The sequence below is a fragment of the Musa acuminata genome, chromosome BXJ3-8 (genome assembly GCF_036884655.1).
Source record: "Musa acuminata AAA Group cultivar baxijiao chromosome BXJ3-8, Cavendish_Baxijiao_AAA, whole genome shotgun sequence".
In the NCBI taxonomy this organism is placed as follows: Eukaryota; Viridiplantae; Streptophyta; class Magnoliopsida; order Zingiberales; family Musaceae; genus Musa; species Musa acuminata.
In genome coordinates, this window is record NC_088356.1 from 7,958,042 (window position 1) to 8,067,008 (window position 108,967).

General features: G+C 37.1%; 8 protein-coding genes across 18 annotated transcripts; 7 read left to right on the forward strand and 1 right to left on the reverse strand.

The window, feature by feature from the left end:
• Positions 1-5,208: 5,208 nt before the first annotated feature.
• Positions 5,209-9,301, forward strand: LOC135644134 (putative glucuronosyltransferase PGSIP8). The gene is made up of 5 exons (XM_065161591.1): positions 5,209-5,605; positions 6,516-6,774; positions 7,734-7,935; positions 8,150-8,297; positions 8,510-9,301. Exons 1-5 carry the CDS (start codon positions 5,355-5,357, stop codon positions 9,051-9,053), a joined length of 1,404 nt encoding a protein of 467 aa, XP_065017663.1. The 5' UTR covers positions 5,209-5,354; the 3' UTR covers positions 9,054-9,301.
• Positions 9,302-10,787: 1,486 nt separating this feature from the next.
• On the forward strand, positions 10,788-15,125 carry LOC135645734 (uncharacterized). The gene is made up of 5 exons (XM_065164387.1): positions 10,788-10,791; positions 10,886-11,547; positions 12,016-12,132; positions 12,541-12,614; positions 13,725-15,125. The coding sequence occupies exons 1-4, from the start codon at positions 10,788-10,790 to the stop codon at positions 12,565-12,567; spliced, it is 810 nt and encodes a 269-aa protein (XP_065020459.1). The 3' UTR covers positions 12,568-12,614; positions 13,725-15,125.
• Positions 15,126-16,775: 1,650 nt separating this feature from the next.
• LOC135645932 (chaperone protein dnaJ 13-like) lies at positions 16,776-37,279 on the forward strand. Its single transcript, XM_065164847.1, has 13 exons — positions 16,776-17,009; positions 19,421-19,707; positions 21,389-21,586; positions 21,732-21,846; positions 24,435-24,521; positions 25,788-25,876; positions 27,331-27,412; positions 30,593-30,646; positions 31,020-31,100; positions 31,349-31,426; positions 35,551-35,787; positions 36,702-36,809; positions 36,887-37,279. Exons 1-13 carry the CDS (start codon positions 16,845-16,847, stop codon positions 36,941-36,943), a joined length of 1,638 nt encoding a protein of 545 aa, XP_065020919.1. The 5' UTR covers positions 16,776-16,844; the 3' UTR covers positions 36,944-37,279.
• A 581-nt stretch (positions 37,280-37,860) lies between these two features.
• LOC135645820 (uncharacterized) lies at positions 37,861-56,482 on the forward strand. 5 transcript variants are annotated; one of them, XM_065164601.1, is made up of 19 exons: positions 37,861-38,010; positions 38,784-38,913; positions 39,005-39,151; positions 39,260-39,350; positions 39,458-39,576; positions 40,740-40,930; positions 41,566-41,776; positions 44,601-44,838; positions 47,285-47,712; positions 49,776-49,893; positions 51,280-51,479; positions 51,609-51,951; positions 52,182-52,270; positions 52,344-52,562; positions 53,311-53,550; positions 53,873-54,082; positions 55,446-55,715; positions 55,809-56,012; positions 56,229-56,482. In XM_065164601.1, exons 2-19 carry the CDS (start codon positions 38,791-38,793, stop codon positions 56,388-56,390), a joined length of 3,603 nt encoding a protein of 1,200 aa, XP_065020673.1. In that variant the 5' UTR covers positions 37,861-38,010; positions 38,784-38,790; the 3' UTR covers positions 56,391-56,482. The 5 variants fall into 5 exon arrangements, with proteins under 5 accessions (XP_065020673.1, XP_065020670.1, XP_065020671.1 ...); XM_065164598.1 differs by having other exon boundaries at positions 37,874-38,010; positions 51,609-51,955; positions 52,180-52,270; XM_065164599.1 differs by having other exon boundaries at positions 37,881-38,010; positions 38,693-38,913; positions 51,609-51,955; positions 52,180-52,270.
• Positions 56,483-58,655: 2,173 nt separating this feature from the next.
• On the forward strand, positions 58,656-66,246 carry LOC135644365 (vesicle-associated protein 1-2-like). Of its 2 annotated transcripts, XM_065161873.1 has the most exons (9): positions 58,656-58,899; positions 59,026-59,096; positions 59,250-59,331; positions 59,420-59,535; positions 59,651-59,815; positions 59,891-59,938; positions 63,938-64,015; positions 64,320-64,386; positions 65,883-66,246. In XM_065161873.1, exons 1-9 carry the CDS (start codon positions 58,848-58,850, stop codon positions 66,044-66,046), a joined length of 843 nt encoding a protein of 280 aa, XP_065017945.1. In that variant the 5' UTR covers positions 58,656-58,847; the 3' UTR covers positions 66,047-66,246. The 2 variants fall into 2 exon arrangements, with proteins under 2 accessions (XP_065017945.1, XP_065017944.1); XM_065161872.1 differs by lacking the exon at positions 64,320-64,386 and having other exon boundaries at positions 58,663-58,899.
• Positions 66,247-76,537: 10,291 nt separating this feature from the next.
• LOC135646206 (putative glycerol-3-phosphate transporter 1) lies at positions 76,538-82,405 on the forward strand. The gene is made up of 3 exons (XM_065165492.1): positions 76,538-76,723; positions 79,690-80,785; positions 81,383-82,405. The coding sequence occupies exons 2-3, from the start codon at positions 79,789-79,791 to the stop codon at positions 81,946-81,948; spliced, it is 1,563 nt and encodes a 520-aa protein (XP_065021564.1). The 5' UTR covers positions 76,538-76,723; positions 79,690-79,788; the 3' UTR covers positions 81,949-82,405.
• Positions 82,406-85,636: 3,231 nt separating this feature from the next.
• LOC135645528 (scarecrow-like protein 27) lies at positions 85,637-93,448 on the reverse strand. 6 transcript variants are annotated; one of them, XM_065163995.1, is made up of 4 exons: positions 90,431-93,448; positions 86,566-86,835; positions 86,156-86,233; positions 85,637-86,072 (listed from the first exon to the last, which is right to left on the reverse strand). In XM_065163995.1, exon 1 carries the CDS (start codon positions 92,863-92,865, stop codon positions 90,505-90,507), a length of 2,361 nt encoding a protein of 786 aa, XP_065020067.1. In that variant the 5' UTR covers positions 92,866-93,448; the 3' UTR covers positions 85,637-86,072; positions 86,156-86,233; positions 86,566-86,835; positions 90,431-90,504. The 6 variants fall into 6 exon arrangements, with proteins under 6 accessions (XP_065020067.1, XP_065020066.1, XP_065020070.1 ...); XM_065163994.1 differs by having other exon boundaries at positions 86,144-86,233; XM_065163998.1 differs by having other exon boundaries at positions 85,637-86,233; positions 86,566-86,830; positions 90,487-93,448.
• Positions 93,449-99,303: 5,855 nt separating this feature from the next.
• Positions 99,304-102,819, forward strand: LOC135644479 (autophagy-related protein 8g-like). Its single transcript, XM_065162068.1, has 6 exons — positions 99,304-99,381; positions 99,454-99,496; positions 99,585-99,640; positions 102,114-102,166; positions 102,324-102,442; positions 102,533-102,819. Exons 2-6 carry the CDS (start codon positions 99,454-99,456, stop codon positions 102,634-102,636), a joined length of 375 nt encoding a protein of 124 aa, XP_065018140.1. The 5' UTR covers positions 99,304-99,381; the 3' UTR covers positions 102,637-102,819.
• Positions 102,820-108,967: the final 6,148 nt, after the last annotated feature.

Genomic DNA, 108,967 nt, shown 5'->3' on the forward strand with positions numbered 1-108,967 from the left:
TAGTTTTCTTTAACGTTTGCCATTTTGCTTTCGAAAGTATGTCAACGTTGACTATTTTAAGCTTTTTTTTTTTTTTGTTATTGAGTTTGACATACTACTACTTTTTTTAAGTCTTCACGACAATTCTAAATAGTCGGACCGGACCAAAGTAAGTAAATATAATTTATCCTTTTTGACCAATGAGAGCTTCTCAATTGAAGTTGACTAGTTGGGATGATATTTTAAATCGTAGGACCAAACTAAGCTTCGAATAATAATAATAATAATATATTTTGTTTGTATTATCTTTGACCATGCGATATTTTCAATGCAAATTTACAAGTTGAAACCCGACACTCGTTGATAGCCACCAACATAGTTTAATCGTATCAGCATAATCTAGTGGATAAGGCTTAGGTAGAAGAAGAAAAGCCAAGAAAAAGAAGATTTGCTTCGGGCACTACGAAAGGTGGTGGTGGAGAGAATCTTATCCTCGGTCGGTGCGTCTCTCGTGCATCCATAGAGACTGAACCGACTGATCATAAATGATATTGAAATCGATGATTTTTAATTTTATTTTTTTAAAGTTAGAAATTTAACATTAAATTGATAAATTTTAATTTTTAGTTTTTTAAAATATAAAAAATAGAATAATAAAAAATATTTTTAAATTATGAAATCGACGGTTTGATTTGATTTGATTCGATTTAGGAATAATTCGATTTGATTCGAAATCAATGAATCTCGATTTTTGATTTCATCATGGTTTAATTTCGATCGAGTCAAATTGTGATCATACTTATATTAAATGATAAAAAATAAAATTATGAAATCGTCGATGCTTCTAGTTTTTTAAATCTATGAATCAGAATTGAATCATCTATGATCATCTAGGAGAGATATCGAAGATATCGAGACGAGATGTACATCTACGAGCATGTTCACTGTTATAAATAAACCAAAAAAATAAAAAAAAATTATAAGATGATTTAAATAACAAATTCGAACTAAAACAAGAAACATCGACCCTTCTAGTTTTTAAATCTATGAATCGGAAATGAATAATCTATGATCGATTCTGGTTTAATTTCAGTTTTATTTTAGTTGAATTGTAGTTCGAATCGAAGAGATCGAGACTAGAGCAGGTTCACTATTATAAATAAATCAAGAAAATAAAAATAAAAAAAAATTATAGGATGAGGTCTCTTTTTTTTGGGTCTAAACATTCATTAGTTGAGATTAGATAGATAGATATTAAGAGAACAAAAATTATATTCTTTTTTAAGTTTGAATTAAAAAAAACAAAAAAAAACTCATAATTATTTTACTCGTTAAATAACAACAATAACAGATTGAACTTTTCTAGCATTTGTGTCGATCTGAGATGCTTGAATTGGAATCAAGAATTTTTTTTTTTTTATCGGATTTGAGATAGAAAATGCATCTGAAGAGAATCCAAAAAGCAGTCGGTTGGTTCGAAACTGAGAGCTGATACACAACATTCTTTAGACATGAATGAGATAATAGAGATGGAGATGCTTATTTTATCCTTGAATAAATGGTGGTTTCGAAGCATCTTCATGCCCACCATTCTTTTTCCACGCCCAAAAGAACATCTCTTTTCTTTTCCTTTCTTTCTTCTTTCTTCCTTTCGGTGTGATTCTTGTGACTCTCTTTCTTCTTCCTAAAAAGAAACTATATCATGAATTGTCATCCCTTTATCTCTCTGTCAACTTTCTAATTCTTTCATTATCATGTGATTTTTTTTTCTTTCTTTCTTTATATAAAACGACTGACATGAAAATTATGTATATCCTTTGTTGTTGGATGATTACATTTAGTGTAAGCTCCACTATAGCACTCTCCACTGAGTGAATCAGAGTAGATCCCATGTCACATCAAAACCTGTCCTGTTCATGTTCAAACTTATCATGCCTTTTTGTGATATGGCAAACAGACCTTCACATCATCCAGTCTTATTTTCTTCTTCTTCTTCTTCTTCTTTTTTGAGATTATGATGCAGTAAAGTCGTACAAGTTTAGGATTCATCAGAAATTTGCCTGCATATTTCTTTTATCTGACTAATTACAAGATTGGAGGAGGAGGAGGAGGAGGCTGAGAGACATGGACAGTCCAAAATGATATCTGACTTCATACTTGGCTTTCAATCTCATGTTGGCCACTCCAAAAAGAGATCAGAGCCTGTGTTTCTTGGGAGACAATGATGTGTCTCTTAACTCTAATCTATATTCGTTGCATCCGAAAAGATCTCGATATATATATATATATATATATAAATAAAAATTAATAATAAAATAGTCGATATAAGTTTTATGTGATTCGACTTATCTTGCGTATGTTTACGAGGAAAAAAAATAAAATTTTCATAATACAAAATCAAACTAGAGTTAAAGTCTAATTCAAGCACAACTACATAAATTTTCTATATCTACTAGAGAGAAATCAACAAGTACTGATGATGTTTTCTTCTATTTTCCCCCATTAAGACTTGCATATATGTGATGTATTTATGCATTAGGTAAATCATAATTTTTAGGATTTTCTTGTTGGACATAAAAGTCTCTCTATACTTAGAATACTTGTCCTCAAAGAATAGTGACTTTACATTGATTCTCAACCCTAACATAAAAATAACTTTTGGCATTGTAAGAAATGTCCTATTCTTGAAGGACTAAACAGAATCATAGCCATAGAAAGCCAACACCAATCTTCTTCTTCTCTCTCTCTCTCTCTCTCTCTCTCTCTCTCTCTCTCTTCCTCATTTGCATGTCTGAAAAAAAAGAAAGAAAAAAACAGCTATTCTGATACCATCAGATTAAAAATTACATTTTGACAGTCATGTATTGGGCATAGAAAACACTGCAAACTGCTCTCTTCTCCAGGCTTTCTACAATCTAAACCTTCCTATAGTGAGCATTTAATCTGATGTCTGAGTCGTTTATGACACATCCCTCTGATCATTGTTGGAGAAGCTGCACTCACAGACTTACAAATGAACAATGTCTTCTTGCATATGAGACAGCAACAATGAGATTTTGTTTTGCACCATGTCATCATCCAAACAAGCGTTAAGAGCAATGCCACAACAAGATGGAATGAACATGGCACAAAAAGGTGGAGTCTTTGTCTAAGCATCATACTATGGAATCTGGACTTTCTTCTTCCTAACATACTTTGTCCAAACTTAACTACTTCATCACATTAAGGAACACACAAACAATACAAATTATGAGGTGCAAAGCATCAAAGTTTTGGCCTTGCAAATGCTTAGGTCTGCAGAAGGACTTTGGAGAGATGAAAACAAAGGTATAGGAAGAAGAGTGAGAAAGCGACTCATGTTGTCATCCTCCGAGCTATCAACCTGCAAACAAAAATGCTTTTGACATCTCTCTCTCTCTCTCTCTCTAGATATATATATATATATATATATATACTGAACAAGGTGCCTTGTTGATCTTGTTCTTATCCTTGCAGAATTTAGCCATATTGTATAAGAAGGAAAGGTGGGAGAGAGATGGGATGATCAAAAGTGCAAATCCCACTCATTAAAGAAATATTCAACACAACAAATTAGTGCATGACATACATATATATATATATATATATATATATATATATATATATATATATATATATATATATATATATATATATATATATATATATATATATATATTGACATTAACATTTGGAGTGAGGATAAGAACATTAAAGAAGAAAGGCTCAACACAGCTGTGTGTTTAGGATTATTGTGGTAGTTGACACCCATTGATTTAGCTGCCAACTCATCTACAGTTGATTGGTGGATCTATTTTTTGACATTGGCATATGCCTTGCTCACATGCGACTAATTAATCACTTGAAATCAGTTTGAGGTCTAATCTTTACTTTCATGTCATCGTGATCAAAAGAAGATCAATCATGCTTTATAATTCGAGTGTTTGACGATTAAAAAATAATAGAATTACTATCAAAGATAAAAATAGTATAAGAATAATCATGTAAAATAGTATGGACATATTTTAAGGAAGAATAATGGTTTTAAAATAGTAAAAACTTATTTTATGAAAAATATTATGATTAAATAATATTGAGACTACAAAACAGAAAATCCCTGAATTATTGAGACTTTACATAAAAAATATATTTCTACGAGTATTTTTCATGTGATACATCATATTAATAATAAAAAATGACACCCTAAAAGACATAATTAAATATTTTATCAAATTTTAGCCATTTAGTAAACACATCATATTCTTCGTATGAAAGATCGATACAATCCAATCGTCCATTTAATCGTAACTTTTCATCTTGACCGTCCAATTATTTTTGAGCAAATAAAATTTTATTTTCAATCCTATGAAATCAAGTTTAAGATAAGATAACGTTACAATTAAAAGAATTCGATTGAGACAGGGATCAACTATTCAGGGTGACATAAACACAGTTATGCATCGATTTGTATGGATCAAAATGATATAATACCTATTAAAATTGGATTGCAGGCAAAGAGGAATTGCAACCTCCAAAAAATGAAGACAGCTTCACAAGATTACGTTTCTGATGAGATCAACAAACTTTTGAGCACGTTAGCGGAGTAGTCGGATCCCATCCAAATGTAATTTTAAATATAATCATGGAGTTCTCGTAAGGGTCGTCCTGTGGAACATTAATCGGTCCATTGTTCGTACAACGGCTGTAGGGGATCCTATTTTGTTGTTTTCCGCGTTCACTTTAACGGTTCCCTGTAATTAAACCCAACCACTAATGGTGTCTGATACACGGATGAGACCTTTTTCTGTACCCAAGTCGTTACCGGTTGCCTCTCTGCCGGCCCGATCGCGTCTGTCCATTCGTCAGGCGGGTACGTTTGAGAACGCGTGCAAAAAGTGTTTTTGTTGATGTATTTATGTGTCTTAATTGGAAACGCTTTAGTTACGAGTTCAGGTAAGACGAGATGTTGGCGCACCGTCCCGACCCAGTTGATGCGCGCCACGTCATTTTGTCGATTTCTAAGTCGTTGCTTAAATCGATTTGTCAACCGGCGCTAATTTTAATTCGGGCCTCTCTTTGAGCGCCTCCTCACTGCCTCTTTCCCCGTCTCAATAGAAAACCCTCAAACCCTCTCTCTCTCCCTTCCTCTCACGGCAGTAACCGGCGAGCCCTCGACCGTGTTCCAGGAAGTGTTCGTCGGGTCGGGACGGGCCGGAGCGGCGGGGGAGCTGTGCCGGTGAGGGGTAGCTGAGATCTGGAGAATGGGACACGGTGAGGGGCGCCGGAGGTGATGATCCGATATCTGGTAGCATAAAGATTTGATATTGGGTCGTTTTAGCTTAGTGTTCGTGAGCGGCATGGATGGCGGGGGGCGACTGTGGATCCTGGTGACGCTGCTGTTGACGCTGGCGGCCGCTGCAGCGGCGGCGGCGTCAACGACGAGACGGAGGCACGCGTACGCGGCGATGATGTACATGGGGACGCCCAGGGACTACGAGTTCTACGTGGCGATGAGGGTGATGATGAGGTCCCTTGCGAAGCTCAACGTCGACGCCGATCTCGTTGTCATCGCCTCTGTAGATGTCCCCGTACGATGGGTCCAGACCTTGTGAGATCTCCCTCCTCATCCTACAATTCTTCTCTTTTTTGACATTACTTCCTTCGATCTATTTGATGGCATCGGTTTTCTTAAGGAGTAGATTTACTAGTTTGTCTTTTTCTTTTCCCCAGACTTTCATATGGTAAAATTTAACCCAGAAAAAAGAACCCCTTTTTTCCCCATTATTAGCGTCAAACAATTGATGGTTGGATGGCCTTTCAATATTAGAGATCAATTTGTCCTTTCTCTCGTTTATTAAATACTAAATAATAAAAGCAAAATCACTTAAGATATCAATTTTTAGTTTGGAAAGTGTAAAATAGACATTTAATGGAAAGAAGAAGAATGCTTGCCGACGAGGGCCATCGTTAGTCTTTATGGGAATCGAGGAGCCTCGGCTGGTTTGTGGTCTTGGTTTTGTTGCCGTGTCATTGGTACTATCGGTGTCCTTTTAGTGCTTTGAAAGCAAAAGGACGCGTGAAGGAAACAAGTTGTTCCATATTACTACCCCTACTGTTCTGAATATTAGCAGAATTAACCGATCTGCAATCAGAAATATCATATATTGAAATTTTTTGCTCAATTTAAGAAAATGATTGGAATTTTTGATACATTCAAGAAAAGACCAACAGTGTATAGATTTGTAATTTCATCTGATTACCCGTTATCTAGTTTTTGAATTGATCAATGACCACTAAGACACTCTTGATTTTGTTTTTTGTTTTAATCATCCGCAAGATTAATTGCTTCTGTCATTAACCCTGTTATCATGCTTTTTAATTAATTAGGAAAGTAGATGATGACAAGGTAAGCCTAAACTTTTAAACTTTTAGGATTGGGGAGACAAATGGATACTGACTCAGTTTGGCCAAGTAGTCTCTGACCACTCACAACTATTGTTTGATGGTTGATGTGACAGGCAAGAGGAGGATGGTGTGAGGGTTGTCACTGTTGAGAATTTGAAGAACCCCTATGAAAATCAAGACAACTTCAACACCAGATTCAAGTTGACATTGAATAAGCTTTATGCATGGAGTTTAGTTTCATATGATCGAGTTGTTATGCTTGATTCTGATAACATTTTCCTCCAGCGTACTGATGAGCTTTTCCAGTGTGGTCAATTCTGTGCTGTCTTCATCAACCCCTGCATCTTTCATACTGGACTTTTTGTCCTTCAGGTACACCCTCTAGACACTAAATTTAATTTTTATGCCCATTGTTTTTCTTTCATTAAAAACCATCTTTTATGTGCTATCGGACATTGAAATAACAATAAGATTAATATTGGGATTCATGAGTCAGTTTCAAACTAGGTTCAAACTAAAATCCTTGTGTGTTAGCAATTTACATGGAAGGAAGATTTATCCCATTGTGTAGTGCTAGTTGCTTAAGCTATGACCAACAATCCCGAAATTACAAGTTTTTTCCCTGCTAAAAAAGAGTTAGCATCTCTTCGCCCTCATTTTTGTCAAACACTTTACCTATTATGAGATGGAGGTGATGGAAGAGATGGAAAAAGGCAGAAATTACTACTCCTTGTTGTTAAGAATAATCCATGATTCAAACTGATTTGCTTGAGGTGATCCACAGACCACCACAATCCTATCCTTTCAACCATTCACACTGTTCCTATAGTCTGATTGACTTATTGTGTGACTTTCCATAAAACTTTTTGCTGCCTGAGGATCATCAGGATCCAGGCAGTATCGAGGCACAAAAAGGAGTAGTTCTATAGCATTTTCAGTTGCATGACTGGTAGAGATATAAGATGCATATATCCAATTCCATATAAAAGAGAAGATCAATGAGTAATGATATCATATTGGCAACAACTAAATGCTACTGAGGTTACATCTTGTAATTTATGACGATACTATGTGATCATCATCTATATATATTGTTGTTTTAAAAAATTGCATTAAAACTGGGAAGTCTCTCTTGAGGTAGTCACTCCTTTCTCTAGAGGTGGAGGATCTAAAACCATTGATTTCCTAGCTTCATCCCTAACTAAACCTTGTCCAAATTTATTGATAATCTGAAGTTTGAGTAATACTTGGATGGACCTGCCACATCTTGAAAGGGGAATACCAAGGTCTTCTTTGAAATCTAATTCCATTCTTTTCTGTTTGTCTGGCAGCCTTCAATGGATGTTTTCAAGAACATGCTTCATGAACTAGAAATTGGACGTGAGAACCCAGATGGAGCTGATCAGGGCTTCCTTGCAAGCTACTTTCCTGACTTGCTTGATCAGCCGATGTTCCATCCACCTATCAATGGTACCAAACTTGATGGTACCTATCGGCTTCCTTTGGGATACCAGATGGATGCTTCATATTATTGTGAGTGCAAGAATGATCCCTTCTCTGATTATTTTGTTTCCCCTACTCTACAACATGCCAGTTTATATGATAACTCAGTGTTTTCAGGTTTATGATTCATTTGAGTGTTTTTTTCATACAATGTAGGGGGTCTTTATAATTTTGTGCCTCGACTAAATAGTAAGTACCTGGGATCATCATTTTGAGCAATTGGCTTGGTTTGTTTTTGTTGCAGATCTGAAGCTCCGGTGGAGCATACCATGTGGACCAAATAGTGTAATCACATTCCCTAGTGCCCCATGGTTAAAGCCCTGGTATTGGTGGTCTTGGCCTGTCTTACCATTGGGTCTTTCATGGCATGAGCAACGTCGAAAGAATCTTGGGTAAGTAAACAAGCACTTGCACACCTGTGAACTGTGACGATACTCTAGGAGTACCATGTTTGATTTTTCATTTCTATTTACCATGTGGGAAGGCTGCATTAATGAAATTTGCCTTGTGCTTGACCTAAAAGTAGGTGTATTCTTCTGGTTCTTGTATCAGACATCTTGTATTGGTTCCTGAACTTTTGACAGGGAGATGATATCATGTGCAGGTATGGTTCAGAGGTTCCGGTGTTGCTGATCCAAGCTATAATGTATGCTGGAATCATAGCCGTCACCAGGTTGGCACGACCAAGCTTGTCGAAGCTGTGCTACAACCGACGTCCAGAGAAGAGCATCATGATCTTACATGCAATGCTTAAGGTGGCAGCAATGTGGTCTATACTTGCAGCATACACCGTGCCATTCTTCCTCATCCCGCGTACAGTGCATCCTCTTCTGGGCTGGTCCCTTTATGTGCTTGGAGTTGCTTCTCTTTCTTCAATTGTGATCAATGTCTTTCTGCTCCCACCTTTGCCGGTCCTCACAGTGTTGCTAGGAATATTGGGTTCGCTAGTTGTGATGGCATTCCCTTGGTATTCAGACGGTGTTGTTAGAGCTCTGGTAGTGTTTGCTTATGCCTTTTGCTGTGCTCCAATGGCATGGGCATCCTTGATTAAAGTGTCAAGTTCCTTGCAGAACCTACTTGAAAGGGAGGCCTTCTTTCCCAGACTTGGGGAGTCCACACAAGTGCCTGAGTTCAACAAACTTTATTAATCTGCACAAATGACCAGCTTTAATGGAGATGATTAGATTGGCTAATCTATTCATTTTGACAATTTTGTTATTCACTTATATCTACTTTGTGTAACATTATGACAGTTTAATACCATATAGAAGAGGCAAATGACTAATTGGCAAAGATGGGGGTTGTCACTCTGGTGTTCAGGGGATATGAAGAATCATGATGCTAGTAAGAGTATTTCCTGTTGAAAATAATAATTCTGTTGTATTTCCTGTGACAATATCGTGTGTTTTACAAAGGAGATTTTGCATTGCATGGTGCTAGTAAGAGTATAATGAGATGATCCCAAATGGTTAAAACATTAAGTTTCATTAACGTTTTGATTTTATTATTGTTGTTGTTCTATGGTGTGCTGATAAGAGAAGAAAGCCTACAATCATAATATGTTGGATATTTTTTTGGTTAAATTTTGTTATTGAGAATCATTTTTTGCTATTGATAATCATCTGAAAGAAATAAAAGAGGAAGACATCACTCACTACTGGACCCTACATTTCAAAAAAGGATATTTATGTTCATTTATAAAGTGTATCTTTGAAATATTAATTTTTTAAATAAAAAAGTGGATTGTTAATAGAAATCTTTTTTGATTTTGTTTCTAGTTGAAAATAAAATCATATCTCATGATGATTTTAGATGTTTGTTTGTTTTATCCACTTGTTATAGTTTAGTAGTTCATCAACGACTCTTATAATATTCAACATAACAAATTTTGACCATAAAATTGCAATAGGTAAAAAGATTGGAGATTAGCAATAAAATATTTTCTATTCTTTTCAAAAAATATTTCCTATTACCCTTTCATAAATAAAAATAAGAATCGCAGTTTGAGTTCCATTATTTTCTTTTTGAATTTTAAATTTCCATAACAACTAGTTTTAAGATGATACTTGTTTTTTTGATATTATAATAGTTAACTTGTTGCTATATTTTTGGATTATTTGTCATCATAATCGGGTTAATTACATATCACTCTTTATAGTTAGACCTCCTTAGATCGTTAGACTTAAAAAAAAATTATATTAGAATCCTTATAATTATAAAAACAAAACATTTAAATCTATTTACCTTAACATATCGATTTTATCGATGAAAATATGAAACCAATATAAAAATAATAATTTTAATATTTCAGTTAATGGTGACGGACGACATCAGTGGTGACAGATGACGGTATCGTTGGGTGGCCACGGATGACTGCTGTAGATGATGAGAGCAACGACGAGAGATGGAGGTCACTCTGCAACTGCATCAATACTGATATAGATGCAAAATAATAAAAAGACTACTCATTACGTTGGCATAAATGCAGTTGCCAAGTGATGCTACTCACTGAATTGACATCGATGTAAATGCTAAGCAACCCCTTTGTTGTTTTGGATTTATGTTGACACCGATCCATATATCAAACGATCCTTTTATCACTCAATAATTACGACAATGTCGATGCAGACGTAGAGTGACACTTATCTCTTGTCGTTGCTCTTCTCATCTATAATAGTCAATCATCGCTTCCAATGACATCGTCATCCACCACCACTGATGTCGTCCATCATTACTAACTAGAACATTAAAATTAAAATTAAAATTAAAATTATTAAAATTATTATTTTTATCGATAAAATCGATGATATTAAGATAAATGAATATATATATATATACTATTTTTATAATTTAAATATAAAATTTTTTAAGTCTAAAATTATATGGGTAATATGTAATTACCTATTGTAATCCCCCAAAACACAAAAATGTGTTCTAAACAGAAAATAATTACTTGGTTGTCGATATATTATAAATCCAGCGCGTGATCTAAAAATTTGCTATAATCACAAAGCGTCGACGTTGCCGCGCACGGCGAACTTGGCGAACGGAACGACTCCGGCCTTCTCTTGGCTCCCCTGCCGCATCCCTCGCTCTAAGTCCACCACCAACGTCGCACCCGCGTCCGATGCCGCGTTCAGCTACCCCTCCAAGGATAATCGCGAGTTTGGGGGGCTCATCTTCGCTCCTCCGCCGCCGTCATCATCAGCCCATACGACGAGAACCGCGGGTGTGGAAACCGTCCTCTCCGCTGGGCGGCCGCTACCGCTGTTTCCGGTCCACCTCCAAGATCCGTCCCGCCAACGCGCCTTCAAGGAGAACCGCGAGGACCACCCCACCCCTTTGAGGAATCCGGAAATCCCCTCGCAAACGCCTCCGCGGTCATCCACCGCCCCACCGGCCACGGGGAGACGATCGAAAGATGGCGGGACATCGGCGTGGGCGCGATCCCCAGGCCGATCGCCTCCGCCCTCCGCATCCTCCTCCGGCGCAAGAAAGGCCAGCTACGGATTCTTGGAGGGATCGCTTCGGTGCAGGACGGAGCCCTCTTCGGGGGAAGAAGAGAAGCACCAGCTAAGGATGCTGAATTCGTGGTTGCTACTGTGGCGGTTCACCAACGTCCGGGGCGTGGCGGACGCACAGGTGACCCTGAAACTGTGGGATACATCGATTGTTGGACTGAATCATCATCACATTTGAAGAAACCAAAATTCAATTTGCTTCCTGCTGATATAAATTGAATTCAAAGATGACATACACAAACAAAATATGTAGACAATCATGCTAGAATTAATCAATAAACTTAGGTCATTTGGTTTAGACCTATTTCTCTTAACAATTAGGGCATATAGTACATGGAATTGTAATTTGATCTATGATGGCAGATGCATCATCCTGATTGTTTTAGGAACTTTCTAAATGATTATAAGGATTAGCTACTTTATCCGGAGATAAATGAAACCAATAACTAGTTGTAACAATTTGCTCTCTTCATTTGTAAGGAAGAAGAAAAAAGAGCAATCTGTTATTCTATTTTCAGAAAAAACTATGAACTAAGGAATCTGGTTGCAATGAAGCGGATCCTGATTCGTTTGGATGCTTGGCTCCCAGGTTCAACTGCTATGTCAATGGGAACCACATGCCAAGAGACACTTTGAAGCCGTGGCCACATTAGGGAGGTTTCTGGGAGCTGTCTATCTCTTGCTTCCCTTGGTTGAAGGTGCCAAGGTTCACATCCACTTTAATCTAACTGACAGCACATTTTTTCCCATGAAATCTCACTTAAAAACAATTACCTGGTTGAATTGAGAGGACCAGAACTGTCAGGATTTATTTCTAAAAGCTAATCTCTTACCTCTGTGTATCGCATTTTTGCTCAACTTTCAGATGCTTGTAAGTTTTAGGTGGATAGATAGAAATGCTCATGGATTGTTACCACAACGTTCTTAGTTTTCAGAGAAACTGAGTTTCCATTATATTCCTTCTGTAGTGGTTCCACTAATTGTTCTTGATTAACATTCCACCGTGAACAATCTATGCCATAGATGTATTGAAAGCGTTCCATGGTCAAACTTACTCTGTTCTATTCTTTCTGCTGTTTAACTAAATTCTGCTTGTGTACCTAACTTGCTACAGTTCATCGATATATTGGAGCTGCATTGAACATCATGAAAGGCATTGCGGATATAGATGGGAAGCTCTACTCCATGGTAAGATTTTTTCATTTAGATTTACTGTCGATGTGGGAAATAGTCATTTGATTAAATGTCAGCTTGTGCTGTAAATTATCAAGTCTTGCAACCCTTCATTGCAACCTAGTAAATTATGCTGGCTATGGCTACCCTCAAGTAAGCATGCAAGTACTTGACATTATACACCTCGAAAGATCAGCTATTGGTACCAATTGCACTAAGGGCCTATCGATATTGTCTTGTATTTTTCATGACAGTAAGTGACAAAAAAACTCTTTTTTTTTTGGCATTTTGAAAATAGTAACAAGTTTGGCATGGGAAACTTGCAAGTAAATGATTCTGTAACCAGTCCTACTATCGTTGTTGTTTCTTAAGATGCTAACTGGGGCCTGATCAATGTTTCTCTTGCACCATGTTAAATACATAGCTGGCTCATGACCTGCATGCCTTTCCTCAAATACTTGTCATCCATTAGATTTCATGTTTTGCTTTGTCATCAAGGTTTTTTTAATATTCAGAATTGATGTTATTATTGGCTTTTATTTTCTCTATTTTTGTTACTTCATTAAACAGCAGAGAACATACTCAATGAGTTGTTGAAGACAACACTACTGGAAATAGAAGGGATTAAGTAATTGATGCAAATATTTGAAAGAATCCCAATATAACAGGCTAGTTGGCATATATATAATGGTTGTAAGTAGTGTTGTATTAATGTTGTCATCTTGATTGCTTAGGTATTGTTGTTACCCTTTGTGAGGTTATTGTTGCTTGTGGTGCTAATTTGTTATCATGTTCAAGATAAAAGCAAATAATGAGAGAGAGCTCATTCCATAAGCATGAAATCTGATCTCCAAAGCCATGGCATTAACAAAACGAAGCAGCCTGTGTATGAATTGGTATGCACTCCCTGCGTCTCCATGATTTCCTGGAATTTTAGTGCTCCTCTCTGCTTCATTTATAATCTTGAGAATGTTCTGTGATTGCCCCTTTTATCCAAATGGTATAAAAATAAAAACTTAGTAACTTGTGTGATACACGTAGCTGCTTGATCTCCAATATAGTATGTTCTTACTGGAAAGAAAAATTATCTTCATATAACTCGTTGGCTCTCTTTTGCTTTCGTAGTGAGCCCCAGCGACAGTGTTCTGTGTCCAGACAACCGAGCTGCACGGCTGCACTTGTCACGGTTCTGGGAGCAAATATGTCACCCTAATTACTGGGAAGAAACAAGCAAAATGTCTACTTTTCTACTAGTATTTGAAGAACTCCTTTTGTAGATGAGCTACTAACAGATCTATTTTTGGCAGATGAACGAAGCAAGCGTTAAGAGGACGACTGATTCAAACTATGACAGAGGATTGCCGTGAGTCTTCCGCCATGAGTTGGCATAAAAACGAATGCACTCAGACCATTACAAGTAGTTGCACATTTGCTCTCATGAAATCACATATTAGACCAGGTGGTGGGATTATAGTGCGAGCATCGAGATCATATTAAAGGTCTCCTCGCTGGTCCGCGTCGCCCCGAGGCGTGCGGCATCGCCGCCGGCGACGGCTCTCTCGTGGAGCAACCGGAGGGCCCGCTCCCACCTCCCGCGTCCCCCATGCGACGCGGCGGCCTCGTTGCGGCAGATGCGGGCGAGGCGGAAGACGAAGAGGCGGAGGGCGAGGAGGAGGTCGGCGGCGCCGGAGGAAGGGAGGCAGGTGGCGGCGAAGGGGAGCTTGAGGGCGAAGGGGCAGAGGAGGGAGAGGAGGAGCTTCCAGTGGCCGTGGCCGCCCCCTGCGAGTAACTGCAGCTTGCCTAGTACTACCATGTGGAAAACCATCGCTGCACTCTGCAGCAGCAGTGCCCGTCGCACTCTCTGCGTGCTGCCTTGGTTGGCCACACTACTGAAGGACGCAGCGGATGCTTGCGTCTCGATGTGGGACTACCATGATGCCGCCTGCTACTACTAGTGGCGAACGCATAAGATGCCCTTTTTCCAACATTGCCGCACCATCACCCGGTTCAACATCCCGGTCCATGCGGGATACTTTAATCATTCTACGCAAGCATGGGTCCGGTTCAAACTCTCTACTGTCCCTTGAGGTGGACGAGTTCTTCCGGCCACGTCATCTTTTCCACCATTCGCCGTTCAACACGTCATTGACCGAGGCGGGCCCAGCCGTTTGGCTTTCTGCAAGCTGACATCTGGTCCGCGACATTGTCCGACGCGCGGAAACGCTCATATACGTCCAAAACAAGATATGAAGGTGACGCGGTCATCTCTGCTTAGGATGTCCAATGATCGTGTCGAACAACTCCTCGTCCAGAATGTGACTTGCTCGCCCTATTCCAACAACTCCTCGTCCCATCCATAATGTGACATCTCTCCTTGACTCGGAAGTGAGTTGTACTCCCTCGTTGATCTATGGTCTTAGGCATGACGCTTGTGGAATCCTTGGTACATCTGTCTCGTTCCTTTCTTGGTTTTGATGTGGAGAGATCTACTAGCAATCAATGCAAGATCAACACCATTAAATGAGATGGAGGATGTCTAACTCAATAGAATCTGCTCTACTTGCCATGCCACTACCAAATCAAAATAGAGAATATTTTGTTTGAAAAAATATTCCCTTATGATCGATCTTAGATAAAATAATTAATTATGTTAATTCAGTCATAGTAATCAGAATCACATCAAACATTGACTAGGTCAAATCTTAAGTCATTGATTGAAAAATAAAAAAAATAAAAAATAAAGATATATGAATAACATCATAAAAGTCTAATCGAATGACCTCCATTTAGCTTTATTAGTTCAAGAAAATGTTAATAATGCTCATACTCGGTTCATGCCTATGAAGCTTGCCTGATGTTGTCGATGAGATGACTCCTACGGTTACTTGGAGGCTTACATGCACTTAGGTGTATATTTCGTAATTGATCTATACGAAGATTAAGGTTAGATGGATTTTTCGATCTAATCTCTTTGCTGCTCAAGTCAGTTATCAACAAGAGTAGAGTAATTTTAATAAATAATCATTAAACTTGATTTTTATGATTTAATAATTTTTTTTATAATGAGTTGAATCTTGATTAGGCTATCATCTTTATTGGAGCAAATATTTCTCCAATCAAGTTTACATTTATAAATTTACATTATCTTCATCTTTTTTAATATAGTTTTTAGTATTTATTCTTTTTAATATTTATTTATTTTATTATTGTACTAATTTTAGACATTGAATGTAATAAAACTATCTGAGATACGATACATGTTAAGCTGGCAGTTAAATGGATCCGCATTATGCCTTTGTCAAGTTTGTAGTCCATTAGGAAGTTATATCACTCAAACAAGAAATAACCGTTTCTAATTATGTTTTGCATATACCACCGTAGAAAAGAGTGAGAAAAAGCATCTGTTCCTAATTATGTTACTGCCATTTATAAAAATATAAATGTTATAAATTCTCACTCTATATGTTGATATAAAATTATATTTATGCATTCTTCTCGTATTACATCGATGGAAATTTGATCATTTTTTCTTACAATTGAATGTTAGAAATATAAATCTTATTATCGATCCAACTGTGATATGTGAACGGAAAAAAAATATAGATCAAAGCATTAGGTTTAAGTTCAAATCAACTGTGTTTCAACCCTGTCCGATTGAACTTATCTTAACGTCTCTCATAAGAAATCTCACGGCCGTTGACTCCATCATCGGATAAATTGGTTGCGTGCAGCGAACAGATTTGTTGTTATCCAATCACAACAAACGTTCCCGTTGACTTTGGGTGTTTAAAGTGTCCTCTCTAGCGGCTGTGGTCAACACGTTCGAATCGAGCCCACGGGGGCCCAAATAATGGTCGATCCGACCCGGAATCCTCTCGGATTCGGGTTGGCACTGGCGCTGAGTCGTTCCCTGGTTCGTACGGTAGCTCGTTACACGTGTGGCCCATAGCTTCTGTTTCCCATCGGGGTCGTTTTTGTAGTCTACTCGCTGATCGACTTACCCACTCGCTAGCCTCTCAAGTGCGGCGAACAACAACGGGTCCCTTGCGGGTCCACGCATCGTCTTGAATGATAGGGAAGGTGATAGTGATGGGTAGGGCAGGTGTTAGTCGACGGAGGTTCCCTCCCAATGCCGAACCCCGGCCGCCCCTCTCGTAAACCCTCGTTGTCCAAAAGTAGCCTCCATGTATTAAACCGCCTCATTGTCTTCCAAATTGGTGAGCAAACCCTCGCCATCGCCCGGAAATGGGATCGAGATCGAGCGAGGGGAATTCTCAGGAGGAAGCAGGGCCGCATACGGAGCTCTACGCCCGCCTCAACGTCTCGCCGTCGGCGTCCGCCGAGGAGATCCGCAAGGCCTTCCTTAATTTGTCGGGAGTAGCTCACCCCGATAAGCACCTCGACCCCGAGGTCTCAATCTCATCACGAAAACGATTATATTTATTTTCGTGGTTGTTTTAATGTTTAATTTCTCGGCAAGATGGTGATTCTCTCCTCTCACGTTCAATTCGCGAAGATGCATGAGCATAAAGATATCTTGATTGGATTTCTTGTTCATTTTGATGATATTGGACAGTTAAGAAGAAAATTAGAGAGGGTTTGATTTCAAAATGATGATAGTTTGGCCGAATGGCTACTTGAGTAGGCCAAGTATTTGCCAGCGAATGACATGGGAGGTGTTGAGGTTCTTGATTACAGAAGAATAATTGTTGTTAATACTTGGTTTCTATTATTAAAATAAACACACATGTTGTGAAGGAAGAAAGTCAAAGATAATTAGTGTAAAATGAAGCTTAAAAAGGAATAGGATCTCTTCTATTCTTTCTTGGTCCACAAGATTTATACTTGATATCTTTATTTAGCATGTTTTTCGAGGACATCAATCGATGTAATTATGGCTTTGAATTGCTCTGAGCTTGTAAGTCCGGTTTTATGCTTCGATAATGCATTTATTAAGTTTCTGGTTCTAATAATTGGATGTGAAAGAGTTTCTGGTTGTATTCTTCACTTAAAATTGTGGTGACAAGGTGCATCACATCTTCTGTATCTCTTTTATGGATCATGATTAATGTCATGCTTATCTTAGGCTGTAAGGAGAATGGATTTTCCCAATTAACAAAGTATATCATGCCTGAATATACCAGAGTTCACTGCTTTAGAGGAATTGGATCTGAGCAAAAACAAGGAATTTTATATGTAGGCTGTGTAACGAAACTGTAGTTGGCATTTGAGATCTTATTCAATGAGAGAGAAATAAGAGTCTTTTGAGCTAAGCCAGTTGCAGAATTCTGTAGGGTTCTTCAGAGTTCAAAATCATGTTGGTACTTGCTCTAGCTGAAGCTCATCAAATTAGCAGGTTAACAAATTTTAGATCTAAGTAAAATCGTGTATGTAGCTTTGACTAATCTTTTTCATGCCAATCCCAAGTTTATATAAAGGAGGGTGTCATGCTAGGCACCAGAAAGCCAGCAGAATTCTTAATTCTTGACTATTTTCACAATGCGTAACTCTTAGAACAAACTAGATGATCCTTATCATGTGATTGTTCAAAGAGATGGACAGAATTGGTGATCTAAGAATCACGGACGCAGACACGACATGACATGGACACGGCAACACGTCTATAATATTCGATTAACATGAGTTTTATAGTATTTATGCTTAAATTTTATAAACTCAATAATGTGAACAAATGAATAAAAAAATCATCATACAAGTTGAAAAAATTAAAATCATCAAATAATATTTAACAATATGCAAATATAAGTAATATATGTTTCGTTGCAACGATCTCCAAATTTCTTTTCTTGTGAAACATATGGCTTTCACATGAGGGCCACACAAGCACAGCACCGCATGGGAGTGTCCGATAGGTGTGCCCATCATGTCCACCAAAATTACGTGTTCATGCTTCTCAGTTGGTGATCACTCAGAAGCATCCTCACCACTCTGGTGTCTAAATATGGCACAGAACAAACAAGGATTATGGAATTATTCAAATGAAGTAAAAAAAATTAGTTTGACATGATTGAATTAGACTAGCATTCTTCAATTTAGGAATATTTGTAGGAAAGGGTTTGGAATTATTTGATTTGATAATCAGGAGGTGAATTAACAGTCAGTGAAGACAAAACTGAGTGAATGAAAAATCTAAGGAAATTGATAATACTAGAAATAAAATCTGTTACACAGGCAAAACAAACATCTGATTAAACATTATACGTGAAGGCTCTAAAGAAAACATGGTCAAAAGAGTTGGTGATTGTAAGTCTATAGTAGAATATATATTAAATATTTTAAGTGCTTGTCAAATAGTTGGAACTTTATGATTTTATTGTTGTTGTATGCTCCCAAGTTGGCCTCGATTGGTTCACACAAAAAAATTGCTTTGTACTAGGCATCAAATTGATTGTGACGCATATGCTGCAACCTGCGTGAGTATACATGCGTTTTTTTGGTGCCATGGATCTGAATGCTTGATTTTGTTAGTATGATGTGATACTATATTTGAGATGCACTGATTCAATTTAACTTCCTATTTTTTTAACAATATTATTATTGTTGGAGGATCTGATTTTGGTGTCTTACTGTGGTCTAAAACTCTTAAGGTTAGGAGGAAAACTTGTTAAACACTTAATATGTAAATGCATTTCGACATAGTGCCTTTCCTTTTCTCCTCCCCTTTATACTGACCTCATTCCTGTTTCATCTTTTCAATGAGATCTGTAAAAGCCATTTCAATTTTCATATTATGTTATGATTCCTAGCATACGTGAGGAGTTTTCGTTTTTCGTTAATTGAATTTAAGTTCCCTTTTTCAGTTGAAGGATGCTGCGACGGAAAATTTTCGCCAAATTGTTGAAGCATATGACGTCTTGAATAATGAAGAGAAAAGACAAATCTATGACATATATGGTATGGAAGGTCTGAAATCAGGCTTGGAACTTGGCCCACATCTTAATAAAGTAGAGGAATTGAAGGAACAATTGGAAAAATTAAAGCGTCATAAGGAGCAGGAAAAGGTCCTCGCCCATGGCCCAGCTTCTATGACACTTGTTGCAAAATTATCTTTACCTTCATATCTAGATGGCCATGGCATCATCAGACGGTACAACTTTCTCCTATTCTAATTATTGTGATCTTATTTTGTCTTTCTGTTCATTACAAGGAGCTTTCTGTTTTATAGTTGCAATTATTTTATCTATAATAGATTCTGTAATTGACAAAATAAAACAACTAGAGTGAATTATGATGATGTCTTTCTTTCATGTGTTGAGAAATCTGTTGATATTTCAGTTTGTACTTAAATTGTTGCCGATTTTAGTTCCATGCAGAAAGTTGCATGTTGAAGTTTATGTGCAGTTATGGACATATATGATACTCGTTAATAACATCAAATGCTAATAGTTATATAAAACTATTTATATTGACTGATTATCATATGTATTATAGCTTATGATATAAACCATTTATGCTTGAAAATCATCTCGTCCCTAGTAAATTTGTTAACAGTCTTGAAAGATATATGTAAATTAATATACCTTTCTGTATATTGTTAATCATTTAATACTGTTTTTGATTTTTTTTTGCCATGAAGAAGGATGATTTTGTTTTGTATTTTGATGTTGGTTTTTATTTAGAAAGCCATTGTATGTGCTTTACAGTTAAATCAATAATTTGGCAAAATTAGATACTTCTTGTAATCATAGAGTGTTGTGATGTTTGCATTACTTTGCAAGTACAATAAAATAGCAGACTGTGTATTTCTTTTTTTATCCCCATTACATGCATGTTTATGAAGCTCTTGTGAAAATTTAACAAACTATGTCATAACTTATAATATCATGTACCCAGTTGAAAAAGAGAGATACGGTAAGTTCCACCATTTGAATACATCTTTGTGTTGTTCTAACTTTTGGGTAATGTTGACAACATCCATGGTTTGTTGTATCGCCTGGACTGGTACATACGAGGCAGTCCACGTGCGGTGAGCTTACCTGCAAGTCTTTGGACCTCAACGAGATCCATTGGGGTGTCCTTGGAGGTGTAAAAAATAGCTTGTCACTGTTAACTCCTCTTTTCACTCTAGAGACCAATCATCATCAACCTTCTCTCCGTTCACCTACCTTTCGCTTGCTTCCCTTATCTCAACCTTCTCCCTCTCACTCAAACCTCTTCCATGTTCACGTGTTTGTTGAAGAAGTCCAATTTATCATGGAGAACATTCAAATCAAAGATTGGAAGGCTAACATCTTCAAACTTAGGTGCTATTTCTTAGCTTAATGTCTTAATTTAGGGGCTTGATTTAAGATTCATGTTTGATTTATACCTAATATAGGGCTTGATCTGTAAACTATAAACTTGAACCACTTAATTATGCGAATATTGATAATATTAGGTGAGAAAAACCAATCTAATAGTGTTTTTTAAGGGTTTCAGACGGTTGAAATCCTTATAAAAGGGTACTGGACCAATGCCAATCTACCGCATGTTGGTACACACAGCATGTGCCGGAACAATACTAGTCTGGTCGGGGATCAGCACGGATCCGGTTCCAAAACATCAAGTCATGACAACATCTGCTGGGATATAAAATCATGCGTTTGTATATTCTTTACTGTGTCTCATGACCTCTTCAATCTTTCCTGCTACTTTAGAATTGTATTGTTCTCTCAGTCCAAGTACACTGCATTTGCAATAAGCCTCTCCTCTATTGCTAATTTTTTTCTGTAGCTATACGGTATTCTTACTGCTAGCTTTCCTTTGATCATTCTTTTGCAAATTTACAGAATGCAAATGTATAGTGAGGTTCAATCGCACATGTCCAAGCGCAACATGATTTCTGTTAGTGGAAATTTTCTTGTTTCTGGTAACAGAGGAGATGGATATGCAAATGTTTTGTTGAGACACCAAGTATCCCCATTCGCTCACGTGGATTTCATGGCAACAGCCGGTCTCCGATCTCTCATTGGATTGCAGGCATCTTGGTAGTCCCTCACACTCTTCTCTGTATTTATGTTATGTCATCATGATTCCAGTTCGATATTACTTAGATTGTCTGCTTTTTTCACACTGTATTGGCACATAGAAGTTATGTTACAACATACTGGTTTGTTTGTTTTTCTTTTTCAGTCAACTTTCAAATCATTCAAAAGCAACTTCTGGATTGACAGTTTCTCTGGGAGATGGTTCAGTCAATCTTTCAAATACATGGACTCGCCAACTGTCAGAAACGAGTTTCGGAGATGTATGTCTGCAACAACATTATTCATTTGATTGTCTAACATCCATTTAATGGTGTCTTTATTATTTGGAGTTTTAGTTCAAGAATAGGCAATATAATTTCTGTGAAGTAAACTCATCTATGTCAATCATGGAAGATTGGCTTTTGCTTTTGTGACCTACAGATTTAACATGTTGATACTTCTGCTAATATGAACCATATTCCTACAAGTTCCATAGAACCTTTGTCAATTGCATATATGGCTTACATACCATGTAAGGCCATATTCTTTTAGTTCTTATAAGATTGCTACCTTCATCTTGGTTATATTTTGTGTTGTCTTACATGCCTGCAAAGTGCAAACTATGATCGCATATAGTGTTTGGATTCATCTCTTCGACTGAACTAGTTAAGTTTTTAGTAGCAATTCTATAAGAACAACTCGTATCCTTTTCTGATGCTATGCTTGTAACTCATCTCTCTTCCACAGGGAACTAATATGTCTAGGTTATGTCTAACAGTTTTCTTACTAAATGATGGGAAAGTGATTAAAGGTCACCATCGTATTGCTACAGAATCCAAAACTCTACTAAGTTTACATCACTCAACCAGGACTTATCTATCAGACTATATTGGTACAATTGAATTTCCCTGTTTAGAATTTCTCCATTGGAGTACTATAAAGTATAAACAATGGTGAATCAAAATAAATAGCTATCAGCTAACGGTTCACTTAGGCAAGGGAATTTATATCATTTCTGTACCTTTAACCAACTGACGACGCACTTCTTGTTAACGATAAACCGTCTCAGTTATAAGCTTGCATATACAACATGGTCACAAACTCAATAATCTTTAAAAGGATATTCTTGACATTTGGCTTCCCATATGACCAAGATAGAAATAATACTCTGATTCATATTCCTACCCCATTCTTCATGTGTTTGACACATTTAATAAAGACATGGTGTGTCAGCGGATTTGTGCTTACCAACTCAAAACTATGGAGAAAAGAGGGTTGGTGGTACACACTTGAGACAACATGGGCCTCCATGCCAATATGTGTTGTTTGGCATGGTTTAGCATGATTGGCATGTGCAATATTTAAAATGTAGCTCTCTATGACGGCATTGTTTCTTTCATTCATCTGTTTAGTCTATAAGTGGAAACTTATTAAGAATAGTACCGAATATCTAATGATGTTGAACAATCTTGCATATAAATTTGAGTAAAATAATATAGTAATTTTTTAAAGAATACTTCATACATTCTTGATAACCAAGTGTGCAACTTTAGTAGAGTTAGGTAGAACGCATGAACCCAAGGATTATCATGTTGAGCGATGAGTCGAATGCAGTGCACCAGAAGGCTAATCAAATGTGATATGCCAAACTGTGCAAGAGCACGTGATATATGCTTAGGCCAGTTTATTGCCTATGCAGCTCAGCTTACATTGGTAATCACACGTGCTATGCTGACTTGTGCTAGAGACCCTAACATATAGTTAGGCCAACTATGGCTTGTGACAGGTGTAACACCTTGATTAGTTCCATATCGGAAGTGGATAAGATTAAGATTAACTTATAAGGGTCTGATGTGTACATTACTGTCAACTTAACCTAAGTATTTTGACCAGTGGCTTAGGTAAAACGAAGTTGATGAGTCAATTAGCCTATCAGACCCATGTCAGCTTAAAGGTGTGTTGATCATGGAATTATGCCTTGCCAGGAAGGTTTTGGTGTTATTTCATGCTGCAAAAGAGAAATCCTTGCCTAAACCTATTTACTACAACAAAGAAAGGCCTTAGCTCACCTTTTGTAGAGTTAAAATGAAGTTGTGCTATTACTGCTTCTAAAATTATGTTTGCCGCTCCATATTCTGTTTCCATCATTATGGAGGTTCTAGTGCCCACACAAGAAATCATTATGGAAGTTACCTCCATGTTCATAAGTTTTGGCCATTGTGAATGTAGAATCAAAATTATTTTACAATTTTCTCACTTAGAATATTAAGATATAGTGTATGAACTTTAAACACCAGGCCTTATTTTTTGACATAAATATTCATCATAAATTAGTTTCATTTTTTGAGGGGTTTTCTATTCGATCCTTCTCATCCAAAAATCAAATGCTTTTTTGTGCTTTATGTTGCAATAGTTAGTCATCTAGATGTCATACTGACTTGCTCCAAAAGATAGATAGGGGCAACTTGGGAGGTCAGCAAGTATCAGTCGACCATCTCTTTGTGAGGCAAATCATTCAGTTCTCTTACATGATTCCTGGTGGCATAAAGCCACATTACCGAACACATTGCTTTTGAATATTGCCTCTCTAGATGAAGAGGCTTTCAGCATTTGTTGTGTACTTTTTTGCTAATACTTTGGGTTCTTCAATCAATTTAGAGGACTAGTTAGTAACTGCTTGTCAATAGCATCAGGTTGCTCCAAGTTGACAAGATAATGTAAGATTCTTGTGTTGCCCTTATCAGTTGTGCATATTTCATCATTGGTAGACTAAGATGCCTAAGGTTTTCTGCAAACAGTTCTATAAATGAATTGATTGTTTTCATTTTTGTATGTGGATTTTGGATTGTGCAATCTATTTGTTTTTCAGATACAACTTGTTTTGGGAACAGAATCAGCCATTACTGCTGGATGGAAAAAGAAAGAGGAAAAAACTTCTGCGGCAGGAGAAGTAAAGGTGCATTATCCTTATTCAGATATCCTTGTATCTGTTCTCATGGTTCTGTTAGGATGTAGTGCCTTAACTTTTTAAAACTTAAATTATTATAATTTTTTTTAGCTCAGTGCTTTCTTCATTTAGGCCTTCATTCTTACTTTTGATGATAAACTAGTTTTGAAAAACTGTGGTATGTCTATAAATTTTAATGGAGTGACTCTTTAACCTAAACTTTCAAACCTTCAAAACCATGTAGGATATGATTATCTAGAAATTCAGTGCAGAAGTATTTAGAGTGAGGATGAATCAAAGGGAATATCTTATTAAAAATTAGTAATGAAGCATCCATGACCTGCAAGAAAAGCCCTTGTTTTTTTGACTCTGGACCTTGTCAAGATGACAAATTGATCTGTTAATATGGTCAAAGATAAGCATGATAGCCTAAGGATAAGAATTCTTCAGATAACTATAGTTTGTAATGTTGTTGGAGCTGGTTGGTCTGAATTGCTCATATACAATCATATTTGAGGCTCACCATTGGATAAGAATTTCATGAAGGTGCTGGAAATTGATCCTGTCTAATGTAGCCCATTTTTTTGATTAATGTAAAACAAATACAAAGAGCTCCTGAGACATTGGTACTCAAAATGTGTTACAAAACAGATGGGAAAGTTGAGGTCGAAAGAAAAGCAATGCCCTGGGTCTTCACATGATTAGTTAGCCAAATAGCTGCACTGCTGGCTTCTCTCAAGAAAGTCTCACCTTTCAAGTGAAGCTTAGAAATAAAGTATAAATAATCAGCAATACTCAGACAAATCCTCCAAGTGGTTACTACTTGGATTTTGAGAATGTGAATCGGCAACTGGGAGTAACTTTCCAGTTAGAGATTTGCTATATGTTGATGGGAATCACTCCAATCTATCACGAAGTGCCATAGACTCAGAAATCAGAATATCATAATCATGACATATTTTAGGTGTACTCGAGTTCAATCCAACCTCTTACAAAGCATCGTAGCCTCAGCAATCAGATTGTCATCAAAATTTTCAGGCATACTGCCTGCAACCAAGGGACAGTTGTTAGCATCTATTATAGTGAAACCTGTCCCAGCAAGCCTTTTTCGTCCAATAGAACTTCCATTTGCACCATCTGAGGGGAGGGAACTTTGAGGATGTCATATCATTGAGTTATTATTCTTTCATTCTTTGTTCTTTTTGGAGCTATAATTACTTAAGTTTTTGAAGGGACTCTCTTTGGCTTAATTTGAGCAGTTTAAATTTTCTGCAGTTTGGTACAGGTTATTTTGGGGCATCAGCCCATTATACTCATCGTTTTTCTGAAAATTCTCATTGCCGAATTGCCGGTAACATTGGAAGGTATATTTTGACACAGTATGTTAAATACGTAACTATTTCTTGTTCCCTTTTTATTAGAAATTAAATAGATTCATAATATTTGAAATAGCACTGGGTAAATAAACATTTTATCGATGCAGTTCCATATATATTTTAATAATTCAATAATTGGGTAATCTTTCATAAGGTTGATTCAGCCTAACTATGTGGGATGGACACATACGGTACATCATACATGTGGTGCATATCAGTTCTAGTTTGCAATACTGCCTGGTATGGTTAGCTACTGGCAGCATTCATCCTAACTATCAGATGATCAAATAATTTTGAAAACTCTGGTATGTGTATAAATTTTAATAGAGTTGCTGTTTAACCTTAATTTTGAAACCTTAAAAAGGATGTAGGTTACGATTGTCTAACTGTCCAGTATAGAAGTATAAGGATTAATCAAAATGGAAGAAGCATCCAAGACTTGCAAGAAAAACCCTTGTTTCTTGGACTATGGATGTTGTCAAGGACTCAAGATGATATAAATTGATCTGTTAACATGGCCAAAGATAAGCTTGATAACTGAAGGATAATAATTCATCAACTGTACCATGTGGTAATACTGGAGTTGGTTGGTTTGAATTGCTCATATACAATCATATTTGGGGGTCACTATTGGATAACAATTTCGTGAAGGTGTTGGAAATTGATCATGTCTAATGTGGTCCACTTTTCAAAATTAATATAAAACAAGTGCGAGCAGCATTTACCAGTCTGAAGTAAGATAAGTAAATTGATTTGTGAAAGCATCATTCAGAATTTGTGGCCTCCTTTTCCCTTCTGAGACTTTCATGGAGTTATTTATGTAGCACCTCGTCATAATAGATCTTGCTCATATTCTGAATAGATATGATCATGAACAACTATATGCTCCTAATGAGAAAGATCTCATCAAAGTTGATATGATCATGAACAACTATATGCTCCTAATGAGCAAGCTCTCATCAAAGTCCGTTTCCATATCTTAATATTGGTGACCACTAGTGATGCCATTTAGTTTTGGTCTCTGTAGCTGTAGAGCTACCACCACATTGGAGAACTTTGATAATCCTCTTGAATGTTGGTTTGCTAAGTAGGATATTATTACCACTACCAAACACACAAAAAATTAAGTATTGCATTGAGTGGATCCATAAAATGAATCCCATGTACTAACAGATTCGAAAAATGTTATTACCATGATCATAGAGATAGAAAAATTTAAACTTATGTCATAATTTATTTGATTGTATGTTCATCATGTTCTATGTCATATCACTTCTTCATATAAAAAACTGTGGGTCTACTTATATTTTATATATTACTCTTTTGTGACTCTATAAGACTATAACCATCATAAAAGCAATGGAATATTTTTGTTGGTTGTGAATATTACTCTCAGGTCACATTTTTAGTTCTACAGTTAACTGAGTTTGACTTTGCAACAGTGCTCTTTATTTAGAAATTGGTGGTGGAAGAAGAATATCTGATTCCAGTTTTGTGCGATTAGTCTATAACATAGGAATTGAGGTGATCGTCCTTTATGCACCAACTTGCTTCTATTCTAATTTTTTTCTGGATTTTGTTGTTTCTTTTGCTACATACAAGTAGTCATTAGCATGACATGCAAAGATGGCTTTATCATGCCTTGCAAACATATGTTTCATTCTTCATGGGTTGTGTGTCAAAACATAGAACCTACTGTATTCCCTATTTTTCTTGCTGAAATCATTTGCATTCCAATATATTCAACTATGTAGTGCAGCCATGTGGTGTAGAGGCTACTTGATTATTTTGTCAAACTGAGAACACAGTTCATGATTTATTATGCATATTGGATTTTCATCTCTTTTTATACTAATTGTCCCACAACTTTTTGGTCATTTACCTTGTAACAACAAACTTTGCTTGAAAAAGTTACCTGTGGTTGGGTTCTTGTTCTACCATTTCATTGTTCAATTTTATTTGCAAAACTGGTTGTGCTTCAGATGATGAGATATGACTATTAATGGGCATAAACTGAATAGGAAACAAATAATAGAAAGTAGAAGGAAAAACAATGACAAGAGTAGAGATGGTACTTGAGCCCCAAAACATGAACACAAACTGGATCCTACTTGGACTTGGCTTGGGGCTGACGTTTCATGGTTGTGTATGGGTCTGACATTAAACCTTTTTGTAATTCTAGGTCTAGGTTTGGGTCCAAGAAGGAGAACTGCACTTGAACCCTCCTTGAACACAGCTGTTGTACTAATTTTTTATGTAAATATGCTGCACTGTAATTTGCAATCATTTCTGCAGTAGAAAGAGAATTCGACGAAGGGGTCGATGAGCAAGGTTCGCAATACCGTACCATACCGGTATTTCAACCTGGGCTCGGTACCAGTACGGTACGGTATACCGAGCGGTACACCCAGGTGTACCGAGTACTGTATCACTGCTACAGTGCCTCGGACCGGTAACAGTCGGTCCACGTACCGAAAACCTGTCGGACCGGTACATACCGCCCGTACCGGGCGGTACGGCTGACCCTGCCGATGAGGCACTTGTCTTGCAAGAATAGGGTTTTCAGGTTTGGGCAATTGAGAGAGGACTGGATGGGTCTGATATTGAGTTCTGGCCTCACAAGTTTTGAGCTGACCCACGTTTCTGCCGGTGAAAGCCTGTTGAGGTTGATGGCTTATAGAACAAGATGTATTTCTCTATCCATAGTGGAGCATTGGTTGTTGAACCAATCTTGTAGTCAGTAGGAAGGAGATCATAACATAAATCACCCTAGGCTATGAAGGTGGTTGTCTTGCTTCTGCAACATATGATTTTGATTTTTTATCATGTTACTATGTTAGGTGATATGGTGGATGTTATGGAGGGTGGAGAATGAGTGCAGAGCTTAGGTGAGAGAGAAGGCATAGAATAGAATGAAGGTAGCTGTCAGCAAGAGTGACAGCTTAGATGGCATAATGTTATTATGTGTACTAATTATACCAATCAATGTTTCTCAGTAGTAAACAGAGACAATGATGCAGGTGCAAAATTTTCTATGTAACTTTATCTGATGTGGTGCTGTCACGTGGTTCCACACCTGTTTTATATCTGACACAGACAATGCCTGAACTGACATGACAATCATAGTATCCAGGTGTAATTTGCTACACTTGACCAGTTGACCCCCAACTGTGCACAAATCCAGGTTAAGTGGTTTTCAGAACCAACGTGATATCATCCAACCTAATACTATCTCTAGACAAAAGGCAAATGAGAATGTCCATTCAAAAGATCAAAAAATTGTTTTACTTCCTCTCATGATGAGCGCAAGATTATTTGGTCCTTGCCATAGGTACCTTGTCCTTGTTGTAGTCCATCTCCTATTGGCTTTAGGATCTTACTGGTTTTCAATTGAGACTGTGTCCTCCAACATTTGTTCTGCTGCAGTCAATCAAAGTAGGAGCCGATTGCTGAAGTGTTGATCTTTGATGAGCCCACACAGGGACTTGGCAGCTGGCATACCCTTCTAGTCTCCATCGATAGCTGCTGTTTAGGTCCAAACCAAGGTTTGCAATACCATCTGATGTCCGATATGGTTCGATGTAGGTGGTATTTATGGTCCGACAACCTGGCGGTATTTGGAGTAGGTAAACCTAGTGATGTGCTTGGCACATGGTGGTACACAGTCCCTATACCTTATAGTTTCTTTTTTTTTTTGGTTTTTCCAGGAATTTTCTTTTTAACCTGTTATATATAGTCTGAGCCCTGATTGATACACTACTAGTCCACCGAATAACAAACCTTTGTCCAAACAACCTCTAATGGTTGTTGATGATGTCTTGGCTAGGGTTGGTACACTCAGGTCCAAATCTTTGCCATCCCCTCCCAGCCAATATTGTGAAATAAAAAGTAATATGTTAAAGAGAAAAACAAGGCAAAGTAGAAGGCATGGAAGGAAAATAAGGAAGTAGAAGGAAAGAGAAATTAAGAGAAGAGGAAGAACATTTAGAAGAAACTAGGGAACAATCATAGATTTTGACAACAAAGATAATAGTGTACTTAGCTGCCAGAGGTAGCTGCAAGTTGCCCCCATAAATCTTATGATTATGTAAAGATCTTCAACTGGTTGTAAAAGTTCATAATGTAGTTTTAATCCAAAGTCCTACTTGCATTTAGATTGTTTGGGTTTTCCATTCCATCCAACAATCTTTATTCTATCTGAAGTCTCACCACAATAATTGTCCAGTTCTGGTAATCCAAGGACTGAGTATGGCACACTGCATCAAAGAAGTATGTCACTGATGACAACAATATCGTACTATTGTTTTTATTCAGAATTATGATTGGAAAAAAAAAAGGATGCAAAGATAAGTTAACGCTATATTTTAGTTTGTTGCTTATGTCATAGAGAACTTGCATTTCTGCAATTCTAGTTTTTTTTCTGCCTGGTTCCTTCTGAAAATTGGTTTACACTCAAGAACAATATAATTTTTAACTCTTAAGAACAAGGTAAGGTGTAGGTTCCAATATTCAACAGAAATATGCTAATATGATTGTACATTTGTACCAATCATGTGTTTAGATGAATGCATTAACGTTGGGTTTTTAGGTCATTCAGCATCATGTACCTGGTTAAATTTGTTTGTCATGCTATGAATTTTATGCATATCATTTGCAAATTGAATTTCTTTATTAATTTTTCTTAAAATAATGATTGGACTACAGGGAATTCTGTGGAGATTTGAGTTACACAGAGGGAGCCAGAAGCTGTTGATTCCAGTAAGTCTGGCCTTAACTGTGATACATACATCTAAGTTTGAAATGTGGTTTATGTTAAATATGCTTGTAAATCAAAGAAACTGACAATATTATGTCCTTGAGAAAAAGCTAGTGATATGTTGTCTGTTAGAGTGACATGTTATCTGTGCAAATTATTGGATTTACATGTCAACTTGATTTTTCTCAAGGTTATCTGTTCATTTTGTGTTCTTCTTTTTAACTCTGCAAAATGAATCTTTGTCGAGCTTTGGTAAATACAGAATTAAGTTGTTTCTATATGATATAAGGGCCTAGATACTAATGATTATCTTTTAGTTTTCTATTGCTCTTGTCTAATCAATATATAAACATTCTCTCTTGTTGGTACATGCAGGTTTTGCTTTCCCGTGATCTAGATCCAATAGTTGCAACTGGGGCATTTATGGTTCCTTCGTCACTTTATTTTCTTCTTAAGGTGGGAGTTGTTGGTTGCAATATATTAACTTTTCTCTTGTTAATATTGCTATTTTATCACTCAGATTTTTTTTTTCCATCAATAAAGTGCTCTCAAATTCATTTTCCAAAGATTTTTTAGCTCTCTATTATTTTTTGTGTCTAGGGTTGAATAAAATGAGTATTTGCTAATGGTTTTATGCTAAAACTTTGAGTTTAGAATCTGCAATTTATGCAATGATTGTAATTCTTTTCCTGAATATTGTGCAGAAATTTGTTTTGAAACCTTACTACCTTAGACGGCAGAAGCAAAAGGCACTTGAGAAAAAGGAGGTGTCACTAAATCAGGTTAGGATATCTAACAGTTTACGAACTGATCTTTGGTTCCATTCTTGGTTTTTGCTTAAAATTCCAACGAGTCTTCTTGTGATATGCACACTAGAGAACGATATGTTAGTGAAGTAAATTTCTGTAAGTCCTATATTTGCCGGCTTTCATGCATGTAGTGTATAAAACCTGTGCATCCCCCTTGCAAGTGCAATTGAATATCACAATATTGAGTGGCAGTGTGGCACTATTAGTTGTTAATGTGGTTAATGCATTCATGCATTGGAGATGGATTAGCATCTCCTTGGCTCCTATCTGGAAAGAGACTAAACTGATATGGCAAGGGTGACAATGACTTCTAGTACACTACATAGAGTAGTTTGTTATGGTATAATTGTGATAATGTAAAATATTAGAAGATCAGTACATAAAAAGCTTGAAAAAAAGGTTTTAATATCGGAGAATGTTGTGGTTGATCAGTGTAGCTTCTGCAAATCTGAAGTTATGGTGGGGATTATCCTATCAGCGTTTTGGGACTGGTTAAACTGATGAAACAGTAAGCTACCATCAAATGTGTTCAAATAAGACTAACAAGCCAGGGATTCATCGAATGTTACTTACAGTTGCTAGATGACCTTAATACTTCTCCAATAAGATTAAGGTTTAATAATAACCAATGTATTAAAAAGTAGCATACCAGTCGGTACAAGCTGGTATCTACCTGTCCGACCACGAATATGTTCATTGACTAACTTGTACTGTTTATGACTGCCTCTTTTGCCTCTTCTTTCTCCTCCCCATCGTGTCTTCATTGTTGCCACCTCCTCCAGCTTCTTCTTCTTTTCCTCCTCTCTGCCTCCTCCTCCTCCACCTCCCCTTCCTCTACTCCACCTCCTCTCCTCCTTTACCTCCTCTTCTTCTATCCTCCTCTCATGTTCGGGCAGGTTCGACCCTTGCCGGGTGCTAGTATATTGGTTTGTAATAAAACCATACTGATCTAACCTTGATCCAACAATGCAATACCCCTTTTTGGGACTTAAGAATGTAATAGCACTCCGATTAATAATACATCCTTAAATATATTTAACAAAAGGCACAGTGCAGAAGGCTCCAGTTAAGAGCATTTTAATTCATAAAATGTTTTGAAATATCCTCCATGGCATCTTATCTTGCCTGAAATTACATGGCAAAAAGCTTCCTGCTTTTAGCCAAGATGCTCCATCATCAGACAAATTCTAAAGCCTATCACATCGATGATTATTTGTTGACAAGTATTTCCTTGGTGACTATCATTATCTGCAATGATTGTCAATTGGTTTTTTTTTTTTTGGAAATGCATTTTTCTGCATGTAGTATCCCCAGCTCAGTTAGAATTTCAACTATGGGAGGTGTTTAAACTTACTGAATAATTATTTCAGAGATTGAGGCAGCCAATCACGGTGTTAAATGAACTTGCCAATGTGAATACTAGGTTAAAAATAACAATGTTTGTCACATTCATTAAAAAAGGGTGGCCCAACTCTTGCCAATGTGAGATCTTCGTAGGTTCAATGTAGGTGACTTTGCCCTTACAAGCAAAGGTTGTTTCCATCGATAATATAAAGTATCCAATTTTTTACATGTATAATATAACCAAATATTTCAAATTGTCACTAGTCAAAGCTATGCACAAACAAGACCAAAGCTTAGTGAGGTGATGAAAATAGGTGCTACAGCTTTTAAAAAGGTGTACAAGCCATATATCCAGGTAGAAGACAGCAAGATTGTTAAAAGGTTTAAATTTAAAGATGGGACTTTAGTTCAACTTCATATCTTAAAAAGACTTTGTAAAGACTTAGAACTAATCATATACACAAGACACAATTGAACTGGAGTAGTTGAATTGGAGGAGCAATTTAGTTACGAGATATATATTGCAAGGCAAGAGATCTAGTTGAGAGGCTGAACATCCACGAAATTCTGATGAACTACATTTGATGTCCAAGATTGATAAATCTGATGAACTCCCTGCACTTCTTGGATTAAAATTAAAATTAAAATTAAATTCATGATTGATAAAATATAATTTCTAATCCAAACAAGATATCATATTTTCTCTCCGAGGAAAAACAAGAAATGTAATTTTATTTAACAAATCAAACAAATAAGCTTATTGAAATAAAATAAATAGGGAAGAAACCTACTTGATTCCTGAAGATGATACCACTTCCACTCTTTACCTTCCTTGCAATCCCGATCGATGTGAAAAAGAAGAGGGGTTTGTTGGCTTATGAAGAGATGGATAGCTATTCTAAAACTATTTCTCAGAGACCTTTGGAATATATGATGTAATATAGGGTTACAAACTTACAATGTTTATACTTATTAATATTAGTTTGCGAATGTCAAGTACATTTTCATTGGTTGATGAGGGGTTACCCCCCAACTCAAATTATTCAAATGATTCTGCTAAAAATTTTCCAACTCAATAATATCAACGAGATTATAGCTTGTTCCAACACCATGGGTTTTTGTTGTGTAGGTTCTGTATTACATGGGATTCCTGTATGGCAACCTTTTTTTTTTGTATACAACATGCTAAGGTTGTCCAATAATAACAAAAGAATGCTAACCTAGTGCGTATATGGTTTGTTTAGTTGATGATGCTGTGCAAGAATGGAGTCAAATCTCAATGAAGGATCTTGTAGACAAGGATTATCATCTATACAGAAAATACAGTAGTGAAGCTTCTTTATAAGTGAAGATAGGATATTTGATTAGCCTTGACTCGAAGGGTTATGTATAGTAACTTCTTTATTATGTTATGCTTATTCGTTTATTTATCCTTTCTCTTCATGCACTTTGGATAGTGAAAGGTTTGAAGCATGGATAGTTAAATTTTTGAATATTGGAATAATTAACAGTGAAAATTTTCTCTTTTCCCATGTATGTGAGATTGTGAGTCATGTCTGTCCATTAATTCCTCATGTTGGCTCATCAATGTGACATTAGTTCGCAGCCAGGTCCACCAACTTACTCTTCTCTTCTCTTATTTGCTCTCTGTCTTGTGCTCAAAATTTAGAACAACTCTTATTTGTTCTCTAAAATATTAGTTGTTTATGCACTTGTTGGTCTCTTCATGTGGCTTCATTCCCTGTCAAGAGTATCTTAACTCAGAGAAGTCCTGGTATTGAGTCTCTGACCTGTTCCTCCTTCCAATAGAAGTCATGCTTTGTCTTTGAATTGACTACTTCCACCAAGTTACAATCAGCTTCCTTTTGGTCGGGGTGCTAGATTTCTAGGTGACATCTTTCTAGTTCAGACTTCAATTTACCTTTTATGATGGGAGTTAAGATTTTGAACTTTGTAATTTTATCTTTATCAAACCCCTTATTGGTGACAAGTGTTCTTTCGCTTTTCCACTTCTTTGGCTTGTCAAGTAAGTTTGTGTCTTGCTTTTTGACTCAGAAACATGCTAATCTTGGGCTAGTTTTCACCATGAGCTACAAAAACTCTTCTATAGGCTTCTCTGATAACATATCTTTCTAATTCTGTAGTAAAATAAAGGATTTCTAGGATTCAATTACGATAAATTCTGAGTTCCTTCTAGAATTTCTCTCTCAAAAACTTTCAGCATTTTTTACTTGCCTTTAAGAATTATATTCGTATGCAACAATCTACATCTTGAGCTGTGATCTGGCCAGTACAAAAGTAGAGATATACTGGATCCGCTGGTTCTTTAGAGGGGATGACATTACCGTTATATTTAAGCCAAAAGTAATATGTAAAAGTACCTTATCTTTGCATATACTGCTTCTCTAAGGTATTAAATGAACAGTACTGTATTTAAGCCAAAACTACTATTCCCCTTGTCATTATTGAAAGTGGTATCCCATGTAATGTGACAGTAGCTAGACCCAGTTTGTTATGTTCATGAGGCCATTTATCATTTATTAATTATAATATGACATTATAATTCTTTCAACTATTAGTCACTGCTGAATCAATGTGTTAAGAATAATTTGCTTAGTAAAATATTTTATATTAAGATGTCTTCTTTGCAGAAGGATCGATTAGTTGGTTATAACATAGTTTCTATAAAACATGCACTTCCATATCACACTTTGACTGATGAAATACCAATAATGAATTTTGCTAACATGAAGATTCGAAAAGCAAGGGATGCGGCTAAGAAAGCGCAGAAGTTGCTACAAAATGTTTCCAACAGGAAGAAAAATAAAGAAGTGGAAAAAGATGGGCTGGTTATTACAAAAGCGATATATGGAAATCTTAGAACAGCCAGAGGAACAGAAGAACATCTTGAGGTGGATGATGATGTAGCTTCACTGATTTTAGATGTTACATTACCACTAAACTTCTTGGTGACCAACTCTCGGCTTGAGGTATGTTATGAATATCTCTTGTAATTTGTTATTGTAGGTTGAGCTCATTTAACATGTTTTACCCTTGTTATAAACCAACAGGTCCAAATTTAGCACAAAACATGAATGAATACTTGATGTGCAGCTAAGCAATATTTATTGCATGACATTGGCATTCAGACTTAGGTTGTTACAGGAGAGTTTATGTCGGCAGAGGATTAGGAAATAAATAGTCCAGTTCCTTTTAGAAGATATTTTTTACTCTTTGGTTTTTGATGAAATGACAAGGTACACTAGCTTGAGTCAGTGAAGTAATTGTTTGAAAATATACTTGGAGGAAACAGTGTGATATTGCTTGGCATAGAGTATGGAATGGATTGGTAAATGTAGACTAAACCTTACAGCCACCTGCTAAGAAGGTTAAGATTACACTGATGGTACCATCAAGCGTGTATATCAGAAGTTTAACCAAGATGTGTGGTTTTTTTTGCCTTGACAGCAAATTGTTGAGTTATCTCATAATATGATTGGCATGCTGTTCTTCTGTGACTAGTTTTTATATAAGACAGCTAATCCAGCTGCATTGGAATGCAGAACACCTCCATCAATTATTAGCTTTTAGGCAGCATCAGATTTTTTTTTTACTTCATAGGTTGTTACCAAGGTATCCATGTTCATCATAGCCTAAACAGATGATGGTGGGGGTTTCCTGATAATTTAGGTGAGTATTGTGGGATTAAATGTCATTTAAAGTTATATTGATGTTGACTTAAATGCCATTTATCTATTCCTGCTTTATTTTTTCAATAATTTCAACTGGTTCAGACTTCAAGTTATGGAATTGGACAATGATTTTTTTTTCCTTTTATCCGGATGCATCTTCATTTTTACCTTTAATAAAGACCACAAATTTTTTTTTTCCAATCTTGATGCAGCTTCATAAAGGAATAAAGAAGTCTGGCATAATGGGGTTTTGTGATCCCTGTCCTGGAGAGCAGTCACAATTACTAGTGGAATACACATTCAAGGGCAAGAACTACAAGGTTTTGGTTTTGTTGTATTTGGTTATTCATATTGGGATTATACTTTTATATTAATCTTGTTGTTTTCCATTGGGTAGGTAGTGGTTGATGACTATGACTTATTGCGAATCCCAAATGAGACACACAGAATCTGAGGCCTCATTGTTGTTGGTGTTTGAGACATCAAACAATTTTGCATGAATTGAAAGTGGGTGAAATAAAAGCCGCCCTCGTGCCGTTTTCCCATACTTTTCAGTGTCTCATGGCCTCTATTTAGCTTAGATTGTAGGATAACTGAAAAGCATGTTGAATTGTATCGTCCATGTGAATATTGACTGTTGTTGGTCTTGAAGATTTCATGTCAGTGCAGGCAGAGTTCAAGTTCATATAGGCCAAAGGCATAATAACTACTGTGATTTCTAAACTATTCATTCCTTCCTGTATCATCACATATGATGTATGAGTTGTTCCTGTATTTTTCTGGGATTTCATTTTTAGAGGTATGCAACAAAAAAAAAAGATCCGTGAATGTGTGTGTGTGTGTTTGATGGCAGTTGATGAACTCTGCAACATGTTTTCACATTATCAGAAGGAATTAGATTCCGTGAATGCTCATATTCATTAGTGTCATTTTACTGCAAAGAATGATTTCGAGTTATAAATAATAGTTTAATTAGTGAAAAATGAAACAAACAGCCGGACCAGAAATTATTATTATTTCTTTGGTATGATTAAGAGGCTAAATAACACTTACACAAATGTACATTAAAATCCTTTAAATTAATTATTCATGTAGTTAATACACTCAAAGCTCGACCCTCCGTAATTGTTGATCACCATAGTGACATTAAAACTTCAATCGACATTAATTTCTCTTCGATTTGAAATATAAATTTTAAAAATTCTAAATAATATACTCTTAACTTAGTATTCTATATTCAAGTGTAATAAGTGAAGTGGGAAAGGGCATTTTAGGTATTTAAATCTTAATATTTTTAAATCTATTAATAATCACTCCCCTCTAAAAACCCACGGCCACCTCAAATTAAACCCTAATCGGATTCTCCTCGACCCGAGGAGGGGCCAATAAAACCTCAATCGGATTCTTCTTACCTCTCCTCAACACAACGAGGGGGACAAGAAATTATTCGTGACACATCTTCTCCTCTCCATAGGCGAACGGCCGCGGCGGCAGCGTCTTCCTCCAGCGTGCTCGTCGTCGGTATCTCTCACCTCCTCCTCCTTCGCCGTCGTCCAACTCTGCCGTAGCCGCCAGCGTCTTCCCCTCCCTCTTCTTCCACTTCTCCGCAGCGCTTTTCCCCTCCCTCTCTTGCCCCCACCTTCGCCGTAGCCACACGACTTCCCTTGTCTCTTCCTTCCACCCGCCGCCAGCGTCCCCTCTTCTTCGCGTTGTCGCAGCTGTCTTTCCCCCTTCCTCCCTGCGCCGACAGCCTCCTTCTCCTCCCTACGTCGGCGTCTTCCCTTCTCCTCCCTACGCCGGCGGTTTTCTCTGTAGCATCGTTTCACCCCCGCGGCTAGCGTCTTCTCCCCCTTCGCTACGCTGCGGCCGCCCGCCGGCTTCCCGACAGCCTCCTCCTCCCTCTTCCCCTCCCAACCGACGACAACCCACAGCGACCCAACTGACAACAATCAGACAGCCACCCCGATCGGTAGCAACTCTCTTCCATATTCGGACCCTTCATCCTTGCTCTCCTCCCCATAACCAACAAACCCCTTTCCGTCCTCCTCCTCCTTCTACGTTACTTATTTTATTAATATCAATGAACAATGTAATTTGGTCTTTCTGTGTTTTTTTGTTTTTTTTTTGTTTTAGTGATTATATCCATTAGTCATGATATATATTTTTAAAATTTTAATAATCGGGCTCGCCTTGCTTTGCACAGGCGAGTGCATAGCACCTTGGGCGTTTTGGCCCCTTGGCGCCTTTTAGCGCCTCTCGCCTTTGATTACATTGGCCTTGAATCGTTGTCTCAGGTCGGCAATGACAACGGATCAAGAACAAGCGCACAAGTCCCACCGATCCCACAAATCGGGGGCTTCCTCTAAGAAAAAGAAGAAGAACCACGGCAGTTCGGAGCTGGATGCAAAGGAGCGGAATCCCAAGGTTTTGGAATCTGGGCGCCACTTTCTTTCTGTTTTATTTTTGGATTGTTTCAAGGGTTCTGGTCTCAAATTACAGCTATGTTTTCTGGTAGGCATTTGCTTTTAATTCATCGGTGAAGGCCAAGCGTCTACAGTCCCGTGCTGCGGAGAAAGAACAGCGCAGGCTACATGTCCCAACCATCGATCGTTCTACTGGAGAGCTGCCTCCTTTCATTGTTGTTGTACAGGGGCCTCCCAAGGTAACATTTTGACCCGGGAATGTTGAGCACAATGTCATTTTTTTAACTAACTCTTGTAGAGGGAATTTTAGAAGGTTGAAATATGTAGGGTGATAATGTAATTTGCAGGTTGGGAAATCCCTTCTGATAAAGTGCCTGGTAAAGCACTACACAAAGCATAATTTATCTGAAGTCCGTGGTCCAATCACTGTTGTCTCAGGTTTATATACTTTTGTGTTTATCTTTGGGCTTCCATTTCATTTTATCTGATTCTTATATGAATTTTATGTGGAAGTAATAGAAGCTTGGTTCATTCAATTACTCCAGGAAAGCAAAGGAGGGTGCAGTTTCTGGAGTGCCCGAATGATATTAATGGCATGATAGATGCTGCGAAGATTGCTGATCTTGCATTGCTTCTAGTTGATGGAAGTTATGGTTTTGAGATGGTAAGCAGGATTATAATATTTTTCTTTTGTTGACGAAAAATACTTGATGGACTATAGTATCATGCTTTGCTAAACAAAGGTGTTTCTACCGAGGTTGAGTCCATAGATGTACTTTATCTAACAGAGGGATTAGCCTTCGGCAGTCTTCTTCTGTACACCCAGAAAACCCATGTGATGAATGCTGCAGATGAAGCATTTCTTAGTGTGATGGGCATGTTATGCTAGGTGTCAGGGATTTAATTGACCTATGCTGGGAATCTGAAAAGCCAAGAATTCTGTAAAGTTAGAGAACTTTGTATTGATATTGATAACAGTTTATCATGTGATTTTTTGGAAAAGAAAATACCCACCAAGACACCATCTGTTTCTTTCCCTTTTTGCTCCTATATTAATTGGTACTCCAATTAAAACAGGCAGCTCTTTGTCATCATTATTGTGTTGTATGATGTGTATTCAATTTTCTTTTATTCGTAACAATGTTCAAAGAGGTTTCTTCAAACATGTGGGCAACTGATATCCATTTAGTAAGGATTAACCACTAGATGGGGGCTCCTAGTCATTTTTAGTGAAAAGCAGTATTTTGAAGTTGCTGTTAATTTAGAAGTATTGGTGTGAGGTGCAAATTATAATACTATAGAGCTTTGAAAGATCTGCAAATAGTTAAGATGATTATTTTTTTTATCATGAATTGCTACTAAGTACGATCTTTAAAAAACATCTATGTTAACAGAATAAAGTTCTGAGGTGCTGAAGATTTTATATTATAAAACATTCAGAAATTTTACATTTTATTTGAATGTTGTATATTCTAAATCTCATTTAGATCGGATGGAATCATATGCAAGTCACAGCTCTACAATATGGTTCTGAATATTTCAGTTTTCACAGTGAAATAGAATTTAGTATGTCGAGACAATTAATTTTACAAATGTATATGAAACATATGAAGATATTTCCTTATTCAGTTTTGTCATTATTATGGTTTCTATTTACTCCTAAGAAAAAATCTCACCTGTTAAGAAAGGTGTACGACTGCAAAACAAAGAGTATAATACTGTTTTCTTATATATTCTGGATATGTCATGCTTATATGCTCAAGTTCACTTGCCTCTTACTGTCTCATTGGTGGTTATGATTATAAATTTGAAAATCTTTCTTTTCAGGAAACTTTTGAGTTCCTTAATATCTTGCAAATTCATGGTTTCCCAAAAGTTATGGGAGTTCTTACACATATTGACAAATTCAAGGATGTTAAGAAACTGAGAAAAACTAAACAGCGGTTAAAGCATCGATTTTGGTCTGAGATTAAAGATGGTGCAAAATTGTTCTATCTATCAGGTCTTGTTCATGGGAAGTAAGTAACACTCAAATTAGCATATTACTTTTGATATCCTGTTTCCCTTATAATTATGGTATTTTGAGAATCTTACTTTTTGATGATTCTGATGGTGCCCTAGGCGCACCAAGGAGTTGTTTATTGTTGGTCTCATCGGTTGAACATCACATGCGCAAACCCTACAACCATGCACATGTTGGATTGTTCAAAATAAGCATGTTACATAGGAGTTGTTTATGTATACCCATGCACATATGAAACCTTTCATACTTGTGAAACTAGTCTTGGATTAGATGGTTCTATCACCCACTGTTTTTGTAGATGTTTCAAAATGATGTGCATTGTTTAAGATGATTTACATGCTCTATATCACATATGAAATTCTTCTTTTGAAGGCATTGCCTATTCTTTGTTTTGGAAGATTCAGTCTATTTTTTCAGATGATCTGATGGATGTGCAAGATCCCTTTCAATCTTCTTTCTTGTATGTGTATCAGTTTAAATTTGTAAATTTTCTTGAAAGGGCAGGATTTTTTCTTTGAAATCACTTACGTCTATCTGTTTGATCTGATCGGCTATCTTTTATGGTAGTCTTTATGTACAATCCTATTCACTGAATGTATGCTTATTCTTTATTCTTTTACATGACAACAGGTATCCTAAACGTGAAACTCACAATCTTGCAAGATTCATCTCAGTCATGAAAACCCAACCATTATCATGGAGGTCTTCTCATCCTTATATATTGGTTGACCGTTTTGAAGATGTCACTCCCCCTGGAAGAGTGCATACAAATAATAAATGTGATAGGAACATCACATTGTATGGTTATCTTCGAGGTAGCAATATGAAGAAAGGCACGAAGGTATTCTTTCCAGCCTCTTGTTACCTGGTTCTCCTGAATGATTCTGCTGTGTAGTTTTTCGTGTTAAAATGATTTTCTTACATCTTAACAAATTATCATGTGGAATTTTATTTTTTAATTTATTTGTAAAAATAATTTTATGCTTGAGTTCTGTTATTGTCTTTTGCTACTCTTGTTCTCAATTTTTCAGTTCTTTGATGGATAGTAAACACGTCTGTGATGTCTACCTGAGTTAGATATTGGTAGAAGATATATTATGACATGTTTTTTAATAAGAAAGTATGGAATCTTTTATCATCTCAAAGAATAACCACAATCCACAGTCTTAAAACCAGATGCACAATTAAAAAGAAAAGGTACAACTAACATTAGCACATTTGTCACATATCTATGGCGATAATTTTTTGTGAGCAGCCATAAATTTTGGGAGGAGAGGGGTGGCAAGAAGGGAAGAAAATAAATGGGTGGCAGAATTGGGTGTCCAAGGGCGAGCGAGTGATTGTGCAGTGGATTAAGTTCAGCAGAATTGGGTATAATTATAATAGAGTCAGTACCTCACATTCGTTGGGATCAATGTTAGCTATCTGTAACTGAGTTATTGTGAATTTCAAAGATATAGAGCTTGTCCATAACAAAGATTTAACATACAATTTTTCTCAGTGTGGGAAACATGTTGGCTAATCATAATAGATTGAGCAAAGTGGAAAACAAAAAAAAAATGTTATTTGTCTGTCTATGGTTAACATGATGCTTAGCCCATTTTCATGTGGGACGAACTACCACCTAACATATTTTTGATCCCTTGTTGGGTGTGATTGCTGAAGGTGGAGGGTGAGGCTTGAGTAGTAAATTGTTCAACTTAGGTTTAAGATTCACTGGTATTCACTGTTTGTCGGTCTGGGTAAACAATGAGGACCGATATTAGGATTTTTTCTGTCTTAGAAACATTTTGGATCAAACCTGAAAAATTAGATATGGTATAAGTCAGCCATCGAGGTTATAGTCCCTCTACCCACTCAGAACCTCATGCAAGTTGAATAAAAGTGAAATTCTAAATTTGTTGGTATTTTATCTTGGTAACAATGACTAAGAGTCTTATTTTAGGAAATTTGTCTGTCTGTCTGTCTCAACTCAACATATCGGATTAAACATAAAAAATCATGGTAGATGTGAACCATTAATTGGGATTTTATTCCCTCTTGCCTCTTATAACTTTGTGCTAGTCAGAATCTATTGCTTGCTATGAAGAATTTATATTTTACATATGATCTACAAGAGTATGAAGATATCCATATGTGGATCTACGATCTATGATCTATTTTGCCTTGAATTGTGTTAAACAATTTTGTTTGTGTAGGCTCTATTGTGTAACTTCTGATTCAATATTATTAAATTCCACTATTCTACAAGGTTGCCGTAGAAATAAGTTATCTGTTCATTTTATTGTCATTCAAACTAGAAAGAGAAAGAGCCTTTTGTCCTAGAAGAAAATAGAAGGGAAGTAAAGATTTTAATATTTTATCACTATAATTATAAGAGAAAGTAGCTAAGTGCTCCCACGGCAGTGACAAGGTCTTGTTTGGAGAGATAAAACTCTGCTAATCTAAGCAACTTGTATTTTCATCAATTCCTTAATAACTTTTGCCTGTATTTCTCTACAATTATTTGTTAATTTTTTGTTACTGCTAAGGTCTGTGGTTGTTTCCGGGCTTGTCATGGTACAAAAGCATGATGGATTGCTGCTCTTATCAGTGATTTTGTTGCATGAGCTGCCAAGATTATGCGAAATCCTGTTAAGCAGTGTTAGGCACCATAGTCAATTGTCCTCGGCTCATGTAGAGATGATATCTTGATCATTCTCATTATTTCAGTGGATCTGTTATCATCGGTAGCGTTAGGGTAGCTTAGTCATCCATTAGGATTGGTGTAATAGCTTGGAATTTCGTGTAGGTGTCTTATAGTGGGTCGGCCAACCCTTGGTAGTGCTTTTGCAAGGACACGATGATGATAATCCAATGATTAGATTTGTGGTTGTTGCACTAGATTTTTGTGGTTGCCACATTGTTGTAGTTTCAATTTTATTGCATGGGGAATTATTTTGATGTTAACTTTTTGCATGGTGTTGTTACTGGATAGACTACTGTTCACTGTACTCCTAATAGGAAATGGAAGAAGAGTATTCCTTTCTGCTTGGCATCAGTTTGGACCATTGCCTATTCTTTCTGGTGGTTGGACGTCTCAATTTTGGATCTCAATTTCATCCAATTTCAGCTCTTAGTTCTACCTGATTGTAATAGGACTTGACAATCATATTTTTTGGTTAGATGAGGACTGCCTATAGACCAGGTTGTGGCTGTCTTACGTCTGCTTGGACCCAATGCTAATTTGAGCAAGTCAATTGATCTGAATCACTAATTCTCTGGTCTTGGATGGGCTGGGCTGGACTGAACTTGCACTGCTAAGTATATTTTATATTTTTGGTTTTTCACCTGTCAAATATTTATTGTACAACATAGTGAGGATCTGATACAGGATTAAGACATTGATATTTGACCTATTCTGAATATATTCAAGATGTTTGACCAATGTGCTGTATATTATGCATCTTCAATTAAGTTAAGAACAAAAACTGAATAAATAAGATTGGTTTCTTTTGGGTTTTGATAGTTCTTACTCTTTATGTTGTCTTATTACAAGAATAGTTAGACATATGTCCCATTAAGATGATATTTGTACTATTTTTAAATTGTTGTGTTTTGGATTGTTAATCACTGGTCCACATTTGTCTGCTGATGAGTTAATCTTATATGTTCAATTATGGCAGGTGCATATTGCTGGTGTTGGTGACTTTGCATCAACTGGAATAACTAGTCTGGCTGATCCCTGCCCTTTGCCTTCAGCTGCCAAGAAGAAGGGACTGCGGGACAAGGAGAAACTATTCTATGCACCCATGTCTGGTCTTGGGGATCTTCTTTATGATAAGGATGCTGTTTATATAAACATTAATGATCATCTTGTTCAATTTTCTAAAGTTGACGAAGATACTAGTGCTTCTGGGAAAGGTAGGTATGCTATATATGTTGAATTATATAAAATTTCTACTTTTATGGCAGTGTTGGATTATTTTGATTGCTACATCTTTCATATGGGTATGTATTTTTGACATTTTCCTAAATTTTTATCTAAATTTTGGAGTGGCATTCCTAGTAAAATTATATGACCAGGACATATAATTGATGTTCTGTAGTCAAGAACTGTTCAGCATACCTAAATTTCTTCATATATGTTTTTTGATCTGAACTTCAACAAACAAATTTTCTAGTATTTGATGTTCAGTGCTCTTTTACCTTATCATCAATAAATTAATCCAGAAATAGGTGAACTTTTCTCCACTAATCAATGAGAAAGTTATAGACTAAAAAAGCTTCATTTTTGTATTTAGATAATTTAGAATCTAAGAGTCACAAAAATCATGGTACAACTGGATAATGTAGTTTTAAGCAAGGATTGAATTTTGGGTCTGTGCTAGTGTACTGACACATGGTATCCTAGCACATATCACGTACCTAAAAAGGTCTATCGAAAACCTTTCAGAACCATCTTTCTCAACTTTTCTTGACAAAAACAATTAATATTCATAGCATTGAAGTGGTTTCAATATAAAAAATTAAAAAATACTAAGTTAAAACATATATTGAATAAAAATCAATGGTAGTGTCTAAAGATTAGATTTTACGGAAAGAATAAATTTAATGTAGAATAAAACATATACATGCTCCTACCACGGAAATAATGAGGGTCTGTACACAAACTGTAAATCGATATGGTATCTGCAAGATTCATGCATGGAACTGCTGCCATGACGTCTGACATTGATAATAGTGTGGTAGCACCCATGTAGTTGGGAGGTGTATCTGACAAGTAGGACTAATCTATAGGATGAAGTGCACTAAAGTTGCTGCTCTTGTTACTATACTGCTGTTGCATACTGGAGGATATATCCAACTCTGAAAAAAAATGATCAACTTTCACCATGCATCTCCTGGCCAGGATAGTAGGAATGATATGAATATGATGAATTCATCTTTTCATGATCATTAGTTGTCTTCATCTTACTTTTATCTTGGCGGGGATAAATTAGGTGTGTACCTCCTTATGCTCTGTGATTCATATCATGTATGACATTGAAATACTGCTTCTTGGTCCGTGCCTCACCCGTCATATATGAAAAAAGTTTGAAGTCATAGAATCTGTCTGGATCTTTTAGGTGGAGTTTTAAACAGGAGTTAGAAGAGTAGATGATGTAAAATTAAAGTAGTGAAGTTTTACTGGTATTCAACACTATATTGGTCTTTCTTCTTTTTCTAGGTGAGCCAGTTTTTATGTATTTATTTGTGAGTCATTATGAGTTTATGAATGAAAAATGCTGACTATTGTACAAAGAATCAATGCCTTAGTTATTATTCCTATGTATCTAATGTGTTACAGCAGCTAGTATATTTTTCCTTTTCTGTGGCAGTGTGACTTCTACCCTTCACTTTCACTATGGTCTTATGAATCTGTTTATCTTTGATTACTTGTTGGGTTGATTTTGCTGGACCTGTACTAAACAATAATTGAGATTACCATGTTCCTTGTGTAAAAAAGGTTCCAAAGTCAATGCCACTTTGAGGCCATTAGTCATACTAAGTCAAGGTTCGGTGTTGAAGCATTTTTTTCCCCCCTTTTTTGCTCCTACCTTTTACATAAACTAGTCCGTATATGATCCATGTATTGTCAACCTTTCCAAAAATGGGACCGAGAGCTTATGGTCACTGCTTTCATCTATTGTGAAATCAATTTTTTTTTCGGTTGCAACCCTTTTTTTAAGCTCCCTTTATGCATGTTTTGATAATTTAGGAGCTGGGCATATTGATATTACTGTAGTCATTATCGAGAGCAGCAGATGCTCAAATTTTGTGCCATCCACCTTTATATATCATTGAAGTCTTATTTGTTTGATTTCTTGTTTAGTCCAGCCGAAATCAATTTTGCAAATATTTTCATGCATGCTAAGTGCAGAAAATACTAGGTCTGGTTTGTAGGAACCCTGGCTATAATTCCCATTAACAACTTGATAAGCATACTTTAAGGGTTAAACATGATTAGTGTTGAAAACCAAAGTTTATAATGTGCCAGTCTACATCACATAGAGGAGGTAAACAAGTGTTCCAGTTTGTGCAACTGCATTCTACCCCTACCAGTAAACTGGAATACTTATAGGTTACAGATTCATTGTAGGCTGATTAGTGTATAAGATTCAGCTTCCAAGTTGGCCATTTCTAGATAATGCCAGTCACAAAAGCTGATGATATGTGTTTTAGTTTTTTGTCAGCTAAATAAACTTTTACCTAATTCTTTTGAAAACTTCATTAGTTGGACAGATCTTCCATCTTCTCCTGTTGATTTCTTATCTCACAATTTTTTTTCTTTGTGATTTTTGCTCAATTTTATAATAAATGCCTTCAGGAAACGATCGTGATGTTGGTGTGGCCTTGGTGAAAACACTTCAGAACACTAGATACTCCATTGATGAGAAGTTGGAACAGAGTTTCATAAATCTTTTTGGTAGGAAACCCCCTTCTGCATCTGATGATAATGTTGATGCAAATGAAAGTAGGTATAGTCAAAGACATGTTAGCATCCTGGATCGAGAGGATGATGATCGTTTGGATGACAAAGAAGTATCAGATGATGATGGGAAAAAGGAGCTCATTGCAGAAAGTGAATCTGATGATTCTGATGGGGACAACAATTGTACCATGGATGATGATCATGAAGGTGATCAACAGATAACAGCATTTAGCCACGATCTGAAGGAAGAAATTGAGTTCCATAATGGAAGGTTCAGGAGAAGAGTTATTTCATCTGACTATAAATATAATGGTGATCTGCAGGTAAACTACCTATGCTGTTGGTTTTTCTTCTGTCAATTGGTTCATAGATTCAGGGAAAAATGTGATAGCAATTTAACAGAGACTAGAGATTGGACCTTGGGTACAACATGACAGTTATTCTGCATCAAACATTTTTTCTTGAAGTTGCTAGAGAAGAGAGATACATGAAACATGGTGAATCATTTGTAGTTTTCTAATTGATACTGCTGCATGTTTTTTGTGACAATCTTAATTTTTTCTCGTCGATTCTTGATCCTTTTCGTTCACTTTAATTTATTTGCTTGTCGATTTTTAACTTCTCTTCATTCTTTCTTATGAATAACTGCAGTAACTACTATATAAGTACTAATTGTTGTTTGGCGTTTTTCTGTTAGTTGCACTGTACAGTGAAAATTATCTGTGTAAAAGCTACAAATCATTTGCTCTGTGTCAAGATGAGGTTTCTTTTCAGATCTTTACATATTTATTGTCAACTATACTATCACCACTTGAACATGAAAATCGCCGAGGAATATTAATTGATGGTGATACTGCTTGTTTACTGTTTTGATTATAGTAAAAGGTTGAACTGTAATCAACTGTTATGTTTTGTAGACAACGTTCAAGTAAATCTTGAAAATTTTTATAGAGGCATCAGCTGATACAGCCTTTTCATGCAAAATAATGGAAATAAAGTTGAATAGCCATTCATAATCCTGTAACAATGGTTTTTGTTTTTGTGTGGGTCTTGAATATATTTCTGCTTGTTGGGACATTATGGCTTCTTGTCCTTGTTTTTGTGTGAACAAAATTGCTTCTTCACTACATCTGGTTTCTTCATAACATGAACTCATTGTACTCTACAGGAGGCTAACACAATTCTCTCTGTAAGATGGATAGTTTTTGTTTTTCTGTAGTGCCAGTTGATCAGCTCTGGAACGTTATATGGGTTCAGTTATATAATTTTGGTTTGCTGGTGATTTCTTTTTGGATTAAGACACTCTTTTTGTTTCCATTGAGCTTGGCCTTTTTCACAACTTCAGAAAGATCTCGAGCTGTGCTTGTATTGTTTTGATTGAAGGTGAATCTGGCTGGTTTATGCCAAATATTATAAAAATCTTATTGATAGGTTAGGCATATGCTAGTTTCATCATATGCCCGTGCATGTAACTATGTGAAGTACATTCAATAGCAAGGTTGGTACTTTTGAGTAATTAATTATTGATAGGTTGGGTAACCAAGAAACACCCTCAAGAATTAGCTGAAGGCTGAGAAATGCTTCTGACGACCACTTTATTAAACCATTTTTTATTTAACGAGGTTAGTTCTCTTTGAAAAACCATCCAATATTTTGGTTGGTCAAAAATTCCAATACTATTTTACCAAATACGAGAAAGAATTGCATATAATGATACCAAATACTATTTCACCAAATACAGATTGGTACACTACCTGGTATACTGGGACTGAGCTGGTCTGATAGATTACTAAAATTGATATTGGACTGACATTTAAATCCTTGACTTCAGTCTTCGAAAATCATTCTCATATTAATGGCACTCAAAGTTTAATGAAATACTTTGTTTTCTTACCTTGTTTGTGATGAGAGACAAGCTTGAAAGACAATATTGGAGGTTCACTTGTGGAAAAGCAATATTTTATTGATTAAATTTGAGTAACAACATTATTGACTTTTAGTTTCTACAATCCTTGATCTGTTAGACTAAATTTTCATTCATGAGTTTTCATATAAAAATGTTAAATGCAGAAAATTAACCATTATGTTCAGCTTTATCATGGAGCTAATGAGCCATCACGTACAAGCAGATGTAATAACTCCATGTAAAATTATATATATGGACAAAGGAGCATTTGCACTTTTATACAAATCACTTTAAGCACTTAGGTTAGAAGTAACTTTCTCTGTTCTCGTTCCTCAATAATTTCCTTTGTTTCTTGCATAAGTACACAAACATTGGGTGGATAATAAATTTGGTTAATCAATTCTGTTTTATGATTTGAGTGATTTAGCAATTAGCTGCTTTGTTTCTGCAGGTCTGACATTTAACCTTTTTTTGCTTCAGGACTCTGAAGGAGATGACATGCAAGAATTGGATGATGACGATGACGATGATGATGATCTGGGTGATCATATGGATGTTGGTTCTGAATCTTCTGAAGGTGATGAGGATTTGAATTCAGGTACGTATGAAGCATATAGCTTTTTTTTTTCTTTTTTGATGCAAAAGCAGTGGAGCTGTCCTTAGCATAAATCATATATTATAAGCACAGTAAGGAAAGAAGATAAGATGAGGGAGAAGAGTCAACGAAGGAAAATAAAAATAGGCACCTGCAAATAGGTTTGCTCCCTGAAAAACTATTAAAAATGTGCCCTGATGCTTTGGTAGAAGTGTGCAGGAAGTCTCTGAACCAAGCAAGGCTACACTTAAGTATGTCGGAGGGCTCGCAAAAAACACCACTGTGAATATGTTATTTATTTATTTTTTCATGTTGTCCAACAGAGATGGATGATGAGACCAATTTTAGAATTCCATATGGGAAAGAAGTGAATTTTTCTGATGGAGAGAAAGAATCGGAAGATTAGTAGGGAACAATGGTATTAGTTGAACAGAGGGCATTCTGAATCTTGTGAGCTACAGGAGAACACAGAAGGATGTGATCAATCATTGCAAATTGGGCTGAGCAAAGTGAGCATGTCATCCAGCATCCTGAGGAATACTTGCCTTGAGTGAGTTTTATTTTTGATATTGAGCCACATGAATCATTGACCTCTAGGAATGCTGAGGCTTTTCCAAATATGGTAAATGCACAAAAACAGCCTTTGAATTTTAGGAGTTTACTGAAGGATGCCATTGATAAGTGGGCATTGGGGTTCTATTCCGAAGATGGTTTCCAGATTAATTATGAGGAAGAGAAGGGAAATGACTTGGATTTAGATAAGGGGTTCCATTCCATAGATAATGCACAATATCTGTATAATGTCTGATGCACAATATCTGTGTAATGTCTGGAACTATCATGCTTCTGAGTGAGGAAGCCACATTAACAGTGGGATAATGGATGCAATTAATTAATGCAGTGAAGAGATAGTCAAGGTGAAAGACTTGGGCCATGCATCTTTTCAGGAATAAGTGAGAGGAGACTATGAAAGTTGTTTGACGTTTAGGATTCCTTGCCATATTGGAGATAGCTGGCCTATGACCTTGGAGTTATCCAGAAGAGCCTGCTTTGTTAATACTCTCAGAAAAAGAGACTAACGCCTTCCATGTAAATGTGCCTTTGGAAAGGGCTATCTCTTACCATTTGGCCAGTAAAGCTGTTTGGTTATTTCTAATTATTGTTAGTTTGTTATCAGGGTCGAGATTGAGCATATAGTTCTTTTTGTTTAACCATTAAGTGTAGTTCACTTATTGTTCTTTCATGAACTTATCTGGATTTGGTTGCCACAAGTTCCATGACTAAAATGTTGGTTGAGAAAGCTTTCATTTCTACTAAATGTTTATGCAAACTATGATGAGGAATATAAAATCTCACAATCATTCTACTTTTCTCAATTTTGCATTGTAGAGGATGAAGGAGAAAATGTGTCCAAGTGGAAAGAATCATTGCTTGCTAAGACTGTGTCAAGACAAAATGGTAACTTAATGCAACTTGTATATGGCCGAAATGTAACGGCATCAACAACCACTTCACAGGAAGCACATGACAGCAGTGAGAGTGATGACAGCGATGAGGATTTTTTTATGCCAAAGGGAGAGAGGACAAAGGTATCTTGATGATGCTTTATACAGATTTGTTTGCATTGTTTGTTTTCTAGAAATTTGCTGTCGTTTCTGTGAATACAGTTAATTTGGCTAGGTTGTTTAAAATGATTCCTTTAAAATCATTGTCTGCAGAAATTAAGTGATAATTTAGATGTTGATATTGTCGATACGGAAGATAGCTCAAAGTTCAACAACATTCAACTCAAAGACTGGTCTGATGAAGACCTTGTTAAAAGTATTCGCGACCGTTTCGTAACAGGAGATTGGTCCAAGGCTGCTCAAAGGGGTCTCGGAACAGAAGATGTGGGAGATAATGAAACTGTTTTTGGTGACTTTGAAGATTTAGAAACTGGAGAGGTGTTCAAGGGAACTCCAGAAGATAATGATAAAAGTAGTGGAAGCTTTCGCATGGGAGATGACCAAGAAATGGAGGAGCGAAGACTTAAAAAGCTTGCTCTACGTGCAAAATTTGATGGTCAATATCCTTTTTTTCCTTAGCTGTTGCTTCTATTATTTATTATTATTTTTTATAATACTTGGACAATTAGATGAATAACAGCTGATAGTTAGTCACTGCCAGAGGCCCATCTCTCTTAGTTCTTATTGACATTTCTTTCAATGTCTAAAAAGGATCCTCTTTGTCTTTTGCTTCTCGTGCTGAAAAAAGGTGCACATTGTTATGTCTGCCTTAACTTTGACCTACAGATGATGGATCTGACCTATCAGACGAGGAAGAACATAACAAAAGGAAAATCAACCAAAACCAAACTGATGCTGGGGGTTATTTTGATAAAGTATGCTTATTTGGTATATACAATCCTGGCTTTCATTAATGATAGGACTTTGAAGATGTATTTTTTTTTGCAGTTAAAGGAAGAGATTGAGCTCCGTAAGCAGATGAACATAGCTGAACTCAATGATCTGGATGAGGCAACTCGTGTAGAAGTGGAGGGCTTCAGAATTGGCACTTATCTGAGATTAGAAATCCATGGCATTCCTTTTGAGATGTTTGAGTATTTTGATCCTCGTCATCCTATTCTAGTTGGAGGCGTTGCACTTGGAGAGGAAAATGTTGGATATATGCAGGTTCTTGCATGCCTTCAATGTCTATATGATTCAATGTGGTTATTTTATCTTTGGGCTTCAGAGTTGGTAATCAGTGCTGAATTGCTATGCTCATCTGAGAAGCTGATTACTCTTTGAATTGAGATATTTAGCTGTACTTTTAAGCAAAGGATTGTCATGTTAGATATTGGACCCGTTTCGATGTTCTGGTCGAATTGGTAGGTATTGGTCAGTACCAGTTTATCATGTGTTGGTACATTGGTACATATTGATGTTTGAGAGAGGAAGATAAAGGAGAAGGGGTACACCGTTATATATATATATATATACACACACACACACACACACACACACACACACACATATATATATATATATATATATGTAGCCAACCCTGAACAGCTTTGTTGTTGTTGTATGTGTATATATGTAGTTCATGGTCAATTGTAGTGGCATTTATGTGAACATGTGGCCTACAATGTCTTTAACACTAACTTTAATTGTCCGTTTTTCCTTATTTCTCGATGCTTGCCTTTGTTCATTCCATTACCATTAACAAATGGTTAAGTTATTATCGTGAATAACAAATTTAATGTTGATTTATCGCTGTGAAATCATTATTGATTCTATTATCTAATATATGTAGTTCTCCTTTTTGGGCATTTAGGACAGGATGCTTGGATTCTTTAGTATTAGATGCTGCAATATGCATTCTACATAATTTGCTGTGTTTGGTTTGTTTTTATTGATATCTTCTGTTATATTACAGGCTCGATTAAAGCGGCACAGATGGCACAAAAAGGTCCTGAAGACAAGAGACCCAATTATCATTTCAGTTGGTTGGAGGCGGTACCAAACAATTCCTATATATGCTATTGAGGATCGAAATGGGCGGTATCGCATGCTGAAATACACGCCGGAGCATATGCATTGCTTGGCGATGTTTTGGGGACCTCTTGCACCTCCTAAGACTGGAATACTTGCTCTACAGACCTTGTCAAACAATCAGGTACTTGTTTTTACTTTTTACTATATGGAATCTACTGTAATATATTGCATTAGGTAGTCAATAATTTCTTATCAATTGATATTAAAATTAGGGCACTAGGTGTGGAATATGTCAGCAAGATACCTTTTGATTATAATGCTATAAATAGGGTTGATCTTGGTATTGCACAGACATGGACTTATGATTTGTATAGGACATTCTAATACCCTCACGTGGTTACACACCTGAACATGCATGTGTCTATCACATGAGGGAAAAAAAGAACTCACTGTTCCGTTCTTGTTTTGAAGTTTTTTTTTGCTGAAAGCTGCATTTTCAACAGACTGGATTCCGCATCACCGCTACAGGTGCAGTGCAAGAGTTCAACCATGCTGCTCAGATAATGAAGAAGGTCAAGCTTGTTGGTTGTCCATTGAAAATCTTCAAAAAAACAGCACTAATTAAAGACATGTTTACTTCTGACTTGGAAATTGCTAAATTCGAAGGTGCAGCAATTCGGACTGTAAGTGGTATCCGAGGGCAGGTTAAAAAGGTAAATTATTTTGCATTTGCAATTTCTTTTATTTGGGTGTGTTATTTCTGCTTTGTTGGTTATCTTTCTGCTCATCAATTAGTCGATGACATTGCATTCTCTCTTTCATGTGGAGGTTCCTATTTCAGTCTTCCGTTCAGATTATCCTGGACTTTAAAATGCTAAGAAAAAAATTCTGGCTTAAGTTGTCATAGTGATTTCAATAGGCGCTCGGGCACTCGCCTAGGCGCTCAGGCGAGGCGTGGCGAGGCCCGAGCTCCTCGTTTCATTTCCAGGCGGCGCGCTTCAAAGAGGCACCGCTTGGGCGCTCGCCCGAGCCCAGGCCCCGGGCACTTCGGGCGAGCGCTTGGGTTAAACCAGACGAGCGAACTAGCGTTTGAGGTATGGTTCAGTCTCCGGTGCTTTAGTTGGTTCAATCGAACCAACTAAAGCATCGATATCAGCGTGACTTCCCCAACCCTAACCCTGCTCGCCGTTCACGCTACTGCTGCTCGTTGCCGCTGCTGTTGTTGCCGCTCGCTGCTACCGCTGCCGGTCCCACTATCGCCGCTCGTCGTTGCCGCTGTCGTTGCTACTATTGCCATTGTCTCCGCTCATGGCTTTCGCTCCCGCTGCTCGCTGCTACCGTTGCCACTGTCTCTACTCCCGCTCCCGTTGTTGTCGGTGCCATTGTCGTCGCTTGCCGCTCCCGCTGTCGCTACTGCTACTCGCTGCTGCCGTTGCCACTGTCGTCACTCGTAGCTCCCGCTCCCGCTTTTCTCAATCAACACTCTCGGTCTTTCGACTCTTCCCTTACACTCTTCTCCTCTTTCGATAGTATACTATTAACAGTATACTGTATACTATTAACTGTACACTCTTCTTCTCTTTCGATAGTATACTATTAACAGTATACTGTATACTATTAACTGTATACTAGTAATAGTATTTGTATTTATTAGATTAATTTAATAGCATGTTTTTATTTAAAAATATAAATAATTATATTTATTAATTATATTTTATATTTTTATATTTTAGCGCCTAGCGCCTCGGGCATTTTTGGACTTTGGCGCCTAGAGCTTTTTAAATCACTGAGTTGTCATGAGTAATTCTTTTTACATGATATCTTCTGCATTCCTCTTCCTCCCCCCCCCCTCCCCCCCGACAGTTGCCTTTTGTTTTTATATAATTTGATTTTAAAATTTTATTAAAACTTGCATTGAATTACTTTGTTACTATAGGTAATCTGGTTGTTTCCTTCAATTTATCACCGGGATCTTGACATGGAAATTGCTTTCCTACAGTGCATGTGTGTCACTTTACTTTACATTCTTATTTTAATTGTTTGTTGGTTATCTACAATTCTAAATTTTGATGGCAGGCTGCCAAGGTAGAATTAGGCAACCAACCAAAGAAAAAGGGTGAAAGTGTAAAAGAAGGGATCGCAAGGTGTACATTTGAAGACAGAATTCTGATGAGCGATATCGTTTTCCTGCGTGCGTGGACTCGTGTAGAGATTCCACGCTTCTATAACCCTGTGACAACATCCCTGCAGCCTCGAGACCAGACATGGAAAGGCATGAAAACAGTAGCTGAGCTCAGACGGGACAACAATCTTCCAGTACCATTCAACAAGGATTCAGTTTACAAGGTGCCTAGTTTGTTTTCTCAATGTAGTTATCAAAATCAATGGTTTCTTCTCTTCTTTGACACTATTAATTTCTTTGTTTTCTTTTTTGGGCAGCCAATTGAACGGAAGCCAAGAAAATTCAATTCGCTGGTGATCCCACGGAAATTGCAAGCAGCGCTGCCATTTGCTTCCAAACCAAAGGACAAGCCAGCTCGCAAACGACCATCACTCGAGAGCCGGCGTGCTGTGGTAATGGAACCTCATGAGCGGAAGGTTCATGCCCTCGTCCAACACCTTCAGCAAATTAAGAACGAGAAGGTAAGAAATTTTTCTTCTTGTAAGAAGCAACTCAAATGTGTGCACTGCGGTGGTTGCATTGATTAGCTATATCAAGGCAGACTGGTTTACATTGTGGGATAATGAGAATATTAAGTTGTGGAGCTGTTTCATGGCTTCCTTATAGTAGCTAATGCCTGCAGTCACAGGGGTCTCCATTTTATGCCCATGTTTGCTAATGTTAGTTGGCTCTGGCAGATGAGGAAGCGGAAGACCAAGGAGCAAGAGAAAAAGAAAGCATATGAAGCAGAAAAGATGAAGCAGGAGCAGTTATCCAAGAAGAGGCAAAGAGAAGAACGAAAAGAGCGCTATCGCCGGGAAGATAAACACAAAAGAACTCGTAGGAAAGTTGAGGATTAATAGCACCTTCAGCTATCGACCAGTCACATCTTAGAAGTTTGGACTTCATAGAACAGTGATGTATGCTGGTCTTCAGGGTTCTCATCCGCAAATATGATGGTGAATTTTAGAGAAATGTCAAGTATTTGATTATTTCTTTTTTAACCAAGTATAATTTCATGAAAAAAGATGGGAACAGATTTCCAATGGAAAACAAATTGTAGGTTATTCCAATTGCGGATGGAACACTAAAGACCTTCTATCTGAAGCAGCTACTGTATCTTAATTGTAACTTATCTTTTACTGGAAGAAACTGAGCTACATTTGGACGGTTTGATACAAACATTTTTAAGAGTGATTAAATGTTATATATCACGGCAAAACAAGAGAGAGAGAGAGAGAGAGAGTACTTGAGTGTATCAGAATCTATTCGACCAGTGTACTCATCTTCCCTTGATTATTTCAAGCAGTCTCATCACTGTTTGTCAAGTTGTATCTTCCTTCAATTAACATTTTGAACAAAATGCTAGTAGTCTCATCACTGTGACCATGTTGAACATGTTGCAAGCAGTATCATCACTATGAACTCATGCACGCTTTGGATTTAAATCATATGTTACTTTGATCTTTCACAAATCAAGCTTTAAGCTATTTTAGTGCAAGCACAAATAATGGAGACAACCATTTGCCACCTGTGTCGTCCAAGAATTATAAGCATGAGTGTTCTAAAAGTGTCCACAAGCCTAAATCATGGCTGGGAAAATGCAACTCATTGGATTGTCAGGTAAAGGGGTATTGCATTATACTGATAACTTGCAGGAAGAACATGATTGCATTTTTAAGCTCTAATTGCTGTTTAGAGAGACTTCATTTCTTCTTCATTCACATGTCCAGCTTCTGTTTGACTATTCATCTTTGCTTCACACTTCCACCAGAGATATTAGACGCCCTGTAAGCTCACTCCAGGATCATATTAATTGTCTTCGGGTAAGCAGCTTCAAACTATAGCGTAAGACTTAATTGCCAGAGAAAGATTGTTCTTTTACGACCTCGGTGATTGGATGGAGAGCGAGTCATGAAAATAATTTCTTTATTTGCATAGGTAAAAATGGGTTGTCTTTTCTGCAAGAACTTTGCTTATGCAAGAGAACACTTCAGAGTTCTTGGAGTAGAAGAAATCTGGTAGGTGGCAATGGCACCACCAAACACTGAAAGGCTCATAGAAATTTATTGGTTTGCAGATTCTGCATCGCTTTCTTTGCTGCTGCTAGCTGTTCTACCATTAAGAATTTTCATGACAACCGCATGTGTCATCTCATTCAGTATCACACACAAGTCACTGCCTCCCCAGTCTTTGCTGAGTTTTATCTTGGTCATTTTACAATAAAAAAAAAATCTTGTTGGACTTATACCCCATGATACTTTCCTAATTGATTTTTATTTAAAATATCATTTTTATCACTTTAATAAAAATATCTATATATCATCCTTCCTACTTTCCATCACTTCTATCGGCGTCACTTTCGCCACCTTGTTCACCTCTGACTCTCTCACAACTTCCGACATCATAATTATCATCCCGTCTTTCATTCGTCACCTTCATCTTTTCACATCATTCGTTATCTTTCTTCGTTGGACCGGATGATAAAATATTTTTTTTGATAAAAACCTAATAATAAGATTGTTTGATAATTTTTTTTTTATTTTTTATTTAAAAATACTATTTTCAACCATAGTCTTTTAAGTTTTCAACATAGAAGAATAATCCTATCATTATCAAAACCTACCCTCAATTTTTTTCTATTTAAGCTCGATTAATAAAACCCATTTCTGAGTGGTCCAATTAACTAATAAAACATGACACACTACCATGCATATATATATATATATATATATATATATATATATTGATGAACATTGATTACATTAATTATGAGGATAACTGACCCATACATTTGAAATGTTTACCGAAGATCATGCATCTCACCGAAGACACCAATCCAACCATTTCATAAAAATAGGCATAATCTAGAAAAAATATTGTATCAATCTTGCAGGATGTACTTTTACACAACAGATATACACAGTGTCTTAATTATTATTTTTATTTGTGCATTTTGTTTTCTAATTGACACTATTGTGAACATGGTGGATAACCGCACATAAATTTTGGACATGTCTTCAACAAGAAAGAATAATTTTGGTTGCGATTAGTTCCCAACATTGCTATAGAAGAACAATAAATGCAATTAGATTCGGTAGAAGTCTATTTAAGGGAGGCTAATTAATGCTGAAGAGGTCACGAACGCAACCCACCCACCCACCTGCCTCCATTTCCTCGTCCTCCCCAGCCGTCCTCGTCATCGACTCGACGCCCCAAGGATTTCGACTCCGTCCTCCTTCCGATTCTTCTCTCTCCTTTTTCTCTTCCCTCGTCTCGCTTTGGCCGGTGGGTGGGGATTTAGAGACGGATCCGAGATGAGTTCCGGAGAGCTGCTGGAAATTGATCCCCTCGAGCTCCAATTCCCTTGTGAGTCCCATTTCTAAATCCTTCTCTTGGTGGTTTTGCCGGAGTTGTTCGGAAGATCGTCGCTTGTTGTAGTGTTGTTCTTTCTTTTCTAATCGTTGAGTTCTTTTTGTGATTTGTTCTGACAAGTCGAACTCAAGAAGCAGATCTCGTGCTCGCTGCAGCTGGCCAACAAATCGGATGATTACGTGGCGTTTAAGGTTGTCGATTTCGGCTTTTGTTCCCCTTGTTCTCTTATTTCGTGTGTTACATTTTGTGGAAACCCTAGAAAGTTGCAATCTTTTTTATCGTTTCTTGAATTTTCTTTTGTAACGTTGGAATCTTTGGTTGTATGATTCGGCTATTATAAATAGGTGAAGACGACAAGCCCGAAGAAATACTGCGTCAGGCCAAATGCTGGGGTCGTCCTGCCGCGGTCGACATGTGTTGTTATCGGTATGCTGATCTTTTCTCTGCCCTAAATTTTCCGTACTTGGAAGGAAGGTATTATATTTTCTTCTAAGAAGGTTACAATTTGATTCAGTTACAATGCAAGCACAGCGTGAAGCTCCACCCGACATGCAATGCAAGGACAAGTTTCTTGTCCAGAGTGTCATTGTTGACCAAGGCGCCACTACGAAAGACATCACCACGGAAATGGTATATCTAGTCTCCAGCAGTCTGATTTTAAACACTTGCTGTCGCAAATTGTAATTAGGCATGCCAGTGGGTATATGTTATCAAGGATTGACAAATGTATTTGATCTTGTTTTAGTTCTCAAAGGAGTCAGGGAATGTGGTGGATGAGGTAAAGTTGCGAGTTGCCTATGTCTCACCTCCTCAGCCACCTTCGCCTGTGCCTGAGGGATCTGAGGAGGGTTCATCACCTAGACCTTCTGTGTCAGACAATGGAAATGCGAATGCATCAGAGCTACTTGCTGTGAGTATTTTAACTTATTGCTTTATGCGCGTTATTCTTTTGAGATAGAGGATTTTAACTGTAATGCAATAATAGGCAACGAGAGCATATGCTGAAGATATTCAGCAAGAGAAAACTTCTGAGGTGAGTCTCTTATTCTTTTTGTGTAGTTCTGATTAACTTACAATTGAATCAGTGAATGTCGTGCTGTTGGATTTTTCATCTCTTATTCTTTTTTTTCTGCTCGCAATGTTATCTATGCTTTTCAGTTATTTCCTACAGATCTGGTTAGGTGCATGTTTGCTTATAAGATATGACTTTGTATGTCTGATAGTTACTTTTCGATGTAGATTTTTATAACATAAGTAGACCTTTTCTAGTTTCTATTGCATCGATTTTCTGGATATAGTAGAGAGAGAGATCCTCATCTAAAGAACTACCCAGTCAAATACTTGGACCAGGTAGTTTCTTTGGCCCAGGTAGGTCCTCGTCTAAAGAATTAAGGTTAAATACTTGGACCTTAATCCACAATGGGGATCAACCACCAACTCAACTTCTCATCGGTAGTTTCTTTGGCTTGTTAAACTTACGTTTTAAAATCTAGCATTAAAACATAGGTATATTAAAATTACTTGTAAAATGAGTTATATTTCTATTCTATGTGATCTTGTAGCATCTCTTCATTACCTTGCTAAATCAGACTCTTGAATATAAGTGTGAATCTGATGCCTGCATCTATGTTGATGCGACAATGTTTGGTGAGATATCATCTGCTAGGATACAGAGGTGCTATTGCTCTTGGAACATGTAATTCCATCACAGTATTTTAAAACAAAAAACTTTTGACCAAAATCACTGATTCCTTAAAGCTGTGTTAGACTAACTTGCAGGAGTTATAAAGGGCATATATCAAACTGAATAAATGTAACAAATCAGGTTTTGTTTACATTCGATATAGATCCCACATTCAACCCCTCATCCCACTAGTTCACTCAAGAAGCCCCTGCCTTTCATGTCACCCATTGCTTGCTATCACAATGCCCTATCAATGGGTAGCAGCGTTGGGTTTAAAGGGGCATGTGTTCCATATTATAATGTTGGCATTTGCATAGGCATGCATTATCTATGATTTGAATCTTCTGAGACGATGAACTTGTTCTGGTGATAATGAAAAACTGTGTACACTCAACAGTTCATGTTAATAGTTCACTGGCCATTGACATGATCAGTGTATAGAGCTTGTGGGACATGACCACTTATATATAAATTATGTGACAAATTTATGTCATACTTTCATGTATGATATTATAATATATCTTATTAGACATTTGTATCTTGGTTTTGGTTCTTTCCATTAATGGCTCTCCAATGTAATGTCAAAATATTTTTCATGAATATAGTTTGAATGCTGCTTTTAGGTGGACCAAATTAGCCCTGTAGGTGATATCACCTCTCACAGAACTGACAAGCACCTGAAACATTTGGGATTAATTCAGTCCACCTAATAGCTTTTCCATATAGTTTCCTTTGGCAGGAAAGATGAATGTTTTTTCCTGTGTAATTGATGGAGCATCATTGAACAAGTATTTTTGTTTATGCCACAAGACTCTGCTGAAAGGTATACAACCTTCAGCATTGAGGTTAACAATAATAAAACATTTGTCCCGTAGATACTCAATCAGCTGCTAAATTCGTGATTTTTATTTAAGATGTTAAGAGTTGAAGTGAATACTCAATGACAAGTCTTTGAGTAAACTGTAAAGTACAATGGAATTATTCTGTGCAATAATAAGTCCTTGGAGTTTCTAATATGCCAAAACAGCTTCTGGTATGGATGTAAAAATATTGATTGTTTTCATCTTTCTAGTGTGAAGTAAAAAAGAACTATTCTTTCCAATAAGCCCTTCTGATGTACCAAAACAACTTTTGGTATTGATGTGAAAACAAGATTTCTGATGTTCCTGGTTGTTTAATTGAGCTTCAACAAGATACATTTCAGTTGTAGAATGATTCCTTTGGCTTTTCATTTAGAAGCAGGAGATTGTGCTTGGTTTAGGCATAATAAATTACTAAATGATGTGGATACCCTAACTTTGCATGGATCTACAATCAAATCATTTTGTTGTACTTCAACAATATGAAATGTAATGTTTATTAGCATTCATTTATTTTTGGACTAGCTGAGCGAGACACATGATGTCATGTTAAAGGTTGAAGACAGGGAACACGGAATTACAATATTTGCTTAGTTTAGTCTATGTAGTGATGTTTTTAAGATTGATATCAATAAATTATGAGCACTATCTATCTCTTCACTAGCCTGATGACATGTATTTAGTGATTAAAGGTTTTCCTCATGAACATTAGAATTTGTTAGATGCTTAGCTTTAGTCAAGATCATGATTATTCTTGCTACACCATGGGCATATGCTGGTCTCCCACTAACATCATATGTGTTGCAATGCATCCCATGCTGATTGTCATTCACCAGTCATATTACCAGCTTAGACATGTGGGTATGCGCTACCATGGATATGTACCCAAAGATGATGGTGTCCCATCTACATGGTACATGTCAGTCTGCCTAAACAGGCAGGATGTCCATGGTTAGATGATGATATATTGTAACAATAATCCTAAATATGGAAGCATAATGTATAATTCTTAAGAATAAGATAGATTTTTGTAGCAATAAAATCAGCAAGAAGAGATACTCATTTGCATTGCAACAGTGTAAATCTTTACAAGGAGACTTCCTACTCCAATATCTGTCTCCAATTTGTGAGATAGCTGTGTAGAATAAAGTGAGAAACATTCTAAGATGTTTAGTTAGTGGAGCTAGTGTTGTTCCGAAAGCAACAAGAGTAAACATTTACAGAACACGAAGGATCATGTGTTTCTGAAATGTGCTGTTGTGACATCTTTTTGACAATGAGTATGCATTTATTAGCTTATTTAACTGATCTAAAACCACCCTAGACTAGTATAATTTGGACTAGATTAGGTTCAATTTAGGTTAAACTGACTTGAATAAGTCAAATCAATTCGGAATGAATTGATCTAAGACTAATCAAGTCTGGTTTAGTTCAATCAATGTTTGGACTCAAATCCAACAATTACATAATATTGGACTAGGGTAGGCCGACTCATATACTGATCATGTGCACTGTACATAACTGTGCATGCACCATAGCAGGTTGGGCCAACCTTGGCCCATGGACTGGTCATATGCGTCGCACATGACTGTGTATCTTAATAATCTAGAATCTTTGGGTTACTTAACAAACAAGTCATGATTGAGATGATTTACTCATAATACTTGATTGCAGTTCAGTGGCTGCTGATAATGCAGCTTAAAAGATCAACAGTATTATAAAGGAAAAATTGAAGTACTGATTGTAAAAGTAGACATGTGGTCAATAACAACAATATATGTGTGCATGTGCAAGGATACTTCTTATTTATATGTTATTAATTGGTTATTCCCTCTTAAAACCGCATACCAGTAATGTGATTTTTTCTAGTCTCTCCACTTTAATTAATGTTTCAAAGAGGCATATTTAGATACATTTGCTCCACTTTGGCTTGTAATTCTAGGGTTCTCAAAGTTATGTGCCAACATCCTGATTCTGTGAAACTTGGGTTTCCAAGAGATTTCAGCATGTAAAATATAAGAAAAATAGAACATTGATTATCTACAATGCTGATGTATTAAGGAAGCTAGAAAGCTGGTAAACATTTCTTTTGCACCCTCGACTCCTGCAGTTGATCCTTAAGTTGCAATTGGTCATCCTACCACATGAACAAGTAATCTGACTCCAAACAAGTTTATTGATCTTTTGTATTCTTGACAATATATAATCCGCTAATCAGGAATGTATTTTCAAATTACGCATTCCATCTGAACGTACAATGGTTGGTCATCAACCTTCCAGTCTCTCTGCATTTATTTTAAAGTTATTACACGGAATTGTTGCTTCTTCTTTTTTCTTTTCATAATTAGTTATTCTCATCTGATGCATGTCTGTTGTGATGTGCTCAAACACACCTCAGGTATATTTTTATTAGGAATTTTGAACTCTCTTGCCTTTATGATGATTAATGTTATACTGGCAATCTTTAATTGACCTTTTCTCCATCCAGAATTTGGCTCTAATTTCAAGGTTGACTGAGGAGAAGAATGTTGCTCTTCAACAGAACAGTAAACTGCGACAAGAACTGGTAAGCACCAACATGGTTTATCAATGGACTTTTTCTCATGCTAGTGGATCGAATAATATAGCATATTATTACAAAGTATGTCATAAATAATTAAAAATAAATTATTTTGAAAATTTTGGACAGAATTCTGGTAGAAGTTTCTGAACTTCTCAATGTACCTAATTTTTTTCCTGTTTATAGCATGTGCTCTTTTGCTCTATGCTGCAAGTTCACGAATTCAACATCTTTTCAGGCAGCTTTACTGGGGTTATATGCCACACATAACCTATTGATAGAATACATAATTCATTGTCTTTTTGTACAGCTAAAATTTGTCCACTGCCTAATTCCAGTTGTAAAGGACAATAACTATTGCAAACAAGCCTGTTCTGGTAGGTTCTTGATGCCCTCCATTTGTTTGTATATATTGATCAGCAATGATAAGCTATTGCAAACAATCATGGATATTGTGTTTATTTGGTTCAAAACTAAGTCCATACTAGGTTTCACTGCCACTACCTATGTTGGATATTAATTTGCTGTGGTCAACCTTATTACATGATTTGGAACACTTTCAGATGTGTCAGCATAATCTAGTTATTTCAGGTTTTCCATCACAGAGTAAACATTTGTTTTCGTTTGAGTTTGTTGCTGGCTTGGTGTCTCGTCTGAGCCTATCACAAGGTCTCAAGACTGGATTCCGCAGGGTTCTGCAAAATTGCATCGAAGTGTGGTCGACAAAAAGCCTTCTGATGCTTAAGTTAGTGTCGGAAAAGATTTAGAGTAATCGGGGTTACGACAGTTCTGAGAATTTATGTTTTCTTTTCTTTTGTACAGTAGCATACCTGAGATCTTCTTTAGGAGGCTTTGACAACCATCATGGTTAAGTGGGGAATCAATTCATAAGAGCAGTTATGCTAGATTATTAGGCTTTACTCTATCGTGAAGGGTCGCAGTTTCATCCAAACCTACAGCCAGGCATTGCAGTTAACATCGTCACATATTGGGTTGACTACATGAGGCATTTTAGCTGATGTGTCGGGTTGGCAAGATGACCAAATAGGTGTGATTGATGGTGATGTAGTGTCCGGATGTCCACATGAGATCTCTTATTAAGATATATTAGCATTTTAAGTATACATGTATGCATGCTTTTTCGCAAATCAAGATCTCTTTAAAATGGCTTAAATAAGTCCTAGAAAAATTTGTTCCCATTAGTCCTAAGAGTGTTAACCTAGAGATCATATAGGTAGCACACTTCTATTATCTCAGTCCATGAGATTAAACAACTATGCTTGGCATGATTCAAGGCAGTCATCCTGTGAGACTGTCAGTTTAGTTAAGTAAATAGGTCGTTAGTGATGTATATTTTGGACTCACCATACTTCTTGATTTTAGTTCTGATAGTTCAAGGAATCATCAAGACTTTCTTTCTTCTTTTTATGCCCTTTAATCGTAATCATATAACTCCATAAATACGCTGTCCATGCTGCTTGACAAATTACATTTGCGAGAATGACTGATTATTACTTGTTTTTCAGTTATAGCTATGAGAAAACTGTGCAACGTGTTACTGTTTGTTCTGCGTGAGTACAAGAAGCTTACTTATTCGACAAAGCATTCAACTAACTATATCAGATTCGTAAAATGGACTCATTCAATCAAGATTTATGATTCAACTTATTATCATTTATCCGTTCTTTCTGCAATAGCGATGTGGTTCTTATTTGGTGGAAAGAACTTTGGCATTAGTAGATACATACCTGAACACGCTGTAAATTCTACCGATTGCTAATTAGTCGTCAGTCTTAGACAGTAAGCACAAATGGGGTCTTAAATCTGAGTTCATATATATTCTTTAACAATATTTTGTCGTTGTTGCATGCAGGAACTTGTGAGGCGAGAAGTCAGCAAACAACAAGGTGGTTTCTCATTCATGTTTGTGGTGATCATTGCCTTGCTTGGAATTTTTCTAGGCTACTTGTTGAAGAAGTAACAATGGCTTGTAGCCTTTTATGGACACTCATAGATCTGACTGCCACATTCTATTAGGTCCTTATAGGAGTCAAAACTAGCTCACCTAAGGTCTGGTAGCTTCTTTTGACTGTTTAGCAGCGGCTTCAGTTGGTGTAACATCTGATGTTATGGGTGTGCAATTTCGGTACCATGCGTCCTTCATATTTATTAATACAAATGTAGCAAACCTTGGTCCTCTTGAATTATTATCATTTATAATAACTTGTTTGTGAGCAGGTGCTATCAGTAATCTCAAATATTGATTCGTGTTTATTGAACTCAAGATTTTCTTGTGTTTTTTATGTTTCTAACTTCGTATCTGCGGTTAATACTCTGTCGTATCTGCTTAGACTAGGAAAACTGACAGTAGTAGGAAGATTGCTTTAATGTTTCAATGGCATTATTATTCAGAAGATGATGAGAATTTGAGTCATTCCTTGAAGAGCTTTAGTTCCAAGACATGTAGCAGCCCATGGATGACATTATCATTATTCATTTTATGGCACGATTGCTGGATCTAAAACTGTTTGCCCATGTAATGTATTTGTTCTTTGGAGCAGCCCATGGAATGGTTGTTGCCATGCTGTATTCCATGAGCACCTGCACACAGGTTAATTATAAATTGCCTTTTAGTTGGACTCCTTTAAATCTTTAGATTTAAAAAATATATATTAAAATCTTTATAGTTATGAATGATAAATTACCTTTTAGTTGGATTCCTTTAACATCTTTATCTTTAGATTTAAAAAATTTATATTGAAATTTTTATAGTTATGAATGTGAAATATTTAACTTTATTTGTCATAACATCGTATATTTTACCAATGAAACATGATGACATATGTAAGAATAATATTAAAATGATGAAAAAATAAATTTAATATTTTAATTATATTTTTTTGTTATGTTTTAATTAAAAAAAAATTAATTGATTATTACGATACTAGCAAATAGTGATGCCATCGGGGGTTGTGGGCGACTATTGTGATGGTGGTCGGCCTTGTCGATATTGATCTGAACATTGAAGACCAAGGCGATGGTGATGGCTATAGTAGCAATGACGGTTTGATTGATGATGGTGATAGTGGATCTTGGGGATATGAGAAGGAAGAGGAAGAGAGTTACGATAGTTTGTGAGATAAGTGGGAGAGGAGGAAGAGATAGTGTTTCAGGAGATAGCATTGGTGTGGTCATCATCCTCATGACACGAGAGAGGAGGAAGAGAAGGGTGAACGACGATGACGTTATTTTCGGCTTCTATGGCTTCTTACGGATCGATGAGAAAGAGGAGGGAGAGCGACAATGGGAGGTGAGGCAAACGGAGAGGAGATAGCCACTCTCCCTCCTTTTCCTCCTCCCGGTACGATAGTGTCACGATAATGATGGTTGCACCAACGCTATCTCCCATGACACTATGATCCTTGTCCTCTTCCTCCTCATCATAGAGGGTGCTAGTCCATTGCATTCGGGGCACATGTATGCTTCGCTTCCCTAGGAGCTTTGGTAAAAACCTCGATCGCATCAAGTTATACAAGGAATCGAAGGGTTTGGTGCCATAGTGCTTACTATAGTGGTGGTGGTGGTGTGGATGTTGGAAGAGCTAGTGGTGTTGGTAATGGTTCTTGATTAAGCAAGGATGATGGCATCATGTCCAAATTGGAAGAGAAGCTCGAGGAAGAGAACGATGGCGAAGACAAGGAAGATAGCATGTATAGGTAGGAGGACCATCGAGGACAATAGAATGAGACCTGGTTGGGTATACTTAGGATCTAAAGGGAGGAAAGGGAAGGCCATGTTGTTGTAGACAAGGATGCCTTTGATTGGCCTCGACCCCTCCATCAAGCCATCGAGGGTGGAGTGATTGCTGCAACAATGGTCGAATAGCAATGACTGTTGCTCTCCCTCCTCCCCTCGCAAGAAGTCACAGAAGCTGGAGAGAGTGTCGTCGCTGCTCTCCCTCTCCCTCCTCTTACAGAGGGAGGAGGAAGTGGAAAGAGAGAGGCTGTCTTCTCTCCCTTTGCTTCACCTCCCATCATCGCTCTCCCTCCTCTTCCTCCTCCTCCCCCTGTAAAAAATTATAGAAGTCAGAGATAGCATCGTCATTGCTCACCCTCCTCATGATACTATCATTCACATCCTCTTCTTTCTCTCCCTTTGCCTCACCTCCCACCACCACTCTTCTTCCTCTTCCTTCTCACATCCCCAAGATCTACCACTATCATCATCAAATCTCTATCATTACCATAGATATTGCCCCCGCCTTGATCGTTGATGTTTCAATCGACCTTGACAAAGTTGACCGCCACCACAATAGCCACCCACGATCTCCAGTAGCATCACTGTCCGTCATCATCATAACAATCGACTAAGTAGTTTTAATTAGGACATAATAAAAGAAAATATAGTTTGGACATTAAAATTATTATTTTTCCATCATTTTCACATCATTCCTACATGTGCTGTATTTTTCATCAGTAAAGTCGATGGCCACAGGGTAAATGAGATTAATTATTTTATTTTTATAACTATAAGGATTTTAATATAAATATTTTAAATCTAGGGATCGGGAGAGATGTTAAGGGGGTGTAACTATATGGGATAATCTATAATCAGCCCTCTGTGCACAAAAACTATATAATATATTACTCTTGTGGGATCTCAATATTTGCTTGCATACATTTTGATGAAGCGAAGATGGTAGTTTAATTGTGCATTCATATGTTAATTAACTTGTTTCTTTTCTTTAAAAAGATCCTACGAGGACTCTATGGGGTTATAAGAAGGTTAATCTTTTGTTGATAGATTTAGTATGAGCGTCATGTGACTTAGGTCAAACCAATAAAATTTATGATATGATAACAAAATGGCAAACAAATACTTTGACATACAATGTTGGGATCTAATAAGGTTGCATGGAAAATAGTCTAAACACTTGATAATTTGGAGGAAATCAGTATAGAAATATGGAGAATGGAGTCAAGGAGCAGACATCCAAGATTAACATTAAAAAAACAACAAACCAGAGATACTATAAGAACAAGTGAGATAAGAACATATGTGAGCATAAAGATTGAGATAATTAAGTTTGAGCTATAATTTCAAGTCATCAACCTAATTTGATAGTATTTACTATAAGCATGTTTGGTTGTAGATGTGATTGCATAGGTATCCTGTTGATTGTCAATTGAAAGAGTTTGTGTAAAGACTTATAAAAGTGAGAGAAATTGTTAGCTCGAAGAATTCGATAATCATACAATAACTTATATACAAACTTTAGATGTTCGTAGCTATTCCAAGATGATCGAAATTCAATACCAGAAAGTAAAAAAACTCTCTTCCGCAAGATAGAAAGAGGTAACATATACTAGAGTCTAAATTGTATAGTGGGTTTAGCATGTTACTAGGTCTTATGAGCATAGTGAGGGTTGTATCGACAAAGTGTCATGATCTAACAAGTGCATTGAAAATAAAAAAGTATACGATTCATGTATAACAAATCACACATTTCAAGGATATACCTTGGTAATGAAAAATTTTCAATAAAAATATACGAAGAGGATATGCTCCAATGGGATAAATCCTCAGTGAATCAATTTCGAATTTTCTATCAATGATTCATGTATAACAAATCACACATTTCAAGAATATACCTCAAGGTGAATAATCTATAAAACTCCAAGGAGATTGGAATCGAATAAGTGACAAAGAATCTAAGATGATGCATCAATTAATCCGTTACAAGTTTAAGTGGAGTGATCGAAAGCACCCCTAGAGACAAAGACACACATAGATTGACGAGGAGAACATCAAACTCATTGGAGAGCACTCATGTAACAGTAGTGGCAAGGACCATAACAATCTCAATGCAAATAAAAATGCATAATAACAATCCGCACGAAGAGAAACTACTTGGAAGATAAAATATGGAGAGAAGGTATACGAACACTTACCTTGAATGGAGACGAAGGATATGAACACTTGTCAAGCCAAAAATGGGACCATTGCATTCCTTAATTTTCTCATTCTAATAGGCAGCTCCAACGCACGTGTACTTGATCCAAATTTTTTATGAGTATGCTAATATCAATTTATTTTCATTTGTCCCTTTGTAAATTTAAATTTGCGTTCAAAATACTCTTTCATTCCTCTGCCTCATTTCCGTTCATACATATGAAATACATATATATGAAGTTAGCTAAAATTTTATGTGATTCAGTAAACATAAATGGTGTGATAAAATACCACATGAGTGAATACATAGGAATTCAAATCTGCCACTCATACATAGGAATTCCAATCCGCTAAATCACTCATGTTATGATCTTCTACTTCCTAAGTCTTTCCGTTCCTCTTCATCTCTTTTTTTTTTTTGTTTATTATATTCTATACATAGTTAAAATTCATTGTCTTACTCTATAAACCTTTCAATTTATGTATGAAAATCTATGTATAGATTTTTATACATGAATCTATACCAGCTATTTCAAAGGTTTCAACTGCATTTCAGGTATGGTTTTGGTTTTTCCCAATTAGGAAATTGTATACAATTAACAAACTCAAGACATTCTTTATCTTAATGAAGTATATGAGACATACATCAGAAGATATTCCTCTTCTTTGAAACCTCAAATGGCTAAATTGGCATCTGATGAACTTAACTTGTTCCAGTATAAAGCAGTTGTCGTGCTGTGCAATGTAATGAAGAGATTAGGAGTGAAGAAGGAAGATGCTAAACAGGAAAGAAAGAGGGGAGAACAGTATCTCGTTCTCAAAGAATCAATTTATCCTCATGCTTGGGGGTATTTTAATTGATGGAGGTATATTAGTGAAAGCTAGAAATGTCACATCCTAGATTTTTTTTTTTCATATATTTTCACACAGGCCAAATAAATAAATATTACTTTATTCATCATCTATAACCATTTATTATAATTCATTTATTCATCAAATTACAAATAGAAAAGTTAACTTCAAGAGTCATCCAAGTGGCTCTACCTAGCGGTAGAGGAAAGTTCGCTCTCCATTGGAATCTGATTTAGTACTAGAGGGAGGTTGCTCTGAAAATCAAAAACAAAGAAAATTCAGCAACGCTGAGTAGGAACCCCAAAAGTCAAATCAAGATGAATACAAGATCAAAATTCAATCAATCATCCCATTGGCGTATATCAAGTACCCGAAGGAGCACTCCCCCAACAGCGGATGGAGAGGCTTTATCCTACGGGATGAGTTTGTGTTCTCCCAACAGCGGATGGAGGCAAACTCATATCACACTCCCAACAACGGATGGAGTGGTGTCCCACACCCGCCAAAGTGGGGACACGTTCCTCCCAACAGCGGATGGAGGAACCGTTCAGCCGCCACGTCTGACGGCCCGCTAATCCCCGAAGGGAATCGCCCTACCTGCTCTCGGCAGGAATATAATCTCACACTGGTCATATCCATTTCGGGATGAAATAACATATTTAAAACATCTCTTTCAAAAATCATCAATATCAAATAATATAAATTAACCTTCAATTGACTTGAACTCTAGTTTAATCGATTCAATTGAACTCGATTTACTAGAGCCTAACTGAACTGATCTCTAATCCTTATTTAACTGGTCTGGAACCACCCTAGACTAGTATAATTTAGACTAGATTAAGTTCAATTTAGGTTAAACTAACTTGAATAAGTCAATCAATTCGGAATCACCCTGAATTGATCTAGACTAATCAAGTCTAGTTTAATTCAATCAATATTTGGGCTCAAGTTCAACAATAATATTGGGTTAGATTGAACCAGTCCATCTACTTATGTGCATTATACATGATTGAACATGCATTATATAAAACTGGCACAGTCCTGGCCCATGGACTAGTCATAGCATATACCAATTAACAACATATATAAAAACATAATAATGCATTAAAAGATAGATGAGGAGAAAAACTTTAATACAAAGAAATAACATTCTGATTAGAAATCATAAGACATTAAAAGAGGGACTAGGAGATAAGTTTTAACACAAGGAAATAGCTTTCTAAATTCAAATAAAAATCATGTTTTCAACACATAAAATTTCAACATATTCTAGTCATATTTTAAATCATTCAGAATAATATATTTTAAATTTCAGATCAAAGAGTATAAAAAAAAAAAGGGATTTTAGATAACATATTCTAGTCTAACAAGATTTTAATCCAGATAAGATTAAAGATAAACTGTAATACAGAAAATATATCATATAAAACATATACATTTTTAACATATTTAATTCTACAATAAAAACCTTAATCATGGGTCAAAGAATATTATGAAAACTTTAACTGATTATTTTAATATAAAAATTTTGACATTTAAAGAATTGATACATATTTTTCAAACTATAAAACTTTCAACATTTAAAGAATCAAAATAAAAGCTAAAACTTTTAAGAAAGGTAGGGAAACCTACATCTTGTCAATAGGATGTAACTCCTCGTTCTCTTGTCAACAGGGTGTAACTCCTCGTTCCTCCCGCTGCTAGGCTCGGTGAGGAACGAAGGAGAGAGATCCCTCCCCTTTAAATAGGAGGAGACGAGCCTCTATTAAGGGAAATAAATTTTAATTTTCATATTTATAAATTATTTTCATTTAATATACTACCAAATATGATATCATCATATTTGGAATACTTACTAGTTATTTCCTTAATTCATATCAACAAACAAGAAAGTAGATTAGGATTTCTTTAAATTATAATAACAAGTAAGGAAAGAAAATCAATTCCTAACTTAATTATTTGATGTGATTACAAGAAAGGCCTACAATATATTACAATTTATCCTCGTACTTGCAAGAAAAATTTTCAGAGAAACAAGCATAATAAAAAAATGCGAAGGCCTACAATATATTAGTGAAAGCTAGAAAGGAAAGATTATAATCGAAATTCTTATCATCCAACTTGCAACAGTAAAATTAGAGTCAAAACAAAAGAGGATTTTAGAGAAGTAATCGTAAAAAAAAAAATACCAAGGCCCTATAATGTGCTAATAAAAGCTACCAAGGAAAGATAATAGTCCGAATTTCCATGGATGATGGGACTTCAATAGTATCTCAGGTTGGACAATCGGATTATCATGTTGACTTTTGAAATCTTACAAAATCCATTTTTAAATTTTACAGATTATAAAGTACTTGAATGTTTACTTATATGATTCGATTGTAAGTTTCAATAAAATGACAATCAAGAGATATATCAGGCTTATGATATCTCTGGTACGGTAGCAGAACCATAAAATCATAGAAGTCACTAACATTGACAGCCTTCGTACTTAGAACTCTTCCTGCAAATTGCAATAAAAAGAAAAAACAAAGTGTTTAAGGAATATTGATTGCCATATAGAACATATGAATATATATATATATATATATATATATATATATATATATATATATATATATATATATTCATATGAACAAATTGCAATAAAAACAATGTGTATACATATATATATATATATATATATATATATATATATATATATATATATATATATATATATATACATATAATGTTATCAAGAAAAAGAAAAACATATATAGATGTGTACAATTATATATAAATACTATAAATATTATACTAGTAAGCCCACAAGATAAATGGGACATTAGCGTTAGACTCGATGGGATCGATCTCTCAAACTCAAGTCAGAATGCATCAGAGTTAGAGATTATAATTATATCTTTTTTAAGATATATCTTTTTGAATCAAAAGTTACATGGTAGCTGAGTTGGCCGAGCTTCCACGACTTATCAATGGCTAACATTGTTTACCTAAACAGCACTTCCGCCATCTGCATGCAGCTGAAGCATTTGTCAAGCTGCTTTAGGCCACACAATTTGGCAGCTCTTTTAATGTGCAGCTGCAGACCAAACTGAGGAGTTGTGGATGCCAATGCTTCTACTAAGATATCTGCTGATTCACCTCAAGACTTGAGACTGCGAAACTGATGTTTGCATGCAGCTGCACCACAAACCTGTCCTTTGTGTAGGAGCCTCATCAATGGAACCATGAAACAACACTTGTGGAGTGGGGAGAAGCGCAAACATGAGGCCATAAGAGAGTGTTGGATGCACAAGCTATGGAACACCACTACCATTAAAACAAAATGACCTTAGTGTTGGATGCACAAGCTATGGAATCCCAATATGAAACATACTGAGTGGGAATCCCACCCATTGCCTCAAATTTTGTACCACTCAAGTCGTGAGATCAATACTTTCATGGAACTTGTTCTGGCCACTAATCAAAAAGTTCGAGTTGGGATCCTTTACTATTTCTCAGGTGATTGCACGAAAGTTCCAATCATACAAATAAATAGCCATCATGAACTTTTGTTGTCCTTTGATAAAGAAGAAACATCAATTCGGCTCTTCTTGGCTCCATCTCACGACGTGCATTCAATTGCTGAACCGGATTCCAGTTTCTCAGACCAGAATACAAGCTCCACTTTGGTCCCATTCAATAATCGTGATTGAGATCGAGAGTGGACTACAATTAATAGCAATTGGTTCGGTAGGTTGCCATAAGGTTCATTCATGTTTCTTAACATATGATTGATCCAACAAGGGAATCATAAATTCAATCGGTCTAATGATATTCTAATAACTATGGTTAGAATGATTGCACATAGATTACCTTTTCTTTAGCCAAGTGGTGTCTTAGCGCATCCTCCCCCTTCCATACTTTGACCTTATCTATCCTCAAACTGCTTGTTTAGTGTCTCTCCCCATGCACTGCTCAGATGCTAAATATCTTGAGAATACTGACGAGTACAAGATTCAACCTGCAATGAGGGGAAGAGTTGTCTTTGATATCGTCAGATATGGTCTCACAAGTATTCACAAGATTGTGGATCAAATAAGTCTTCTACAGCACAAACATTGATTGCACACTTCCCATCTTGGAACTCACTAGCAAATGCTATAGAAAGAGAGGGAGATAGAGTCTGTTAAGCTGTGATTTGTAACATCAACTTCTACTCGATATGTGACTGATATCAACAAGGGGATCAGGTTGGGTAGATTCCAAACTCCAGGCGCAGGAGAAGCAGATGGAGTGCGGTGAGAGGGACTTTGCAAGTAGGAACAGTATGTCCTTTGAGACAGCTGACGTCCGCATGCAGGATCACCACCAGCTTCAACTCCAGCCTACTGCTCCACGAACATATGTCCTCGACACTGATGTCTTCGTGCAGGATCACCACAAACTTTAACTCGTCTTCTGCCCCACAAACAGCGCAGACTCGAGTCGACTGATGTCTCGATGCAGGAGGAGGATTCTCACAGGCTTTGCTCGTCTGCTGAACCACCACAAAAGAACGGCATAAACGCAGGTGGGAGTGCAGAGAGCTCGTCGCCATCGTCTGCTGTAGAAAGGGATGTTTCGCCGTCGTGGTGAAGATAAGGGAGAGGATGAGAGAGTTAACGTAGACTCATCAAGCTGCGGAAAACCACGTACGAAGAACACGGCGCACGTCACTTCCTTTCGTCAACGCAAACCATCCATCAATGCTGCTGTTCTTTTGTCGAAGCTGCATCGCCCATGAAACTTTTTTGAGGGATGATGTGATCTTATCATGTTAATAATTATCGTATTTATGCCCGTAAGATAATAGAAACAATATAAATTTTTTGAACGATATATAATTTCTAAGGTAAGAAAGTGATTTTTATTGCTGGAAATTTAATAGCCAAGCTATAAAATTTTTGTGTGCTATGCTTTTCCTCGTTACCCGATTAGTTTACTCGCCTTAGGATTGGAGGTAGCCTTTGTGCCTGCGTGGGACCCATTTAACGTCCTAAATCCCGAGATATCATCTTACGAAGTGTGTCTGATATGTACGTGGATATTTTTGGTGGATCATATATTATTATTTTTATTTCTTTTAATTTAATATTCATGAATTGTCAGATTTATACAGCTGAAGAATTTTTTTTTCCTATGATTAGTCCTATATATATATATATATATATATATATATATATATATATATATATATATATATATATATATATATATATATATTCCAAAATAAATCATGTATGCTGAAATTGAGGACGGTTTAAACCCATAAAAATGTATAATATACCAACAAAATCATAAAACTATGACATAGTTTATTTTTATTTTTTTAATTAGTAAAGTCATGTTTATTTTAGAAGAAAGTCTCCAAAGGTTATATATAAAGGGGTGCAACACTAATTAATATCCATGAATTAGTATTAACGTTGCACCGCCGCAGCGACATGTGTCAGCCTATGACAAGGGTTGAAGCAGCAATGCGTGCACCTGGAAGCAATGCCGATCTGCGGTGGGACCCGGCGACTGGACCCCATCGGAAACAGCAGTGGAATATGCGGGCGGCCGAGGAGGGAACATTCGTGGAATATACGTGGAATATCCCCAGTCTGTGGCGTTACGAAGGGAATGACCGAGGAATTCAGCCTCGGCAGCCACCTCCACCGAGGCCACCACCGAGGGCACCTCCGTGATTTGGCGCACGCGCGGGGCCACTGGCTGTGGCTGCCTTTCGTGGCTACAAATCCCCGAATCTGCCCCGTCGCCCACCTCCTCCCTTGAAGCGTGCGAGCGGCTGCAAAGCATTCACTGTCGGCACAAGAGAGAGATAGAGAGAGAAAGAGGGAGAGGGAAAAAGAGTTGGAATTGGTGCGAGCTTCTCATCCTCAGGTAACGGCCCACCCGACAAAGAATCCATTGTTTCCGAATTCTGATGCAGCTTAAGCTTTGTTGTGTAATCTTAGAAAACAGTTCATCATCCAACATGCAATTTAGCCACATGATATCACTGGATTATGTTGGTATATTTTCTATTATTGAAAGAATTCATAATCCAATATGCAAACTTGCTGCATGTTCCTTGTATATTATGATGCGGGTATGTTCTGTTTATCTGGTAGGCAAAGTTGATGCCTTCTTAGACTAATTTTCCATCGGTTTTCTTTCCTTTTATCGATATCTTATTGTTCCATGGGCTCTGAGTGTATAGAACTTAGGTGTTTAGCTCGACCAGGGAACGTTAATTGGCTTCCTGCATCCCTAATTTGAGGTTCAGAATGTTAAAAGGCTCGGTCTTTTTATCTATGCACTGTTTTCTGGTCAAGATGCAATTTGGTACCAGTCGTAAAAAGATGAATTCATGCTGTATGCATTGATGAATTGAGTGTTCTTCGAGGAAACCTGCACTTGACAAGACTACATAATTGTTCCATTTTTAGCTGAATGCCTTCTGTTCAGCTATATTGATTGGCATTGTTATGTTTCTACATCGAATTAGCTGTTTCAAGTTGTTTGATGTTTTCGCGTTCTCGTGCTTTTGTATTGTTACTATTTTATGTTCATGTGTCAGTTAATTCGAGTGGTCGACTGATAATTCTTCCTCGAAACTAAAGAGCAGTTGAATTCTCGTTTCTTATGCTATTTTCTGAAGTAATTCAAGGTGAAATGAATATTTGAAACATGCTGATGTATTTATTAATTTTTTGTTTATAGAGTATAAAAAGTTCTTCCAATTGCTAACGTCATATGTGAGACGTATTTAGTTTATTTCTTATTTGAATAAATTTGGTTAGCTTAAAGGTATTTCGCGTTTGTTATAAGTTGCTAGGTTGCAACATATGGAATATTTTTTATTTCCTAGACTACTCAAGGAGAAATCAAAGAAAACCAATGCAAAAAAATGCAAGAATAAAAATGCAACTTTTATTGAAAATTTCTAAACATAGTAATCAATAAAAAATATGTCAAAAGGGAAAATTATTTTTCAAATAAAATACGGAATGCTATATTCTTTTAAGAATGAAAGAACATATGATTTATTTGATTTAATGTAATTATAATTTTTATTTTTGTAATTATTTGATTTGATGTAATTATAATTTATTCTTTTAAGAATGAAAGAACAAGATAATTTTTCTATTATGTTGCTCTGTTTATTTTCTCTCTCTTCCCTTTCTCTATTTTCAGATAATAATTCAGAACATACCATTTAGATTTAGTATCAAAACTTTTGGTTTAAGTAAGATGTCATATCATTAACATCGATACATATTTCAGTTTTATAAATTTGTAATGAGTTACTATGTCGTGAAAGCCTATTATATGAGACTAATTTACTTTATTTCTTATTTGAATAAACTTGATTAGTTTAGGGGTATTTCAAGTATTTAAAATATTTTTGATTTAGTTTCCTATATTGCTCAAGATGAATGAAAAGGAAACCAATACAAAAAGATAATTTTTTGTAAATATGAAAGTCTATCTCAATAATATATCAAAAGGGGAAGTTTATTATTAAAATCAGATATGGAATCCTATTTTTTTCAATAAGGTAATTGCATAGGGCTTGATAGGAGTTTCGTTCATTAGGTACGCTTTCTCTTTGTATTTCTCTTTTCTTTCCTTGTACATGGTCGGGAAATGAAATCTAATGGAACATCAAAGAACATATGTGGAGGTGCAACATCTTCATCTTCAACATCCTATGAATATTCTGCTTGATATAGTGCAATTTCCATGGTTCACCTTACTGGTTCGTACCAATATACTAACCAACTATTGATACGGTACGTATCGAGCTATATCGAGCGTACCGAGCATACTGACACACGATACATGGGGTATACTAATGTACCGCTTGTATCGGTCTCTTGTCAGGCTAGTACATATTGTCCATATTGAGCGGTACACTACAGTATGGGGAACCTTGGCGAGTTCAATAGTTATCTTTTTATAATTATCTTTTTGTGGTTGTCTTCTCTGTTCTCCCGTTAATTTCAAATAAAAAGTTAAAACTCGTTCGAGATTAAATTTGATATTAGAGTTCTTGATCTAACCAAGATTTGGTTTAGTCACGATATTCTGTTATCATGACCAATTCATACATTAGTTTTATAAATTCAGGATGAGTACTACTCTCGAATATGATACAAGACCAATATTGTTTACTTTTTATTTGAATACATTTTATTAGTTTAGGAGTATTTCGAGTATATCATAAGTTGTCACATAACATCCAGGATATTTTTTGTTTAGTTTCCTAGATTGTTGAAATAGAAGAAAGAGGAATCCTTCAAGGAAAAAAAAGGAAAGAATCACAGTTTGATTTTGATTCAAGATTTTATCTGTACAAGGAAGACTAATCTCTATTTCATTTCTACAAATATTAAAGCTTATTAATTAAAATATAACAAAAGGGAAATATTATATTACGAATCATATATGAAATGCTATCTTTTTTTAAGAGGTAAAGAACCAATTATTTATTTGATTTAATGTTTCTAATTTCTGTATTTTTTTTCTCTTTCATATACTTGGGTCTATAATATGAGGTTAATAAAATGTAATGGAACATCAGAAAATAGATCATTAAATTGAGTTTTTTTTCCACTTTATGTGTGTGAGGATGCATGAGACATTCAGAGTTGTGAGACCTCCATCATGATAGGATTATTCTTGAATCATAGAGAGTCAAGTAGTTATCTTTTTTGATGTCCAGTTATCTGTTTGTGGTTATCGTCCCTCTTGTTTCCTTCATTTATATTCAAATAAAAATTTAGAACTTGTCCTACATCAAACTTGTAATGCTATTGAATTATGGGCATGGTTATAAATTTCTGAATTGCTTGGCTTTTCAGATGGTGCTCTTTTTGTAGCAGAGTAACAGGCCATCAATCTTTGTAGACCAAAACATCTTCCTGATCATTGTTCCAAGAAAAAATATATTTGTTCGGTTGATGGATTCAACAGGTGAACAGAGAAGTGAAGCACAAGACAAGAGGCCCATCGGAGTTCGCTTCTTGGAGTACATCACGGGCAGTCGATTGAGCTTCAGAACATATCAAACGATTGTGTTGGTTCTAACATTCTTGGCATATGCTAGCTACCATGCTACTCGGAAAACCACAAGCATTGTCAAAAGCGTGCTGGATCCAGAGACAACGAGGCTGGGATTTTCCCATTGGTCAAGGTTTTACTTCCTCAGAACAGTTGAGGGGACTGAGCCAAAGCCAAGACTAAAGGATGGTTGGTCTCCATTCGACACTTCAGATGGCACTGCCATGCTTGGACAGATTGACGTTGCTTTCCTTTCTGTCTACTCTCTTGGAATGTACTTTGCTGGGCACTTAGGTGATCGGTTTGACTTGAGAATCCTTCTGACGATTGGAATGGTGGGGACTGGAATCTTCACTTCCCTCTTTGGTGCTGGTTATTGGCTCAACATACACAGCTTCTATTACTTCTTGGCAGTTCAGATGTTAGCTGGTCTGTTTCAGTCCACAGGATGGCCATCGGTCGTGGCTGTTGTTGGGAATTGGTTTGGAAAGAAGAAGAGGGGACTGATCATGGGGATATGGAATGCACATACTTCAATAGGAAACATATCTGGATCACTGATTGCTTCTGCTTTACTGAAGTATGGTTGGGGTTACTCATTCGCTGTTCCTGGCCTTTCTATCGCCCTTACTGGGTTGATGGTGTTCTTATTCCTTCCTGTTTGTCCTGAGAAAATCGGGATTGAAAGTGAGGAAGATAGCCTGTTGAAATCCCCTAAGAAGAACGGAATTACTGAGCCTCTGTTGGAAGGACGATCAGATGAAAAAGAAAAAGCAGTGGGCTTTTTTGAGGCATGGAGGATTCCTGGTGTTGCACCATTTGCTCTCTGTCTCTTTTTCTCCAAGTTGGTGGCTTATACTTTCCTCTATTGGCTTCCTTTTTACATCAGCCACACAGGTACATCTTTTTATTAGTTGGTATTCATGTCAGAATATAATGTCTTTTGTAATTTTAGATGGGAAGTGTTTAGTTCCAGTAGATATAAATGTATTTGAATGTTGGAATATCAAAAATGTTTTCCTAGTACCTCTATCCATGATTTATGCCTAAAAGTATCTGGCACGATGCAAAGGCAACACTGAAACTGGAGTCGGCCACATATCAAAAATATTTCATCATATTGAAATCATCAAATTATGTTTCCACATTAGTACTAGATTTATCTCATCCCTAGACCTTGCATTAGTGGGAGACTCATGCTGAGTGCCTCGGTACTTGCTTTGGGGTATATAACTTTCGTCAGGCTTGTGCTAATTGTGCAGATTTTGTACATCCGTTCATTTTAGTTTTAAGGCTTGGCCAATGTCACATCCAGAGTTAGGCATCCAGCATGTTTCCTGTTAAACAAGTGCATTAGGGGAAAAAAAACTGATGCTTCGGTACTGTTGTGAAAACTTAATTGTGATACTGCTGCATTGCATTCATCTATTTTTCTGATGTTGTGTTCCTAGTTATTTCACGTTCTAATACCATGAAGCATTCTTTATCATGCAGCTATCGACGGAAGCTACTTATCTGATTCAACAGCAGGGACGCTATCAACATTGTTTGATGTTGGAGGTGTTGTTGGCGGCATCCTCGCTGGCCATATCTCTGATCGACTTGATGCCCGTGCATTGACAGCAGCTGGCTTCATGTACTGTGCCATTCCTGCTCTCTTCTTCTACCGAATCTATGGCAGCATCTCCCTATACTGGAATATTGCTCTCATGTTTGTCACTGGTATGTTTGTCAATGGTCCATATGCATTAATAACAACAGCAGTATCGGCAGATTTAGGAACACATAGCTCCCTAAATGGGAACTCCCGGGCCTTGGCCACCGTGACTGCTATAATAGATGGCACAGGGTCAGTGGGTGCTGCCATTGGCCCGCTGCTGACAGGCTACATATCAGCCAAGAGCTGGAGTGCAGTGTTCACAATGCTGATGTCAGCCGCACTGGTGGCTGGGCTTCTCTTGATGAAACTTGTGGTGGCTGAGGTGTCTGCAAAGATGGAGTCTGCTAGATTGCGAGCCAATTGGCGACAGAGATCACCTGTTCCTGAGCTCCTTGTATAACATAGCTATGTTATTTTAGGAGGTGGAAAGCTGCGAGCAGGTCCTCTATTTATTTTTTCAGAGGAGTGGCTCTTTGTTGCTTGACATGAATAAGAGCATTGCTTTGGTCCTTCGACAGCATGCCCCTCATTGCAATGGAAGGGTCACTATATTTGGATTTGGTTGTCATGTTCAGGGACATGCTGGTTGAAACGGGCTACATTCTGCAAATTCTGTCTAGAGTCATTAAGCTCAGGTTCACACTAGTTTTGATGAGCAGGTGATATTAAACTTCAGTCCTTTTCATTGTGCTTATGGCTGCTAGAGTCCAATATGACATATTTGAGCTGCTTGACACGGTCGCAATATATTATCTGTATATTTTTTCTTTTTGTGCTAATGGCCTCTTTGAAATAAATTGCATTTGTAATCGAAACACCTTGTTCTGGATCTTGTATAAAGCGCATTACACACTTTATGTCTGCTGCTATTACCCCTGATATTGGTCTTCTGCTGTATGTATTTTGGAAGGTGTAGCAAAGATATTTATTTTGTGATTTGAAGAAAGCTTCGATTGTGCTAAAAGGTCAAATTATATCTTTCCACCAAAAGTATCTATTACATTCAGCAATGCTATGAAACCTGGAATATATTAAGTAGAGGGCATTTCACTGCTTGGTCATTCTGTGTTATAGTTGTCATCTAAATCAAGGAAGAGGTGCTTGGAACACTAAATTTGAGACATTTTTATAGGATGCTTGTTCTGACTGAACCATTTTTATTGGCATGTTGGAATGATAAAATGTGTTTTTGGAGTCAAAGAGTCTGTAAGATGCATAAGGAGTGTGAGTACCCCAGCTGATGAAAGATTGTGAACAACATCAGCCAAGTCATTTGTGCTTAATTGCATCTGGATTGAAGTACATCAGCAGAAGTCCCTCAAGTTGTAATTTATCTTGAACTTGGGTCAGTCTTATGAAGTATTTTGCTTCTTTGAGTCAGTCTAAAGGCAGTTTGTTTGTGTTAAATGGCTGGTTTCTTTGCCTTATTGTATGCATCAAATTTCATCATCTTCATTTCTCTTCATTTGGTTGCTTTCATAGATACACATGTATGTGTATACATGTATGTTTTATTAGTATATATAATAAAATACAATTATTTTTTTTATTAAGTTGGAAGTAATTTTTTCCCTCTTAACATAAAACTGAGTCAAGAGTGTGAGTCAGATAATAACCCAACTTCTACAATAATGAGAGCAAGAGAAAGGCATTAGTTAATTAGACTTGCTCATGCTGTTAAAACATATTATATCCTTAAGACTTGTGGTTAGGCTTCACAATCTACCATCAATTATTCCCACCACCACCACCACCACCACTATTTGTGGAAGAAATACAAATTCATGAAACTTTGTTCTTTCAAGAATCTTGTCAGGGAAGTACAAAAGCATCCCATTGTCTTCTACCTTTTCATTGATCAAATGCCTCAAGGCAAGAAGCTTGACAGTTGATGGAAACACCAAAGGAAAAGAATTATTCTGCTCTTTTCCCACTGACAATTCACATCTTATCTGCACTAAAGCTTCTCAGGGAGGCCTTTTTAAAGGGAAGTGTTTGCAAAGCTTGTGGGATATTTAAAGCATCTCCAATGTGATCATGAGAATATAATCTTTAGAGGCCTTCCACTTGTTTTATGCTAGACTATGATCATGATCATGATCACAAAAGGAGATAGATCAGGAATAACTTTTGGATACTTGACAAATGTTTGCGAAACACATGCCCATATGACCTTGATTTATTGTTGTTGTCATTTGGCAGTCTTTAGAGAAAAATACTTTACAAATTACTATTTGCATTGTGTGATGGTGGAAGAATAATTGACATAACTTAGCCACTAGGTTTTTTGAGGAGGAGGAGGAATCAAGTTCTTCCATTAATGGTGATCCACCACTTACCACACAAAGTTCATGTGCTTTCTACCTCATCATGATCATTGTCCTTGTGAGATCAAATCATCTCATTGTATTCCCTATTTTCTATGATTGAGAATTTGATTCCCTACACACTCCCTGTCTACTTCCACAACAATTTATAAATCCAAATCATCTTCTAATGGTTAGGCTAGTCATTATCTTTTTCTTCAGTTTAGGAGAAAAGAATTCTTGTTTTATATATATATATATATATATATAAATATAAAGATTAAGTACTGAAGATAAGATTCAATCTCAAGATCTTACTATCAACAATTAAAATCTTTGCCTGTTGACATTGGAAGAATTTATTGATTTTGAATTCTTAATCTTGAATTAAATCATAATTCAAATGTCTAAGCTATATAACATAGAAATGAATGAGCATAAAGCATTCATGGGTGTGGGGGTCCCAAGTAGGATGCCTCATAAAAGTTTGGCTCACAAACTTAAGATAAGAATGATTCTCCCCCCAACTCTTATCTCAATGGCAACTGCCCCAAGCAAAGGAGATAGAGAGTGGAGCACTCCAAAATGGAGCTCTTTAACAAGCATATATAGGTAGGTGGACATCAATCCTTTCAAGTCCATCATAGGCCATAAAATATAAGACCTTGCAAGGTATTGACTGAAGAACAAAAGCTTTAAGAACAAAGGAGAACCCGTGAAAGAGACATGAGCAGTGATGATTGGAGTTGACCCACTTTTTCTTACTAGAAATGAGGAAAGAATAGAGAGAGAGAGAGAGAGAGAGAGAGAGAGAGAGAGAGAGAGAGAGAGATGTGACTGAAAGGGAAATAAAGCTTGAAGCTCATGATTTGGAAGTTACTCATTCCAAGTTCATTCAATCTTCTACACTTTGTGGGGTCATTCTTTCACTAACTACAACTATTATCATCATCATCATCAACATTACCACCACCATCTAGTGCAAGAGTTAAGATATATCACAAGTCCAACTCGAGCATGAGTAGTGCACCTCTTTTGGGGTATTATTTGCATGTAAAAAGATGTGTGGAAAGGGAGGGAAGCGTTGGCTCTACGCGGTTTGTGGAGAGAGAGAGAGAGAGAGAGAGAGAGAGGATGGAGTTCGTGAAGAGAAGAGGAAAAGGATTGCCGTCGGCGAGGCATCTACAAAAGTGTTGGGTTATCAGCACCTCATGCGCTTGTCACACCAACTGTTGATTGGATGATGGTGGTCGATGTGGATCAATCCAATTCGTGTTCATGTCCTTATGAATACGATCTTGTAACATTGTCCGTTTGCGATTTGGAAAATGAAGGTAATCTATCGAGGAAAGGATAGAGAATCCAAATGCAGCTTTTGAGCTTGTGCAGGGGCGACCATGCACCATGGCCGTCGACCTCCTCCCGGGGGCATCGAATCCCATGGAGGAGGAGGAGGCTTCGCCTCTCCTCCAGTGCCAGCCTTTCTGGCGATCAAAAGGGAGGAACTCCATGGGAGCTGAGCCCAGAACTTTAGGGTTTTGCTTCCCACTGCATGCATGCAGGTTGCGTTCGACGTAAAAGCACGAGGCCATGGGGAAGCTTTTGTTGCCACCGTGCTCGGAGCCCCCCAGAAGTGTTGTTTGACCCAACCACATGAATGGAGTCGAGTTAATTAACCTGGGTTTAGGAGGAAGAAAGAACATGCAAGAGATAGAGAATGCATTTTAGCCATCACATCATCTTCTTCATTCCATGCACTTCATAAGGAGCGAAACTAAGGGATGTAATAACCAGCTTGGCTTTTCTTCGTGCACTTTGCCTGCAGCTCATGCATGGAATCAACATCAACTTGTTGCCATTCCTGTCCTCCCAAAGTGTACATTCCTTTCCCCATTGTACGTTTGAGGTGATTCTTAAGTTCCCCATCTTTCCCAAGAACATGGTCCTCTAATATCCTACCCCAGTGCCTCAGCTTTACAGTGCAGAGGAGGACCACAATGCAGGCTGTGATCCTAAAGTGTCCTTGGAAGGTTTTAATCCTTCAACCACATCTGGTCACTGAATTCAGCAGACATGCTCTGCATTAGGGCAGCATTCTATCTCTCTCTCTCTCTCTCACTCTCTCTCATCTATGCTTTTGTTTTCTGAAGATGAAAATGATTGATCAGCTTGAGGCATCCCCAGTATCTTGTCACCATCCACAGCACAATCTCTAAGACTGGCATGAATCAAGTAAACAGTAGAGAGATGTATAACCAAACAATATGTATGCCAAATGCTCAAACAAACCTGGCTTGGTACCTTCTTCTGACCAACTTGTCTACCACTGCAAAAGCTTCACGCTACCAGGGAATGTGGAGGGGTAACATGAAAGTAGAACTGCATGGTGAAAGATCAAACAAGAATGTTATGTGATTCCAAGAACTCAAAACTATCACAAACCAGAGCCACACTTGTTCAAAAGCAGGATGTCTTGAAGCAATCTTGAGTGGTTGGTTATTTGGAGCTTAAAGATTAACATGATGTAGAACTACTAGGAGAAGAAATAGAAATAAATAATGTATGTTACTTACTGGGAGACAAAAACACTTTTCCACATGGAAAAAGGAGATTGTACAGACATTGATTTAAGATTGAAAGCAGACAAGCTTTTCAACTAATGGAGGAAGAGGAAATATAAACTACAGAGTTTTTAAAAGAAAGAACAATACCTTGATGTCATGTGGAATGGTACAGAGACCATGTGAAGGATTAAAGAACAAACATTAGTTTAACCCGATGGATCACAATTAGACTGATTTGCCCGGTGTTAGCCCTACATACAATGAATCATTGCACTCAGAGCAAAGACTGTATCTGCCCCATCAGTGAGTGGCAGGTCACTACCCAGCAGCCAGTGTCATTTGATCGATGTGTTGTCGTTCATGAATGGAGGACTCTTCTTGTTTGATCGAACAAATTCGGTGTCCAAGAAGACTGCCCTACAAACAATGAGAACATACAAATGTCAATTGCAATAAACAAAAGCTAACATGGCCCCTTGTGCTACGACGACAAATTACTATCACAGAATTTGATGATTGAAACAAGTATACAAGATCAAATTACTAATTACTTGCACGTGCCTGACAGGGACAAAACGTCACCATTAAAGTATCACATTCTCTACAGTAACACCAACCCAGGTATGTCGCTGTCAGTAAAATAAATTGGGATAGACATAGGGCCTGATAAAACTCTGACCATTCTTGCTCTGGAAGATCTCATTTTGACTGTAATATGTGCAGCATAATCACCAAGATCCATCTACCCCTCGTAAACATGATCCAAATTCCTCATCCATGTTGCCATAATTTAGCATCCCAGATTACTACAGTAGATGCACTAGAATGCCAAAGTTGGCGATCCAATGTCATCGACGTCACTCGATCATACAAATATAAATTTATTAAAGAAAAACAAAATTAGATAGCAATAAAAATTTCAGGTCAATATGACCTGGAGACAATTTCTTGGACTGAAGAATATTTTACAAGACAAGGATAAGATACGTACATCAATTCTTCTAGTACAATTTTAAATCTAAAGTAGTTTCAAGTGAGCATCAACAAATGCAGCACGTCTTATTTCACTGCCACCATAGAGAATGGCCATAAGTGCCAGATATCTATAAGAAACTGATATGAGAAGAATCAAGTTTCCGATAGTGGAAGGATTGTTCCTAGCAAAAGCAATTTTTTTGGCATGGAAATTCCATCAGGATGATATCGATAACAAAAATGTAAAATGTATTTTAGGACTATTCAAGATACCATGAAATCAAAAATTGCAACACAAGTCTATGGCAAACATAAATATTATGACAGCAGTGCCACAGAAAACTCTCAAGCTCAATTGATGTGGCTCCAGTAGCACACTGAAATAAGCAAGGATGCAGAGGAAAAATAAATCTGAAACTGATTATTTCTATAGATAGAAAAACTTTACCATCCCAAAAAGAGTCTTCGAAACAACAGCATGGTCCTTTTATTTTCTGACTCTCTCAAGTAGGTTATAAACAAATAGAGGATCATAAATAACAATTTTACCTTATCGATAATATCAGATGCTTTAGAAGTTCAAAAAAAGAAATAACAAGCCATATGCACATGCCAAATACTCATCATTTGTGGTTCCAATGGATGAAACCAGTAGTAGTTTGAAATGAAACTAAACCCGAAAAGAACCTCAGACAGAACAAATCTTTCAAGTAATGCAAACAATAGTAATAATGAGTGGTGTAGTCGAGAGATTTTTTTGGCACTAGAACCCATGAGATAAAGCTAAACAAAAAAGGAGTTAGAAATATTTACTGGCAAATTGGAAAGATAAAGCAAGCCCCATTCTTTTGGACTGAATAACATGAATCACTTTTCAGATGCATTGTTTTGGATGAAAATTGTGACTTACAACGACTAGCTGCTTGTGCAATCTGATCAGGACAATTGACCAAATTAGTTAATTTACTCACCACTCTATGATTACTTGAGTGAAATAGGTTAGAATGAGAAATTCGCATTAAAAGGATTCCAAGGAATATTCTTGAAAATAATATTACAACATAAAATAGGCGTCAGAATATGTGATAATTGATACATTGTAGACCAGACCTGTCAAATAAATCTCAACTTTTGACTCAGTTTTACCTCAAAGGAAAAAGTAAATCCAATAATCACCAACCACTAGTTATAAAAGGCCACCCTCACTACTCAGGAAGTGGAGAGATGACATTCACACCCCGGTCTTTTGGTTTCCTAAATGAATGTCTACCTGCAAACAAAAATCATCTGGAAAGATCACATGCATGGGACCTATAAACAAAAATCATCTGGAAAGATCACATGCTGTCCCATGCCCAGTAGATCAGACCATAAGTTAAATGCTACAACTAAATGTAGAGCAACATCACACATTCCAATCCATGTATAACTATCAACTATGTACCCACAGACACAGCCCTGGCTGCCTTGAAGGATGAAACCCACTGGTAATCAGGTAAGGTTAGGACTGTGTAGGTCACAATATGAGATGTTTGGTTTCATACATTGAGATATACACAATATGAGTATGCCTTCTCCATTAGAATGAGTTTGTTCTGATCCTTTCAGATAAGCCCTCATACATGTGATTGTTGTTTCTTTTCTTAAGATGGTGAAATGATACTTGGGTGTCCTAAGCAATTATAATACTGAAGTCTCATCAGGAGTTCGCATCAAATGAGTCCTGAACATGTAGATAAGCTTGGCATACAGTTGACACACTCACTAGACCATATGTTGTTACAATACTCGTATAAAACAAGATGTGTAATGGCAATTCCTCCTTAATACTCACAATTTAAACATTATGACACAGAATTTTGAACTCGCAACCAACATTTTTGTACAAATTTGCATTTCAGAGTCTTGTTAGTCCTTTAATAAGTCTGCTGGGTTGAGAACATATGTTGACCTCCCTTGATCACCAGGGGACTGATTAACAGAATGGAGTCCGTTGCTGACAGTTCCACTGTGGTACTGAAATTTGTTTTGTGCATACTGCATAGTTGTGAAAAGAGTGTCGAGACCCCAACATCACATATCTTCTAAATTTGAATAGATTAAGTTGATCTTGTTCTACAAGCTCCATGGTTATTTTCCCACTAGAGTAACCTTTCAAATAGATTAACTAACTTTCCCTTGGAGTTTTATATAACACTATACACAGTATATACTTAGTCTTGCTCTTTGATTTTATAAGTAGCTTAGGAGCAGGCAACAAATATTCGTTATACAACCCTCATCATGATAATTCTAGTTAAATTTATTGTAATTTTCAATCAACAACGATTGCAAAAATTAGTAGGTCTTGATCTCACAACTTTTTACTCGGATGTATTGTCCCAATACTAATTTCACCTACTTAAATCAAAATACCTATGTTTCTTCAGCAAATCAAACCTTCGTTGAAAAGGAAGCAAAAGAAACATTGGGAGCTAAATTTGAAGAATCATGAATTAAGGTATTCATTATCCAGTAGTCCTGCTACCCACTAATTTCATTGTCTTTCCAGATTAATATAAATGATGAAATGCTGAGAAGAAAGAAATAAAATAATAATGTTTCAATGAATGTGACCATATTGATAATTTTACACATCTTTAATGAAGTCTGATGATTTAACAGCTATTGTATATCTGATAATAATTTTCATGTCAAACCCATTACAAACTGAAGATGAACTGACCAGTTTCATATAAATTATACAGAAGAAACAAAACCCAGGTCCACCTATCATTATCTTATCAAAATAATAATAACTTGACAAATAATAAGGCCATAATCATCAAGATGCACTTAAACATTTTCAGAAGCAGAAACATAGAAACCCCAATGGATGTCCAATGTGCCAATGTCATTTTACTTGGAAACAAATCCCTCAATGATCACATGGATTCAAGATGCGATATCAGTAGAGACAACACCAAGAGAACAAAAGAAGTTACCACTATAGAAAATTACGTTATGACAGCATCTAGGCCCAACAGAGTTCGAGTACCTAAAGTGCCAACTTCTGCCAGAGATTTGCAAGGATCAGGAACAAGGATAACATGCCTGTCTGAAAGTAGTTCTTCAGCCCCTCCAAGCTGACACAGAGACAAGCTCCTTGCGTTGCCAGTAAAGGTAAAGAGAGGCCTGGCGCTTCTCCACATGAAATCCTCTGATCTGCACCCTCTTTAGAAGGCATTCAGCCTGTGTTTCTGTAAAATTGCTGAATTGGATGGGCACAAACCCTGCAGTTTCAAAGAGCGTTCGCCAGGGAAGCATCTTGTCAGCTGCACAGTATCTCCCAAGAACAGAACTCTCTATTTTCGGTTGTAGCAAGAACCTCTCAATCTTGCTGGCTGTATCTTGGTTGGTCCCCGATGCATCAATGGAATCCATAAGTACCAAGGAGGACTGGAAAGCATGGAGGAAGTGCTGCAAGAATGGCAGGTCACTCCGATCACACCCTTGGTCAACTGAGACCACAATCTTCGGAGAGAGTTGCTTCACGAGGCGGAGGAGAACTGGGAAGGAAAGGTTTGCAGAACCTATAGGGAGATTTACTGCTATGGCTTCACCTCCCAAGCCATGGAGCTCTAATGGATCAAATGAATCAAGGCTACGAACCTTAAGTTCAAAGGGAATGTTAAGGTCACTTGCAAAATGGGAGAGGTTGTCCTGGATAAGGTGGAGCTCCATGTTGTTATGGGAGTAATGTGACACAAAAACTGTAATTTTGAGCATCCTTACTGCACCTGCCGAAGAACAGCGCCTTTGTGCCAGCTCCTGCATGAAGGAGGACCATTGTCCACCAAACCCAATATCAAAGTCCATGATGTGGATGCGGTCACAGCCATCGAGCTCTTCCAGGAGGGCCTGGATGCACGTGAAGTTTGAGAATTGGATGATGGGTGAGACCTCGGAGAATGCCTTGTATGCATTGAGCTTGTGCACAACGTCCAAATGAGTCATCAGGGGAGCAGAGAAGGTGCTCTGCTGACGATGGGAGGTTGGAGTTGCAGAGAGGATTGTGTTAGATCCGTTAGAAAGGATCAGTTGCAGTGCCTCCTTGAAGTAGAAAGCAGAGCGGACAAGGGGCTTCCCCGAGGGAGAGGGAGAGGGGAGTTGGTGATTGAGCCGCGCCAATATCCCATGTGCGCCGACGAAATTTCGGGCCTCTACCATCTTAGCAGCCTCGAAAAGCAGATCGGCCAATGCGTGTTGTAAGTGCAGCTGCTGCGCAGCCACAGCTGAGGTTACATCGTCCACGAAAGCTGCCACCTTCGGCTTCACTGATCTATTCTGGAGCTGACGCAGAGGAAAGCCGTGGCTTTGCTGCTGGTATGACTGTCGCCGAAGGAAAAGATCTGAGTTGGCAGCGGAGTCCAGGAAAGGAAGTTTCTGAGGAATTTGGTCGGCAATGGCGGGGTGGCGCTTCAGCTGGGTGGGTGGAAGGAGCTGCGGAAGCTGCTGCTGCTCAGCATGCCCCGCGCTGAGGAAGAAGGGCGGGTTCGGGGTGGCTGATGCCTGATTCAGAAGAAGGCCTGGGCCAAACAATTGTGGCTTGTCCAACACAGTATCTGGGAAGTACATACCCTGTGGTAGTGAGAGCGGCGATGAGATGCTGTTGCCAGCCTGCGGCGGCAGCGAGAAGAACTGACTTCCCGTTTGGTGGCCGAAGGTGGCCCCTTTGATGTTGGCGTGCACGATGGCCGGAGACACCCTGCTACTGCTGCTCACGAGCGAGAAGCCACCACCAGAAGCAACGTTAGAAGACAGAGGAAGAGAAGAATCCGTAGGGGCCGAGACGGACGCCTCATCCGCAGTCCTCCCAATAGATGCAAGCCCAATGCCTGGGTCGAGAATCCCAAACCCTAACCCGTTACTGTTGCCATCGAACTCCACTGAGCCGTGGGATAGGAACTGCTGCTGGTGCTGCTTAAACCCGGCCGCAGAGGGGTCGTCGACATCCCCCATGATCCACCGGAAAAAGGTCTGATCCCGGCCAGGGGAGGCCGCAGAAGTCTCCGAGAGTATCGCCTCCCAATCGTCGACACCAAGACCGCATTTTTCGCCTCCAGCAACGAAACCCATATCAAGCCCGGTCGGTATCGGCTGCAGCTCAGCAGCCCACTCCTCCTTCCCGACCGCACCACCGCTCACCTCGGCGGTGGAGTCGGCGAGAACCCATTTGTTGGTGGGGATGTCGGAGACCGCCGCCACTCCGGCGGTGTCGGAGGAGCCGCCGCCCAGGGAAGAAGACAGTGTGGCTGTGGAGGTGGGAGGGCTAGGGCTCCTGTGATCAAGCACCGATCTTGGCTCCCTTCCCTGTTGGATCACCAACTTGGGCCTCTTATTCACCCAAAACAGAGCCTGGTTCCCCTCGAAGATTGTCTCCACTGCTTCTAGACCCCCCTTCCCCTGGCCATGATAGGGCAAACCCCTCATCTAATGCTTCATACAAGACGCCAGATCTAAGTTTTCTCACCTCACTCACAGAGATGGAAAGAAGAATAAGAGATCTTGAGAGATGAAATAGTAGAAGCCGGACAAAGATGAGATCTTTTATGCGTCCACCAACGGGAGTATAATACTAATCCCTCCGTTTCAAATGACACATGGTGCAAGCTTAAGCGCCTCTTCCTCTTTCTGCTCTCATCTCTCGGCTCTCTCACTTCAAAGACCTTTTTTTGCCCTTCTCCTCTCCTGTGCTCCTGCTTCTGTTTGAAATCTTCTATCTTTCTCCGGGGGATGGACTGTGACCGGAAGGAGAGGGAAGAGGAACGGCAGCAGCAAGAGAGTAGTACGCTGTACGCCTCTCAAAATTGCCTCTTTCTCTCTGTATCCTCCTCTTCTCAGCTTGCCATGGATGCTTGCAGCATAAAAAAGCAATAAAGTGCGTCCCCTCCAATCTCTACCTCCCTTTCTCTCTCCAGAATTATCTCTTTTCTTTGCTATCCTCCCTCCTCCCCGCCCTCCGTCGCCATTGTATAATCGAAGCCTTGGCTTCTGACATCCTGCAGCGACTCCCCTTCTTAATGCGACACTGTTACTTGGAATCCCGGCCGTCAAAAGTATAGCATCATATTTTTGATTTATGACCAAAATATCCTCAGAACACAGGAAGGAGGTCGTTGGAAATTGGGGCTGTTTCCGTCTTTCAACACGGCCCTCGTTTTGTGACGCTTCACGGAGTTGAAAACGCCGCGACGCGACACGACACGACACGCTACCTTCGCCGAAACGTTATGTATCGAGCCGACACGATATGTGGATGTGGTTCCGTAAACGGTTGAAATCGGTAGAGATAGATTTCGTTCGTTGTTCGCGGACAAAAAGATGCCACGTGGTACGCGCTGGCGTCATATCCACGTATGGGACCTGATATCTGATACGAATCCAAGGGCGGGTAAAAACGGGGTAACCGAACTGGTGCGTCCAGATCTACTGAGATGCCACGTGGAGTCTTCCCGAGTACTCAATCAGCTGCACGTTTTCCAACAGCAACCAGCCTTTGATTTCGCTCGTGGAGGACGTGGCGTCGTCGAAGGCTGTTTGGTGTTCGGCGACGTAGGGGAGAAACCACGAAGATCGAGGCCGTCAGATACGTAGGCCCCACGATCGACTACAATTGATTACAAGATAATTGAGTGAATTCCACTTGAATCATCACATATTTTGTGGTGTGGATAATAAAGGTTTTTTTTTATGACTTTATATTTCCTTCTCAAAATATATATGATCATACATTCTAATGGAGGCCATATTAACCATCATTATACATATGCTATGTTGTCAAAAAAATGTTTTCTCAGTAACTATGTTTTCTTTACTTAGTAATAGTCATTCAAATCACACCAAATAATTTTGGGCGTCATAAAAAAAAATCAAAGTTTTTATAAATTATATTTTTGCTCCATATGATATGATGTTCAGAATGAGATTTAGTTTCTTTGCTATGCATTAAATAAGTTTTTAAGAAATAAAAAAAATATTTACAATAGTTCATCTTTGTCGATCCATATCGATATATTGATCAACAATCGATACGATATGTATTAAGCTATATCAAACGTATCGAATATATTGATGTATAATGTATAATCTATATCAATCTCCTATTAATATTTATTTACTTTTCACCTTTTATGTCATCTAAATAATACTAATTTAACTATCCATATTATTAGAATAGAATTCCTTGGTATGCCAAAAGAAGGAAGGAAAGAGATGATTAGAGAGTTAAAATTATCTCCCAACAGGAGATGTATTATTAGAATTTTTTGACATGACAAAAATAGGAAAGGAGAAAGATGATTAGAGAGCTAAGATTGTCTCCACCCATCAAAGAATGTATTACTAGAATTCTTTGATATGGCAAAGAAAAATAAATTATTAGAGAGCTAAGATTGACTCCACCCAACAAGGAATATATTACTAAAAATTTTTGACATGATAAAACAAGAAAGGAGAGAGATGATTATAGAGCTAAGATTGTTTCCACTCAAGCATTACTAGAATTCTTTCACATGACAAAACAAGAGTGAGAGAGAGAGAGAGAGAGGAAGCTGCAAGTTGCCTCTGTCCAACAAGGGATGTGGTATTTATTGTAGCTCATTTAAAAGTTTATTGAATGAGACACTCAATTTAGTACAGATTGTTGAGGAAAGAAAGCCATGGTTGTGACCTCACTCACACCCAACCAAAATAGTTTTGTCTGCAGCCCCATGTGGTTGCCAACTCTCATTCATTTGCTCCAAACCTAAAAAACCACCTCATCATGTAATTATGTTTGTTCCAATGTCTGTGATGTGGACTTAATTCAGAAGATAGTAGTACTAAAATAACAATGTCAGATCATTTCAGAAGCTATGTACTAAATTAACAATGCAACCCTGCTCTTAATGTAATTCCATGTGATGAGGAAAACAGAAGATGTAAGCTGCTCTCAATCCTTTCAATAACACAAAAGGTCAGCTCCTCAGCAGCTGTGGACTGATGTCTCTTCCTTTCTGTCAGTCCATATATAACATTTTCTTTGAGTTCTTTGCTGTGCAATGGCCAAACATCCAACCTATCTCCTTCTGTAGCTCTTTGAATCTCTGCAGAAGAAAGTGCAGATTCCCATAGTTTCCTGGTAATTAACTTCACAGCCAAAGGAACAAATGCCTGAGTTGGGACAGAAGATAACCTGGGGACCCTTCAATGAACCACAAATCCTTCGTCTTCATTGTCAGATATTTCCATTGAATTGACCTCTTCCCGGTGCATAATAGTAGCTTCACAGTAGCAGATGCATCCGAAAACTAGAATCGATCAAACCATCTGCTATCTCCCTGAATAATTCAGAAATGTCTCAGTCCGATGTTGCAGCTGTGGATGTGATTCTATCCACCAAAGCACTGAAGCATAGTGAATAGCAGGATATATCTGATGGGCAATTCTCCCTCCTTCAACCGCAGACATGTCAAGGTAGAGCTTCCTTTGTGCTTGGTTCGACTCCACCAAAGAACATGCTGCTCTTCAAGTTTGCAGAAAGACTAAATTGAATTCAGATTCCCTTCATAGAACACTAGCAGATGGTCAGAAAAAAACATATATATGGCTGACAGTAAGTTTCTTACATCACCTTATTCAATGTCCAGTGCAAGAATTCCATGACAAGGACAAAGAAGGGGACACTGAGTCCCCTTGCCTTGACTCTATATTTCCATTCAGAAGGATAACATAAGTGCAACATCCATTGTATATGAACTTGTCTGGAAGACCCAGGTAAGGTATCACCTCCATAAAATTCCAAGCCCTGAGATATGTTACTCCTGTAATGACCTCTGAACACAGCTCAGAGAGAGAGATAGAGAGAGAGAGAGAGCATATTACCATCTCTACATGCATGGCCAACCCATTGCTGCAATAGCTGCTGGAGTGAACACCAACTTGGAACCTTCCAATGCTGCTGCAATCAACACCAACCATGCAACAGTTTCCTTGTAATAATATAGATTAGGAAAGGTCCTGTCAATCTACTTAGCTATGCACATGCAATCTCCTTCTCCTACAGTGTCTATGATATTATTATTAGATGTAGGATTAAGCTTGTTGTTGTTGCAATGGAGAAGGTGTTGTTGATGCAGTTTATGCTGACAACAAGCTAATAGTTTAAAGATGGATGTTGAATTATATACACATGAACTACAACACCTAATTAGGAAGATAGCCACAAGTCAAAGGAGACATAGCATATGCTCTCCTGTGTTTGCTTTGCTAATTAATTGAGATTGGTTGTACAACCACTTAACAAATGTTAGGTCAGTTCCTTTTTAGTTCACCCCTTGATAGCATTGGATGCCAAAATAAACTCTTCTTATTATTGTTGTTGTATTTCCAAGTATATGATTATTATGTTTCTAAAGAAACAAATCCATTCCACTGATGGTATATAATTATTAGACTCTTAATTAGGGTGCATTATATATTCCAAGTGAGCTGCTTTTGGCTTGCTTGGCACTTCAAACAAAGAGCTTCAATCATCACTAAGATGAAGAAATGTTGCTTTGAGGACTTTGTAAATAGGGGAAGCAATATGTAAATTGCATTATCAAGGAGAGTGATATGATTATTCATGACAGTGGATTGCTTATGGTTGACGATATCATTTATTTCAATCAACTCAATATTTCTTTAATCCAAGTATATAACAAATCAATCTCACTCACTCGAGTCAACAATCAATAAAAATGAGGATATCTTGACGTAACACTTAAATAATATCATATTGTCCCATCAAGCTTAAGATATTGAAACTCAAAAAACAAGTTTAAATTGACTTCATCCTTTACTTATTTATTATGATACGTAATAAAGATATTTATTTTTTTATTTTTTTTAAAAATTATTGAATTAAATGATATACATGACACTCATATATATATGGATTTGAACTTAAAAACTTATCAACAATCAATAGGATATAGCAATAGAAAATTCTAAAATATTAAAAAAGATATATAACACATCATTCTAACATAACTTTCTTTAAAAAATTAAATAGTTTCATAAATATCTTACCAGCATAAGACAACAAATCATAAAATTATGTGTGTCAACTTTTATATAGACAATTGCTCATCATTCAAGTCAAATTAATAATTATAACAAAATTATACTATCTTTTCTTACACCCCAAGGCAATTGAGCCACTCATCAAACTATCCCTTGATAGAGCAGGCTCATGTTGACCACACTGTCAAGATTGGGATGACACTTGTGTAAAACTTGTCAACTTCATAAAGAACAACACCAAGATTTTTGTGTGGCCTAAAAGACATGCGAACCCTACTAATTTACTTTATTTATTATAAAGATTAAAATGATGTCTTTTTTTAGTTATCCCTAATTATATTTTGTGCCCATGTTGTAGCTCACTTACAGCTAAAAATGATGAGTTGGGCCAACGTAATGGTCTAATTAAACAATTGGCAATAAATTTTCCACAGATATCAGTTTTGGATTATTTAATATTAACATATTATATTATTTTTAGAAAGTAAAAGAATTTGTGAGAGTTGTTTTATGGATTCCCAAGAGAGTATTTGAGTTTTTCCAATAAATAAACATTATTTTTTATCTGAATCTAATCAAAATTTATGTTGATGAAAATTTTGAATTGGGAAAAATAATTCTAGTGATATAATATCTAATCAAACCGTGAAATTTAATTTTCAGTCAAAGAGAAAGATAGTAAATATCTGAATTCTTTTATCCTCATATATATATATATATATATATATATATATATATATATATATATATATATATATATGTAAAAGAATTTATTGGATTAGTTTATCCTACATATATTTTCTCTATTACTGACCATCAAAATATTGTCTCTCTTTGAAAATATATTTTTAATAAAAAATTTCAAAACAGACAAACTATAATATCCAAACTAAAAAAAAAGAAAAAAGAGTAGCTTGCAAACTAAGTCTACTAAGGATTAAAAATAATCTAAATTTGATTTGAAGGATGTGCATACATCCCCAACAACTACTTGTGGCCCATTGATTCCAATAGTTATCGCCTCTTGGATTAAATAAAAGGAAAGAAAAAGCTACAAGCATGAAATCCACATCATATCCAATCTTTTAGCTTACTACAAGTTTGTTGCCATCAAATGAGGTGTCAATATCATATAAATAAATCATAATTAAAAGAAATTTTAGAGGAAGAAGAAGAAAACCTATTATATTAATTTTCTTCCTTTTAGTTTGCTGTATTATAACATAGGAAAAGAAAATAAAAGAAAAAAAAGGAGGCAAGTTCTTAAAAAAAAACCTCTTATTTTTATTTTTTCTAATTAGAATCTATTTTTTATTTTTTATATATTTTTTTCTAAAAGATGATATTATATAACAATAGGATAATCGAGGATAATTTCTCGATCTCCATATCGAGGTTAGAGGTGATGCCTGATGAGATTGATTGACAGAGGAATAATCTCGATATCGAGATTAGAGGTGATGCCCGATGAAATTGATCGACAAAGGAATAATCTCGATATCGAGATTAGAGGTGATGCCTGATGAGACTAACAGACGAACAAGGGAGGGGAGGGTAGTGACAGACCAAAAATAAGAGATAATTTAATCGTTTAGAGAAAAAAATTATTATGTGAAAATAAATAGAAAATGGAACTCTAATAGAGAAAAAGAGAAAATAGGTTTTTTTGTTTTTGAAAATTGTCTAAAAGGAAATTAGAGATACCGACATGGAAAAGAGCGCTTTTCCGATACGTAACGTGTCGAATGTCGGCGATATTATCCAAACGCGGAGCCGATAAGAATCCCAAACAAACACCTCGAAGTTTCTTCCTCCGCCGCATAAGCCTAACAACTACAACCGAAGCCGTCATCTTTTCCTCTTGATCGATCCATCCATCGTCGATTGCTCTCTCTAGAAAAGGTTCGACTGAATTCGCTGTTCGATTGTATTTTGTTTGATCGAATTGTTGATCCGTTTTTTCTGTGGGAAGAGATGTCGAGGAGGCAGAGCAGCTACAAGCAGCAGCATGACTTCGGTGCGTGATCGCCTTCTCTATTGATTTCTTGTGTGTGTTCTTGGTATGATTATGTAGAAAACTGGTGCTTAGGGCTTTTAATCTGCAGAGAAGAGGAAGGCCGAGTCGCAGAGGATTAAGGAGAAATACCCCGGTAGAGTTCCGGTAAATGTTTTTTTCTCCTGAATTCTTTTCGGTATGATTCTGAAAGGTAGCTGATTAGCTTTCGTGGGTTCTGTTTATTGATGCTTCCTTTTCAAATTGAGGGGTTTGTATTAGGAATATAATTTAATACCAGTAACTATGCATCATTCTATGGTGTCCATAGATGCAGTTTTTTGGGTGACAAGCGAGTAATCACTTGTTTCGTCTCCAGTTATTATTATGGGTTTCTTCGTGTTGCTTTTCGCCAGTTTATTCATCCTTCATCAGAGTTCGTAAAATCCCACAACTGCACTGGGTTTCTCATTCATCAAAGTTCATTGATTCTCTCAACTGTGCTGAGTTTTTTGTACTTCTTAAATGTTTAATTTGGGGATTTGGTCTGACTCACTGTGCAAGGAATCCCAGTTTTCTTCTTACCTTTCCCTCTGTTCCACATGGACAACAAGAGATATATATCCATGATATGATTTGCAAAGGGTACACTTATATCATCATCATCGATAGATTATATATACTTTATTTTGGAGAATCGAAATTCTAGCTGGTACTAATCATTAAGTCCAACTTTCAGACACATATGCTGTTAGAAACAATAATGCCATTATGCACCAATTGAAATACAAGTTCAGGGTTACCACCTTTCGCAACACATTTTAGACAGATGGACTTTGGGACTGGGGCATGCTCTGCATCGTCCTTATGAGTAGTTCAGTCCACCCTTAATTATGGACTTCTGGCTCTACTACCCTCCATGATATAGAAGACCCACTTGCCTTAGTGGTTCTGTCACTTTGGCAAGACAACATGAGCATTGTTATCTTGGATTTCCCAGGAAAGAATGATAAAGATGGAAAAGATGAAGGAGATGAAAGGCCATAGATTTCACCCAGAAAAACAGAAGTTATGGGGGAATGGATAATTGATAAGATATGAGATTTCTCTATTCTTAACAGTGACTTTAATATATAGAAGGCATGCATTTGAATTCTCAAATGGATGGACTTGACATGTTGTACATGTAATTCTCAAATGGATGGAGTTGAAAGGATTGGAGGTTTTTCCTTATGCTATTACTTACTAAAGATTGGAACTTGTGGTTTTTGTGGTTTCTACAATTGATGATACAGGTCAAACTGTAGCTAATTGCTAATCAAGACTTCAGAATTGTGTGCTAGCTGCAATTTGACAGTAGGCTAGGGCCCTTTGGTAGTCCTTTTTCATATTCCTTGAAAGACAATGTTTAATGATATCTAAATTGTTTACAATTATAGTTGCATTTTACTCGGAGCCAATCAAATTTTGGTGGGAACATAGAACAAAAATTTTAATATCAATAGCATAAAATATTTCCGTATATGGTTGACATGATATGCCGACAACCTCCTATGCCTACCAAAACAGATCAAGTAATTGGACAAGCCATAGGATGCACGCATAGCAGAATATAAAATGGCTTGGCACAGGTTGGTTAAGAAAATCCTTGTGTTGGTTTAAACTTCAATCCTTTTGTGGAAGAAAGAATTTGTGGCAAAAGATTTAGATATTTGTTGGAGAATCTGAAAGCTGAAGCTGATATAGTTCTGATACTTTACCAAGCAATTACTAGCTGGAATTGAGTGATGGTCTGTTGTTTAGTCCTACGCCATAATGATTAACTATAACAATTGATGCAAGTATGTGCCAGAAGCAGATGCTAAATTACTAGTGAACTTAAATTCTTCATGATGATTTTGTGGGGTTTTATGTACAAGAGACCTAATTCTGCCGCAATGGTAATGTGACTTCTAACCGGGAACTACACTTAATCACTTTCGTTTGTTGGTGTTGTTTGGCTTGTGTTCTATTCCTGTAACTGCAAATTGATCTTATTGGGTTATTCATTTAATAGCCCTGGCAAGGAGAGCTGTCATTCTTTGGCTTTGGAAAGACCATTATGTTATGTTTTCCTTACTATGCTCCCCTCCATTCATTCGTTTGTGGACCAGCCAATTGGATTGATACAAACAGCTAATGAAGCCTGTACCTTATGACAACTGTTCTTTCATGGATATATGCATGTAACTCTGACCTACTGCAAGTCAGGACTTAACACAAAGTAGAGATGTTTGAGTTACAAAGGCATGCACATCTGATATCAAAGAAATTTTATAATATTGGAGCTGATATTGCACTAGTTGCAAAAGGCATCTCATTTATGTACATTTTATTTTATCTATTCTCATAAATAACTCTGTGTTATTTGATAACGGGTTTCTATTGGGTTGCAGTTAATTTTCTTTAGAATGATTCTGCCTAAAAATTTAACAAGTTGGAGTAAAGAATGTTTGTAGTCCATATATACTTGAAATCAAAGATGTCACCAAATAGAATTGCTATAAGTGTTGAACCCAGATTGTATCTATTTTGCTTTGCTGAGGCTTCATAGCGCAAACATATTCTCCGGTTGCCTGCCTAACACTGTCTGCTGTTTTAGGTGATTGTGGAGAAGGCGGAGAGAAGCGACGTGCCAAATATTGACAAGAAAAAGTGAGAGCCCTTCTAAATTACAACCCTCCTTCTCCTGCTGATGAATTAAAACCTTTCTGGACCTAGATTATCCATTTGTCTGAGTAATGAACATTTTCTATGTGATGAAACTTTGAATTTTTGTGAAATGTTTACCCAGATTTTGATTTAAGTGCAGGTATTTGGTTCCCGGAGAGATTACACTTGGGCAGTTTGTCTATGTTATTCGCAAGAGAATAAATTTAAGCGCAGAGAAAGCCATATTTATGTTCGTAGACAATGTGCTTCCATCAACTGGTACTTTGTTTGTCACAACTTCTCTGACTCATTTCCTTCATGTTCCACATCAACCACCAACTCTACTTCTTTTGTTTATGATCCTCTCAGGAGCAATGATGTCCCAACTTTATGATGATAAGAAAGATGAAGATGGGTTCCTTTACTTTCTCTACAGTGGAGAGAACACCTTCGGAAGCCAGAATATGCAGTAGATCATTTAGGATTATGCCACCAACACAGTTCCCTCCATTGGCTAATCGTTGTACATATTGCCAATACCGTATAATAATTATGGAGTCTGCTGATATTTTATCCTCTGGTTCTGAGAATTCTGTATGGTCATACGGAAATAGTTCTAGTTTTATCATATCGTTTATGCATTTCCTTTTATCTTATTGTGTGTGTTATATTCATGTGGATCTTATTACAAGTCAACAGCAGCAACCATGTCATTGGTTTTTTTTTAATTAAAATACTTTTAAAGTAAAAAAAATTATAATTTAAAACAGAAAGAAAACTATGTATATTTTTTTAATCAAGAATTGTTGGTTCGAGTCATGGGCTTCAGTTCTCAAAATCTAGAATCCCTAATTAAACTGTTCGATTTGGAATTAGCAAACTATTGGATTGGTTTGATTTGATTTTTGGCCTGATTGGATTTTGGTTCGAATTGAATCGTGATTAAGGTTAGTATTAAGAGAAGATTCGAACCCTTCACTCATTTGTTGCCATGTATAGAGATAAGGTTGTCTATGATCAATTTTACGTGAGTATTAACATATTTCAGAAAGTTCATTTGTGAGATTATAATTTAGTCATAATCGAAACGTTAACCTAATTTAAAAAATAGGCGGGCTGGGCCGGCGGCCCACGACAGTAATGTCTCAATTTGTAGCCCGTGGTATGAGTCAAGTAGACATCGATGAACTCATGGTCTACGTTGATACCATGTTGAATTAATTTCCAATAATCTCGATGGCTTTAAAGCAGAGATCATACTTTCCTTTGAATCGAACTCAAATATCTCGATCGAGCCCGCAAAGATTACACAAGATCGAACTGTTTCATCATGCTTTTGGTCGAGCATGGAGATGTGAACATGATGTTAGCTTCATGATCTGGAACTCGTCGTAGGCGTCGGATGACAGCGTTCATACGTTCCCTCGGAGCTAAGGCGGGCATCGACGTCGCCATCTCCTTAATAATGAGCTACCGGTGTTGATGTAGCATTCTATAGATATGGAATCATCAATCATTGGCTACGAACAGGAGCACTTGCAGTCAACCATCGTGTTTCCGGTTGGCGTTTGGATCTGCATGGCCGAGGATCGATGATTCATTTCACAGCTAGGGTTGACAGTATTGTCTCAGAGTCGAATGGCACGCAGGCGGCGAGCAAGAGGAAACCCTCCACTGTGTCTCTGTCGTCTTCCACCTCTCGCCTGACCATGCTTTCTGTCACGCCTTCATGTCATCTCTCTCATTCTCTCTCTTCTATGATGTTGCTTTAATTAGTGAGGGATAAGAAACATGGTAGGGGGCCACTCGCAATTTGTCCGAGGGATGAAGCCCTCATGTGATCGCCACCTGTTTTCTCCTCTCCGGCTGACGCTCTACAATCATTGAAGGTGCCGTGCATGTGACGATTCCATGGCTATATCTCATCATTCTGCCTGTCCATGGTGTTGTCTGATAGCTAATAGTCATCACTCTATTGGTTGGATACTCCATACACACCCAAGAAAGGAGAAGAGAGGAGAAGAATCGAAGGAGGTGCACCACCCACTCCATTATTGACTAATGCTTGTAGTTGAAGTGGGATGATCAGGTTGACTAGCTTGATATGCTTAGGATTTTTTTTTAGCTTTGAGAATATTTTTTCGTGAGGTTTGACTTCAAATGCTTAAAACATGATAATTATTGATGATAGATAACAAAAGGAAATCTTGATGATGTTGTAATGTCTGCTAAACAGGTTACATATCTTGAAGCTAATCATAGAGAGAAATTTGAGTGCTGCTGCAGCTGCAGCAAAGAGTTCCTTGTTACAGCAGTAGGTACTTGTTCTTAGGAGAGATTTCTTTCTAGATTAGCAACCAAATCTTTCCTGAGAAAGACATACACTTACAGCTGCTAAATCTCAGGTTCTATCCCTCCTCGAAATCTGTAGTGAATGCTACCTGATATGCTTCATCTAACATTCATTGCTTGTTCGAGAGACCTCATCCATATCAGTACACGATGAACAGGGTTCAGATACAAGTCCAGCTCTGTGTGTTGGAGTTTCGAGAAGAGACAGAGGACAGAGGCTCGTGAAGGGCATCCGTGAACGACCCTCTTCGTGCTGTCGGACAGCTTGGCTTTGGCTTTTAGGGCACAAAGATTCGATCGACCTCTTCACAGACTAACTTGAGGATAAAAGAAGAAACTAATGGCTGTGTTCTGTTTACTTTTAGAGTGCGTACCCTTCAACACAAGTTTGTGAGCTTTGGTGAAGGTAAAATATAATTATCCGAATTGGACGTCGACTCGAAGTCAATCGGGACATATTCTATATTTATCTTTTATGAATGTTGAGAATGAAAATAATCGAATCTTATAAAACTGTATTGTGTATACATGATAAAATTTCTTTAATATTTAAATTAATTTAGGAGTTGAAATATTGGAAAAGCATCAAAAGTTTTTTTTTTGTGTATTTTGTAATGCATTTGAAGGGTCATAACTTTGGGATTATTATGCACCCAAACATATATTGATATCAAAATAGTTTCGTATATTCCCGTCTTAGGTAAAATTATATTATGTTGAATTCGAAAAATATGTGACAAGTATAATATAGGTTATAATATATGAGGATCATCGTCATATCAAATGGAAGTATTTGGGATATGATACTCAAATATTGATCGTCTGGCATCATGTTATCAACCATCTAACACCGAAGTGTCGATCTTATAATATTGAGGTATCGAACGTATAGTTACTTCCCTATCAAATGCGAAGTCTTTTAGATTTTTATAAAGTCAAAAAAAATATAATAGAAACTTCATATCATAGCATTTTTTTGTATTACAGATAAATATTGGAGAGTTCAGATTCTTCATCATTCATCTTAAATGAATCTATTGTCGAAACATTATCAACACGAGTTTGTGATGAATTGGATTGGTAAATCATATATGTCTTCGTGGGCTGTACTTTGGTGAAGGTGAAATATGATTATCGACTCAGAGTTAATTAGGATATATTCTGTATTTATTCTTTATCGGAAATAAAAAAAAATTGAATCTTATAAAACTATATCGAAAGTATACCCGATAAAATCCCACTAATACTTAAGTTAGCTTAAGAGTTGAGATGCCGAAAAAACATCGAGAGTGATAAAATTGAAAGAATTGATTAAATGAGTTTTTTTTTTCTTTTTTGTATTTTGGTATGCATTTGAGGGGTCTAACTTTAGGACCGTTATGGTCGAAAACATATATTGATGTCGAAATAGTTTCGTATATTTCCCGTCCTAGATAAAATTACGTTATGTTGAATCTAAAAAACGTGTGACAAAGTGAGTGGTACCGAGATGCTGATTGTCTGACATCATATTATCAACCACCTAACATCGAAATATTGATTACATAATATTGAGGCGTTGGTCACGTCATTACTTTTTCATCAAATGCAAAGTCCTTTAAATTTGTATGAAATCAAAGAAAAAGAAAAATACAACAGAAACTTCACATCATAGCATCTCAATTCATCATCATTCATCTCAAATGAATCTATTGTCCAAACATTATCCTCGAACAAGTAGTTCTTCTTTGCCTGTCAATCGGTAAGGTGTGGGTTTCAAGGATGGATGTCTACCGTCTGAGACAGATGCTTCAAATTATTCACTCCACTAACTCTTGCATGTCGTTCTCCCACTCCCACCAAGCAAAAAAGAAGTGAATCGAAAGAAAAGGAGTCATCAACCACAACAAATTCAATAATCTACGTAGAAAGAGACTGGTCACTATGTAGACACTTTGACATCACCTCTTCAAAAGCTTGACACGTAAATCCATGGTGCCGCAACTGTGCAAGAGATAGATGCCCGTCGAAGTTACAACATGCCTTGCACTAAGGCTTGATCACATGATAAATACCAAAGATAACGTAAAGAAAAAGAGTCTCCCGATTCAAACTCATGTTGTTCTAACTCCACGATGACCAATTTAGTCCGTCAATTATTTAATATATTTGACTATCTTAGTGGTTATTTTATACGCAGTCATAAGTTACGACGTGACAACCAACATCTAGAATAATTTTAATCTAGTTTTTTAGATTGCTAAAGAGTAGAGAAATAAGAACATGTGAAAATAAGTAATCGAAGAAATCATACTATGGTGCGTTTCAACACCACAAATTTTGATTTAAGATATTGCAAATATCTATCGCTACAATGATAGAAGGTTAAGATCATAGTTATTGAGTTTTGTGCCTTAGTCTAAAAAGAGGGTTAGAATATTGTAATGGAGATCATAGTTATTGAGTTTTTCATGTGAGTGTTGTGAGTTCATAATTATTTTTTTAAATATAATTTTATTATCTATATATGGATTAGTAAATCGAGTTCTTCTCACTTATGTGTGAATGTTGTGAGACCATAGTTATTTTTTCTTAACAATATAATTTCATCGTCTATCTACGAGACTTGTGGAGTTACGAGACCTTCATCTTACGAAAGACTAAGCGATCGAAAGAGTTTGATAGTCATTCTTTTTTATTATTTTTTAATTATTATATTTTTTCATGCTCTCTTTCTATTTCTCTATTATAAGAGTCTAATTAGTTGGCTCAGCACAACGAGAAAGAGACATAGTAGCTGAGCACATTCTTCGTGAGATGAGAATATAGAAGAAGGTGACTGTCCACAACGATGAAAGAGAAGGCAATAGCCATCTCCACTGCGGGGCATGCAACCTGCGCTTGCAGATACCGAGCCTCTTAGATTTCTATCTCGAACACATGCACCGGTGGATATCATTAGAATGAGAATTACTGTACCTTTTTCGACTTGCAGCTGTGGATGTCTACACCCTTTTTGATTTCCATCGACTTGACCGAGACATGTCCAAACACATGCATGCATCGGCAGGAAGAAAAGCTCCTCACCTTTGGCTCCCGTTTCCTCGTTAGGTGGCACGCATGGGGGAAAACCATGGGGAAGGCAGGCGCTGCTCCGTGCATGCCTGAAGAAGCTTCCTGATTTAGCACAACATCCACGAATCCCTCACGGGACTCCGAGTCGATGCAGGAGGAGGTTCAAGTCGTAAAGATGGACGGAGTGAAGATTCTCCGTTCACTGTCTTGCTGTTGCTGTCGTTTGTGACCGCCCCACTATGCGGTGACTACTCCCTTCTTTCTTGGTGGTCCAGCTCGCTAATGAATCATTGCTTCTTCCCATTCTGCAGGCTCCCTCTCCAACTTCGTCTGTAGAAAGAAGGAGATCGACGGACGAACATGTGTTTCTGCCCATGCGCATGCGTCATACAGGAGAACTCCATCTGCGTGTCGAAGTTGCAGGCAACTGCCTGCCGGCATTTTGAGTTGGAGGTGAGCAGCACGACAGCGATCGTTCCTTCCTCGGACTCTCCTCGACGCTCTCTTGTCACTCTCGCTCATGTTTCAAAAGCCGACCACCTTTTGCCGAGTCCAAAAGACGAGGGATAGTGGGTGTGCTGATGAGAACCAAATACGCACATTATAAACAGGTGAAGGAAGGAATTCCATCGAACGCCTGGAAGAAGCTCGGACGCCTCGTACATCTTCGTGGACTCGCAACTGTTCAAGATCAAGATAGAGTGACATTGATTGGAATAAATCCTTATTCCGATCACTAATATATATATAAATATATATTATTTTAATAAATAAATTATTAAGGTTTTCTTTCGATCTTATCCTTTTATCGTCAGAGTTTTTCTCTTTTTTTTATTATTTTCTCATCGAAACTTCATCATTGATTGGCTTAGAGATGATAATTTCATTCTTGACGGAAGCTCAATCTTAAATGTATAATAGAGATAAATCTAAAATGATAATTCTATATTTTTTATATGTTACAATCCTCAATTAATCTATAATTTGAGGATTAGTTACTATCACATATATATACGTATAATTGAGTAAAATCTCTCTATCAGATCAATATAAATATATATTACCTCAATGAATGAATCGTTAAGTTTTCATGATAATTTTTTTAGATTTCTTGCTTCGAGCAATGAAGGTATCTTCCTGCCTTATTCTTTTCTTGTCACAACTTTCTTAGTTTTCTTCCTCCTCTATCATTTTCTCGTCGAAGCTTCATTATTGATCGACTTGGAGATAATGATTTTATTTTTGATGGAAGCATAATCTTACCGGCATGATATAAACAAATCTAAAATAAATATTTTTATATATTATAATTCTTAATCAATCTACGATTTGAGGATCAATTACAATGATATATATACATAACTGAGAAAAATCTCTCTCTCGAATATTTATAGATAT

What these genes read in the sequence shown, in the direction of transcription:
- LOC135644134 (XM_065161591.1), top strand. Translation starts at nt 5,355, where the DNA reads ATGGATGGCGGGGGGCGACTGTGGATCCTGGTGACGCTGCTGTTGACG. An exon ending in CTGGACTTTTTGTCCTTCAG is followed by an intron (nt 6,775 to 7,733) that starts GTACACCCTCTA and finishes TTTGTCTGGCAG; the next exon opens with CCTTCAATGGATGTTTTCAA. An exon ending in CAACGTCGAAAGAATCTTGG is followed by an intron (nt 8,298 to 8,509) that starts GTAAGTAAACAA and finishes TATCATGTGCAG; the next exon opens with GTATGGTTCAGAGGTTCCGG.
- LOC135645734 (XM_065164387.1), top strand. An exon ending in GGGGCGTGGCGGACGCACAG is followed by an intron (nt 11,548 to 12,015) that starts GTGACCCTGAAA and finishes CTTGGCTCCCAG; the next exon opens with GTTCAACTGCTATGTCAATG. An exon ending in CCTTGGTTGAAGGTGCCAAG is followed by an intron (nt 12,133 to 12,540) that starts GTTCACATCCAC and finishes AACTTGCTACAG; the next exon opens with TTCATCGATATATTGGAGCT.
- LOC135645932 (XM_065164847.1), top strand. Translation starts at nt 16,845, where the DNA reads ATGGGATCGAGATCGAGCGAGGGGAATTCTCAGGAGGAAGCAGGGCCG. An exon ending in TCTATAACATAGGAATTGAG is followed by an intron (nt 27,413 to 30,592) that starts GTGATCGTCCTT and finishes ATTGGACTACAG; the next exon opens with GGAATTCTGTGGAGATTTGA. An exon ending in AGGAGGTGTCACTAAATCAG is followed by an intron (nt 31,427 to 35,550) that starts GTTAGGATATCT and finishes GCTAACATGAAG; the next exon opens with ATTCGAAAAGCAAGGGATGC.
- LOC135645820 (XM_065164598.1), top strand. Translation starts at nt 38,791, where the DNA reads ATGACAACGGATCAAGAACAAGCGCACAAGTCCCACCGATCCCACAAA. An exon ending in TGATGAGGATTTGAATTCAG is followed by an intron (nt 49,894 to 51,279) that starts GTACGTATGAAG and finishes TTTGCATTGTAG; the next exon opens with AGGATGAAGGAGAAAATGTG. An exon ending in CAAAGGGAGAGAGGACAAAG is followed by an intron (nt 51,480 to 51,608) that starts GTATCTTGATGA and finishes CATTGTCTGCAG; the next exon opens with AAATTAAGTGATAATTTAGA.
- LOC135644365 (XM_065161873.1), top strand. Translation starts at nt 58,848, where the DNA reads ATGAGTTCCGGAGAGCTGCTGGAAATTGATCCCCTCGAGCTCCAATTC. An exon ending in ATGATTACGTGGCGTTTAAG is followed by an intron (nt 59,097 to 59,249) that starts GTTGTCGATTTC and finishes TATTATAAATAG; the next exon opens with GTGAAGACGACAAGCCCGAA. An exon ending in GTCGACATGTGTTGTTATCG is followed by an intron (nt 59,332 to 59,419) that starts GTATGCTGATCT and finishes AATTTGATTCAG; the next exon opens with TTACAATGCAAGCACAGCGT.
- LOC135646206 (XM_065165492.1), top strand. Translation starts at nt 79,789, where the DNA reads ATGGATTCAACAGGTGAACAGAGAAGTGAAGCACAAGACAAGAGGCCC. An exon ending in TTTTTACATCAGCCACACAG is followed by an intron (nt 80,786 to 81,382) that starts GTACATCTTTTT and finishes TTTATCATGCAG; the next exon opens with CTATCGACGGAAGCTACTTA.
- LOC135645528 (XM_065163998.1), bottom strand. Translation starts at nt 92,865, where the DNA reads ATGAGGGGTTTGCCCTATCATGGCCAGGGGAAGGGGGGTCTAGAAGCA.
- LOC135644479 (XM_065162068.1), top strand. Translation starts at nt 99,454, where the DNA reads ATGTCGAGGAGGCAGAGCAGCTACAAGCAGCAGCATGACTTCG. An exon ending in CCAAATATTGACAAGAAAAA is followed by an intron (nt 102,167 to 102,323) that starts GTGAGAGCCCTT and finishes ATTTAAGTGCAG; the next exon opens with GTATTTGGTTCCCGGAGAGA. An exon ending in CAATGTGCTTCCATCAACTG is followed by an intron (nt 102,443 to 102,532) that starts GTACTTTGTTTG and finishes TGATCCTCTCAG; the next exon opens with GAGCAATGATGTCCCAACTT.